General features: G+C 38.3%; 6 protein-coding genes and 1 pseudogene across 20 annotated transcripts in view; 3 read left to right on the plus strand and 4 right to left on the minus strand.

Moving 5' to 3' along the window:
* The first annotated feature begins 761 nt into the window (after window positions 1–761).
* LOC101973777 (protein FAM221A) lies at window positions 762–24,936 on the plus strand. 3 transcript variants are annotated; one of them, XM_021722242.3, is made up of 7 exons: window positions 762–1,061; window positions 5,049–5,222; window positions 8,079–8,269; window positions 10,886–11,092; window positions 17,596–17,703; window positions 19,649–19,728; window positions 24,682–24,936. In XM_021722242.3, exons 1-7 carry the CDS (start codon window positions 997–999, stop codon window positions 24,748–24,750), a joined length of 894 nt encoding a protein of 297 aa, XP_021577917.3. In that variant the 5' UTR covers window positions 762–996; the 3' UTR covers window positions 24,751–24,936. The 3 variants fall into 3 exon arrangements, with proteins under 3 accessions (XP_021577917.3, XP_005319169.4, XP_021577918.2); XM_005319112.4 differs by having other exon boundaries at window positions 766–1,061; window positions 19,646–19,728; XM_021722243.3 differs by lacking the exon at window positions 19,649–19,728 and having other exon boundaries at window positions 768–1,061.
* A 3,568-nt stretch (window positions 24,937–28,504) lies between these two features.
* LOC101970796 (HUWE1-associated protein modifying stress responses pseudogene) lies at window positions 28,505–29,307 on the minus strand (annotated as a pseudogene).
* A 4,968-nt stretch (window positions 29,308–34,275) lies between these two features.
* LOC101973486 (tubulin beta chain) lies at window positions 34,276–41,728 on the minus strand. Of its 2 annotated transcripts, XM_005319111.4 has the most exons (4): window positions 37,597–41,728; window positions 36,769–36,877; window positions 36,334–36,444; window positions 34,276–35,655 (listed from the first exon to the last, which is right to left on the minus strand). In XM_005319111.4, the coding sequence occupies exons 1-4, from the start codon at window positions 37,651–37,653 to the stop codon at window positions 34,589–34,591; spliced, it is 1,344 nt and encodes a 447-aa protein (XP_005319168.1). In that variant the 5' UTR covers window positions 37,654–41,728; the 3' UTR covers window positions 34,276–34,588. The 2 variants fall into 2 exon arrangements, with proteins under 2 accessions (XP_005319168.1, XP_040147699.1); XM_040291765.2 differs by lacking the exon at window positions 36,334–36,444.
* A 127-nt stretch (window positions 41,729–41,855) lies between these two features.
* LOC101970514 (protein FAM221A) lies at window positions 41,856–65,610 on the minus strand. Of its 6 annotated transcripts, none has more exons than XM_078039970.1 (8): window positions 65,279–65,610; window positions 61,276–61,449; window positions 57,192–57,382; window positions 54,348–54,554; window positions 48,261–48,368; window positions 47,763–47,798; window positions 46,297–46,376; window positions 41,856–42,119 (listed from the first exon to the last, which is right to left on the minus strand). In XM_078039970.1, the coding sequence occupies exons 1-8, from the start codon at window positions 65,341–65,343 to the stop codon at window positions 42,051–42,053; spliced, it is 930 nt and encodes a 309-aa protein (XP_077896096.1). In that variant the 5' UTR covers window positions 65,344–65,610; the 3' UTR covers window positions 41,856–42,050. The 6 variants fall into 6 exon arrangements, with proteins under 6 accessions (XP_077896096.1, XP_077896095.1, XP_077896098.1 ...); XM_078039969.1 differs by having other exon boundaries at window positions 46,297–46,379; XM_078039972.1 differs by lacking the exon at window positions 47,763–47,798 and having other exon boundaries at window positions 65,279–65,609.
* Window positions 65,611–76,019: 10,409 nt separating this feature from the next.
* Window positions 76,020–102,345, minus strand: Ccdc126 (coiled-coil domain containing 126). Of its 5 annotated transcripts, XM_040291761.2 has the most exons (5): window positions 102,076–102,329; window positions 101,634–101,720; window positions 93,988–94,035; window positions 87,585–87,973; window positions 76,020–77,928 (listed from the first exon to the last, which is right to left on the minus strand). In XM_040291761.2, exons 4-5 carry the CDS (start codon window positions 87,820–87,822, stop codon window positions 77,744–77,746), a joined length of 423 nt encoding a protein of 140 aa, XP_040147695.2. In that variant the 5' UTR covers window positions 87,823–87,973; window positions 93,988–94,035; window positions 101,634–101,720; window positions 102,076–102,329; the 3' UTR covers window positions 76,020–77,743. The 5 variants fall into 5 exon arrangements, 3 of the variants coding, with proteins under 3 accessions (XP_040147695.2, XP_005319167.2, XP_077896101.1); XM_005319110.5 differs by lacking the exon at window positions 93,988–94,035; XR_013435105.1 differs by lacking the exons at window positions 76,020–77,928; window positions 87,585–87,973 and adding an exon at window positions 92,649–93,268 and having other exon boundaries at window positions 102,076–102,345.
* A 2,673-nt stretch (window positions 102,346–105,018) lies between these two features.
* LOC101972909 (fatty acid-binding protein 5) lies at window positions 105,019–106,664 on the plus strand. The gene has a single exon (XM_078030760.1). The coding sequence runs from the start codon at window positions 105,047–105,049 to the stop codon at window positions 105,431–105,433; it is 387 nt and encodes a 128-aa protein (XP_077886886.1). The 5' UTR covers window positions 105,019–105,046; the 3' UTR covers window positions 105,434–106,664.
* A 31,541-nt stretch (window positions 106,665–138,205) lies between these two features.
* Window positions 138,206–144,179, plus strand: part of Tra2a (transformer 2 alpha homolog) — a 20,199-nt gene continuing 14,225 nt past the window's right edge. For all 3 annotated transcript variants that reach the window (XM_005319109.5, XM_021722236.3, XM_013355973.4), the window contains exon 1: window positions 138,206–138,646. In XM_005319109.5, the coding sequence (XP_005319166.2) occupies window positions 138,221–138,646 (426 nt within the window). In that variant the 5' untranslated portion in view covers window positions 138,206–138,220. The remainder of the gene's footprint in view (window positions 138,647–144,179) is intronic.

A 144,179-nucleotide genomic window follows, 5' to 3' on the forward strand; every position in this document is an offset into this window, starting at 1 on the left:
AATACAAGACGGGGGATTCGTTTGAACTGATTGGTTTAAGCCAGAGGGGAGTAGTGCTGAACTACATGGTTTCCCAACATGTTATCAACCACCATAAACTACTGGGAGGGTCATTTGGCATCCCAGGTATTTTCCCTGTCTCATGTTGATTGGTGGTTGCTAGGGGATTGCTATGGGTCTCCACCTAGCCTAACTGAGTCAGGGACACCTGGCACAGAAGATCTCTCTTGTTATTTGTGGATAAACAACTCAGCAGGGTGGGTATGTGCCTAGGAGTGCTCTGTGGGTTTTTTCAAGGACAAGGGTCATGCCCCCTTCCTTGCACAGGCTTTGCTCTTGATGTAGAGGCTGGTTTCTCAACAACAAAAACCCTTAAAAATAAACCATCAAAAGCTTAATTATTTTCCCTTAAACTTATTGTGTACTTTTTTGAGGACCGTGTTTTCTTGTCAAACTAGACTCAAATACCCATGACTATGTTATATCCATTTTTTAAAAAATTTTATTATTATTTTTTGTGGTCCTGAAGATGGAACCCAGGGCCTCCTGCTTGCCCAACACATGCTCTTTTGAAAACACTGCTATTGTGGTGAGGCCAGCTTCAAACTCACCAGGACCTTCTGGAAATAGCTTATTTCCAAAACTTGGATTAAGTGAAAAGAGCTATTTCCCATGAATCCATGATATACAAGACATTGTTCTCCCTTGTTACTCACAAGGACACTGGGCAGAAGGGAGCGGTGATGGGAATCCTCTTTGGCCGGCTGCAAACTGCCCCCACCCTGCCCGGGCCATGCTGCAGCACAGGGGCTCACGTGCCTCTGCCTGTGCGGGGCCAGGTAGCAGCGCTCACCTCCTGCGCGGTCACTGCGCCCGCCCACGGGGATCTGCGGGCTGGGCCAATCCACGGGGCTGTCCTGGCTGCTCGGCTGTGTGCTGGCGCGCGCAGGGCGAGCTCGGGGCGAGTGGCGCAGGCGTCTTAGCCTCCCCGCGGCCATGGAGCGGCTGAGGTTGCCCCCCGGCGGCGCCGCGGCGGTGGACGAGTACCTGGAGTACCGCAGGTGAGGCCGCTCGGGGCTCACGTCCCGCCCCTCCACCGGGCGAGAACGCCGGGCCCGGCTCGGTCTCCCTTGCCGAGGGGGACTGGTGGCGCTGGCCGAGACCTGCTGCCGGGCGAGCGCTGGGGATCGGGGAATCTCTTCCCAGGCTGTTGAGGGAGGCCTAGATTAACTTGCTGAAATTAAATATGCTGACCCGGAGTTCCAGGCAGCCATCGGGGTCTGCCGCGGCGGGTTTGCCTCCCCTTCCAAGAGGGATGTTAACTATATTCGTGCAGAGCCCCGTGGTTTCCCCCACTCCTATGTGGCCCCTGGAGAATCCCACACTGAGCACACTCAGTTAGCAGACCCCGAGCTCGCACGTTATTCCAGCGTTAGGGCAAGTCGTGAACTTGGAACATGCTCCCAACCCAGAGGTGCTCCTTTGGACAAAAACACCCCAACGGGTGTGGTAATCATGGCTTTGGAGTCTTGTATCCCAAACAGGAAACAGCCTCTCCTTTGGCTTGAGGATGTGGTTCACTGTCAAGGCTCTGACAAAGGCTGAGGCACTTGGATGGAAGGATTTTTAACTCTCCTCCGCCCCTCCCCCATCTTCTAACAAAAAATGTTGACAGTTGGAAAACAGACGAATGGGGAATACCGAGAGGACTGGCAGAAGGATGAGAAGTTGAAGGGGAGAGCTCTGCATGTACGGATGATAGGTGACACAATCCTGGCTGGGCTTGGGAGACCTAAGCAGAAGGCGACTCTCCCTAAAGCTGGTTACTCTAAAGGTCGGGCGAGGGTGTGGGGAGCACAACAACGACTGGGGATGGGTCCCGGGCAGATGGGTTCTCTGGCGGATGGGTTTCTCAGCTGACTGCTAGTTTAGAAGTGACTGAAAATTCTGAGCTGGAATCGTGAGATTGTGGAGGGAACTTGATGGATCAGTCCCCATGTCCTCTTAGGTGGGTCTGGGTAAGGCAGGTTATAGAAACTACACTCAGCCCTTACCCAGGGCAGAACCGGCTCCGGTAACCTTCGTGTTTTTGTGCTTTTTCCCTGGGAGCAAGTTGCTGAGCCCTGGTGTTGACTAATGTTAGAAATACAGAAGGGCATGCCACCAAAGAAAATCTCCAGCAAGCACACTGGGAGCAGGGAGGGCAGTCCACCTGCTTTTATCCCTAAGGCTGTGCTTGTCCTGATAGGAGGAGCCTGGGGTTATAATCTACGTGATTGGCTAATTTTACAATCAGGGTGGGCAAAGGGAAGGACTGTACTTAAAATGGCTACAATTGGATCTTACATCTCAAAAGGGCTAAAGAGTAAGTTTTGAAAATGGACCACCGAACTTTCCGTTTCTCACAACTTAGGTATTTAGATGTTTGGATTGTGGACCTCCGCTTGTCCCTTGCCCAGAAAGTGCTAGGGGCAGGCCTGTGGGAAATTATTTTTGCAAGCATAAATAGCACTCAACATTTCTCTTTAAAGGGGATTATCAAATCCCTTGTTTAACATCAGGATTTGAGAAAGGCCAGGAAAACCGTCTTGGGTGCCTAGATATGAAAGGGAATCTGAGAGAAGGGTCAAAAAGATGAGTGTCCATCAGAAATGAACTTTTCTTCCTCAATTTAACTTGATTTGGTCATGCCTCCGTGTTTTGGTGGGGGGCAGTTGGGAGGGGAAGTGTAGAGTCCTTGCTACTCAAAGTGCCTGAAGCTGAGAACTGTAATATAGATACGACCAGGGAACTTGATGAAAAGCAGAATCTCAAGCCCACCCCCAGATCTAAGAATTTGAATCTGCATTTGAATGAGACCTCCTGGGATCTGGAAATACAATAAAATTTGAGAGGCACTGGTTTAAAACTTGAAAAACAATCTCTTCCTTAAAAGATCTACACTTGGTCATGGGAATCCTATAGCAAGTTCCAGGCCAGCCTAGACGATTTCGTGAGACCCTGTCTCAAAATTTTAAAAAAGGGCCAGGAATGTAGCTCAGATTTAGGGTGCTTGTTTAGCATGGGCGAGACGATGATTTCATCTCCAACCCTGAGGGAAAACATGGTTTATTTTAAGATCTTTCTGTGGGCCGGGGTTGTGGCTCAGTGCTAGAGGGCTTGCTGAGCATGCATGAGGCACTGGGTTCTATCTGGGCACCACATAAAAATAAACAAAATAAAGGTATTGTATCCATCTACTACTAAAATAAAATTTTAAAAAATATTTCTGTTCTCCTTAGATATTCTTGATAGCCATAATAAAGTGTAATGACCCTCAGTTTTTCTCGAAAAAAAATGTCCTGGGGCTGGGGATGTGGCTCAAGTGGTAGCGCGCTCGCCTGGCATGCGTGTGGCCCGGGTTCGATCCTCAGCACCACATACAGACAAAGATGTTGTGTCCGCCAAAAACTAAAAAATAAATATTAAAAAAAAAAAAAGAAAGAAAATGTCCTTCGGTCAGGGATGTTGGTACATGCCAATAATCTCAGCAAATTGGGAGGCTTATGCTGAAGGATGTAAAGATTCTTTGTGGCCTGGGCAATTTAGAGACAGGCGGTCTCAAAATAAAATAAAAAGGGCTAGATATGTAGCTCAGTGGCAGAATCCCTCTGGGTTCTGCCAAAACAAACAAACAAAAAAAAAACAATAACAAAAAAATATTTTATAGTACATCTCAATTGCTTAAATAAGGAAGAAGTTGAGGAATTTCATAACTTATGAATTGTTTTTTTATTCTCAGCTAACAGTTTCAAAGTATGATAAAATGTATGTATTGCATTAAAAAAGTTATGTTGCATTTTACAAATGAAACTTTTTATGATTTTTAGAGGTTAGAGGGCATTTTCATAGAGAAATGTCTTCCTCTTTAAAGACCTTTGTTTAGTTGTACCTTATTTTCCTCCAGAAAGACAAATTTTTTTCCCCTTAGAAATAGTGATGGCTTGATTTTTCCCATAATATTTTGGAATCTGAAATTAAGCAATGAAACACCTAATTGTCCAATACACGGGTGTCAGTATGAGCCTGTGCAAATCCAAGCAGGTTTTTAGAGCCTACATAAAATTAAACTCCTGGCCACGGCTTGGGTTCAGGTATGGAATTAGTCATGGTTGGCTTCTTCATTGATTTGTTATTGTTGGTTCTATCTTTAAAAAGACAAAAACATTAGATTTTCAGCAGCTTAGGCTCTCGAGTTTAATGAGAAGAACGAACCTGTCTGACTCAGAATTAACAGGAGAAACTGAGATAAATATATAGTAATATTCCATTGATATGCCTTAATCAGTAAAGGCAGATGGTGTGAAATCATTGACTTTTAATTTATAATCCTTTGTTAGCAGGGAATAGCAGGAGAGAAAAGATTTCTTCAGTCATCACTAGGTTCATGGCTGAGGTACCTATGATAAAAGACATATTAACAAGAGAGAAGTTTGCCAATTTATTTCAGTTTATATGACATGGAGCCTTCAGAAGTGAAGACCCAAAGAAACAGGAGATCTTGTATGTTTTTATGCTTAGATTTGATGAAGAGTGGATAGTCCTGGAGAAGTATGACCAAAGGACAAAAGGGTGTGTCCTAATGGTACAAATTGGGAAGCATTTAGTAAGGCCTATTCGTCAGATTCTTCTCCCTGTCAGGGTATCTCCTCCAGCATGTGCTTTTCCTCCAGGTATGGGGAGGGGACCTCTGGAATGACTGATGTATGACCTACTGCAGGGAAGAAGAACACAGGGAAGGTGAGAGTGGCCTTCCAGCTTCTGCTGCTTCCTCAAATGCCAAGGAGTCATGTTTTGGGGTAGCATGGCTGAACGCCATCAGAAGCAAAAGTTTTATTATCATTGTTTGTAATGGGGTTCTTAACAGGTATCTAAAACAAAACAAAACAAAACAAACAAAAAAACCTCAAAGCAGCCTTTCCTTTAACTATACAAGTATAGTTTTAGAGTTTAGTATGTGTAACCTAGAACATTCTCAAGGGTAATAAGACCAATGTTTTCTGTTGTAGAATTGTTGGTGAGGACGATGGAGGGAAACTTTTTACTCCTGAAGAATATGAAGAATACAAGAAGAAAGTTTTACCTATGCGCTTACAGAACAGGTTATTTGTGAGCTGGCGATCACCAACAGGAATGGATTGTAAACTCGTTGGCCCGGAGACACTGTGTTTTTGTACACATAGGTAATATAGTTTATTGCTATTTTCTCATGACTAGAAAATAAGAACAATAGCAAAACATATTCTCCTTCCATAAGTAATAATGTGATGATTAAGAAACATTTAAAAATAAGCTTTGGGATGGGGCTGTAAATTAGTGGCAGAGTGCTTGCCTCACAAGTGTGAGGCACTGGGTTTGATCCTTAGCACCACATAAAAGTTAACAAATAAAGGCACGCAGTCTATCTACAACTTAAAATAAAAAAAAAAACCTAAAAAATAGGCCTTTACATAAAACAATAGAAATACCTAAAAGTTTTAAGTTGTCATTAAATTTTTTTGGTTCTATTCTTTTAGACTCATAGACTTATTACCTCTGTTTTCTTGGTGAACAAGATATTGCCGCTCCTGTGACTCTGCTGTGGATCTTTCAGTTTGGTTAGGAAGCAGTGTCCACCTGTCCCATGCTACCCTTTGATAAACAAGCATTCCTCCTCAAATTTACTAATCACCCTTCCCATCTTAAAGAACAGCTGTGTTGATACTCTTCTTTAAGAACTTTTCTTTAAAAATAAAAACATAAGCATACACTGCTTTTGGTTACAAATGGTCATGTTCCAAGAAAATCACAGGGGCAAAGGAGGTTAGGGGGCTCCAGTCCTTAATGCAGGCTGCCTGGGTCTAAGGTTTGCATTTCTCTGTGTACATGCTCTACTGCAGATTTTTGCTACTGTCTCACAGTTGTAAAGATCAAAATGATCAAACTGCTTCACAGAAAGACCACTGAACCTATTATGTGATTTCAGGCAACAACTTTGATTTTTTGTTCTGAGGAAACCACTGAAGGGTAAATTCCTTGTTTTGATAGAAATTCCTGGGGCTTATTTTTGAGAGACTTTTTGTGTAGTTGCTGTTTACAGTTGCACTTTGCCAGAGGTTGTTTTAGGCAGTTGCTAGGATGAGTAATGTGTATATGGATTGACTTTAAGCTTATCTAACAATCTCAGTTAAAAACATTGTGGTGGGTGGAGGAGAGGCATGTGTTGCCATCCATCTTTTAAAACTGAAGAGGGGTTTGGTAATTTTATGATAGTTTTATAATTCTTAAAAGATTTCATGCTGCTTATAGAAAAGAAGATTCAATGAAACAAAGAGCCTAAACCTGAAAGTTGATTTAAAAAAAAAAATAAACTAGAAATCATGTGAGGAACCATTTGTATCCCAGAAATATGTAAATAAATTTATTATCAAAATATAGCATTTGTAGAGCATGGATTTGACCCTTAAAAACTCAGCCAAATTTAATGGAGAAACTTGTAGTACTGAGTTTTCTACTCAAACTATTTATTTCCCCTTGTTATCAAAGTGAGACATTGTCATTAAGGAAAATGGAGAGGAATATAGAAAAGTAGAACACACACCACCCAACAGCCAGTTGCTGTTATACTACTAACTTTATCTATGTAATTTTTTCCTTGCATAGTTCATTTAGTTGTTGGTTTTGTGTGTGTATAAAATATTAAGCTCTTTTTTAATGACAGAATCACAGAAATGTTTCTACATTATTATAGTAATCTCAAACAAGATTTTTAATACCTGCACGATACTCCAGCTAACCCAGTGGTGTTCATCATGTGTTCACTGAGCTCTGAGCAAGACTCAAGGGTGCAGCAGCTGGAAGGGCAGGTTAGGGGAAGGGAAGAGGGGCTTCAGTTCCTGCTTTCGTCTATTTTACATACAGTGTTATGATTCGGTGAAAGATTTAATTTGAAGAAAGGATTTAAAAAGTTTGAAAACTATCCTCTAGTCATTTGCTTATCTATTCCCATATATGTGTGAATATGCATATGTACACGTGTTCACATATGGTATACATTTGCTATTATAGATACTATTGTTAATATTGTCTTTATGCACAATGCTTTTTGTTTATGTGTAATTATTTTCTTAGGGTAGATTTTCCAAAATGAACTTTCTGGGTGAAAGGATGGCTTTATTAAATTTCTTGAAGCATTGTTAAATGCAATTGGTTCTTCTTTAACGCTTTCCACAGCCACTCTACGTAATTGTAAATTACATAATTATAAACTACATGTAATTTTTTAAAATGTGTCTCTTTTTTCAAAGTGAAAAGTAGTTTGTCATAGTTTAACCTACATTTCCTAGATCCTTATTAAGAATAAGACAAATTTAATATTATTTTTCTAAGTAGCTCCTTCTGAGAAGGAGTAAAAAAAATTACTAACAATCTTTTAACAGAATTTTAAGTTTTAAAATATCTGAGGTTTACTTTGAAATAAAAGTTAAAATTATATTAAAATAAGTTGCAATAGTACATACATATGGAGCCTACTTCAATTATAAAAATCAAATCATGAAAATAATTTAAGTAGTGCATTTGATCAAAACCATTTTTTAAAAATACTTACTTCTTTTAGTTGTAGACTAAAGTGTGGACACAGTATGTTTGTTTATTTATTTGTTTGTTTGTTTTTGTGTGGTGCTGAAGATGGAACCCAGGGCTTCGCAGCTCTACCGCTGAGCCGCATCCCCAGTCCCTCAAAAGCATTTTTATAAAGAACCTTTTTGACACTCTCAGGTTATGCATACATATCAAAGGATCTGCATTGATGAGCAAGTATTTTATGTATCTTGGTATTGCTATGAAACTTCTTATATAACTTAAAATAAAAATCTAAAAGTACGAAGATTCCCTCTGACCAAAGCTGACAAATACTGCATACAGAGGAGTTTGTTTTCCTTATTAACAAGAATAGCAAAACCAAACAAAACAGAATTGTATTTGCATCTGACAGAATAGAGATTGTAACTTTTGGCAGTACCCGATTGTGTTTGTATGTCTTCCCTTTCTTTTTTCAGGTATAAGCAACATAAAACTGACTTTGAAACAATTCCACAGCAGCGCCCCATTGATCTGCCTTGCCGAGTGACTGGCTGCCAGTGCAGGGCTTACCTTTTTGTGCCTTTGAATGGCACGCAGCCCATTCGATGCAGGTGCAAGCACTTTGCTGATCAACACAGCCCTGCACCTGGTTTTACATGCAATGCATGTAAGTTACACTATTATACATAGCCGCAGGTCGGTTGAATTTCTCTATTGAGTATTGAATGTGTCTTTGTACCAGTTTAATCAGGTACAGAGTCAATATTAAAGAGCTAAGCAGACTGGAATAGAGCACAGGAGGGAGGGTGTCTATGTGGGGCTAAAGTGACTGTGGTTAAAAGAGACGTGGATGAGGATAAGGAACTCAAGGAGGACCCTCATTAACTCATACATATTATCCAAATTATTCATGGCCCTGGATTATTCCTTATGATCATCCTATTTTATAAGAGTTTCAACCATGAAATTGCATTATATGTGGATTTACTTAACACAAAATATATATTTAATTTACTTACACAAAATATCTTTATTATAGGGCACAGTGGGGCACACCTCTAATCCCAGGAGCTGGGGAGGCTGAGGCAGGAGGATTTTGAGTTCAAAGCCAGCCTCAGCAATGGCGAGACGCTGAACAACTCAGGGAGACCCTGTCTCTAAATAAAATTCAAAATGGGGCTGGGGATGTGGCTCAGTGGTTGAGTGTCCCTGAATTCAATCCCCACTACTCATCCCCCACAATAAAATATCTTTATTAATGATCCAACCCTGACAGAAACAACTCTTCCTATTCTTCTTTTCAACAAAAGCCTAAGAGAGGAGGAGTCAAATGAGCATTCACATCACATCAGTTCATTCAGGAAATAAATCAGAGCACCTACTCTGTCCTAGGCACTATCATTCCAGGCACTGAAATATAGTGGTAGGCATGAGCATGACCTTCCTCACCTGCAGACACAATTCAGCCTCTTGGTATTTTGGTCTCTTGATATCTGCAATTATCTCTTCATTTTGAATTTTACTTATCTTGAATTGAAAAACAAACTAAGCAAAATTTAATGTATAGATACATAGAGTTATTGGCATGCTTAGTAATCATGAACTCTAACCTCATGAATTAATGGGAATAGATTTTAGAGAATTACAAGACACGATCCAATCTGATTCAAAAATTTAAAAAGTGGGAGTTTAATCAACTAAATTTTTCTTGTTCTTCTCTCCTGCTTCTTGCTCTTTTGTTGTTCTAGTTTGGGGGATCAAACCCAGGGTCTTGTGCATGCTAGGCAAGAACTCTACCACTGAGCTACACTTGTACACCTGTAGGCCTCAACTAAATTTTTTTCAGATTATTTATATATTATATATATATATTAGTTGTGCTTGGATACAATACCTTTATTTATTTATTTATTTTAATGTGGTGCTGAAGATGAAACTCAGAGCCTTGCAAGCACTCTACGGCTGAGCCACAACCCCAGCCCCATTTGAGACTTTTAAAAAGAATTTCACACATCAGATATTTGAGCTGAGCCAGGCAGGTGGGGCATGCCTGTAATCCAGTGACTTGGGAAGCTGAGGCAGGAGGATCTCCAGTTCAAAAGCAGCCTCAGTAAAAAGTGAGGTGCTAAGCAACTCCATGAGAACCTGTCTCTAAACAAAATATAAAATAGGGCTAGGTTGTGACTCATTGTTTAAGTGACCCTGAATTCAATCCCTGGTATCAAAAAAAATTTTATGGGGGGTTGATATGATACTCAAAATTTTTCAGATTGGGGATGCTCAATCAGTCTATACAAATATTTCAAAATCCAAAGAAATCTAAAATCTGGAATATTTCCAGGCCCAAGAACTTTTGATAAGGGAAACTTAACCTCTAAAATATTTTAATTGAAAGGAGCAGGAATGAACATGTTTCAAAGACTTCATGTACGGGTTGGATAAAGCAGATTTATGTGTCATGGCTCTACATTTTTGAGAGGTATGAGCTGGTAATGATTCTGCTAATGATATATTCTGGCTTCCATTCCAATATGGCTTGTTTTTTTATATAAAAACTTCATTTAGATATAATGCACATTTTTAAGACATACAATTTAATGGTTTTAAATATATTCATCAAAGTGAATCTTGGGCAGGTAACAGCATAATACATTTTAGAACATTTTCATTACCTTAATAAGAAACTCCATATTTGTTAGTAGTTATTCCTTATTCCTATCTCTCTCCACCCCTTTGCAACCACCAGTTTACTTTCTATATCTATGGATTTGCCTATACTGGACATTTCATGTAAGTTAAATCATAGGATATGTGGTCTTTTGTGACTGACTTCTTGGACCTGGCATAATATTTTCATGACTCCTTGGTGTTGTAGCATTCATCAGTACTATCCTTTGGATCGTTTTTGGGTTTATGGGTTGGTTTTTCTGTATGGCTTTTATCGGAGTTGATCTGTAGGGTATTCTATATGATTTCAACCTGGACCTGCCCACTGGGCTGTCCCCATCATATGTGCATTTCCTATACTGCATTCTTTAACTTCCTTTCTTTAGTCCCAGCTGGTTTTGCAAAAAAATCTTTTTCCTTCTATGTACCTTATGTACCCACTTACCACTTCACCATCTTTCAGAAGTAAGAGCAGTGGCCTGCAGGGAGGTCAGGGGCACTGGGATAAAGGGTCAGAGGATCTAGATTCAGCCATCTTTGGCCAAACCATATCCTTTGGGTGGACAGTACAGTTCCTGAATTTTAAACATGTAACATCTTTTCCGTCTTTATTCAGGTTCCAAGTGTTCAGGATTCCATAGCTCTTTCACGTGTGCTTGTGGTCAGCCTGCATATGCCCATGACACAGTCGTGGAAACAAAGCAAGAAAGAATGGCTCAGGGAAAACCAGTGGGACAGGATGTTCCTTATGCAGCAATGGGAGGATTAACTGGTTTCAGCTCACTGGCAGAAGGCTACATGCGATTAGATGACAGTGGGATCGGTAAGTGATGACAGATGAATTGTGATCTTGTCATGATTTTTATGGCGCTAACAGTAGTGAAGTCTTTGTTGAGCAATTTATGTTCATCATGTTGTTTTTTTTGTGATTTTTTTTTATTGTTGGTAGTTCAAAACATTACACAGTTCTTAATATATCATATTTCACAGTTTGATTCAATTGGGTTATGAACTCCCATTTTTACCCCGTATACAGATTGCTGTATCACATCAGTTACACTTCCATTGATTTACATATTGCCATTCTAGTGTCTGATGTATTCAGCTATCTATCCTATTCTCTACTATCCTCCCTCTCATCATGTTTTTTTTAAAAAAAATATTCCCTCAGTTGATTGTTAATCTTTAGAAGGTTTCATTGCCACTATGTGATACATTGTCATTATAGAAAATTTAGGAAAAAAACAAGGGAAAAGATCACTTCTACTTTAGTACCTGCACGTATCCCAATTCATATCCCCATTGTTTGTGATAGCCAAATAATGTTTATTTTGTTTGACATGATATTTGTTACCCTATTTTGTCCTTTTTCTAGCATTATAATCATCTCATTTTGGAAAACTGTAGGCCTCTGCTCATGTGTGTATCTGTACCTTTGCCTGCATACATGTAATCACATCTATATAAAATTTGTCCATACATGTATGTACCCCAATATATCTTCTGTGTACATGTAAGTCTTAACTAACACAGGGAAAGGTTTAATAGGATGTATTCTAAACTCTTGAAGGTAGCTGTAAACTTAAGAGAGTTGAGGGGGATTGGGGAGGTGAATATGTTCCCTGTCTACATTAAACACTTCTATGTGAGAATTTTATTTTCTTTTTACAAGATGTATTTTATTTTTTTCATTCAAAATTATGTAAACATACATGTATACTTTCTTGTAAAACTTCAAACAATAGAAATGAAATATAAAGTCCCATTGTACACACTTTTAGTTACTCCAGTTTCTTTCCCAGAGAGTAATTTGCTGTCATTAATTAACTTAATTTTCTCTTAAGCATACATTTTTACAGTTTACCTCTTTTTCTTAGGAAAATTTTGAAGGCCTATTATCAGGAAACATGAATTTATGTCATTCTTTTTCATTGTTACACAGTATTCCACACTGGAGTTTATCAGTTTAGCTATTTCCTTGTTCATAGCATTTAAGTTTCCATATTTTTTGCCATTACACACAATCTTGTCTAGAAAAATACTTGAACTTCCTTCCTTGTGTCCTTTTATGACTTTGATTTTAAGGTAGCTATAGGGAAATAGAATTGCTGGGGTGAAGTGTGTGCTCATGTGAAATTTTAATACGTGCTTAAAACAAGTTGTCTTCCCAAAGTGCAAAACTTCTTTTTTTTCCCTAAATATTTATTTTTTAGTTATAGGTGGACACAATATCTTTATTTTATTTTTATGTGGTGCTGTGGATCAAACAGTGCCTTTTTGCATGCTAGGCGAGTGCACTACCTCTGAGCCACAACCCCAGCCCCAGAACTTGTTTTCTTTGTTTGTTTTTTGTTTTGTTTTGTTTGTTTGTTTGGTGCTAGGGATTGAACCCAGGACCTTGTGCATGCAAGGCAAGCACTCTACCAACTGAAGGTGTATCTGCAGCCCAGAACTTTTTTTTAATTCCTCTCATGGTGATTCATCTGACCTACTTTCTCACATTTGAGCTCATCATTGATATTATTAAACTTAATTTTTGCCAGTCTGTTGTGTGACATTGTTTATTGCTTGAATTTGCTTTTTCTCACTTTGTTATTAGTGAGATGAGGATCTTTTCATATATATTGGCTGTTTTACTTTCTGTGAATTGTCTTTCATATTTTTGCTTGTTTTTCTGTGTTTATCTTTTTTCATTGATTTATACAAAGTCTTCTTTATTTATTCTGAAAACTAATCCTTTCTTTCTTTCTGTATGTTGCAGATATTTTCTCCCAATCTGTCACTTTTTTTTAATCTTTTCTTTTCTTTTTTTTCTTTTCTTTTTCAGTGTTGGGGATCAAACCTAGGGCCTTGCACATTCCAGGCAAATGCTATACCATGAAGCTATATCCCTAAGTCCATCTTTTAATCTTAGGGGAAAAAAGTCATAGTTTTTAAATTTTGCACAGGCCTTCCCTATTCAAATTTATTTTTTACTCTAATTTTAGAAACATACTCTTCTTCATTTTACTTTAATATGCAATTACATTTTTAGCTTTTTCAGGCATCTGGAATTGTTGTCTTTTTTGTGAAACTATGAGATAGTTATGTCTAACTTCAGGTTTTGTCCACATTGGTGGACAGTTATCCAACACCATTCTTTGTCAAATAATAGGAAACTTTTTCACAGTCTATCACACTTGTTATTTTGTATTGCTGGCCTGTTTGTCTGTCCTGTGCCAATATTATGTATACAAAATTTTGATGGCTTCATGGTGTTTTGATATTTGTTCTTCCTCCTGTTTATGTTCATCTTCTAAGATTGTCTTGATATGTTTATGCATTTGTTCTATTCTAGGTAGTTTAGACATCTAACTTGTTAAATTCTGTAAGTAAAGTAGAATTTGCAGTTTTAATAGGTACATGATTGTAATAGGCTCATGTATCAGCTACAGAGAATCCAAATACAAGTACAAAGATAATGATGATGGTGGAGGCTTTGTGCCAGGGGTTATTCCAACAGTTTCATGTGTATTTCCTCATTTAATCCTCCCAACAACTCCATAGGTTAGAGTAGTCTTATTTTACACACTAGGAGACTTAGCACAGAGAAGTAAACAACTTCCTTTTGTTTTGTTTTTTAATATGAGAGTTTTATGGTTATACATAGGAGTTGGGTTCATCTGGATATATTCATGCATGCGTGGAAACTGATTTCAGTTCCTAATCTCCCTGTTCCCTTGCCCTTTTCCCTCCTGTCCCACCCGCTTCTCCTACCTCTACTCTCCTAGACTTCCTTTCTCTTGCCTATTAGTGTTTGATTGCTTCTTTAGGTAATCTTATTCTTCCCTCCCCCTTTCCTTTCTTTTACTCTAGCTTCCATCTATAAGAGAAAACATTCAACCTTTGAGTTTCTGAGTTTGGCTAATTTCACTTAGCATGATACTCTTCATTCCATCCATTTACAAGCAAATACCATAATTTTAATTCTTTTTAATGATGTTTAGGATTCCACTGTGTGTGGAGTGTATAATACAACCATATAGTAAGTGTGGGATAGATACCTCAATTTCTTAAGCCATCCATCTATTGAGAAGTAAGCAACTTCATAGAAGTTAACAACTTGATCTGGGTTCTTCAGCTAATGTTTGGTTTCAACCTACAGAATGCTATGGCCTCCGTAGTTGGCCTCAATATTTCTGTACACTTTACCATATTGTTTTTGTTAATACAACCATATAGTAAGTAAATTAATTAATTTATGGCTTAATTTTATTACTTCAGAATTTTTCTGAGTCATTCTTTCCTTTTAATTTTTACTGAATTATAGCATCTTTTGTGAAATTATAAAAATATGAAAAAGAGCATACTACAGGGACACAGCCACATCAATGTTTATAGCAGCACAATTCACAATAGCTAGAATGTGGAACCAACCTAGAAGCCCTTCAACAGATGAATGGATTAAAAAAATGTGGCATTTATACACAATGGAATATTACTCAGCACTAAAAAATAACAAGATCATGGCATTTGCAGGGAAATGGATGGCATTAGAGCAGATTCTGCTAAGTGAAGTTAGCCAATCCCTAAAAAACAAATGCCAAATGTCTTCTCTGATATAAGTGGGGGTGACTCAAAATGGGATAGGGAGAAAGAGCATGAGAAGAAGCCTACCACTAAATAGTGAAGAGAGGTCAGAGGGAAAAAGAGGGAGAAGGGGAGTTGCACGGAAGATGGAAGGAGAACCTCATTGTTATACATAATACATGTGTGATGTTGTGATGAGAAAAAGAAAAAAAAAGTGTGTCACATTAGATTGGATAGAGAGAAAGATTGAGAGAGGGAGGGGAGGAGTATGGGGGATACGAAGGGCAGCAGAATAGAATAGAATAGACAATATGATTGATGTATGTACATTCCATGTATGTATTATATGTCAAAATACATTCTGCTGCATGTATGACTAAAAAAATAAAAATAAATCGTATGGTTAAAAAAAGAAATTATAAAAATATGAATTATCATTTTAATTGAAATCACATAGAATGTGTAGATTGAGGTAGAATAATTGATATTTTTGAAATGTTGTCACTTATCTTCTGTGAAGCTACGTGGGATTCTGAAATTGTTTTTCTAGAAGTCCTGCACAGTTCTTAATTAAGTTTATTTCTAGTTATTTAATCTCTTTTTCAAATAGCTATCCTGGGTTGGAGCTATACATAATACATGTGTGATGATAGCTCAGTGGTAGAGCAGTTGCTAGCACGTGTGAGGCTCTGGGTTTGATCCGCAGCACCACATAAAAATCAATAAAAATAGGGCTGGAGTTGTGGCTCAGTGGTAGAGCGCTCATCCCGCATATGTGAAGCCCTGGGTTTGATCCCCAGCACCACATAAAAATAAATAAATAAAGGTGATAATAAGAGAAAAAAATCAATAAAAATAAAGATATTGTGTCCATCTATATAACTAAAAAAGAAAATAAAAGAGGTATCATGCATGTTTTTTCCTCCTTTGTTTTCTGTTCCTTTATAAAAAAGCAAATTTTTTCTGCTATTTTTATTATCAGTCTTATTTCTTAATGTTAGAGTTATTAAACATATTTTACTATATTTTGCAAATAATGGTATTTTTGCTTCTTTCCAATATTTATGAACCTTCTTACTTTGATTAATTTAATGGCTACTACTTTCAGAAAAATGCCAAACAATAGTGATAGTAGCGGGCATCGTTGCCTTTTTGTGATTTCTAGTATTTTATCACCCAAGTATCTTCATAGTATTCAGAAAGAAAAACCTCTCCTCTTGGCCTCTCAGGAAATAGAGGGAGAAGGTACAGAGAGGTGATATTGAGGAGAGGAGATATATGCTTCCATACTTTGTTTTTGTCCTACAGTCAAGTTGGGGGGAGCCCAGGGGCAGAGGGTCCCTGTAGCCATGTAGGCCCCTAAATCGAGGTGACCTCTGGCTGGGATGCAGTTCCTTTACGGTACACAAGGACCATCATTCCTAGCTCTCAGGGAATGCTTGGCAGGTAGCTCAAATGTGAGATAATGGCAGTGCCCTGACATCTGTCATAGGGGGACAAGGTAACCCCAGAGCAGATCCGAAGGTGGGTCCTAAGCCAGGGGATCCCATAGAAGAAGTGGCAAGCTTTGAGGGAGTCTGTACTTCTAGTGAGAGCCAGTATGAGGCCACCAGGTCCTATCAAGCGGAGGAACCAAATGCCAAGTTAGGCCATCCTTGAGCATCTGAGAGCAGTAACACATGCATCAACCAGAGGACAGCACTAGAGCCTGAATGGACCTGAACCTCCCCTCCCACTCCTATATTCTCATGTGCCACATGAGAGGGTGGCTGGGGACAGGAAGGGGGCCAAGAATTGGAAGGACTGAACAGTTTTTCTATACTGTTCACATTACAAGGTAGGACTAACTTTAAAACCATTTAGGGCTAAAAGTTTCTTTCCTTCCCTGTGCCCATATGTGGGGACAGGGCTGTGGGAAGTGGTAGTTTTGGAGGAAGTGCACATTTTCTCTGTACTTTTCCTTTTGGTCCAGAAGTCCAGGCACTAAGCACCAAGTCCAGGCACTAAGGTCTTTGTAATTTGTGGTTTGGGGATGGTGGATATTTCCTTATGTCATTGGAGAAGGAGCTTTCTTCTTTATTTTTTATACTTTTTTAGATATATTTTTAGATCAGGAAAAGATTAAAAATACACTTATTCTATCCTCGTCAACCAGAGGTTTCTTATAGTGAATGTTGTAACTATATTAGGGTTTAGTAATTTGCTGACATTGTACATTAATGGACAATATTTTTTCATAGAAAAAAATGTTTTGGAGAAAGGTGTTGAAAATGCAAAAATACCTTTTTTTAAACTATTTTCCTTTAGGTCACAGATAAAAATTGAAATAAAAATTCCTGTGGTTTTTGTTTGTTTGTTTTGTTTTTTTTAATGGGATTTTGTGTTGCCAGGACTGGTCTTGAACTTCTGGGCTCAAGTGATCCTCCCACCTCAGCCTCCTGAGTTGCTGGGATTATAGGCATGCATCACTGTACCCAGCTAACATTTCTTTTTTGTAGAAAGGAGTTTTCTGCTGGGCATTATGGCACATGTCTGTAATCTCAATCACTTTGAAGGCTGAGGTAGGAGGATGACAATTTCATGGTCAGCCTATGCACCTCAGAGAGACTCTCTCAAAACAAAACAAAACAAAACAAAACAAAACAAAAAGGTTGCCAATGAGTCTTCTTAGATTCTAATTTACTTCACATTAGACATAATAACTTGTGTGTATCCCTATAAGTACAGATTTTCATTCTGCATGTATTTTGTTCTCAGGTGCACCTTCAGTTGAATTTTTAAATTCTCCAGTTACTGCCATGGACCACGCGTTTCTAAAAGCATTGCAAGGACCATCTACTTCTTCTCCAGAAACACTAACAAATGGTAATGAATTAGAGTGAGAAATATTTTTGGACATAGTAAGAATTCTGAGCTTTGGTTTCCTTCCTAAGCTTCTCTTCTTTCTACTATTACATAACACAATTTGACCTCAAAGTTAGCCTTTTGTTTTACTCTTCTTTTATATTGGCACACACTGCAAGAAAGCAAGCAACTTCATTTTTTTATTGGGGAAAAAATAGATAAATCTGAGAATAACAAGGAATCTGATAATAATAATATAAATTAAAATTTAGAACTTTTTCTGGTTCTATGGCCCTGGTGTTTGGATCAGAGTGCCTTCTATTGGACTAATTACCTCCATCCTTTGGATTCTCCCCAAGGGGATGTAATCCAGTGATAACCATAGGTTAGGAGGATTTTGCCATTCATACATTAAGAGCAAATAAATTCATTTGAAACAGCTAGTATTTCATATTTCATTTATTTAAAAAGAGAATGAAAACACTGAAGATAGAAATCAAAAGGCTTTTTGGTTTTTGTTTTGTTGGTGGTGTGGATCCTACCTAGGGCTCCATGCAGGCTAAGCAAGTGCTCTGGAAATTATATGGTATATTTTAGGTTTTAATATTTTAAAATGAGAACTTTCTTTGACTTTATTTGTATCTTCATACACCCTGACATTCACCACAAGAGATTCTAATGCTGCTTATAAAATCAACACTCAATGAAGCAATAATTGAATGTAAAAATTGAACAACAACAACAAAAAAACCCACAATCTTGGCCGATTTCAAGATTGATACAATTGCTGCATTAAGCCTCAGTTTAGACTGAGTGTAATGGCAGCCACGGCAGGGGGCAGGTGAGGTCAATTAAGTTCTTTTAACTTATTGGAAAGGAGAAAGCACAAGTTTCCCAGTGCTGATGCCGATGCACGGCATACCAACACTAAATTTTAAAGAAGTTTGTATAGTGATCTTCAATGATGCAGTGGCCAAGGACATTCAAAAAGAGCTTTCGAGGGCTACTTTTCAGCAAGTACAGACTCTGCATGCTAGTTTTCTGTAGTTGCCTCTGGTAAGAGTGATCATGTACCATTAAAATGCAAGTCTGGGAAAGGGAGTCTGCAAAGACATAGTTTAAATGGCCCAACCTGATCCAGGAATAGACCCAGAGTTTCCAGAGGTGTGGATTTTCCTTTCATACTGTAAGCTTTCTCAACAAAGCTTTTGTGAGGATAGTTGAGATATGGTTGCACCCTGTGGAAATTTACTGGGGTTAGATGCTTTTATGGTTGCTGGTTGAGGGTGAATTTATATGCTTTAGAAACCAGAAGAACAGATGTCTAAGTTCTATTTTGTTTTGGAAATGAAAGCACCCAATGAAGACATTCATTTGTACTGAAGGTGAACTTTTCTCCATAGGCTTTTAGAGGATCTACAAAGAAAACTGGATTCTCCTTACTGAAGCAGATTTAAATTTCTTTTAGCCTACAAATTAGAACTTCATTAATTTTACAAAATAAATACTATGAAAGATGGCTAAAATTCAAAGCAGATAGTGTCATCATTGTGGTTGCCTATACAAGGCTTCAGTAAAGCCTCAGTAATGCAGACAGCAATGCATTACATCATGCATTTATCATACTTTTGTATTATATTATCCTTCATGTACAAAGCACAGCATGGATTTCTAGTTGTAATGTCAAAAGTTGGACATAGCTAAGTGTACTCATATGGAATAGCTACGTTGCGTTAATACAGCCAGTTGAATATTTGAGAGAATGTTTGCTGCTATTGGTTTACTTCTGTCTTGTGATGCCATTCTTTCTTAAAAAGAATTAGGTCTTGGGACTTCTTGGGCCATTTCTCATTCAGAAAATAAAACATCACCTAGCAGGAAGAAATATTTCATTGTATTTTTTTTCAATTCTGGGGGAATATATGTCATAAATATGTCATTACTTAGTTTTTTTCCATGTCAGTAGGTACAAGTAGTCAAGATTCTTCCTTAAGGAGACCTGATGAGGATGACATGGCTTTCTTTGAAAGGCGATATCAGGAAAGGGTAGGTTTTTAAGGAAATTCACTGGTATTAAGCATTTACTTGTAAGAAATACACTACAGAATGATTTTACTTTGATATGTGGAATATCATAAAAATAATTTGCAAAGTCTTATAGTTGGCATTAGGCCTGGAGGTTTCCATAGAATAATTCAGAAAGAAGCAGGACTAATGAATAATGTGATATATTCTATGATTGATTTATAGAGGTCATAAACATTGATTAAATATACAAATAAAATAACAATATCAACTGTCAGCATATTTGTAAATTATATGGACTCCCCTCTTCCCTGCTGCTGGGAATTGAGCCCCGGGGCCTCACTCATGCGAGGCAAGTTTTATACCTTTGAGCTACAACCTCATCCTTTATGTGTATCTGGAATTTGTGTTTTTTTAAGTATTTTTTAATTTAAAGTATGCAATTGACAGGGAGAACGGGATAGAGAAAGGATGGTTAACAGGTACAGGGGTGTTTGGGTAGAAGGAATAACTTCCAATATTTTGTAACATAGAAGGATTCCTATGGTTGACAACAATTAACTGTACATTTCAACATAGCTAGTAGGATTTTTGAATGTTCTCAACACCTAGAAAAAATAAATGTTAAAGGTGATAGATATGCCAGTTACCCTGATGTCATTACACTTATGTATAGGTAGTAAAATATCACACTTTGCCTCATGAATATATACAATTATGTGCTCATTAGAAATAAAATATATGTATCATAAAAAATTATAAATTATCTGGGGCTGGGGTTGTGGCTCAAGTGGTAACGAACTTGCCTGGCATGCACAGGGCACTGGGTTCGATCCTTAGCACCACATAAAAAATAAAGATGTTGTGTCTACCGAAAACTGAAAAATAAATATTAAAAAATTTCTCCCTCTCTCTCTCTCTCTCTCTCTCTCTCTCTCTCTCTCTTTCTCTCTCTCTCTAAAAAAATGATAAATTATCAAATGAAGATTAAATAAATTAAATTCTTAATATGTACTATTTCTTTTTAGTGTTTTTTTTAGGGGGTTTCAAGTTAAAATTACCTGATAGCTTTTAAAAAAGAGAGACCACTAAACAAAGGTCTTAACAATTGCTAGGACACAAGCAGTGTGGTGTGATATGTTCTACCAAGTGATGGCCAGTTTCATCACTTCTCCCAAGAGTGTGAAGGCCTGGAGAAGCATAGTGTTTTGTTCATCCTTGTCTTTTTCCTAGTGCCTTATATGTACCAAGTTTTGCATAAGTAATTATTTATAGTAAATGATAAAAATTGACACATAATTGACATTTGCCTTCATGGATGTCAACTACAAAGACCTTTTTTATACTTCCAAAAGTTTTATAGCAGTGTTCACATTTGAGAAATTTGACTTTGGTTTTTGTTAGATGAAAGTCTGTTGGCTTAAGGCACTATTATGGGATGGTATTTCAGCTGTATGGCAGAAACTGCTTCCTTTAGGACTGTTTTCTAGTTAGGGTATTATTATCTCTCCGGCTAAGTAACAAACTCCACAAAAGTAAAGACTCCTGTCGCTATTTTTTTTCTTTGTGGTGCTGAGGATCAAACCCAGGACCTCATGCATGCTAGGTAAGCATCTGCCACAGAACTACACTCCCAGGCCTCCATTCACTATCTGTTATGTTCACTTAGACAAGATCTCACTGAAGAACCAAAGATATGAAAAAAGAATACTAAATAAATTTACCATCCAAGAGCAAAGGAAATGAGTAAGAGATATATTAGCTTGGCTTTCCTGATGAAGACTTTCGAAACAAATGGGGAGAGTCCTGATCAGTGGTTAAGGCTTAACTGGACAGTAGAAATTTTTCAAGATGGAACTATCTGTGCTATAGCCATTCACCATAAGTGCCTCCATGAGTCTAAATTTAAATGACTTTAAATTTGAAATGAATTACTTCAGTCACACTACCCACATTTCAAGTGCTTAGAAGCCACATGTGGCTTGCGGCTGCCTTTTTTTTGTAGCCCCATTGAGGTTAGGGCTTATAATGAAACTGATCTTCATTCTTGGAACACACATATTCACAGATATTAAACATTTCTATCTTTGCTGAAAATTCTTTGGAAAGCTCTGGCTTAAGGTTGTCTTAGTTTGTTGGGACTGCTGAAACAAAATTCCTAAACTGTGTGGTTTGTATACAATTTTATTTCTCAGTTTTGGAGGTTGGGTGTCTTAGATCTAGGTGTGCAATTTCAGTGTCTGGTGAGGGCTGCCTTCTGGTCCACAGATGGCATCTTCTCATTATGCCCTCACGTGGTAGACAAGGCAAGGCAGCTCTCTGGGGTCTCCTTCACAGGGCGCTAGTCCCATGCACAAGGTGCCAGCTCTCATAACCTAATCCTTGCCTCTAGGTCCCACCTCCTAAATTTCAGCATATAAATTGGGGGTGGAGGTCAGAAACTTTTAGACCATAATAAAGAGAAAAGAGGTAGTAGGATGACATCAGGGAGGGAGATAAAATATCCAGAGTGATTTAAAAAAAAATGCTTTTTTTGCAGCTTCATTGAGGGTAGGGCTTATAATGAAATTGATCTTCATTTTTGCAACACACACATTCACAGATTGATTTTAATTGTTCTGGGTTCTAGAACTCTATGTCCTCCAGAGGCCTGGGTAGTGTGACAGTGTTGAAGAAATGCCAGTGTTTTTGCTTGTGGGAAGATAATGAAAGGAGTTCTTATTTATGAATGCTTTAAAGGATATTCCAGGCCCATCCAGAGTGCAGTAAACCTGGAATGCTGGATTTATGAGATATAGTTCATAACTCCTCAGCCTGTGTGATTTATGGCTTTATGAGACAACTTATAACCTGTCTAGCCTGTATGATTAATGGTGTTCAAATCTAAGAAACCCCAATAGGAATGATTTCCTCTGAGTTGACATGTATCTCACATAACAGTAGTCCTTGTCTTTTACTCCAGAACTGTTGAGAGGAAAGGGACCATTAGCAAACTGTATCTCTTGGTTCAGGATCCCTCTCAAGAGCAGTGCTATGTGGGTATCTGGGTTTTGCTTCTATCCTTTGCCAATCACTGTTAACATTTGGTGTGGGAAGAATCTTATGATAATAGTAAGTTGGTTTGGACAGTTGAAGCCTTGGTGGTAACATGGTTTAGCAGCTACTGTCAGAGGTTATTGAAAAATTGCTTCTTTTATATATCAGGTCAGATTATTTTCTTCTGCTGTGATGATGTTTGTTCTCTTTTCCCCCAAGAAAGGAGAATTTTAATAAGGAAATAAGTTTCAAAGATCTGCTAGGTGCAAGGCACTTTATGCAGGAAATAAATTTTTTAAACTTTTTTTTATAACTTATTTATTTATTTATATGTGATGCTGAGGATCAAACCCAGTACCTCATCAGTGCTAGGCAAGCACTCTACCACTGAACTACATCCCCAGGCCCAGGAAATAAATTTTAAAAGAAAGAGAAAAGTAGCAGAAGGAGGTAATTAGGACTCAAGATGGATGTATTAAGTACTATTTTAAGTGAGCAAACACTGCTTTTGTTTGTTGTTTTGCATGTTTGCTGCATTTTAAAAAAAAGAGTTAATATAATTGGGCATGGTGGAACACACCTCAGACAGGAGTCTGAGGCAGGAAGATTGGAAATTCCAGGTCAACCTCAGCAACTGAGTGAGCCTTGTCTCTAAAATAAAAATAAATAAATAAAAATGCCTGGGGATGTGGCTCAGTGGTAAAGTGACCCTGGGTTCCATTTTCAGAAGTCGTTCCTACCAAGTGTTACTGCAAATTTAACATTTGGCTTTAAATGAGAGGAGACAGGGGAGCAGCAATTGTTGAGTACTTATTGAGTATCCAGATCTTTATATAATCTCACTTATGCCTTCAGAACAAGCTTGAGACGTAGCTATTATTACTATGCCTTTTTTTAAAACAAATGAGAATCTATTGGTTAAATTACTTGCCCAAAATCTTTAATAAATGGAAGAGGTAGAATTCAAATGTTCTTCTTTTCACCTCCAAAACCTCTAATCTTTGCCTTAGAGTAGGGTGTCCTTTGGAGGTCCTTCAGATGACCTGTTGACTGATAATAGTGTGTGACAGTGACATGAATGCATGGTTCCTGAATGAGGTTTGTTTCACAGAGGAGAGAGAAAATAATGAGGGAGAAGTACAGGTTAGATTTATTACTTTTATTATTGGGAATTTGTTGCTTTGATTTGATGGGATTGGATAGACTGGTTTTACCAGGTCCCTCCTGGTTTCTTCACACACTCTCTCCCAGGTTGGAAGCTAGGAAGCCCTGTCTCCACCTGCCATGCCGTTTATTTTCTGTCCCCTTCTCTTGTCTATGAAAATTGAGGTGTGTGAATATGAGTGGGGGTAAGAAGCAGGTGGGCTTGTGTTCTGCTTTGTGTTCTTTAATCCCATGGGAAGGGTTTACATGAGTCTGAAATGTTAGAAGGCTGCCACTTTGGGAATGTATGCGGCTGCTTTGCTTGAACTCCAGTGGAGGAAGACAAGGCCTTTGGGAAGAACACTGTGGGAATATAGACACCAGAATTACAGGGAAGCATCCTTAAAGGAGTCCAGGTGCCAGAGACAGTCCGGCTGGCTTAGGTGCATTCTGTAACTGTAGGCAATGTGCACAGGCTGGATGTATAGTTAGGCTTTTAAGTATTAAAAAAATTCTTTACTAGCAGGTCAAATTAATTGATCCTCTCTTCTAAAGCAATGTTTACTTATATATTGTTTTTATTAAAATGCTTCTGTAAAGTTAAAATCACAGCACTTAAAAACAAGCAATCATGTCTCTTTAAGGATCGGATTTGGGCTTTAGTATATGGCAGCTTATTAACTGAGTGGCATGGTTGTGATAAATAAGGCCTGAATCCAAATGAGGTATGTGCAGTCTTTTGTTCCTTAGAATGGTCTACTACTTAGTAAATAAATGAATGTTTTAAATTTACAGGTAAAAATGGAAAAGGCAGCTAAGATGAAAGGAAAATCTCCATTGCCATCAACTACAAAACCTTCATGAAGGCTGTTGGACAGCTTAAAACCATCAGGCAAATATGTCTTTCTGCTCATTTAAATGAAATAATAGAGTTTATCTTCTCTCAAATTATTTACTTTTTAATTATGTAAATATGTCTTTGGTTGTTTTGTTCATTTATTGAAAGGAGAAATTGACTTATATTATTTTTATTAAAATAATGATTTAGTACTTTGTATATACTTTTTCTCTCGGGTAGAGAATTTAGGATATTCTCATAGAAGTCAAACTCTGAAAATATTTATTTTTAGTGTATTATAAATTAAATTTTTAGTCTATTATAATTTAACTTTCCCAGCCTACTTAACAAATTAAAGATGGTATCAATGTTTTTTAACAAACATGTCACTTTCTCATTCAAAATTGTAAGTTAAAATCATTAATTTTTTCTTTTACAAGTTTTGGAAGGTCGATTTATATTTTTAAATAAAAAAACTGCACTTTAGAATTATGCAATAATTTTCTAGAGTTATCCACTGATTTTTTTTACACTGGTAACTAACTATCTGCTATATAAAGAAAGAGAAAGCAAAGGCACAAAGTACACAGAGGGCTGATTCTGTAGATGGCAAGATCACTGAGGGTCCAACTGCATGTTCTAGGGCCAGGCCAGAAAGTCATACCAGACAGGAGAGAACCAAGAAGCAGAGTCTATGTATGCAGTTGACACCTTGGATTTGTGTCAACTAAAAGGAGACTTTGGAAACTGTAGTGGCACCCCCTTTCTCCATAGAAAATCTTAACTGGGTTTCTCCAGAAATCTTCATCATGCTTCATCAAAAGAGTTCAATGAGATAAACTTCCTATTTTCCTGTTGCCCTAATTTACTTGGCCCATAGCCTGGAAGAAATCTACACTCCAGGTACTGTACACCCCCTTACTAGTTTTTCACAAACATGTATCCAGTATAGTAGTTTGCAGAAATGTGTAAACAAGGCCTCCGGCCTTGAGCTGGGGCTCAGAGAAGTCTACATTTCTAAGATAAGAGAAGTTACCAACTGGCTGGCAGGGGGAGGGAAGAAGGGGAGAAGAAGCTCTCCCCTTCTCAAGTGTTGTCCTTGAAGGGTTAACTTGCCCAAAACAGTGAAAGAAAAGCTGCTTTTATGGGAACTTCTGCAGACTGTGAACTTCTGAGCCCCTCCCCTTACATGCTAGGTATAAAATTCTGAAACTACCTGAACTAGTGGTTCACAGGATTGAAAAAAATTGAAACTACCTCAACTAGTGGTTCAGGAAACAGTTTTCTTTGGCTATAGCCAAAGAAAACTGTTTCCTGCTGTCTTTGGTGCCTTGCCTTGCCTGTCCCTACAACAAAATGGAGCCTTGGTTGGTGGCTAGAGTTGGTATTTGGGGATGCTGAGTGACATTTATGGCAATGGAAGCTAGGAGCAATACCAGGGAACTTAGATGGATCCAGGTTTGTGTGCAGACTCCATCATTATCTGTGTGTGTCTCTGGGCACTGCATATGGTGTTCTATACCTCTTTCCTTATGAAATGAGATGATGATACTAGTATCTCCAACTATTCTGGAGTGGTGAGTGTGTGTGTGTGTGTGTGTGTGTGTGTGTGTGTGTGTGTGTCTGCGTGCGCGCACTACTTTACAAATTTATTGTAGGGAAAAATTACTTTTCTACACACACTTTTATGTTTCTGCTTTGTAAAACCCAGACAACTTCAACAGAGGTCAGAATTATAAACAGTCCCTTCTACAACCTTATCAAGACTAGAAATTCCCAAAGTTCAAAAAGTAGGAAAACAGGTTGTGAGGAAGTGTAAGGAGAGCAGGAGCTGAGCAGCTAGCTATTCAAGGGGGGCTAAGCTCATCCTGTTTGCCATGCACTCGAATGCATTTAGACTCTATAGCAAGAGGGGCTTATTTTTTCTTGAAACTATCTTCTAGAGGATACTAGTATAATACCGAAAAGCATACCTTAGTATAGAATGAGTCATCAATCCACTTAATGAGAATCAGAATGCCTAGTGGAGACAACTACATCACATATCATCATACAATAAAATTAATCTAAACAAACTATGCACACGTTGTTGTTTTTCCAAACTGAAGGGGAAAGATGTGAAATGAACTCAGTGTGAACAGACCAATCTACTTTTTGCCTGAACTCCAAATATTCTCTTCTACCACATGCGAATAAGTCATTCAGGGCCACTCCAGGTGAACTTGGCAGAAATAACCACACCGAGATAGAGAAAATACCATTTTCTTGGGATTCCTCAGTGATGGCTCCTCTGCTCCAGCTCCCACTGGGAGGTAGACAAAAGAGGAGGAGGACATTCTAAAGTCCCTTTTATTGTGGGGAAGACACTTGAGTAATTTCCACCCCAATAAGCTCGGTCAGCTTTCAAGGGGTTAAGTCTAGCTTCCTGATATCCTGATATCTTGTCAGCAGATTGACTGACATCTTGGAAGGCCACACCAATCTTAGGTGCTGTGTGGGGATCATAGGCAGAGCAAGTGAAAAGGACACATATGTGCACAGCCCAAACAGATAGGCAACATCAGTCCAGTCCACTCATGCACTCATGCTCATAGTTCACATATAGTCCATGGCTGGCCCAAGACAGATCTCAACAGACTAACTATTGTAATAAGTATATAGTCTCAAGACTACATCCATACAACATGGGTTTTCCTGCAATAAGTGGTTTTTATTTTAACTTGCCATAAACAAACTTGCAATCAGGAAAAGTCAAAAGCTAAACACTTTTTCTGACTCTTTGTTCTGATTAAGAGCATAGAAAAGAATCAAGTTTTGTCAAAGAGAGTCTCTGCAGGATTTAACTTCCAGTGCTATAGAAGCACTTTCTACATTTCCCATTCTTTTTGTGTGCAGGTTAACTTTGTTTTAGAAACAAAGTTTCTATGGCCCAGAAATGTTACCTTTTAACAGGACTCATTATCTAACTCACTAGCTACCTCTACCTGCTTAGTCTCTGTTTGTGATCCAGGTTTTCATCTTGATTTCAACCAAGTCTTCTTATTTTGTTGCTGGGTTTTAGCATCAATTTTGACATACGATAGTACAGGTGCTAAGTCTACAATTCTATACAGAAGTCTGCATTAAAGAGCAGAGAGCAACAGACTTATCACTGACAGCATTGCCCTGGCTTCTCCAAGAACACTAAGCTCCTTAACTGAGAATGTCTTTTGATGACACATCTGGCTGGGGAGGTGGTAATGGACCTGTCCACTAGCTGCATCTCTGGTGATCCTGACTATAAAGCAAGGAGGACCTGAGGGACAACAGGCAGAAGGAACATCGATGACTCTTCCATCTACCCTCTCACTTGGCTCATCAACTCTCATTCTGGACAGCACACTAGATAATGAAGGGTGTCAAAGGCAGTTCCCAGTTCCCGTAAGAACTAACCCAACAATTACCTGCTGTACTTAATTGTCATGGAACAGGCTCTCCAAGCAACTATAACCATAACAGAGTTCTAAGACATAAGAACTTCCCTTGACTCAAGAGTGTAAGAAAACATGTACAACACGAAAGTGAAAAGCAACAAACTCTACTCAGTGTTGAAAAAAAAATTGTTATTGTAACCCCAGTAAGCTCAAACTTTATAAAAATATTTTTAGGATAGGCTATCTAACAGTCAAAAATTGCAGTTAAGTTCTTACATTATATTTCAATATTCTTACATTTTATTTCAACATTTCTAGAACAAGTGTTGACTCTAATAGGAAAAAAAAAATCTATCTGGATCTAAACCTAAACGTGAAAATGGGTCCACAGGCACACTCTTCTCCAATTTTCTACAGAAATATGCTGAGCTCCTGCCTCCAGGAAGGGTTACAAATCAGTCTCTCCAGATGAGAAGTTTCCTTTGAAGTAACTCGGAATGGGGACACTCCAGTCAGTCTTGGGGAGCTCTAGAGTTTGTTGTTGGAGGTAACTTTCCACCCTGGAAGCTGATGAAATCTGGTTCTTCTGCGTTTTTGATCCCAAGCCAGCGCACCCTCATTGCCTCACTGATAGCAATCTGAACTCCAAAATCAAAACTTCGCTGATGGGTCTCCACGCTTTTTTGGTAGAGGTTGGTGTCAGCGGTAGTTGCGTTTTGAAAGGGAACACACAGAAAGTGCTGGCTGCTGACACACGGGGTCTTTGTAGAGCTGGGCCACTGCGGTGGCTGAGTCCTGGAAGAGGTGCCACAGCTGGTGCAGCTGGTGCTGGGGCTTCGCGGAGGCCGCCGCCTCCTGCAGCTCAGGGGACAGTTGCTGGTCCTGCTCTGCCTGGGCCTGGCACTGCCGCTCCCACCTGGGGAGCCAACGCTCGGGCCCGTGCTCCTGAATCTCCTCCTCGCCCTCCTCCTTCAGCTCCTCCATCCTCCGCGGTTTCCCGCATTCTCGCCGCTGCCGTGACCTCCCTCAGGCGAGGTCCCCGGCGAGAGCCTCTTCTAGAGTGGCCAGGTGGCTGAGCCCCGCAGCCTTCGGCGCCTCCTAGAGGCGGCCCAGGCTTCCTGCCCCGGGACGGTCGGCGGCCCAGCCCCGCGGCCCCCGCTCAAACGGGAAGAGACCCGCCCCCGGGCATCCTGGCGGGGCGGGGGGGGGGGGGGGGGGGGGCGCCTGTGTCCGCTGCACCTGCCTACTGCTCCTTGCTCCCGGCCTTGGTGCTGCCCACCGAACCCTAAATCGGACTGCGCCGCCAAGCCCACCCGAAGACTCATTTGTGAGGCTTTAATGAGGAGGCATTGGTACATTGAAGAGAAAAAAGAGCACAACACACGCATTTTTTTTTTCCGATGGAACGCTGATGTGGGTGCAGGTGACAGGGGCCTCAGGAGACATTAATGAATTGTTGGCATGGCATCAGGGCCAGGTTGCTCTCTCTACCAGCTTTCAGAACCATTATTAGCAGAGGTACTGGAGTCTGTTAGAGTTTTTCAGGGAACCAGAACCAGTAAGGGGTGTGTGTATGAGGAAAGAGAGGGACAGATTAGGAGGAATTGGCTCATGCAGTTAGGAAAGTTGACAGATCCCAATTTTTACAGCGTGAGTCATCGACCTGGAGATCCTGCAGAGCCAATTGGGTGGGTGGCTGTAGTCTGAGATCAAAGGGCAGAGAACCAGAAGAGGCAATTCTATAGTGGATCCTGGAGCTGGCAAGCTCAAAACCTAATAAGAGCCTATGTTTTGCCAAGTTCCAAGGCTGACAAAAGTGGATAGGTTAAAGGCCATCAGGCAGAAGGAATTCTCTCTTATTCAGCCTTGTTATTCCATTCTGGCCTTCAACAGATTGGACAAGGCCCACTCACATTAGGGAAGGAAATCTCTATGGATTAAAATGCTGTCATCACCCCCAAACACATTCAGACACAGAAAGTATTGGATCCAATATTTGGGCACTATGAGGTCCATTCAAATGGACACAAAGTTAACCATCACAGCAGGGAAGGGCTGATGGGAGCATGTTCCTTTCCACAGGGGACTGGGACTTTGGTGGGTTTACTGGAGGATGTGTTGCCAGACTGGCAATGAGGGGTGTTACTGGACTAGACCTTGTCTATTTTCTGGGTTTCAGAAGGGTGGTAATGGCCTCTCCTGCAGCTTCTTTGGCTCTTCAAGTCTGGCCACCAGTGCTAAGATGGACCTTGCCTGTTAGGGCAGGCCAATGTGAGCTGTACACTAGTTGGAGTGACATGAATGGACCTAGGAAAAGAAACCTTGACCTTTCTCACTTATGTGAAGAATAGGAAAGCCAGGTTACTTGGAGGTAGACATTGAGGGAAGGATGACTCTTGGAGCTTCCACTTCTAGTCCTCTTCCTGCCTGGGGGGCAGTGAGTTTGCCCTGCCCATTCCTAATGCCCTGGTGACTTTTCCCTCTGCTGGCTCTCCTACTGTTCCAAGGAGCTACTTTAATTGCCTTCTCTGAAAAGAAAGCAGTCAGCACAAGACTTTGCTCAGGATGAACTTCAAACAGAATTATGCAGTGCTAACTAAGGCAAGTCTTTGGTAAAGACTCCAAAAGAGTGGAGTCTAACCCTTTCTAGGCAAATCTTATTCACATTTTGCAAATTTTTCTTAGGGGAAAAATCTACCAATTGGAGGTTTTTGTCTCAGTCAACAAGGGTAAATCAATTCTGCTCCCGAGTCAGAGCAGTTCTTCAGTATGCTATAAGCAAGCAGAACCTTCATAAAGACTTTCATAAGTTAGAATATATAATCAAAGAGCTGATCATCATAAGGACTTTTCTAAGGTGCAATAGCAGAGGTGACACTCAAGTGCTATGTGCCTACAGATACACCATGCTGTGCACCTTCCATGCATCCTCTCATTTTGTCCTGGAATAAAACCATGGGAAAGAAACTATGATTGCCCCCATTTTGCAGATGAAGGACAATGGCTTAGGGAGATGATAGAACCTGCCAGGATAGATCATTCTGGTGAGACCAGCCATAGAACACATACATTTAACCCATTGATGGCACTTCAGGTTTACTTGTAGCTGCTATGGAAAGAAAGCTTTCACTTCAGTCTGAAGGCTCCTCCAGCCAGAGTCCTAGGATTCCAGCACATTGGAGAAGGCTTTGTCCTCCACACACCAGGTGAAAGCAACAATCCAGGGTGCCCAGCAGAAGCAGTCCACTCAAGCTGCCTCACTTTTATTTCTAATGCTTTAGTCATGACTGCATTTGAGAAAAGGAACTTCTCCTTGAGATGTCCACCCCCATCCCCAAATGCTTGGTTGTGTAAAGCTTGGGCATGTCCTCTACCAGCTTTAGCAGCTGGAAGGAGCTTGCAGCTCACCCATCACCACCTTTTAAAGCTTTCTAAAATGGGATAAATGGGTTTTCTTTCTTTCTTTTTTTTTTTTTTTGCATTATAATTCTTATTACACATATACAGCACAATTTTTCATATCTCTGGTTCTATATAAAGTATGTTGACACCAATTCGTGTCTTCATACATGTACTTTGGATAATGATGTCCACCATATTCTACCATCCTTGCTAAGTCTCTGCTCCCTCCCTTCCCCTCCCACCCCTCTGCCCTATCTAGAGTTCGTCTATTCCTCCCATGCTCCATCTCCCTACCCCATTATGAATCAGCCTCCTTATATCAGAGAAAACATTTGTTTTTTGGGGATTGGCTAACTTCACTTAGCATTATCGTCTCCAGTACCATCCATTTACCTGCAAATGCCATGATTTTATTCTCTTTTATTGCTGAGTAAAATTCCATTGTGTATATATGCCACATTTTTTTTATCCATTCATCTACTGAAGGGTACAAAGGTGCGAAAAACATACATTGGAGGAAAGATAGCCTCTTCAACAAATGTTGCTGGAATAACTGGAAATCCATATGCAGCAAAATGAAATTAAACCCCTATCTCTCACCATGCACAATTCTCAATTCAAAGTGGATCAAGGACCTAAGAATTAAACCAGAGAGTCTGCATCTAATAGAGGAAAAAGTAGGCCCTAATCTTCATCATTTGGGATTAGGCCCCAATTTCCTTAATAGGATTCCTATAGTGCAAGAATTAAAACCAAGAATCAATAAATGGGATATATTCAAACTAAAAGGTTTCTTCCCAGCAAAAGGCGATCTGTGAGGTGAACAGAGAGCCTACATCTTGTGAGCAAATTTTTACCCCTCACACAGATAGAGCACTAATCTCTAGAGTATATAAAGAACTCAAAAAGCTAAGCACAAAAAAAAACAACAAATAACCCAATCAATAAATGGGCCAAGGACCTAAACAGACACTTCTCAGAAGATATACAATCAATCAACAAATACGTGAAAAATGTTCAACATATCTAGCAACTAGAGAAATGCAAATCAAAACCACTCTAAGATATCATCTCACTCCAGTCAAAATGGCAGCTATTAAGAATACAAACAATAATAAGTGTTGGAGAGGATGTGGGAGAAAAGATACACTCATACATTGCTGGTGGGACTGCAAATTGGTGCAGCCAATATAGAAAGCAGTATGGAGATTCCTTGGGAAACTTGACCACCATTTGACCCACCTATCCCTCTCCTTGCTCTACACTCAAATGAATTAAAAACAGCATACTACAGGGACACAACCACATCAATGTTAATAGCAGTACAATTCACAATAGCTAAACTGTAAAACAGGTCCTCCCCCCCCCCATGAAAATCAGAGTGTTTTGGGTTAGCAGTTTTGCATGGTCTTGGAAGGAAAAACTGACAGTTACAAGACCTCCCTCTGGGCAAGTGCTAGGCAAGTGCTCCTCCTACTTTCCCAGCCTAGCTGGCTTCTTTTTTCTTTTAAAGTATCCACCAAGCAGGGATCCATGGTGCACTCCTGTCATTCCAGTGGCTCAGGAGGCCAAGATAGGAGGACCACAAGTTCAAAGCTAGCCTCAGTGATGGTGAGGCACTTAACAACTCAGTGAAACCCTGTCTCTAAATAGAATACAAAATAGGGCTGGGATTGTGGCTCAGTGGTCAAGTGCCCCTGAGTTCAATCCCCAGTACCAAAAACAAAACAAAAAAAACACCAAAAGAAGTATCCACCAAATCACTTCACCTGCTTTCAGTTTTCCATATTGTTCCCTAGTGTAGTTCCAAATACAGTGTGTGCCACTGTTAATTGATCCCTCTTCCACCAACCTATGAAGTGATCAGAACCTCTAGCAGGCTTCACCCTCATGTAAGGTAGCAGTATAAACTTTCCATGAATATAAAAATGTCTCCCTAGGAGCAAGTTGTGGGGAAAAACATGGCAGTTAGATTTTCTTGAAATGTTGGGGAGAGAAAGGGTTTTCCAAGATGTGTCATTATAGTTGGTTTTTTTTAAAGATATTTTTAAAATTATCTTTTGTTGTAGATGGACACAATACCTTTACTTACTTATATGATGTTAGGCAAGTGCTCTACCACTTAGCCACAACCCCAGGCTCTAATATACCTTTTATTTAAAAAGTTTCATCTGATGCCAGAAGGCAAACAACTTACACTTGCATTCTGCATTCAACAAGTTAGCAAAACACTTCCTACAATGAAGCCACCCGTAAGGACTTTCATGTCTTACTGGTTCCTTAGCACAGGGCTGATTGTATTGCTGCCTATTCCCACCATATCCTAGAGCCTCAGAAACTCCTTTCCTTACTGCATACCTCAATTCACCTGCCTTCCCAGCTTTTTTCTCTCTCCAAATGGGATCCTAATCCATCAGAATATTAAAACTGGAGGCTGCTTTCAATAGGTAGAAAGATGTAATTTAAAAAAAAAATGTTAAATTGTTAGCTTCCATCATTCTCTTAAATTCCTGCTGTGCTTTTCAAATACATTTTAGGCAGAACTCTGTTGTGTCCCTGACTGCTCTTTTAGAACACCTCCAATTTAGAGTATACTTTTTATCTGCCAGGTAAAGCAGCACTTGATTTTCTTTGTATTCAACACATTGTTCAAAAGGATTCAGAGAAAGAGAAGTCCTTACCTAAAAGGCCTAGATTCTACAAATTCACAAAGATTCTGGAACACCATCATTCCCAGATTGCTTTTGAGAATATCTTTATTTGAAAACTTTGGGAAAGGGAAGATTAAAGAAAAAAAGAGTTTCATCTCTTTACTAAAGGAACAGGAATACTGCTCAAAAGCACTGAAGCAGAAAACCTATCCTGATGAAAAAGAAAATCCTGAAACTTTGAGAACAGCAAGAAGGAAAATTGGGAGAGTATGGAGTCCTGAATTAGGAGTACAGATATTATCAGTACAGTGCACTTGGACAGACACACCTGAGCAGCTTAGTTGACAATCATAGAGGAGCTGGTGGACAACAAGTTGACGCAGGAGGTTGAGAAGTTCCTAAGCCTCCTCGACCTCTTCCTCTTCATCCTCGTCGAACTCTTCCTGTTCCTCAGCAGTGGCATCCTGGTACTGCTGGTACTCGGCCACCAGGTCGTTCATGTTGCTCTCAGCCTCAGTGAACTCCATCTCGTCCATGCCCTCGCCTGTGTACCAGTGCAGGAAGGCCTTGCGCCGGAACATGGCAGTGAACTGCTCAGAGATGCGCTTGAAGAGCTCCTGGATGGCTGTGTTATTGCCAATGAAGGTGGCTGACATCTTGAGGCCCCGCGGTGGGATGTCGCACACGGCTGTCTTCACGTTGTGGGGGATCCAGTCCACGAAGTAGCTGCTGTTCTTGTTCTGCATGTTGAGCATCTGCTCGTCCACCTCCCTCATGGACATGCGGCCTCGGAAGATGGCAGCCACTGCCAGGTAGCGGCCATGGCGGGGGTCACACGCGGCCATCATGTTCTTGGCGTCGAACATCTGCTGGGTGAGCTCGGGCACCGTCAGGGCGCGGTACTGCATGCTGCCCCTGCTGGTCAGGGGCGCGAAGCCAGGCATGAAGAAGTGCAGGCGGGGGAAGGGCACCATGTTCACGGCCAGCTTGCGCAGGTCTGCGTTCAGCTGGCCCGGGAAGCGCAGGCACGTGGTGACCCCGCTCATGGTGGCTGATACGAGGTGGTTGAGATCACCATACGTGGGGGTGGTCAGCTTTAGGGTGCGGAAACAGATGTCATACAGGGCTTCGTTGTCGATGCAGAAGGTTTCATCCGTGTTTTCCAGGAGCTGGTGGAGAGACAGGGTGGCATTATAGGGCTCCACCACAGTGTCTGACACCTTAGGTGAAGGCACGACACTGAAAGTGTTCATGATGCGGTCTGGGTACTCCTCCCGGATCTTGCTGATGAGCAGGGTGCCCATGCCTGAGCCAGTGCCGCCCCCCAAGGAGTGGGTCAGTTGGAAGCCCTGCAGACAGTCACAGCTCTCCGCCTCCTTTCTCACCACATCCAGCATAGAGTCCACCAGCTCGGCTCCCTCTGTGTAGTGGCCCTTGGCCCAGTTATTCCCTGCACCACTCTGGCCTACCACAGGAAAGAGAATATGAGACACAAATGGACAAGGATTCTGGATGCTGTCATTTGCACTGTGGAGAAGGTGAGACTAGTCTTACAAAACCTTTTAGATATGCTTTGGTTACCTAAGACTGTCTGCAAGACTGAATGTTATCAGTGAACCTCAAAAATGCTGGCGATCATCCCAAGGTGGAAAAAAAAAAACAAGTTGAGGAAGAGAAAACGTTTGACAAAATTCAGCCGCCTCTGCAACTAGGGGAACATTGTTCAATACTCTCATGCAGTACCATGAGGCAAGAGGAAGGCACAGTGTGATCAGAGGGAAAGAGGGACTCTAGGCAGATGTCTGAATCTTGGTCACAGGCTCTGCTTTTGGCCTTCATTACTTTAATTTGATTCACTGTTTTCCCTGGTCCCATCAAGTGACCTGTAGCCTATTAAGCCTCATTAGAAGCTCTTCTTGCTCTTGAGTCTTTCCCTTCAGGGGTTGCTGTAAAGGAGGCTGACATGAAATCCTGAGCTGTCCAGAGTGACCAGAGATATTCCCCACGCCCATGCAAGGGGTTAGGCCAGGACTGGGGCCATCTGTGGACACAGTCTCACCTGGGCACAGAACACTGAGAACTGTGGAGTGTGTGGCTGGCAGGAAGAAGGTGAATCACAGTCCCATGGACCATGAGGACATACCAAACACAAAGTTGTCTGGCCTGAATATCTGGCCAAATGGTCCCGATCTCACCGAGTCTACCGTTCCTGGCTCCAGGTCCACTAGGATGGCCCGAGGAACATATTTATTGCCTGCAGGAACAAAAGCTCACTTACACTTGTGCTTGGTAAAGAAACATGGGTAGGGCCATAATTCTATGTAGTTCTCACAGAAGAATTCATTACAGAAGATTCCAACATTTGAGACAAAGGAATGAAAAAGGGAAAAGAAAAAAAAATGCTGTGCATGCTTAGTTGCGTTAAATAAAAAAGGACTATTAAGGAACTATGAAATCTGTTTTTTGAGGTTGGCATTTTATATGAACGTGCAAAAATGCATTCCTTTGTCATTTCTTTGCACCTAGGACTTTTCCACTGCCACAGTATTGGAAGAAAGTTTAATATGCATATACTCACCAGCTGCTTCATTGTAGTACACACTGATTCTGTCCAGCTGTAAGTCACCATCTCCATGATAACTGCCTGTGGGGTCAATGCCATGTTCATCACTGATGACCTCCCAAAACTGAAATGAAAAAAAAAAAATCACTCATGGCCCAGCATCCTGTCACTAGAATGGCCTTGGAATAGTGATCAGAGAGTTAAGAGTATCAGTCTAAGACCAGAGAGCTGTTCTATTTCCCAAATCAGTTGCTTCCTAGGGGCTTGGAAGTCTGCAGGGCACAAGCCATATATGGTCCCAGACTGATGGGCTGGAAGCACATTAGGAGAGAAGGGGGTGGGTGACCAAGATCCTCTTGTAGGAAACAGTGGGCACAGTGGAGCTTTCCCTCCAGGAATATCCCTAAATCCCTGCTGATGGATGGGTCCCAGGATGGGTTCTAGCAGGACCAAGGATCAAGTGGCCCCACTTCTTGCACAAACCTCAGTCAGCTTTGAAGTGTACAGATCACTGCCACTCATGTACATGTTGGCCTCTGGATCCTAACCCTGGCAAGGAATGAGTGAGGGAGGGTAGGCATGATGTTGGGAGGGCATCTGAGTGGCAGAGGAAGACAGTGGCCATCATGAGGAAAAGTGTGCCCACAAAGGATGGATGTGTCCCTAGGTAATTTAAAGGTCACTGATTCAAGGCACACCTAGCTCCATCACCATATTCATGTGCCGCCCTGGCACACCTGGTAGCGGCGCATGCCAGACCCCCCACCCCAGTCCACTCTTATCCTTGGAACCCTTTGCCCTGGCCTGTGTCACGCAGGATCCACTCCCCAGCGATGTGCCCACCTTGGCGCCAATCTGGTTGCCGCATTGGCCTGCCTGGATGAGCACGATTTCACGCATGATGCCCAAAGCTGGTGAAGGAGCTGAGGTGAAGGCCTCTTTGGAGCGAGAGGAGGCCAGAACTCTTGGTTTAGGGAAGACTGCCTCAGCCAGCAGCTCTGCTTTTCTATCCTGGGATCCCGCCCAGCCCCAGTGACGTAATGCTGGGCGGGGAAATGAGAGGTTACCTATGAAAGGGATTCAAATTGAAGGAGCAAAAATGCCTGTGTAAAGCCCCAGGTGATGCCCTCATCATGAATATGAATTCTACTTGCAATATTAAGGGTTGGTCTATATCAGAGGTGGAAGCGAAAATCAAGTCACCCGTGAGGAGTCTCTGGGCATTATCTGTGTCTTACTAAGTCCTGCTTTAGGAAGCCAGACCTGGGAGTGCTCCCAGCATATAGGCAGGTGCCTGCCTGGTGCCTCCTCTCAGGCTAGGGTTTTGGATATCCTGGACTCTGCTCCTACCCCTTTCTCCCTTGGATGAGCTTCTGGGCCTCCACTGGACAGCTTGTGCCACTCATACTATTCACATTTGTCCAGGGCATGGCCTCCACCTTCACACCACCCCTGCCTCTGATTCCACACTGTAGCATAGTGCTTACTAATAAATGTGCTTTGAATTCACTTGCCGTATGGTAAACACAGGTTCATCTGGTTCTGATAAGCACATTGTTTCTACTCCCAAACAGCAGGAAGTGTGCGAGGTGAAATTAAGATGTCCCCAAGTTTCACCTGACCCACGTGCACACATCTTTTCCCAGTTGTTCAAACAGTAATCTAGGTACTCCTGTTAAGGATTTTACAGATATAATTAAGGTTCCCAATCAGTTCCCAATTAGTTGACCTCAAATAGGGAGATTATCTGTGCCTCTTCTAATCAAATGAGCCTATTGATTGATAATTAACTTAATGACCACCAAGACATGAGTCTGAACAAGTTGATGTTCATATGTTCCAGGGGGCAAGACAGAAGTACCTTGGTTGAAGATGTTTGATTTGGCTGGGAGGATCTCAAGTTCAAAGCCAGCCTCAGCAACAAGTGCCTCAGCGAGGCACTAAGTAACTCAGCGGGTCCCTGTGTCTAAATTAAATACAAAATGCGGTTGGGGCTGGGGCTCAGTGTTTGAAAGTCCCTGAGTTCAATCCCTGATACAAAAAAAAAAAAAGTATTTGATTTTTATTACTGCCCCCCCCTCATAAAGAACCTGATAGGGCTGAGGTTGTAGCTCAGTGGTACAGCTCTTGCCTAGCACATGTGAGCAACTGGGTTTGATCCTCACCAGCACATACAAACAAATAAAATAAATGAAGACATTCTGTCCATCTACAACTGAAAAAAAAAAAAGAAAAGAAGAACCTAAGAATTGACAAACAGCAAGCTGACATCAATCATGGGAAGGAAAAATCACAGTTCCTCATCTAGTTTCCAGATCTAAGGTGGTTCAAGTTGAAAGCCCAGAATAGAAGGGAGGGGCCCCTGATCCTTTCTCACAGGGGTAGTCATTTACTATCCCTTAACAGTAACTACAGAGTGAATAAAGAGGAATGCTCAGAATTTCTAACCAAGGATCTGCACTAAAATGGATTTCAAAGGACCCAAATCACCATTGTGGTCCATTGATTTGTATTTTTTCCTTTTTGAAAGTTGGCATCTCTCTATGTTGCCCAGGCTGGACTTGAACTTCTGGGCTCTAGTGATCCTCCAGCTCAACCTCCCCTGGAACTGGCACTACAGGCACCAACATGAACAGCTTAGAGAAAGGTTTTATGGAAGCCTCGTGATAAATGGAGACCTGGCCAAAGTCTATCTCGCAATGGGTAAAGTGGGTCTGGTCTCTCACTATTTTTACAGTCACTGCTTCATATCCTTGCAAGAGCCAAGCAATCTTCCAGAGGACCCAGCAAATTTTCCTTCTGTATCATTGCCTGCAATTGTGTCATGTGTTCAAGTCTTAACCAACAATGAATGCTGGGCCGTATCTCCTAAAACAAAGATAACCTGCTCATTGAAAAAAAAAAAAAAAAGGATGGGTATGTGGAAAGTGGTTCTATGGCACTGAAAGTTAATTGCTGTAGAGACTCTCTTTTACAAAACTTGATACACTCTATAAGAACAAAGAGTCAGAGAAAGTGTTTAGGTTTTGATTTTTCCTGATTGCAATTTTGTTTATGGCAAATTAAAATAAAAACCACTTATTGCAGGAAAACCCCAGTCCTATGGATGCAGTCTGAAGACTATACACTATTTCTTCCTTATTACAATAGTTAGGCTGTTGAGAACATTTGGAATTCAGGCAAAAATGAGATTGGTCTGTTCACACTGAGCTCATTCCACATCTTTCCCCTTCGGTTTGGAAAAACAACAATGTGTACAACATTAATTTTTTAGATTAGTTTTATTGTATGATGATCTGTGATGGAGTTGTCTCCACTAGGCATTGATTCTCATTAAGTAGGTTGATGACTCATTCCAAACAAAAGTGTGCTTTTCAGTATTATATTAGTATCCTCTAGAAGATAGTTTCAAGAAAAATAAGCCCCTCCTGCTGTAGAATCTAAATGCAGCTGTGTGCATGGCAAAAAGGATGAGCTTAGCCCCCCCTTGAATAGCTGGCTGCTCAGCTCCTGCTCTCCTTACACTTCCTCACATCCTACAATTTCCTACTTTTTGAACTTTGGGAATTTCTAGTCCTGATAAGGTTGTAGAAGGGACTGTTTATAATTCCGACCTCTGTTGAAGTTGTCTGGGTTTTACAAAGTGGAAACATAAAACTGTGTGTAGAAAAGTAATTTTTCCCAACAATAAATTTGTCAAGTAGCGTGCGAGCGTGTGCACACACACACACACACACACACACACACACACAAACCTCCAGAATATTTGGAGATACTAGTTATCATCATCTCATCTCAAAAGGAAAGAGGTATAGAATGCTATGTGCAGTGCCCAGAGACACAGAGATAATGATGGAGCCCACACACAAACCTGGATCCATTTAAGTACCTTGGTATTACTCCTAGGTCCCATTGCCATAAATGTAACTCAGCATCCCAAAATACCAACTCTAGCCACAAACCAAGGCTCCATTTTGTTGTAGGGACAGACAAGGCAAGGCACCGAAGATAGCAGGAAACAGTTTTCTTTGGCTGCAGCCAGGTTCAGACGGCACAGCTTTTGCTGTAATCAATCAATCCCCTGAACCCTGAGTACAGGTAGTTTCAGAATTTTATAACCAGCATATAATGGGAGGGGCTCGGAAGTTCACAGTCTGCAGAAGTCCACATAAAAGCAGCTTTTTTTTTTCACTGTTTTGGGCAAGTTAACCCTTCAAAGACAACACCTGAGAAGGGGAGAGCTTCTTCTCCCCTTTCTTTCCTCCCCCTGCCAGCTGTTACCACTGAGCCTAACTGTTAACTTCTCTTATCTTAATAGACATCTCTGTGAAGCTCCAGCTCAAGACCAGAGGCCTTGTTTACACATTTCTGCAAACTACTATACTAGATATATGTTTGAGAAAAACTAGTAAAAGGGGTGTCCAGCACCTGGAGTGCTGATTTCTTCCAGGAAAGAGGCCAGGTAAATTAGGGCAACAGGAAAATAGGAAGTTTATCTCATTGAACTCTTTTATTGACAGTCCTAAAATCAGCCATGGTGAAGATTTCTGGAAAAACGCAGTTAAGATTTTCTGTGGAGAAAGAGGGTGCCTACAATTTCCCAAGTCTCCTTTTAGTTGACACAAACCCAAGGTGTCAACTCATACATAAGACTTTGCTCCTTGCTTCTCTCCTGTCTGGTATGACTTTCTGGCCTGGCCCCAGAACATGCAGTTGGACCTTTAATGATCTTGCCATCTACAGAATCAGCCCTCTGTGTACTTTGTGCTCTTGCTTTCTCTTTCTTTATATAGCAGAGAGTTAGTTACTAGTGTAAAAAAATCAGTGGATATCTCTAGAAAATTATTGCATAATTCTAAAGTGCAGTTTTTTTATATAAAAAATAAATAGACTTTCCAAAACTTAAAAAAAAATTAATAATTTTAACTTTCAATTTTGAATGAGAAAGTGACATGTTTGTTGACAAACATTGATAATGTCTTTAATTTGTTAAATAGGCTGGAAAAGTTAAATTATAATAGACTAAAAATATTTACTGTATTTTCAGTTTAACTTCTATGAGAATAACCTAATTTCCCTACCCAAGAGAGAGAAAAAGCATATACAAAGTAGTAAATCATTTATTTTTATCAAAATAATATAAGTCAATTTCTCCTTTCAATAAATGAACAAAACATCCAAAAAGACATATTTACACAATAAAAAGTAAATAATTTGAGAGAAGATAAACTCTATTATTACATTTAAATGAGCAGAAAGACATATTTGCATGATGGTTTTAAGCTGTCCAACAGCCTTCACAAAGGTTTTGTAGTTGATGGCAACGGAGATTTTCCTTTCATCTTAGCTGCCTTTTCCATTTTTACCTGTAAATTTAAAACATTCATTTATTTACTAAGTAGTAGACCATTCTAAGGAACAAAAGACTGCACATACCTCATTTGGATTCAGGCCTTATTTATCACAACCATGCCACTCAGTTAATAAGCTGCCATATACTAAAGCCCAAATCCGATCCTTAAAGAGATATGATTGCCTGTTTTTAAGTGCTGTGATTTTAACTTTACAGAAGCATTTTAATAAAAACAATATATAAATAAACATTGCTTTAGAAGAGAGGATCAATTAATTTGAACTGCTAGTAAAGAAATTTTTTTTAATACTTAAAAGCCTAACTATACATCCAGCCTGTGCACATTGCCTACAGTTACAGAATGCACCTAAGCCAGCCGGACTGTCTCTGACACCTGGACTCCTTTAAGGATGCTTCCCTGTAATTCTGGTGTCTATATTCCCACAGTGTTCTTCCCAAAGGCCTTGTCCTCCTCCACTGGAGTTCAAGCAAAGCAGCCGCATACATTCCCAAAGTGGCAGCCTTCTAACATTTCAGACTCATGTAATAACCCTTCCCATGGGATTAAAGAACAAAAAGCAGAACACAAGCCCACCTGCTTCTTACCCCCACTCATATTCACACACCTCAATTTTCATAGACAAGAGAAGGGGACAGAAAATAAACGGCATGGCAGGTGGAGACAGGGCTTCCTAGCTTCCAACCTGGGAGAGAGAGTGTGAAGAAACCAGGAGGGACCTGGTAAAACCAGTCTATCCAATCCCATCAAATCAAAGCAACAAATTCCCAATAATAAAAGTAATAAAACTAACCTGTACTTCTCCCTCATTATTTTCTCTCTCCTCTGTGAAACAAACCTCATTCAGGAACCATGCATTCATGTCACTGTCACACACTATTATCAGTCAACAGGTCATCTGAAGGACCTCCAAAGGGCACCCTACTCTAAGGCAAAGATTACAGGTTTTGGAGGCGAAAGAAGAGCATTTGAATTCTACCTCTTTATCAAAGATTTGGGGCAAGAAATTTAACCAATAGTTTCTCATTTATTTTTTTTTAAAAAGTCATAGTAATAGCTACGTCTCAAGGTTGTTGTGAAGGCATAAGTAAAATTATATAGATCAATATAATTGATCAATAAGTACTCAACAATTGCTGCTCCCCTGTCTCCTCTCATTTAAAGCCAAATGTGAGATTTGCAGTAACACTTGGTAGGAACGACTACTGGAAATTGAACCCAGGGTCACTTTACCACTGAGCCACATCCCCAGGCCTTCTTATTTTTTTTTATTTTGAAACAAGGCTCACTCAGTTGCTGAGGCTGACCTGGAATTTCCAATCTTCCTGTCTCAGGCTCCTGAGTGGCTGGGATTACAGGTGTATTCCACCATACCCAATTATATTAACTCTTTTTTTTTAAATGCAGCAAACATGCAAAACAACAAACAAAAGCAGTTTACTCACTTAAAATAAAACTTAATACATCCATCTAGAGTCCCAAGTATCTCCTTCTCCTACTTTCCCTTTCTTTTAATATTTATTTCCTGGGGCTGGGGATGTAGCTCAGGGGTAGAGTGCTTGCTTAGTACTGGTAAAGCACTAGGTTGGATCCTCAGCACCACATATAAATAAATAAGATAAAGTTATTAAAAAATGTTTAAAAAAATTAATTCCTGCATAAAGTACCTTGCACCTAGCAGATCTTTCATACTTGTTTCCTTACTAAAATTCTCCTTTCTTGGGGAAAAGAGAACAATCATCATCACAGCAGAAGAAAATAATCTGACCTGATATATAAAAGAAGCAACTTTTCAATAACCTCCAAAAGTAGCTGCTAAACCATGTTACCACCAAGGCTTCAACTGTCCAAACCAACTTACTATTATCATAAGATTCTTCCAACACCAAATGTTAACAGTGATTGGCAAAGGATAGGAGCAAAACCCAGATACCCACATAGCACTGCTCTTGAGAGGGATCCTAAAGAGATACAGTTTGCTAATAGTCCCTTTCCTCTCAACAGTTCTAGAGTAAAAGACAGGGACTACTGATGTGTGAGATACATGTCAACTCAGAAGAAATCATTCCTGTTGGGGTTTCTTAGATTTGAACACCATTAATCATACAGGCTAGACAGGTTATAAGTTGTCTCATAAAGCCATAAATCACACAGGCTGAGGAGTTATGAACTATATCTCATAAATCCAGCATTCCAGGTTTACTGCACTCTGGATGGGCCTGGAATATCCTTTAAAGCATTCATAAATAAGAACTCCTTTCATTATCTTCCCACAGGCAAATACACTGGCATGTCTTCAACACTGTCACACTACCCAGGCCTCTGGAGGACATAGACTTCTAGAACCCAGAACAATTAAAATCAATCTGTGAATGTATGTGTTCCAAAAATGAAGATCAATTTCATTATAAGCCCTACCCTCAATGAGGCTGCAAAAAAAGCATTTTTTTTAATCATTCTGGACATTTTATCTCCCTCCCTGATGTCCTCCTACTACCTCTTTTCTCTTTATTATGGTCTAAAAGTTTCTGACCTCGACCCCCAAATTCAGATGCTGAAATTTAGAAGGTAGGACCTACAGGCAAGGATTAGGTTATGAGAGCTGGCACTTTGTGCATGGGACTAGCGCCCTGTGAAGGAGGCCCCAGAGAGCTGCCTTGCCTTGTCTACCACGTGAGGGCATAATGTGAAGATGCCATCTGTGGACCAGAAGGCAGCCCTCACCAGACACTGAAATTGCACACCTAGATCTAAGACACCCAACCTCCAAAACTGAGAAATAAAATTGTATACAAACCACACAGTTTAGGAATTTTGTTTCAGCAGTCCCAACAAACTAAGACAACCTTAAGCCAGAGCTTTCCAAAAAATTTTCAGCAAAGATAGAAAAGTTTAATATCTGTGCTGTCCTTTAAGGCAGTCGCTAGCCACATGTGGCTTCTAGGCACTTGAAATGTGGGTAGTGTGACTGAGGTAATTCATTTCAAATTTTAAGTCATTTAAATTTAGACTCACAGAAGCACTTATGGTGAATGGCTATAGCACAGATAGATCCATCTCAAAAATTTCTACTGTCCAGGACTGATCAGGACTCTCCCTATTTGTTTCAAAAGTCTTCATCAGGAAAGCTAAGCTAATCTATCTCCTACTCATTTCCTTTGCTCTTGGATGGTAAATTTATTTGGTATTCTTTTTCATATCTGTGGTTATTCAATAAGCTCTTATCTAAGAGTCATAGAGGATACAACAAAAAGTGATAGGAGGCCTGGGAACACATCATACCACACTGCTTGGGTCCTAGCAATTGTTAAGACCTTTATTTAGTGGTCTCTCTTTAAAAAAAAAAAAAAAACTATCAGGAAATTTTAACTTGAAACCAAAAAAACAGATTAAGAATTCAAGGTATATTCAATCTTCATTTGACAATTTGTCGGTTTTTATGATACATGTTTTATTTCTAATGAGCACATATTGTACATATTCATGAGGCACAGTGTGATATTTCACTACGTGTACATAAGTGTAATGACATCAGTGTAACTGGCATATCTATCACCTTAAACATTTATTTTCTCTAGGTGTTGACAACATTCCAAAATTCTACAAAATATGTTGAAATGTACATTTTATGGTTGTCAACCATGGGAACCCTTCTATGATACAGAACACTGGAAGTTAATCCTACACCTCTGTACCTGTTAACCATCCTTTCTCTATCCCCTCTCCCTGACAATCACATATTTTAAATTTAAAAATAAATAGATCAGGTACATTAAGAAAACACAAATTCCAGATACACGTGGGCATGGGGTTATAACTCAATGGTACAAAACTTGTCTCGCATGAGTGAGGCCCCGGGGTTAATTCTCAGCAGCAGGGCAGAGGGGAGTCCATATAATTTACAAATATGCTGACAATTGATATTGTTATTTTATTTGTATATTAATCAATATTTGTGACCTCTATAAATCAATCTTAGTATATATCACATTATTCATTAGTCCTACTTCTTTCTGAATAATTCTACGTAAACCTCCAGGCCTAACACCAACTATAAGTAAAGACTTTGCAAATTATTTTTTATGATATTCCACATTCAATGTATAATCATTCTATAGTATATTTGTGATAACTAAATGCTTAATACCAGTGAGTGTCCTTAAAAACCTACCCTTTCCTGATATCGTCTTTCAAAGAAAGCCATGTCATCCTCATCAGGTCTCCTCGAGGAAGAATCTTGACTACTTGTACCTACTGACATTGAAACAAACTAAGGAATGACATATTTATGACATATATTCTCCCAAAGTTGAAAAAAATACAATGAAATATTTCTTCCTGCTAGGTGATATTTTATTTTCTGAATGAGAAATGGCCCAAGAAGTCCCAAGACCTAATTCTTTTTAAGAAAGAATGGCATCACAAGACAGAAGTAAACCAATAGCAGCAAACATTCTCTCAAATATTCAACTGGCTGTATTAACACAACGTAGCTATTCCCTATGAGTACACTTAGCTATGTCCAACTTTTGACATTACAACTAGAAATCCATGCTGTGCTTTGTACATGAAGGATAATATAATACAAAAGTATGATAAATGCATGATGTAATACATTGCTGTCTGCATTACTGAGGCTTTACTGAAGCCTTGTATAGGCAACCACAATGATGACACTATCTGCTTTGAATTTTAGCCATCTTTCATAGTATTTATTTTGTAAAATTAATGAAGTTCTAATTTGTAGGCTAAAAGAAATTTAAATCTGCTTCAGTAAGGAGAATCCAGTTTTCTTTGTAGATCCTCTAAAAGTCTATGGAGAAAAGTTCACCTTCAGTACAAATGAATGTCTTCATTAGGTGCTTTCATTTCCAAAACAAAATAGAACTTAGACATCTGTTCTTCTGGTTTCTAAAGTATATAAATTCACCCTCAACCAGCAACCATAAAAGCATCTAACCCCAGTAAATTTCCACAGGGTCCAACCATATCTCAACTATCCTCACAAAAGCTTTGTTGAGAAAGCTTACAGAATGAAAGGAAAATCCACACCTCTGGAAACTCTGGGTCTATTCCTGGATCAGGTTGGGCCATTTAAACTATGTCCTTGCAGACTCCCTTTCCCAGACTTGCATTTTAATGGTACATGATCACTCTTACCAGAGGCAACTACAGAAAACTAGCATGCAGAGTCTGTACTTGCTGAAAAGTAGCCCTCGAAAGCTCTTTTAGATGTCCTTTGCCACTGCATCATTGAAGATCACTATACAAACTTCTTTAAAATTTAGTGTTGGTATGCCGTGCATCGGCATCAGCACTGGGAAACTTGTGCTTTCTCCTTTCCAATAAGTTAAAAGAACTTAATTGACCTCACCTGCCCCATGCCGTGGCTGCCATTACACTCAGTCTAAACTGAGGCTTAATGCAGCAATTGTATCAATCTTGAAATCAGCCACAATTGTGGTTTTTTGTTGTTGTTGTTGTTCAATTTTTACATTCAATTATTGCTTCCTTGAGTGTTGATTTTTTTTAAGCAACATTAGAATCTCTTGTGGAGAATGTCAGGGTGTATGAAGATACAAATAAAGTCAAAGAAAGTTCTCATTTTAAAATATTAAAACCTAAAATATAACATACCAATTTCCAGAGCACTTGCCCAGCATGCATGGAGCCCTAGGTAGGATCCACACCACCAACAAAAAAAAACAAAAAATCTTTAATTTCTATCCTCAATATTTTCATTCTTTTTTTCAATAAAGGAAATACAGAATAATAGTTGTTTAAAATGAATTTATTTGCTCTTAATGTATGAATGGCAAAATCCTCCTAACCCATGGTTATCTCCCCTTGGGGAGAATCCAAAGGATGGAGGTAATCAATCCACCAGAGGGCACTCTGATTCAAACACCAGGGCCATAGAACCAGAAAAAGTTCTAAATTTTAATTTATATTATTATTATCAGATTCCTTGTTATTCTCAGATTTATCTATTTTTTCCCAATAAAAAAATGAAGTTGCTTTCTTTCTTGCAGTGTGTGCCAATATAAAAGTTTAACTTTGAGGTCAAATTGTGGTAATAGTAGAAAGAAGAGAAGATAACTACGTCCAAAAATATTTCTCACTCTAATTCATTACCATTTGTTAGTGTTTCTGGAGAAGAAGTAGATGGTCCTTGCAATGCTTTTAGAAACACGTAGTCCGTGGCTGTAAGTGGGGAATTTAAAAATTCAACTGAAGGTGCACCTGAGAACAAAACACATGCAGAATGAAAATCTGTACTTATAGGAATACACACAAGTTATTATGTCTAATGTGAAGTAAATTAGAATCTAAGAAGACTCAAAGGAAAACTTCTTTTGTTTAGCTTTCTTGAGATAGAGTCTCTCTGAGTTGCCTAGGCTAACCTTGAAATTGTGATTCTCCTACCTCAGCCTTCAAAGTCATTGATATTACAGGCATGTGCCACCATGCCCAGCAAAAAACTCCTTTCTACAAAAAAGAAAATGTTAGCTGGGTACTGTGATGCATGCCTATAATCCCAGCAACTCAGGAGGCTGAGGTGGGAGGATCACTTGAGCCCAGAAGTTCAAGACCAGTCTGGACAACACAAAATCCCTTTAAAAAAAAAAAAAAAACCCACAGGAATTTTTATTTCAATTTTTATCTGTGACATAAAGGAAATTGGTGTAAAAAATGTATTTTTGCAGTTCTCAACCCCTTTCTTCAAAATATTTTTTATATGAATAAATATTGTCCACTAGTGTGCCTATGTCAGCAAATCACTAAACGCTAATATGGTTACAACCAGAAATCTCTGGTTGACGAGGATAGACTAAGTGTATTTTTAATCTTTTCCTGATCTAAAAAAAAAATCCAAAGAAGTATAAAAAATAAAGAAGAAAGCTCCTTCCCCAATGACATAAGGAAATATCCACCATCCCCAAACCACAAATTACAAAGACCTTAGTGCCTGGACTTGGTGCTTAGTGCCTGGACTTCTGGACCAAAAGGAAAAGTACAGAGAAAATGTGCACTTCCTCCAAAACTACCACTTCCCACAGCCCTGTCCCCACATATGGGCACAGGGAAGGAAAGAAACTTTTAGCCCTAAATGGTTTTAAAGTTAGTCCTACCTTGTAATGTGAACAGTATAGAAAAACTGTTCAGTCCTTCCAATTCTTGGCCCCCTTCCTGTCCCCAGCCACCCTCTCATGTGGCACATGAGAATATAGGAGTGGGAGGGGAGGTTCAGGTCCATTCAGGCTCTAGTGCTGTCCTCTGGTTGATGCATGTGTTACTGCTCTCAGATGCTCAAGGATGGCCTAACTTGGCATTTGGTTCCTCAGCTTGATAGGACCTGGTGGCCTCATACTGGCTCTCACTGGAAGTACAGACTCCCTCAAAGTTTGCCACTCCTTCTATGGGATCCCCTGGCTTAGGACCCACCTTCGGATCTGCTCTGGGGTTACCTTGTCCCCCTATGACAGATGTCAGGGCACTGCCATTATCTCACATTTGAGTTACCTGCCAAGCATTCCCTGAGAGCTAGGAATGATGGTCCTTGTGTACCGTAAAGGAACTGCATCCCAGCCAGAGGTCACCTCGATTTAGGGGCCTACATGGCTACAGGGACCCTCTGCCCCTGGGCTCCCCCCAACTTGACTGTAGGACAAAAACAAAGTATGGAAGCATATATCTCCTCTCCTCAATATCACCTCTCTGTACCTTCTTCCTCTATTTCCTGAGAGGCCAAGAGGAGAGATTTTTCTTTCTGAATACTATGAAGATACTTGGGTGATAAAATACTAGAAATCACAAAAAGGCAACGATGCCAGCTACTATCACTGTTGTTTGGCATTTATCTGAAAGTAGTAGCCATTAAATTAATCAAAGTAAGAAGTTTCATAAATATTGGAAAGAGGCAAAAATACCATTATTTGCAAAATATAGTAAAAATATGTTTAATAACTCTAACATTAAGAAATAAGACTGATAATAAAAATAGCAGAAAACAGGGCTGAGGATGTGGCTTAAGCGGTAGTGCGCTCGCCTGGCATGCGTGCAGCCCGGGTTCGATCCTCAGCACCACATACCAACAAAGATGTTGTGTCCGCCGAGAACTAAAAAATAAATATTAAAAATTCTCTCTCTCTCTCTCTCCTCTCTCTCACTTTAAAAAAAAATAGCAGAAAACATTTCCTTTTTTATAAACAAAGAGAAAACATAATGGAAGAAAAAACATGTATGACACTTATTTATTTTATTTTTTAGTTATATAGATAGACACAATATCTTTATTTTTATTGGGTTTTTTTGGTGCTCAGGATCAAACCCAGAGCCTCACACGTGCTAGCAACTGCTCTACCACTGAGCTATAGCTCCAACCAAGGATAGCTATTTGAAAAAGAGATTAAATAACTAGAAATAAACTTAATTAAGAACTGTGCAGGATTTCTAGAAAAACAATTTCAGAATCTCACTTAGCTTCACAGAAGAAGATAAATGACAACATTTCAAAAATATCAATTATTTCTACCTCAATCAAAACACTATATATGTTCTCAATTTAAATGATAATTCATTTTTATAATTTCACAAAGGATGCTATAATTCAGTAAAAAAAAGGTAAGAATGACTCAAAAAAATTCTAAAGTAATAAAATTAAGGTTGCATTAATAAAAACAATATGGTAAATTGTACAGAAATAATGAGGCCAATTATGGAGGCCATTGCGTTCTGTAGGTCGAAACCAAACATTAGCTGAAGAACCCAGATCAAGTTAACTTCTATGAAATTGCTTACTTCTCAATAGATGAATGGCTTAAGAAATTGAGGTATAGGGGGCTGGGGATGTGGCTCAAGCGGTAGCGTGCTCGCCTGGCATGCGTGCGGCCCGGGTTGGATCCTCAGCACCACATACCAACAAAGATGTTGTGTCCGCCGAGAACTAAGAAAATAAAATATTTTAAAAAAAAAGTTCTCTCTCTCTTTCCTCTCTCACTCTCTCTTTAAAAAAAAAAAAAACTGTTAAAAAAAAAAAAAAGAAATTGAGGTATATATCCCACACTTACTATATGGTTGTATTATACACTCCACACACAGTGGAGTCCTAAACATCATTAAAAAGAATGAAAATTATGGCATTTGCTTATAAATGGATGGAATGAAGAGCATCATGCTAAGTGAAATTAGCCAAACTCAGAAACTCAAAGGTCGAATGTTTTCTCTTATAGGTGGAAGCTAGAGTAAAAGAAAGGAAAGGGGGAGGGAAGAATAAGATTACCTAAAGAAGCAATCAAACACTAATAGGCAAGAGAAAGGAAGTCTAGGAGAGTAGAAGAAGGAAAAGGGGGTGGACAGGAGGGAAAAGGGCAAGGGAACAGGGAGATTAGGAACTGAAATCAGTTTCCACGCATGCAAGAATATATCCAGATGAACCCAACTCCTATGTATAACCATAAAACTCTCATATTAAAAAACAAAACAAAAGGAAGTTGTTTACTTCTCTGTGCTAAGTCTCCTAGTGTGTAAAATAAGACTACTCTAACCCATGGAGTTGTTGGGAGGATTAAATGAGGAAATACACATGAAACTGTTGGAATAACCCCTGGCACAAAGCTTCCACCATCATCATTATCTTTGTACTTGTATTTGGATTCTCTATAGCTGATTCATGAGCCTATTATAATCATGTACCTATTAAAACTGCAAATTCTACTTTACTTACGGAATTTAACAAGTTAGATCTCTAAACTACCTAGAGTAGAAAAATGCATAAACATATCAAGTCAATCTTAGAAGATGAACATAAACAGGAGGAAGAATATCAAAACACCATGAAGCCATCAAAATTTTGTATACATAATATTGGCACAGGACAGACAAACAGGCCAGCAATACAAAATAACAAGTGTGATAGTCTGTGAAAAAGTTTCCTATTATTTGACAAAGAATGGTGTTGGATAACTATCCACCAATGTGGACAAAACGTGAAGTTAGACATAACTACCTCATAGTTTCACAAAAAAGACAACAATTCCAGATGCCTGGAAAAGCTAAAAATGTAATTGCATATTAAGGTAAAATGAAGAAGAGTATGTTTCTAAAATTAGAGTAAGAATAAATTTGAATAGGGAAGGCCTGTCCAAAATTTAAAACTATGACTTTTTTCCCCTAAGATTAAAAGATGGACTTAGGGATATAGCTTCGTGGTATAGCATTTGCCTGGAATGTGCAAGGCCCTAGGTTTGATCCCCAACACTGAAAAAGAAAAGATTAAAAACAAGTGACAGATTGGGAGAAAATACAGAAAGAAAGAAAGGATTAGTTTTCAGAATATATAAAGAAGAGTTTGCATAAGTCAATGAGAAAAGATAAAAGACAAAAACAAGCAAAAATATAAAATAAATAAATATAAAATAAATAAAATAAAGATATTGTGTCCAACTACAAGCAAAAAATATGAACAATTAATAGAGAGTAAAATAGCTAATACATATGAAAAGATCCTCATCTCACTAATAACTAGAGAAAGCAAATTGAAACAATAAACAATTTCACACAACAGACTGGCAAAAAATTAAGTTTAGTAATATCAATGATGAACTCAAATGTGATAAAGTAGGTAAGATGAATCACCACGAGAGGAATTAAAAACAAGTCTGGGCTGCGGATATTGTTCAGTTAGTAGAGTGCTTGCCTTGCATGCACAAGGCCCTGGGTTCAATACACAGCACCAAACAAAACAAAACAAAACAAGTTCTAGGGGCTGGGGTTGTGGCTCAGTGGTAGAGCACTTGTCTAGCACGGGTGAGATGCAGGGTTCAATTTTCGGCACCACATAAAAATAAATAAAATAAAGATATTGTGTCCAACTATAAGTAAAAAAAAATCCAAGAAAGAAAACAAGTTCTGAGACTGGGATTATAACTCAGAAGTAGAGCACTCGCCTAGCATGCATGAGGCACTGGGTTCGATCCACAGCACCACATAATAATAAAATAAAGATATTGTGTCCACCTATAACTAAAAAATAAATATTTAGGAAAAAAAGAGAAGTTTTTGCATTTGGGGAAGACAACTTGCATTCGGCATATATTAAAAATTCACATGAGGCATATATTAAAAATTCACATGAGCACACACTTCACCCCAGCAATTGTACTTCCCTATAGCTACCTTAAAGTCAAAGTCATAAAAGGACACAAGGAAGCAAGTTCAAGTATTTTTCTGGACAAGATTGTTTGTAATGGCAAAAAAGATGGAAACTTAAATGCTATGAACAAGGAAATAGCTAAACTGAAAAACTCCAGTGTGGAATACTGTGTAGGAATGAAAAAGAATGAAAATAAATTCATGTTCCTGACATAATAGGCCTTCAAAATTTTTCTAAGAAAAAGAGGTAAACTGTAAAAATGTGTGCTTAAGAGAAAATTAAGTTAGTTAATGACAGCAAATTACTCTCTGGGAAAGAAAGTGGTGTAACAAAAAGTGTGTACAATGGGACTTTATATTTCATTTCTATTGTTTGAAGTTTTACGAGAAAGTATTCATGTATGTTTACATAATTTTAATGAAAAAATAAAATGTATCTTTGTTGTAAAAAGAAAATAAAATTCCCACATAGAAGTGTTTAATGTAGACAGGGAACATATTCACCTCCCCAATCTCCCTCAACTCTCTTAAGTTTACAGCTACCTTCAAGAGTTTAGAATATATCCTATTAAACCTTTCCTATATTAGTTAGACTTACATGTACACAGAAGATATATGGGGGTACATACATGTATGGACAAATTTTATATAGATGTGATTACATGTATGCAGGCAAAGGTACAGATACACACATGAGGAGAGGCCTACTGTTTTCCAAAATGAGATGATCATAATGCTAAAAACAGGACAAAATAGGGTAACAAGTAAACCATATCATGTCAAACAAAATAAACATTATTTGGCTATCACAAACAATGGGGATATGAATTGGGATATGTACAGGTACTGAAGTAGAAGTGATCTTTTTCCTTGTTTTTTATTCCCTAAATTTTCTATAATGACAATGTATCACATAGTGGCAATGAAATCTTCTAAAGATTAACAATCAACTGAGGGAATATTTTCTAAAAAATAAACATGATGAACATAAATTGCTCAACAAAGACTTCACTACTGTTAGCGCCATAAAAATCATGACAAGATCACAATTCATCTGTCATCACTTACCGATCCCACTGTCATCTAATCGCATGTAGCCTTCTGCCAGTGAGCTGAAACCAGTTAATCCTCCCATTGCTGCATAAGGAACTTCCTGTCCCACTGGTTTTCCCTGAGCCATTCTTTCTTGCTTTGTTTCCACGACTGTGTCATGGGCATATGCAGGCTGACCACAAGCACACGTGAAAGAGCTATGGAATCCTGAACACTTGGAACCTGAATAAAGACGGAAAAGATGTTACATGTTTAAAATTCAGGAACTGTACTGTCCACCCAAAGGATATGTTTTGGCCAAAGATGGCTGAATCTAGATCCTCTGACCCTTTATCCCAGTGCCCCTGACCTCCCTGCAGGCCACTGCTCTTACTTCTGAAAGATGGTCAAGTGGTAAGTGGGTACATAAGGTACATAGAAGGAAAAAGATTTTTTTGCAAAACCAGCTGGGACTAAAGAAAGGAAGTTAAAGAATGCAGTATAGGAAATGCACATATGATGGGGACAGCCCAGTGGGCAGGTCCAGGTTGAAATCATATAGAATACCCTACAGATCAACTCCGATAAAAGCCATACAGAAAAACCAACCCATAAACCCAAAAAAGATCCAAAGGATAGTACTGATGAATGCTACAACACCAAGGAGTCATGAAAATATTATGCCAGGTCCAAGAAGTCAGTCACAAAAGACCACATATCCTATGATTTAACTTACATGAAATGTCCAGTATAGGCAAATCCATAGATATAGAAAGTAAACTGGTGGTTGCAAAGGGGTGGAGAGAGATAGGAATAAGGAATAACTACTAACAAATATGGAGTTTCTTATTAAGGTAATGAAAATGTTCTAAAATGTATTATGCTGTTACCTGCCCAAGATTCACTTTGATGAATATATTTAAAATCATTAAATTGCATGTCTTAAAGATGTGCATTATATCTAAATAAAGTTTTTATATTAAAAAAAACAAGCCATATTGGAATGGAAGCCAGAATATATCATTAGTAGAATCATTACCAGTTCACACCTCTCAAAAATAGAGAGAGCCATGACACATAAATCTGCTTTATCCAACACTTATATGATGTCTTTGAAACATGTTCATTCCTGCTCCTTTCAATTAAAATGTTTTAGAGGTTAAGTTTCCCTTATCAAAAGTTTTGGGGCCTGGAAATATTTCAGATTTTAGACTTCTTTGGATTTTGGAATATTTGCATAGACTACACCCCAATCTGAAAAATTTTGAGTATCATATCAGCCCCCCAACCAAATTTTTGTTTTATAACAGGGATTGAATTCAGGTGCACTCAACCACTGAGCCACATCCCCAGCCCTATTTTATATTTTGTTTAGAAACAGATTCTGATGGAGTTGCTTAGCATCTCACTTTTTGCTGAGGCTGCTTTTGAACTCGAGATCCTCCTGCCTCAGCTTTCCAAGCCTACTGGATTACAGGCATCCACCACCTCACCTGGCTCAGCTCAAATATTTGATGTGTGAAATTCTTTTTAGAAATCTGAAAAGGGGCTGGGGCTGGGGCTCAGCAGTAGAGCGCTCGCATAACTCATGCAAGGTGCTGAGTTCCATCCTCAGCACCACATAAAAATAAATAAAGAAATAAAGGTATTGTATCCAAGTACAACTAAAAAATACACAGACATTTATATATATTTTAAATCTGAAAAAAACTTAGTTGAGGCCTGCAGTTGTAACTCAGTGGTAGAGTTCTTGCCTAACATGCACAAGGCCCTGGGTTTGATCTCCCAAACAAGAAGAACAAAAGAGCAAGAAGCAGGAGAGAAGAACAAGAAAAATTTACTTGATTAAACTCCCACTTTTTAAATGTTTGAATCAGATTGGATCGTGTCCTGTAATTCTCTAAATAAAATCTATTCCCATAATTTATGAGGTTAGAGTTCATGATTACTAAGCATGCCAATAACTCTATGTATCTATACATTAAATTTTGCTTAGTTGTTTTTTTTTTCAATTCAAGATAAGATAAAATTCAAAATGAAGAGATAATTGCAGATATCAAGAGACCAAAATACCAAGAGGCTGAATTGTGTCTGCAGGTGAGGAAGGTCATGCTCATGCCTACCACTATATTTCAGTGCCTGGAATGATAGTGCCTAGGACAGAGTAGGTGCTCTGATTTATTTCCTGAATGAACTGATGTGATGTGAATGCCCATTTGACTCCTCCTCTCTTAGGCTTTTGTTGAAAAGAAGAATAAGAAGAGTTGTTTTTGTCAGGGTTGGATCATTAATAAAGATATTTTATTGTGGGAGATTAGTATTGGAGATTGAATTCAGGGACACTTAACTACTGAGCCACATTCCCAGCCCAATTTTGTATTTTATTTAGAGACAGGGTCTCCCTGAGTTGTTCAGCGCCTCACCATTGCTGAGGCTGGCTTTGAACTCAAGATCCTCCTGCCTCAGCCTCCATAGCCCCTGGGACTAGAGGTGTGCCCCACTGTGCCCTACTAATAAAGATATTTTGTGTAAGTAAATTAAATATATATTTTGCGTTAAGTAAATCCACATATAATGTAATTTCATGCGTGAAACTCTTATAAAATAGGATGATCATAAGGAATAATCCAGGGCCATGAATAATTTAGATAATATGTGTGAGTTAATGAGGGTCTTCCTTGAGTTCCTTATCCACATCTATCTCGGTTTTAACCAAAGTCACTTTAGCCCCACATAGACACCCTCCCTCCTGTGCTCTATCCCAGTCTGCTTAGCTCTTTAATATTGACTCTGTACCTGATTAAACTGGTACAAAGATACATTCAATATTCAATAGAGAAATTCAACCAACCTGTGGCTATGTATAATAGTGTAACTTACATGCATTGCATGTAAAACCAGGTGCAGGGCTGTGTTGATCAGCAAAGTGCTTGCACCTGCAGCGAACAGGCTGCGTGCCATTCAAAGGCACAAAAAGGTAAGCCCTGCACTGGCAGCCAGTCACTTGGCAAGGCAGATCAATGGGGCGCTGCTGTGGAATTGTTTCAAAGTCAGTTTTATGTTGCTTAAACCTGAAAAAAGAAAGGGAAGATATACAAACACAATTGGGTATTGCCAAAAGTTACAATCTCTATTCTGTCAGATGCAAATACAATTCTGTTTAGTTTGGTTTTGCTATTCTTGTTAATAAGGAAAACAAACTCCCCTGTATGCAGTATTTGTCAGCTTTGGTCAGAGGGAATCTTCGTACTTTTAGATTTTTATTTTAAATTAATAAGAAGTTTCACAGCAATACCAAGATACATAAAATACTTGCTCATCATTGTGGATCCTTTGATATTATATGCATAACTTGAGAGTGTCAAAAAGGTTCTTTATAAAAATGCTTTTGAGGGGCTGGGGATGTGGCTCAGCGGTACAGCGCTTGCCTCACGAGTGCAAGACCCTGGGTTCGATCCTCAGCATCACATAAAAATAAATAAGTGAAATAAAGGTATTATGTCTAACTACAACTAAAAGATAAATATTTTTTTAAAAAAAAGAAAGTTCATTTTGGAATATATGCTCTAAAAAATAATTACACATAAAGAAAAAGCATTGTGCATAAAAGCAATATTAATAATAGTATCTATAATAGCAAATATATACCATATGTGTACACGTGTACATATATATATACACACATATATGGAATGGATAAGCGAACAACTAGGGGATAGTTTTCAAATTTTTTTAACACTTTCTTCAAATAAAATCTTTCACAGAGAAATGCAACCTCAGACCCAGGTAGCCTGAATATGAAATAACAAAAGCAGAGTCAGTAAAAGCAGGAATTGAAGCCCCCCTTCCCTTCCTTAACCTGCCCTTCCAGCTGCTGCACCCTTGAGTCTTGCTCACTTCTCAGTGAACACATGATAAACACCACTGGGCTAGCTGGAGTATCACACAGGTATTAAAAATCTTGTCTGAGATTACTATAATAATGTAGGTTATTATTTATATAATAAAAATATATATCTTCTGTGATTCTGTCATTAAAAAAGAGCTCAATATTTTATACACACACAAAACCAACAACTAAATAAACTATGCAAAGAAAAATTACGTAGATAAAGCTAGTAGTATAACAGCAACTGGCTGTTGGATGGTGTGTGTTCTATATACCTCCCCATTTTCCTTAATGACAATGTCTCACTTCCATAACAAGGGGAAAAAAATAGTTTGAATAGAGATCTCAGTACTACAAATTTCTCCATTGAATTTGGCTGGGTTTTTGAGGGTCAAATCCATGCTCTACAAATGCTACATAGATAAGAAACTAGCATGAAATCTTTACAAGAATAAATTATAAAAATATCATAAATTGCAATGGAGGAAGGATAGCATATTCAACAAATGGTGCTGGGAAAACTGGAAATCCATATGCAACAAAATGAAATTGAATCCCTTTCTCTCACCATGCACAAAAGTTAACTCAAAATGGATCAAGGAGCTTGATATTAAATCAGAGACGTGGCATCTGATAGAAGAAAAAGTTGGCTATGATCTACATACTGTGGGGTCGGGCTCCAAATTCCTCAATAGGACACCCATAGCGCAAGAGTTAACAACTAGAATCAACAAATGGGACTTACTCAAACTAAAAAGTTTTTTCTCAGCAAAAGAAACAATAAGAGAGATAAACAGGGAGCCTACATCCTGGGAACAAATCTTTACTCCTCACACTTCAGATAGAGCCCTAATATCCAGGATATACAAAGAACTCAAAAAATTAGACAATAAGATAACAAATAATCCAATCAACAAATGGGCCAAAGACCTGAACAGACACTTCTCAGAGAAGGACATACAATCAATCAATAAGTACATGAAAAAATGCTCACCATCTCTAGCAGTCAGAGAAATGCAAATCAAAACCACTTAAGATACCATCTCACTCCAGTAAGATTGGCAGCCATTAGGAAGTCCAACAACAACAAGTGCTGGAGAGGATGTGGGGAAAAGGGTACACTTGTTCATTGTTGGTGGGACTGCAAATTGGTGCAGCCAATTTGGAAAGCAGTATGGAGATTTCTTGGAAAGTTGGGAATGGAACCACCATTTGACCCAGCTATTCCCCTTCTCGGTCTATTCCCTAAAGACCTAATAAGAGCATGTTACAGGGACACTGCTACATCGATGTTCATAGCAGCACAATTCACGATAGCAAGATTGTGGAACCAGCCTAGGTGCCCTTCAATAGATGAATGGATAAAAAAAATGTGGCATTTATACACAATGGAGTATTACTCTGCATTAAGAAACGACAAAATCATAGAATTTGGAGGGAAATGGATGGCATTGGAGCAGATTATGCTAAGTGAAGCTAGCCAATCCTTAAGAAACAAATGCCAAATGACTTCATTGATATAAGGGGAATAACTAAGGACAGGGTAGGGACGAAGAGCTAGAGAAGAAGATTAACATTAAACAGGGATGAGAGGTGGGAGGGAAAGGGAGAGAGAAGGAAAATTGCATGAAAATGGAAGTTGATCCTCAGGGTTATACAAAATTACATATAAGAAGAAAAGAGGGGTAAGAGAAGAATAATACAAGTGGAAGAAATGATTTACAGTAGAGAGGGTAGAGAGAGAAGAGGGGAGGGGAGGGGAGGGGAGGGGGGATAGTAGAGAATAGGATAGACAGCTGAATACATCAGACACTAGAATGGCAATATGCAAATCAATGGAAGTGTAACTGATGTGATACAGCAATCTGTATACGGGGTAAAAATGGGAGTTCATAACCCACTTGAATCAAACTGTGAAATATGATATATTAAGAACTGTGTAATGTTTTGAACTACCAACAATAAAAAAAAATATCATAAATTTACCAAACCCTTCTTCAGTTCTAAAAGATAGCAACACATGCCTCTCCTCCATCCATCACAATGTTTTTAACTGAGATTGTTAGATAAGCTTAAAGTCAATCCATATACACATTACTCATCCTAGCAACTGCCTAAAACAACCTCTGGCAAAGTGCAACTGTAAACAGCAACTACACAAAAAGTCTCTCAAAAATGAGCCCCAGGAATTCCTATCAAAACAAGGAATTTACCCTTCAGTGGTTTCCTCAGAACAAAAAAATCAAAGTTGTTGCCTGAAAACACATAATAGGTTCAGTGGTCTTTCTGTGAAGCAGTTTGATCATTTTGATCTTTACAACTGTGAGAAGGTAGTAAAAATCTGAAGTAGAGCATGTACACAGAGAAATGCAAACCTTAGACCCAGGCAGCCTGCATGAAGGACTGGAGCCCCCTATACCTCCTTTGCCCTGTGATTTTCTTGGAACATGATCCTTATAACCAAAAGCAAACATTGTAACAAAAGCAGTGTATGCTTATGTTTTTATTTCTAAAGAAAGGTTCTTTAAAAAAAAGTATCAACACAGCTGTTCTTTAAGATGGGAAGGGTGATTAGTAAATTTGAGGAGGAATGGTCCTTTATCAATGGGTAGCATGGGACAGGTGGACACTGCTTCCTAGCCAAACTAAAAGATCCACAGCAGAGTTGCAGGAGCAGCAATATCTTGTTCACCAAGAAAACAGACGTGCTTAAGGCAATAGTCTATGAGTCTAAAAGAATAGAACCAAAAAAAATTAATGACAAAAAACTTTTAGGTATTTCTATTGTTTTATGTAAAGGCCTATTTTTTAAGGTTTTTTTTTGTTGTTGTTGTTGTTTGTTTTTAGTTGTAGATAGACTGCGTGCCTTTATTTGTTTACTTTTATGTAGTGCTAAGGATCAAACCCAGTGCCTCACACTTGTGAGGCAAGCACTCTGCCACTAATTTACAGCCCCATCCCAAAGCTTATTTTTAAATGTTTCTTAATCATCACATTATTACTTATGGAAGGAGAATATGTTTTGCTATTGTTCTTATTTTCTAGTCATGAGAAAATAGCAATAAACTATGTTACCTATGTGTACAAAAACACAGTGTCTCCGGGCCAACGAGTTTACAATCCATTCCTGTTGGTGATCGCCAGCTCACAAATAACCTGTTCTGTAAGCGCATAGGTAAAACTTTCTTCTTGTATTCTTCATATTCTTCAGGAGTAAAAAGTTTCCCTCCATCGTCCTCACCAACAATTCTACAACAGAAAACATTGGTCTTATTATCCTTGAGAATGTTCTAGGTTACACATACTAAACCCTAATTAAAACTATACTTGTATAGGTAAAGGAAAGGCTGCTTTGAGGTTTTTTTGTTTGTTTTGTTTTGTTTTAGACACCTATTAAGAGCCCCATTACAAACAATGATAATAAAACTTTGCTTCTGATGGCATTCAGCCATGCTACCCCAAAACATGACTCCTTGGCATTTGAGGAAGCAGCAGAAGCAGGAAGGCCACTTTCACCTTCCCTGTGTTCTTCTTCCCTGCAGTAGGTCATACAACAGTCATTCCAGAGGTCCCCTCCCCATACCTGGAGGAAAAGCACATGCTGGAGGAGATACCCTGACAGGGAGAAGAATCTGACGAATAGGCCTTACTAAGTGCTCCCCAATTTGTACCATTAGGACACACCCTTTTGTCCTTTGGTCATACTTCTCCAGGACTATCCACTCTTCATCAAACCTAAGCATAAAAACGCACAAGATCTCCTGTTTCTTTGGGTCTTCACTTCTGAAGGGTCTTATAAAACTGAAATAAATTGGCAAGCTTTTCTCTTGTTAATCTGTCTTTTATCATAGGTATCTCAGCCATGAACCTAGTGATGACTGAAGAAATCTTTTCTCTCCTGCTATTCCCTGATAACAAAGGATTATAAATTAAAAGTCAATGATTTCATACCATCTGCCTTTACTGATTAAGGCATATCAATGGAAGATTACTATATATTTATCTCAGTTTCTCCTGTGACTCTGAGTCAGACAGATTCGTTCTTCTCATTAAAATCGAGAGCCTAAGCTGCTGAAAATCTAATGTTTTTGTCTTTTAAAAAAATAGTACCAACAACAACAAATCAATGAAGAAGCCAACATGACTAATTCCATACCTGAACCTAAGCCCTGGCCAGGAGTTTAAATTTATGTAGGTTCTAAAAACATGCTTGGATTTGCACAGGCTCATACCGATACCTGGGTATTGGACAATTAGGTGTTTCATTGCTTAATTTCAGATTCCAAAATTTTATGGGAAAAATCAAGCCATCACAATTTCTGGAGGAAAAGAAGGTACAACCAAACAAAGGTCTTCAAAGAGGAAGACATTTCTCCATGAAAATGCCCCCTAGCTTCTAAAAATCATAAAAAGTGTCATTTGTAAAACACAGCATAACTTTTTTATGGAATACCTACATTTTTCTGAACTTGAAACTGTTAGTTGAGGTACAAAATAAAAAAAACAATTATGAAATCCTTCAACCTTCTTCCTTATTTAAGCAATTAAGATATACAATAGAAAAAAAGAACTTTTTTTTTTTGTTATTCTTTTTGTTGTTGTTTGTTTTGGCAGAGCCCAGAGGTACTCTGCCACTGAGCTACATCCACAACCTTTTTCATATTTTAATTTGAGACATCTTCTCTCTATATTGCACAGGCCACCCAGGACCTGTAGATCTTCCTGCCTCAGCCCGGCAATTTGCTGAGATTGCTGGCATGCAACCACACCTCTGTCCAAAGGACATTTTCTTCCAAGGAAAACTGAGGATAATTACACTTTATTATTACATTCAAGAAGAATACCTACAGAAAACAGAAAGGTATCTATCTATCTATCTATCTATTTATTTACACTTATATTACTAGATGGATACAATACCTTTATTTTGTTTATTTTATGTGGTCCGAGATCGAACCCAGTGCTTCACGCATGCTTGGCAAGCCCTCTAGCACTGAGCCACAACCGCGGCCCACAGAAAGATCTTAAAATAAACCATGTTTTTTTTTCCCAGAGTTGGAGATTTAAATCATGACCTCACACATGTTAAACAAGCATCCTAAATCTGAGCTACATTCCTGGGCCTTTTTTAAAATTTTGAGACAGGTCTCACAAAATTGTCTAGGCTGACCTGGAACTTACTACAGGATTCCCATGACTAAGTGCAGATCTTTTAAGGAAGAGATTGTTTTTCAAATTTTAAACCAGTGCCTCTCAAATTTTATTGTATTTCCAGATCCCAGGAGGTTTCCTTCAAATGCAGATTCAAATTCTTAGATCTGGGGTGGGCCTGAGATTCTCTTTTCCAGCAAGCTCCCTGGTCATATCTATATTACAGTTCTCAGCTTCAGGCACTTCAGCAAGGACTCTACACTTCCCCTCCCATCTATCTCCCCCGAAAACAGTTAGGCATGACCAAATCAAGGAAAACTGAGGAAGAAAATTTCATTTCTGATGGACACTCATCTTTTTGACCCTTCTCACAGATCCTCTTTCATATCTAAGCACCCAAGTCCAGTTTTCCTGGCCTTTCTCAAATCCTGATGTTAAACAAGGGATCTGATAATCCCTTTTTATTAAAGAGAAATGTTGGTGCTATTTATGCTTGCAAAAATAATATCCACAGGCCTTCCCTTAGCACTTTCTGGGCAAGGGACAAGCGGAGGCCCACAATCCAAACATCTAAATATCTAAGTTCTCAGTTGTGAGAAATAGAAAGTTCAGTGGTCTGTTTCAAAACACACTCCTTAGCCTTTGGGGGATGTAAAGTCCATTTTACCTACAGTCCTTCCCTTTGCCCACCCTGATTGTAAAATTAGCCAGTCACGTAGATTATAACCCCAGGCTCCTCCTATCAGGACAAGCACAGCCTTAGGGATAAAAGCAGGTGGACTGCCCTCCCTGCTCCCAGTGTGCTTGCTGGAGATTTTCTTTGGTGGCATGCCCTTCTGTATTTCTAACATTAGTCAACACCAGGGCTCAGCAATTTGCTCCCAGGGAAAATGCACAAAAACACGAAGGTTACCGGAGCCGGTTCTGCCCTGGGTAAGGGCTGAGTGTAGTTTCTATAACCTGCCTTACCCAGACCCACCCAAGAGGACATGGGGACTGATCCATCAAGTTCCCTCCACAATCTCACCATTCCAGCTCAGAATTTTCAGTCACTTCTAAACTAGCAGTCAGCTGAGAAACCCATCCGCCAGAGAACCCATCTGCCCAGGACCCATCCCCAGTCGTTGTTGTGCTCCCCACACCCTCGCCCGACCTTTAGAGTAACCAGCTTTAGGGAGAGTCGCCTTCTGCTTAGGTCTCCCAAGCCCAGCCAGGATTGTGTCACCTATCATCCGTACATGCAGAGCTCTCCCCTTCAACTTCTCATCCTTCTGCCAGTCCCCTCGGTATTCCCCATTCCTCTGTTTTCCAACTGTCAACATTTTTTTGTTAGAAGATGGGGGAGGTGCGAAGGAGGGTTAAAAATCCTTCCATCCAAGTGCCTCAGCCTTTGTCAGAGCCTTGACAGTGAATCACATCCTCAAGCCAAAGGAGAGGCTGTTTCCTGTTTGGGATACAAGACTCCAAAGCCATGAAAACCACACCCGTTGGGGTGCTTTTGTCCAAACCAGGACCTCGGGGTTGGGAGCACGTTCCAAGTTCACGACTTGCCCTAACGCTGGAATAACGTGCGAGCTCGGGGTCTGCTAACTGAGTGTGCTCAGTGTGGGATTCTCCAGGGGCCACATAGGAGTGGGGGAAACCACGGGGCTCTGCACGAATATAGTTAACATCCCTCTTGGAAGGGGAGGCAAACCCGCCGCGGCAGACCCCGATGGCTGCCTGGAACTCCGGGTCAGCATATTTAATTTCAGCAAGTTAATCTAGGCCTCCCTCAACAGCCTGGGAAGAGATTCCCCGATCCCCAGCGCTCGCCCGGCAGCAGGTCTCGGCCAGCGCCACCAGTCCCCCTCGGCAAGGGAGACCGAGCCGGGCCCGGCGTTCTCGCCCGGTGGAGGGGCGGGACGTGAGCCCCGAGCGGCCTCACCTGCGGTACTCCAGGTACTCGTCCACCGCCGCGGCGCCGCCGGGGGGCAACCTCAGCCGCTCCATGGCCGCGGGGAGGCTAAGACGCCTGCGCCACTCGCCCCGAGCTCGCCCTGCGCGCGCCAGCACACAGCCGAGCAGCGGGGAACAGCCCCGTGGATTGGCCCAGCCCGCAGATCCCCGTGGGCGGGCGCAGAGACCGCGCAGGAGGCGAGCGCTGCTACCTGGCCCCGCACAGGCAGAGGCACGTGAGCCCCTGTGCTGCAGCACGGCCCGGGCCGCGTGGGGGCAGTTTGCAGCCGGCCAAAGACAATTCCAGTCACCGCTCCCTTCTGGCCAGTGTCCTTGTGAGTAACAAGGGAGAACAATGCCTTGTGTATCACGGATTCATGGGAAATAGCTCTTTTCACTTAATCCAAGTCTTGGAAACAAGTGATTTCCAGAAGGTCCTGGTGTGTTTGAAGCTGGCTGGCCTCACCACAATAGCAATGTTTTCAAAATTGGCTTTCAACACTAATGAGGGGATTGAAGGTATTATTCAGTGGTAGAGCATATGTTGGGCAAAAAGGAGGCCCTGGGTTCCATCTTCAGGACCACAAAAAATAATCAAATTTCTAAAAAATTGATATACCCATAGTCATGGGTATTTGAGTCTAGTTTGACAAGAAAACATGGTCCTCAAAAAAAGTACATAATAAGTTTAAAGGAAAATAATTTAGCTTTTGATGGTTTGTTTTTCAGGGTTTTTGTTGTTGTTTTGTCGGGTTTTGATTTGTTTTACATTTTTGATGCTGGAAATGGAACCCAGGGCCTGGAACATGGTAGAGAAGCTTCTGCCAGTGAACTACATCCCAAACCCCAAGTTTTTTTCCTTTGTTATTGTTGTTATTTATATATATATACACACACACACACACACACACATATACACACACACACATCTTCATTAGTTGTTGATGAGAATTTTTATATATTTATTTTTATGTAGTGCTGAGAATCGAACCTAGTGCTTCACATATGCTAGGCAAGTGCTCTACCACTGAGCCATAATCCCAGCCCCAAATTTTTTTAACATTTGGAAGTACTTCCACTAAATTTGCCTGAATTTGAATTACCAGGCCAAAGGGATAGGAAATCCACTACTCAGGAGGGAGAAGCACTTAAACTCTGAAGCTCCCTGGGATCCACTCTAGTACCCTTTGTAAATTAAAGGCATAATACTCTTTATTGTGCTTTTCAGAAATCATTTTTTTTTTTTTGGTTTTGTTTTCACAAATTGAAGGTCTGTGGCAACCCAACATCAAATCAGTTTATCACAGCTAGTTTTCCAACAGCATGTGCTAACTTGATGTCTCTGTCACATTTTGGTATTTCTTGTGGTATTTCAAAATTTTTTATTATTATTGTATCTGTTATGTTCTGTAATCCATGATATTTGATATTACTATTGTAATTGTTTTAAGAGCACCGAACTACAGCATATAAAACAATAAACTTTGTTTTGTTTTTGGTTTTGTGGTGCTAAGGTTCCAACCCATGGTCTTGTCCAGGCTAGGCAAATTCTATACTACTCTGCAAAAATCCCAATTCTAAAACATTGAAATTGACCAATAAAAGTTTGTGTGTTCTGACTACTCCACCTACCTGCCAGTCCACAATCTGTTTTTACTTCCTCAGGCCTCCCTATTCCCTAAGGTACAGCAACATCAAACATAAGCAAAGTAATGACCTGACAGTGGCCTCTAAGTGTTCAAATGAAAGGAAGAGTTCACACCTCTCACTTTAAATCCAGAGCTAGAGGGCTGGGGACATACATAGCTCAGTGGTAGAGCACTTGCCTAGCATATGTGAGATGCTGGGTTTGATTCTCTTATAAATAAGGAAAATAAAGGTTTGTTGCCAACTAAGAAAACATTAAAAATAAATAAATAAATAAATCCAAAGCTAGAAATGTTTAGGCCTAGTAGAAAGATGAGATAGGACAAAAGATTTTGTGAAGAAAACTTTAGTGTTCTGCATGAAAAGTCAAATCAGTCACAAACTTATTTTACACCAAATCCCTACTCAGAACAAAACCCTGACTCTCTTCAATTCAGGGAAGGCTGAGAGAGGTGAAAAAACTGCAGAAGAAAAGTCTGCAGCTGGAGAGGTTGGTTCATGAGGCTTAAGGAAAGAAGCCATCTTTATAAAACTGCAAAGCAAAGCAAGAAGTGCTGATGTAGATGCTGCAGCAAGTTATCCAGAAGTTCTAGCAGAAATAATTAAAGAAGGTTATTACACTAAAGAAGAGATCTTCAATGCAGACACAATAGACTTGTACTAGATGAAGATGTGTCTAGGACTGTTAGCTGGAGAGTAGTCAATGCCTGGCTTCAAAGCTTCAGAGGACAGACTGACTCAGTTATGAGGGGCTAATGTAGCTAGTGTCTTTAAATTGAAGGCAGTGATTACTTATCATTCCAAAACTCCTAAGGCCATTAAGAATTACACTAAATCTTCTCTGCCAACACTGTACAAATGGAACAACAAAGCCTTGGTAACTGCATAGTTTACTTTTTACTGCTCACTGCTGAAACCTATTGCTCAGAGGAAAAAAAAATATTTCATTTAAAATATTTCTGACAGAGAATAGAGAATGAAATTATGAAAAAAAATGAAATCAATGTTGATTTCATGATATCCATTCTTCCACCCATGAAGCAAGAAGTCATTTGAACTTTCAAGACTTACTATTTTAGAAACATTAGAAAAACTATAGCTACTATAGATAGTGATTTATTTGATGGAGCTGGGAAAAGTAAATTGAAGACTTCTGGAAAGGTTTCACCATTCTAAATGCCATTGTTAAGTTTAGCTTAAGCTGTCTCTGTACATTTTTAACCAAAAGAATTGAAGGTTTTTCTGTACATAATGAAATATAACCTAATTTGATACATGAACAGACTGTAACCTACTCTTACAAGTAGCTGAATCTCAGCATATCATAAGTGGCAAAGTGTTCAAACCATGTTCAAATAAGACAAATGTGAGCTATAATCAGCTGAGCTATTTCTGTGCCTTGCTTTCATTTTCTGTACATCACTTCCATACTCTGATTATAAATATAACCCCAACCATTTGGTAGAAGAGGTCATTCTGAACTATTTTTGGTCCAGACTGTTCCCTGATTCTAGAATTACAAATGAAGCCAATTAACAATGTGCAAATCTAGATTTGTTGTAATTTTGTCTTTTAACACTATAAGAACATTAATGCCTCATGGGAGATCAGAATTTCAATAGTAACAGGAGTTTGGAAGAAGTTGGTTCCAACCCTCATGGTTGATATGCAGTGGCTCTAGACGTCAGTGGAGGAAGTAACTGCAGATATGGTAAAAACAGTAAGAGAACTAGAATTAGATGTAGAATGTAGAGATTTCACAGAATTCCTGCAATCTCATGATGAATTGTAATAGATGAGGAGTTGCTTCTCATGAATGAGCAAAGAAGGTGGTTTCTTGAGATGGAAACTACGCCTGGTGAAGATGCTGTAAATACTGTCGAAATGACAAGAAAGGATGGAAAATATTACAAAACTTAGCTGATAAAGTAGTGACAGGGTGGGCTGGGGATGTGGCTCAAGCAGTAGCGTGCTCGTCTGGCATGCGTGCGGCCCGGGTTCGATCCTCAGCACCACATACAAACAAAGACGTTGTGTCCGCCGAGAACTAAAAAATAAATATTAAAAAATTCTCTCTCTCTTTTTCTCCCTCTCTCTCTCTCCTCTCTCAAAATTCCAAGGATGTTAGGAAACAGAGATGAAGACCCAAAATAAATTAAAAAACATTTAAAAAAAAAAAGGTAGTGACAGGGTTTAAGATAATTAGTTTCAAATGCAAAAGAACCTCTATTGTGGATAAAATGCTATGAAATATTATTGCATGCTACAGAGAAATCTTCTATGACAGGAAGAGTTGACCAATGCAGCAAATGTAAAAAAAAAAAAAAAAAAAAGGAAAGAAAGAATTGCTCCAGTCACCACAGCTTTGAGGAACCACCACCCTGATGAGTCAACAGCCATCAACATCAAAACAACCAACAAAAAGATTGCCCCTGTCTGAAGGTTCAGGTGATTGTTAGCATTATTTTAGCAATAAAGTTTTTTGAATTCAAGTATACACTTTTTTAAGACATGCTCTTATACACTTAATAGACACATGTAGAGTAGAATCATAATGTTTTGGGCCTGGGGTTGTGGCTCAGCAGTAGAGTGCTTGCCTAGCACAGGCAAGGCCCTGGGTTCGATCCTCAGCACCACATAAAATAAAACAAAGGTTTTTTTTTTTTTTTTTTTTAAAGAAATGTTTTTGTGTACTGGAAACCACACCTCAAAAAATTCATGTGACGCCCTTAATTCATTTGTTTGCTTCATGGGAGATCAGGATATCAATAATAATGAGAGTTTGGATGCTGACAGAATAGGCAAATAATAAGAAAATATTGAACCACAATGCTTGCTTTCAAAAGTACTTTCTTACATTTTTCAGGTCCAAAAAGTAAAATATTACGTAGACAACTTGTTTGGGTGCCCCTCTCCCTTATTAGTGCCCTTTGCCCCATTTTGAAGCCATCCCTCTGTTCAGGCAGGTCCCATTGCCACTCTTGACTTCCTGTCTAGTGTTTATTAACCAAAGTGTAATAACTCAGCCATAACCTAATAAGTATGAAGTCTCCCAGACATTTATACATTCTATAGAGACTTGTTAAGGCCAAAAAGTGTTCAACAGATAAATGAGTAACAAAGTTCTAGCCAATATGCTGATTCTACAATCCCTGCAGCACTCCAGCCCCCTCCCCAACTCCATGACAACTCAAACAGTTGTTCCCTCCTGGCCCAAGCCAGATCTTTATTTAAACAAGGAACTATGCAATGTGTGTTATGTGATGAAAAAAAATACTTATAAAAGTCTCACTAATCTTCAACTCATGTCATATGAGTCTTCTGAGATGCTAGCAATATTTTCCAATCTTCTCTACCCTGCAAACTCCTCTTTTAAATCCAAGGCAGGCATCTTGTCCTCTGGAAGACTTTCCTTCCTGCCACCAGCTAAAAGCAGTTCTTCTTATGCACTCTCCACTGGAGCACTTAGTACTTTATGTTTATTATTCTTCTCATCCCTCTAGGCGAATTTTTTGAAAGCAGAACTCTGGAAAGCTTCTGTCCCCAATTGTATGTTGAAAATAATAACCACATCTTTCCCATGAGAATGAACTGAGATAATTCCTTTAAAGCACTTGCTCCACATTTAATTAGCTCTCAGTAAAGGACAGCTACAATAAAAGTATAATTGTATTGGTGCTGGGAGTGTGACTCAATGGTAGAGCACTTGCCTACCAGGTGAGTTACTGGGTTGGGTCCTTACCACTGCATAAAAATAAATAAAATAAAATGAAGGGATTGTGTCCATCTACAATTAAAATTTTTTTTAAACTATACTTGTACAACCTTGGGTATTGCTACAATGTTGACATATAAGATACTTTATTAAAAGTTTGTTAAATGAGTATTAGTTAATGGTCTTTAATGCAGTGTTAACCCTAATTTATCAATATTGTCCATTGAAATTTCATGGTCCAAATTGTCATATACCATGTTGATGTCATTTTATTTCTGAAGGTAACCCTGCTTTACAATAGAAAAATAAATACATTCATTTGAGGAAAAGATCTCCTTGATTTTATTTCATTAGTATGTTTTAGTTATCTTACATTTTAAAATTAAGACAATAAGTTTAAAATGATCTCTTTTCCCTTCTTTTTTTGGGGGGGATACTTTTCTTCATTCATACATTTAGTTATATTAAAAAAAAGACTAATGACTGCTTTCAAAACTTATTTCATAAACAGATCATGTTTTGTTGTAATTACACGCACAACAAAAATTTTAGTGTATCCTAAACATTTCTAAGCTCCTTACCAAGGCCCAATTAACTGGATTACTATCAATACAGTACAAATGATAGAACAACAAAAGAATCTGCAAAATTCCTTTGAGAATTGAGATTTTACTAGATAAAAGAAATTGCTGATTCTTAAAATGAGTCTTGGTCTGTATTTTAATTTACTTTCTTGAATTTCTCATAAGTGTCTCTCATTTTACTAATCACACAAATATATAAAAGTTGACTAGTATGGGGTGATTTTGGTCAGCTTTTGCATCTGTGTCACCAAAATACCTAAGAACAATATTGAGGAGGAAGAGTCCATTTTGGCTCATGGTTTCAGAGGTCTCAGTGCTGAGATGGCCAACTCCATTGTACTGGGCCTCAGGTGAGGCAAAACATCTAAGGCAAACTGGTGTGGTTTAGGAAAGCAGCTCAGGACATAACAGCCAGAAAACAGAGCTCCACTAACCAGGGACAAAATACAAACCCTGAAGGCATGCCTCCAGTGACCTACTTCCTCCATAGATTCATACTCTACCTGCCTATAGCTACTGCCCAGTTAAGCTATATCAGTGGATTAACCCACTGATTAGGTTAAGGCTCTCATAACCTAACCATTTCACCTCTAAACATTCTTGTTTTATCTCACAATGAAGCTTAAGGGGGGGGGGATACTTCATATATAAACCACAAGAAGAGTTATTTTATTTTACTTTAGCAAACTTTACTCTTTATACATTTAGAGAAACTGAATCTTATTGCAGATGTGGTCAACCCTGAACATAGATCTACACTGAACTTATTTCTATAACCTATAACCATTTATCTTACAAATATTACCATCTACCTATTCCATATCAAGTATTATACTAGGATCTCAGGGTATAGGAAGATAAACAAAACAGAAAAGTCAGCGGTTGCTATAGTTTGAGTATACCCTCTGAGGGTTCCTGTGTTGGAAGCTTGGCCTTGGTATGGCAGCAGAGAGGTGGTGGAATCCTTAAGAGGTAGAACCTAGTGCTAGGTGATTAGACCATTGGGAGTGTTGCCCTCATTAGATTAAAGTAGTTCTCATGGGACCCTGAGAGAGTGAGTTGTTACAAAATAGCAAGCCTGACTCTGGGTTCAATCCTTGGTACCAAAAAAGTATAGCTCATTATTTCAAACAGTATACTGTGTGATACTTATGGTTATAAATACAGATTGTGTGGTGATACAGTCTGAGAATTATGGTACTAAGAAACATCTTTCTATTGTGTCATATATTCTACTGCTCAGACTCCTTTTTTCGTGTTAAATTAACAAGTATGTATTGAACATGTTTTCAGCAAAGCCTTGTTAGAAAATTGAGATAATCATTCGATAGTTCTTCTTTCACATATTCTCTTCTTAAGATCTCAAAGGGTTTTAGACATATCATGCTTAATTTTTCAAAAACCCCATGGAGTCACATAGGATAGACATTATCAGTGCTTTGGATCTGGAAGTTCTGAATTAGGAAATACACATTCTCCCAAAGTCATACCATTACAGCATGAAAGTTTAAAACCCAACCTCAACTCTAAAACCTAAGGTATTTTAAAATAATCAACTTCAACATACTATTTATTTTCTATATCATTTCAATATTTTTCTTCATAGAAATAATTAAAAGGTTTATTTCTCAATTAGGAAATTTCCCAATTAGAAATCACTTCCCCAATAGGCCCCATCTCCTAAGGTCTCTACCAGCTGCCAATAATGCCATCAAATTATTCATTTGTAAATGGATTAATCCATGATGAGGTCAGAATCCTCATGATCCAATCCCATCCCAACACCTCATCTCTGACTATTGCTGTATTGGGGACAAAGCCTTCAATACACAAGCCTTTAGGGAATGTTCAATTCCCATGTATCACAGTAGTTTCAAATACTCATTAAATGTCATTTGAAGGCAAACAAAAATGTCTCAAAATTGAATATAACCTGATGCTTTGTGTAATTCTCACACCAGTGATTCATAATGTTTCCTTTTTTTCCCCAAGCCTTCATATCAACAATCCTCTCAACTCCAACAGAGTCCTCAGAGCCATAGCTCATTTCATTGCCTAAAAAATTTGTAGATATTAGAGAAAAGGGGTGGATAGATAAAATGAGGTACTAGAGCCAGGCATGGTGATACACATCTGTAATCCCAGTTACTCAGAAGGCTGAAGCAGGAGGATCATGAGTTTAAGGCCAGCCTAAATAAATTAGGGCTGGGGACATAGCTCAGTAGTAGAGCATCCCTGGGTTCATATACTCAATACTACAAAAGAAAACAACAGCAACACAGAAAGAGTTAAGATAAAAAATTAAAAAACAATAAAACAGTGATTTATTAAAATGAATAATGCTGCTAACACATACTTAAAAAGCACTGTGAAGTTACACTTGACCTACATCAGACTCATTGTCTTAAACTCACTCAAGGAATATTTGAAAGATACAGAAATTGATAAAATCTAAAAAAAAACATTAAAATTTAAATAATCTTTGTAGCCGGGCTGGGGTTGTAGCTCAGTGGAAGAGTACTTGCCTAGCATGTAAGAGACATGGGGTTCGATTCTCAGCACCACATACCAATAAATAAAATAAAGGTCCATTAACCACTAAACTATATTTTAAAATATTTTTAAAAAGCTGTAAAACGGCACATATTTAGCATATGCAAGGCCGTCAGTTCAACACCCAGCACCAAAAAAAAAAAAAAAAAAAAAAACCCAAGCTATGAAATGACAAAATTGATCTGTTTTAAGTCTAACCACTACCCAATCCCTTCCTCACTCTTTAACCTAATTATAGATAAGCCACTGAACATTCTATCTTCTCCTTATGCTTCAAAATCCTTCTGACCTGTTCCTCATGATCTAAAACAAGTCTGAAGATAGTCACCTACTTTGGATTTTCTATGCTTTTTGGGGGGCACTATTGGGAGTTGTTCCTGGGGTGCTCTAACACTAAGCTGTATCCCCAGCCCTTTTAATTTATTCATTTATTTTGAAACAGGATCTATCTACAGTGCCAAAGTTATTCTTGAATTTACACACCTCCTGCCTCAGCCTCCTAAAATGCTAGGATTATAAGTGTCACCATGCCAGCCTTGTCCTTACTTTTCCATTCAAGTGGTAACATTTTGCCAGTTTGTCTCCCCAAAATGGGTAATTTATCACACTTTATTGTTACCTTCCAGCATCTTAAATATCATATGCAAAGTAGTCAGACTTTAGAGGTGCCCCCACAAAAAGAGCTAAATATTTTATTTGCAACCAAAATGCTTAAAAATTGAGTGAAAGATATATGTAATATAGCCAAACAACAGATTAACCATTATACTTACTGAATTGGAAAGGAATTTATATATTGTACAAAAAAGATCAATTTGGGTTAAGAACTATTGGTTAGGAGAATAGTAGGGCTCAATGCTTGAGAATAAATTTAAAAAAAAAAAATCAGAGAAGCAAAATGGGAAGAACATCTGAAATCTTTCTGCCCAGGGATACATACTGTTGACATTTTAGTATACAAATGTCAATCTCTGGGCTGGGGATGTCTGCTCAGTGGTAGAACATATGCCTAGCATATGTAAGGCCCAGGGTTCAATCCCCAGCACTGCAAAAGAGAACAATAACAATTACTTTGATATCTGAATGGCCACATTCTCACTGACCTATCATTTCCACTTAAAATCTGTAGTTCTCAACTGAACTTTAAACTCAACTCTAAATTGCCCCAGGCTGCATTTCTTACCTGAGTCTTTCTGGTCAACCACCTCTCTTGTTCCTGCTCAGTTCTGCAGATTTTTTTCTTCTTGGGCCATATCAATCATGGTTTTGCCTCAGCAAATTCAAACCTGATATTTGTCTGTGACTCTCACTCACCCCAGATATTTTCATAGTTCCCTCCCAAACACAATTCAGGTGTATTAACGCAAATGTTACAATGGAAGGGAAGGCATCTCTGACCATCTTCCTAAAATAGCATTCCTGTCCCCTTCTTTTCTTATCCTTTTTACTTTCTTCAGAGCTCTGATATATCCAACATTAAATAGTATATTAACTATATGGTTTTCTCTGATGCTTCTTGGAATCTAAGTTCCACGGAACCATGGGTATCTAAACAGTGACCGGCTTGGCACAATTAACTAAAATTAACTGAAAATATAATTATAAAACCTTTTTTTTTTTTGGTACTGAGGATTGAATCCAGAGGTCCTTAACCATAGAGCCACATCCCCAGCCCTTCTTTACATTTTATTTAGAGACAGGGTCTCTTTGAATTGCTTAGGGCCTCACTAAATTGCTAAGGCTGGCTCTGAACTCAGGATCCTCTTTCCTCAGTCTCTGAAGCCACTGGGATTGCAAGGTATGCGCCACTGCCCCCCCCAACCCCCATGAAGAATTGACTCAAAAAATCAACAGAAAGGGTGGGCTTGTGGCAGTGGTGGAGTGCTTGCCTAGCATGTGTGAGGCACTGGGTTCAATTCTCAGCACCACCTATAAATAAATTTTAAAAATAAAAAATAAAGGTCCATAGACAAATAAAAAAATTCATAAAAAATCAACAGTAAATTTCAACGTAAGGGTACAAACTTAGAATCCATACTAAATCTCAATCCAGACTTATTCCCAGGTGTCCATCCAAGCATTAAATGAGAGGCACTATTGGATAACCTAAAATTTTTCTCTTTTGAAAAGTTATCCAGTGTTATTGAAACAAAACCCAAAGTTATGTTAAAATTCCTTATTTATTTACCATTTATTAAGTGAATAACCACTACTTTAAAAATGTATAACACTTTGTAAATACAAATAATATATTTTATTTCATCCCTGAAAACAAAAAAAACAAACAAAAATGTCCACATCTCATCAGAGAGACCAATTATTCCACACTTCACCTGGCAATTGTATATAATTAGTTTCTTCACATAAAGGTTCAGAAAAGACAATATGGAAATCATCTTTCATGAAATAATATCTTCTCACACATATTCAAACAAAAATATTATAATTATTGCTACTATTTGTGGTAGCATATTATAATGAATACAATATCTAAAACTAAATTCAATCTAGAAGCTAGCTGCACTTCAGCAGATATTTAGAGTAATAAATACTATGACATATAGGGTACCATATAGCAATTAGATTTGCTACAAGGGAAATTTAAATAAAGGTGTACTTCTTTCTATACTAAAATTACTCTAGATTGGTATTTCTTGTGCTGTATTCAGTATCTGAAAGGATAGCCAATTTTATAATTTAAATATATCTTAACTGTTCTTAATTATTTTAAGTGGTCTTATATTAAATGAAAACCTAATCAAAAAGATTTCATAAAGCATGATACTCTTATATAACATCAAGTAATATTAACATTTTCTAAGCAGTGTTTATGTAACACAAACACCTTCATTATACATATCTGATTAAAATCCTCAAGAGTATCTTCCTCCCCACCAACATAACAAAAGCAAACTCACCCAAACATGGAAATAATATGCATCCTGGTCATATAAATACTCAAGGGGTCAAATGATGTTTCTTTTGTTTGTTGTTTGTTTAGACAGGTTCTTACTATGTTGCCCAGGCCAGCCTTGTACTCTTGATCCTCCAGCCTCAGCCTCCTAAGCAGCTGGGACTGCAGTCATGGGACACTACACCCAGCTAAGGGACTGAACTTTTAAAGCAACACTCATGTATGTGAAAAATCATGAATACTTTAGTTACTTTTAATTTTATCATAAAAATATCTCTTACTCTTTAGAATATATATAAGAAAATTTTAAGTATGTGATTAAAGAATACTATTTTAATGTTGTTATTAAGTTGCCCTCAATGTTAAGAATAGCTTATGGACAGTGGCTGCTACCCATTTCAATATTATACTCTTACAAATGTAATTTTTAAAAATATACAATAATTAACCTTCAGTTATTTTGAAGGATAGTGCAAATGAAGACATTCTTTGGGTCATGATTTCAAAACATTTCAACATTATACTTCCTTTCTCTGCTCATATCTTAGTAACAAAATATAGTCCTGGAAGTAAAACATGTTTTCTAATAGCCTTAGTCAAACAGTTACATCTACTTAGTCAAACAGAACAAGTGACAGAAGGAATCAATAACAATATTCTCCACTTGTCTGAAAAAAACAAGTTACATACGTAAATAAATATTTTATAGAAACAAATATGTCTTTAGTGTTTTTGCTTCAGCTTCACCTCAAACTCAAAAGATTTATACAAGATCACCTACCTGCTTAATACTACATTAACCATGTTATCAAATTCCCTTTAAGGATATATTACAGCAATGAAGAGACTTGCCTGATAGCAAACTAATAACATTTTAAATTTTTATATACAGAATTAAGAGTTCCATGAATCCAGCACACTCCTTGAAAACACATGGAGCTTTTTAAAAGGATTCTTTTGTCCTAGCCAGCAATTCAAAAGGTTTTCTGCAATAGGATATAATCCACGGTGGACGTAGCAGCACAGGGTGATCTTCAACTGCTATCTAATGCTGCCTGATGCGTTTATCCTTTTATTTGTGGTTACTGGCACCAAATTCCCACTAGTACCATTGGTTGTGTTGGTGGCAGAGCCATTCACAACCATGTAGTCGACTTTGTTTTCCAGCTTCACTAAGCGTTGCAAAATATCATCCAAAAGGACGGCGATTGTTCTTTTCAGATCCGCTAGGAGGAAAAATCAGAATAAACCATATTAAACATTGATAGAGTACTTGATATTTGTGTTTTTATAGTTTAAGAGAAAGGGTGAACAGTTATTAGAGATCTGAGAGAAATATACTGAAAGAATGCATTCATACCACTCCTAGAGAAAGCCTGATTATTTTAATCCACAGCATCACATACAGAGTTTCCAAAAGGAGTGTCGGAGGTGTAACTATGAGGGCATCTCTCACTTTTCTAGGGTAATAGAGCAGATATTTGCAGATGGCTCTGTTACAAAGAGAGAAAACGCCTGAGCTAAAGGCTGGGGATATAGCTCAGTAGTAGAGTGCTTGCCTAGCATATGCTAAGGCCCTGGGTTCAATCTCCAGTACTGAAACAAACAAACAAAAAGCCACAAATGAAAAAAAGAGATAAATCAAATTTCATAAAGACTTAAAACTATAAATCAGATTTCATCAAAATCTAAAACTTTGGGACATCAAAGGGCATTATCAAGAAAGCAAAAAGACGAGCTGGGAATGTAGCTCAAGCGGTAGTACACTTGCCTGGCAGGCGTGCGGCCCGGGTTCGATCCTCAGCACCATATCCAAAACAAAAATGTTGTATCCGCCAAAAAATAAATATTTTTTAAAATTTTCTTTCTCTCTCTCTAAAAAAAATTTAAAAAAGAAAAAAAGAAAGCAAAAAGACAAGGTACAGAATGGGAGAAAATATCTGTAAACCATATATCTGATAAAGATCTACTATCCAGGGCTGAGGTTATAGCTTAATTGTTGAGTGCTTGCCTTGCATGTGTGGGGCACTGGGTTTGATCCTCAGCACCACATAAAATAAAAGTAAAACAAAGATTTTTAAAAAGATCTACTATCCAGAACATATAAATATATTCTGCAACTTAAGAACAAAAGATAACCCAATTTAAAATATGAGCAAAGGTCTTGGGTTGTCACTTGCAAGATGACCAAAAGCCAAAAGGAACAAGGTTGTGTCAAAAAATGCCACAGCCAAGTATAGACAATTCAGTAGCATGAACTGCACTAGATTCTGTGTCTAAGAACAAAAGCCATTAAGAAGTTTGAAACATAGCATATGTTGCAGATATCAGGACATGTCTTCAGTGTCCTCAATGCCTATATGCTTCCCAAACTGCACATGAAGCTATATTACTATGTGAGCAGTGCTGAGTTGTGCCACTTGTAGCCAGGTGGTCAAGAATCATGGATCTCATGAAGCCCAGAAGACAGAACATCCCACCCTGATTTAGACCTGTAGGAATTGCCCCACAACCTCCACCAAAGCCCATTTAAGAAGCTGAGTCTTCAAGAACTGAAGAAGAACTATCCTCTGGGAGAAAAAATGAAGTAAAATTATACTTTCCAAAAAAAAAAACAAAAAACAAAAAACAAAAACAAAATGAGCAAGAGACTGAACAGACATTTCTCCAAAGAAGATATGGATGGTTAACAAGATAAGACAAGACACCCAACACCTATTGGGAAATGCAAATCAAAACCACAAATGAGATACCACTTCTACTAGGATAGATCTCATCAATGAATAAGGAGGATGCAGGGAAATTGTAATTCTCACATATTACTAGTGGGAATATAAACTGTGGGTACAGTTTATCAGTTACTCAAAAAGTTAAAAATATAAAATTAGCACATGACCCAGGAATTCCACTCCTAGGTAGAAATCCCCATAAATTGAAAGCAAGGACTCAAAAGAAATGTTGTATACCAATGTTCATTGCGACTTTATTCACCATAGCCAAAAGGTAGAAACAACTCAAGGTCCAACAACAAATGAATGGATAAACAAAATGTGGTAAATTAACTAGAACAATGGCACACACCTGTAATCCCTGTGGCTAGGGAGGCTGAGGCATGAGGATTGCCAGTTTAAAACCAGCCTCAGCAAAAATGAGGTGCCAAGCAACTCAGTAAGACCCTGTCTCTAAATAAAAATCAAAATAAGGCTGGGGATGTGGCTCAGTGGTTGAGTGCCCCTGAATGCAATCCCTGGTGCAAAAATAAACACAAAGGAATATTATTCAGTCATAAAAAAAAATGATGTTCTGATCTATGTTACAACATGAATAAACCTAGGAGATGTTATGCAAAGTGAAATTAGCCAGACACAAAAGGTCAAATATTTTATGATTCCACTTATATGGTATATTCAAAACAGGCAATTCCAGAGAGTTAGAAAATACAGATTATCAAGGGCCAGAGGAAAGAAGGGATAAAAACTTTTTACTGTTTGGGTCCATCCAGGGATGCCAAAAAAAAAAAAAAATTATTGCTTAATAATAATTAGAGTTCCTTGTTGGAGTAGTGCAAATTTTAGAAAAGCATCGTGATGGCTGCACAACATTGTGAATATAATTAATTCCAATGAACTTAAAAATGGTTCAATGTCACCAGGCTCAGTGTTGCATACCTATAATCCCAAGTTCTCAGGAGGCTGAGGGAGGAGGATCACTAGTTCGAGGTCATCCTAAGCAACTTAGTGAGACCCTGTCTCAAAATTTAAAATAATAAGGGCTGGGAATACAGTTTAGTGGTAGAGCATTCTGGGTTCAATCCCTAGAACCATATACATACACGTGTACACACACACACACACACACACACACACACACACACACACAAATTAAATGACAAATGTTTTAAGTATTTTACCATAAATTTTAAAAAATGAATAAATAATAGATATCAGAAAGGAGCAGGAGAGTAGTGGTATATAATAGTAGAAGGGGATGAGAAAATTTTTAGCACTCAATAAAACAAAAAAAAATCCAAGCAGTGGTCCTATCTCTTTGCTTTTGGTAATTTATTTTTTTTCTCCATAAAGGTATCTAGCCATTATAAGTGGCTGGATTGCACAGCATAGATAGTTGGTTTGTGGGAGAAAGATTTGGTTTTGTTTTTGCTTTTTTTTGTGTGTGTGATTCTGAGGATTGAACCCAGGGTTGTTTTATTTTTGAGACAAGGTTTCAATAAATTGCTGAGAGTCTCACTAAGTTGCTGAGGCTGGCCTTGAACTTGCTATCCTCCTCCTCAGCCTCCTGAGTCACTGAGATTATAGGCTTTTTCTACCTCTCCCAGCTACAGATGGCTGGTTTTTAAAATATCACTATTACTGTGCTCAAATAGAAGGAATTGTCTTTCAAATATTTCTCCTGTAAGAATCTGCTTCTTCATTGTTTCTAACCATTTCCTTGAACTAAACAGAATGCAACACAATATAATGTCTGTATCTATATATGTGACAAGGACCTCCATCTCAGTTTACACCCATCTTCATCTCTAATCACCTAAATTTGATTTTTTAAAATATATTTTTAGTTATAGATGGACACAAGACCTACCTACATTCCTTCATTTCCTTCTTCCTTCCCTCCTTCCTTCCTTTCTTTCTTTGCCTGTGGTACTGAGGATTGAACCCAGAACCTCACAAATGCTAGGCAAGCCCTTTACCAATGAGTCACACCCCAGCCTTAAATTTGATTCTCAAAAGCATACACAAAACCAACACTCGTAACATCAAGAAAATCATCACAAAGGAAAGAAGAAAATATAGAGAATGTTCAGTACATTTCCAGGTAAAGATGATACATTAAACACAAGGCATTTAACCTATGCTAATTCCCAATACCTCATTCACATACTAAACTGCTTACCTAAAATGGATGAATTTAAAACAAGAAGTAGGAAAAGCCAAGAAGCAATCCAATTTTCCCCACAGAATCCCATCCCCAAAATGCCCAGGAATTTTATGCAAGGACTGTGTGAAAATCTGTTTATGAAGCAATTTTATTTTCCTAAATTTTCTACATTACTCCAAAATCTACCCCAGTGAAGAAGATGTGAGATGTATTTTCACATTGGGTGAGGCAGTTGAGTTTCACTGGGTGCCAAGTGAAAACCGGGTGAGTAAATGGACAGCTACATAGTGAGTGCTGAACCAACCTTCTTCATTCTGCCTTTTTTTCTCTACTCAGATCCTAGAGCATGTATAGGCCTATATTCCCCAACAAGAGATGAGAGTACTTTTCTAGGATTTCTGATTAGCTGAATAGGAAGGACTAAAATATACTTGTATTAGATATAATCCCATATTTTAAAAAATTTACATAGCCCCACTCTTATTCTCAGGGAATATATTCCAAAATCCCCAGTGGATACCTGAAAAACCACAGATACTACTGAACACTAGATATATGATGTATTTTCCTATACATACAATAAAGTTTAATTTAAAAATTAAGCACAGCAAAAGTTTAATGACTTACCATATATCTTAGCAATCTCAGCATACCATTTTTTTTCTTAAATCTGTATCTTTCACCTTTTCACTAAAAGGAAGCACTTTATGGCTTCTCTTTGGCAAATCTGAATTGCCAGCATCACTAATCTTGTACTTTGAAGTCATTAATAAAAAAGAATAAGGAGGCCAATAAGGGTCTGGGAATGTAGCGCAGTGGCAGAGCACTTGCCTAGCAAACATAAGTCCTGGGTTTCATCCCCAGCATGGCACATTCACACAGCAAAAAAAAAACACAAAAAGTAGGATAAAGATTACTTGAACAGAAGCAGCACAGTGTTAATGAAACAGTTGAACTGATAACCAAGATGGCTACACTAACAGGAAGGTAGTATACACAAAGTAGATACACTGGACAAAAGGATGATTCACATCCTGGGAGGAATGGAATGGGATGGCATGAGATTTCATCATGCTACTCAGAATGATATGCAACTTAAAACTTAAGATGTATTTCTGAAATTTTCCATTTAATATTTTTGAACTGTGTCCACATGTAACTAAAACTATATAGAGTGAAAAAATGGAAAAGGGTGGACTACAGTATTATATAATAAAGAATTTAGTTTGTCTTTGTCTCTGGTTCCTGGGAGGTAGCCACCAAGTACTTGCAATTTCCTAAATGATGAACGTCTTTGTTAGTCAAGGTAGGCCGCTGGGACACATTCTGTTAGTTTACATTGAGAAGATGACTCAAAATAGGCCCTAGATCTTCTGTATTAATATCTACAAATAAGATAACAATTATCTAATAAGATAACTCAGGATGGTGGCTGACCATCCAAGAAAAATCAAGGATGTGATTAAAGGATTGGGGTTTCAGATGACCTCCAGGAACGAAGAAATGTTAGAGACTGAATTCACCCACGTGACCAATGATTCAATCAATCATACCTATACAACAAAACCCCAATAAAAACCTTGCACCTGTAAGTTTGAGCAAGCTTCCCTAGTCAGTAATATTCTGCAATTTTTCCAGGATGGAGACTGACACAGGAACATTCCATCAGTGAACTATATCCCAGCCCTCTATTTTTTGAGACAGGGTCTCACTTAAGTTGCCAAGACTGGCCTAGAACTTGCAATCCTCCTGCCTCAGTTTTTCAGGGGCCTGGGATTACAGATGTGTGCCACCATATTTGAATAATAGTATGCATGTTATTACACCCTAATATGCCTTGATGTGCCAGGTGGGTTATGTGTACTGACTCCATGAAGATAAGTCAATAGAAACTGTATCTGGAGTCCTCCCAAACCTTGCCCCATGTGTATCTCCCTTTGGCTGGTTTGGTTTGTATCCTTTTGCATAATAACACTGTTATAAGCAGCACAGTAACTTAATTGAGTTCTGTGAGTGGTTCTATCAAACTATCAAACATGAGGGAATGGTAAAGCCTGAATTTGTAGTGAGATGGTCAGGAGGAAGGGTGACTTGGGGATATTCAGCTTTGTGGCTGGTTTCTAAAGTGAGGACTGTGCCCTTAACCTGTGAAATTTGGCTAACTCCAGGTAGTTAGTATCAGAAGTCATTTAAATAGTAAAGCTATAACTAAAGAAATATTCCCTCCAGATTATCTTAAAGTGAATACCACCTAACAATTCAGTATTTCCATCAACTTTTTAATATCCAATTCTTAATCAATTTTGTCCCATTGTCCCAGAAATGGAACACCTATAAAAATTGAAATAGGGCTGGGGATGTAGCTCAGTGGTAGAGTGCTTGCCTAGCATGCAGGAAGCCCTAGGTTCAATTCCCAGCAACACACACACACACATGCACACACACACACACACACACACACACAAAATCTTACTAAATAAATATATACAATGGTATAACTAATTATAACAAATAAAATTTTTTTAAACCTCAAAAAATAAATATGTAAACACTACACAACCATATAATTTTATTATTAAAAATTATAATATAACATTAACATAAAATATAAACTCTAGATTATGACTTATAACCTATGTTAATGCACCTGTGTCAATTTTGCTGAAATACTAACAGAATTGAAAACTTGGGACTTAAGGGATTAATTATTGCCAAAGGGATCATCAGACATTTGGAAGAAACACAAAAGCACTCCAGAAAAGCTGCCACTAATAATCTCAGAGAGGGGGAAAAAAAAAAAAAGAGCTCTTAGAAATTGAAAATAAAGCTCCATGAAGATCTAGAAAATAAATCTCTCAAAAATAAAGCAAAAGGGCTGCGCAGTCATGTATGTCTGTAATCCCAGAGCTTGGGAGGCTGAGGCAGGAGGACCAGCAATTCAAAGCCAACCTCAGAAACTTGAAAGACCCAGTCTCTAAATAAAATATAAAAAAGGGATGGGGATGTCACCAGTGGCTAAACACCCCTGGGTTCAATCTCAGGTGCGAAAAAAACACATAAAAAATAAATAAAGCAAACGGATAAATAGAAGAAAAAGAATAAACGTGCTGGGGATGTAACTCAATGGCAGAACATTTATCTAGCATGAGTAAGGCCCTGAGTTCAATCCTAGTCACTCTCAAAAAAATAAAGTAAAATAGAAATTAAAAGGGGCTTGGATGATAGAGCTCAGTTCTAGAGCATCCCTGGGTTAAATTCCAAGTACAGCACCAAAAATAAAAACGGAAAATTAGAGAACAAGTTCAGGGAGCCCAAATGCTAAATAACATAATCCTAGAATAAAAATTTTTAAAAATCAAATAAATAATTTAAGAAATATCTTGGAATTAAATGACATAAATTGCAGATTTTAAAATATAAACTGAGGTCCCAAGATATATACAAAGATACCCACATCCAGACAGATAATTGAGAAATTTCAGAACAGTATGCAACAAAAACCTTACTTTCAAAAAAGTAAGCTACAGGGCTGGAGTTGTAGCTTATTGTAGGGTGCTTGCCTAGCACATGTGAAGCACTGGGCTCAATCCTCAGCATCACATAAAAATAAACAAAATAAAGGTATTTCATCCATCTATAATTAAAAATATTTTTTAAAAATGTAAGCTTCAAAAAATAAGTCATATATAAAGGCTGAAGAATAAGAATAGGATTCAATTCTTAAAAATGGAAGATGGGATGGAAAAACACAAAACAGAATAGTCTTTATAATCTTAAGGAAAATTATTTTCAGCCTAGTATTCTATACCCAGCCAAATTTTCAATTAAGCATGAAGGTTGCAGGGGGGAAAGACCTTCCCAGATATACAAGGAACTCAAAACTTTATCTCCCTTGTACCTTTCTCAAGAAAGGGGATAACCTAAAATCAGGAAGATACTATAGAATTCTAGAAAATAGGGGATACAACATTAAGAGAGGAGTAAAGAGAATATACAGAATGATGACCAAGTGAGATCTTAGAACAATTCATGCTTCAAGCCTAGAGAGCAAGCAGTTCAGACCAGAGCTGAGCTGATCAGAAAACTCCAGGAAAGACTTCTTTTGTTTTGGCAGTACTGGAGATTGAATTAGGGGCTACAATGCCACTGAATTATATCCCCAACCCTTTTTTTTATTCTGAGACAGGGTCTCAGTTCCCAAACTGGCCTCAAATCTTCAATCCTGCTTTGTCTGCCTCCTGAGTACCTGGGACTACAGGTATGTATCACGATACCTGGCCAGGAAAGATTCCTTCAAAATAAAGAAAGTAATGGAATACCTAATAAGTCAGAATACATCAGGAAGAGATTTAAGTAACTCTGGGGAGATGGAATATAAAAATAGGCAAAGAAACAAAAACCTATAATTATTATTTCTAGGAAGAAAATTAAGTTTTACATGAAAGGAAACATATGATAATCTACCACATGGCTCAGTAATGAATATCACTAATAGTCATAGTGCAAACAGTGAGTATTATTCTAACCAAAATTATGAAGGTAAAATATCAGGAGGAAAAAGACATGTGTCAGGGAAGGCAACCTTGGGATGGGTAGAATGTATTTTGGGATGAAAAAGAAAGCTAAATCTTCACCCTATGTGGTAGAAAGTTAACAAACAATGCCTATAACTGAAAAAAATCAAGAAGTGGTTCATACATCATGTTATTTGGATATAGAGATGGTCCCCAAATAAATGAAAAAAATTTAATGGGTGGCTCCAAGGAAGAGGAAATCTGAGGACTGCTGAGAATGGGAAAAACTGCCCTTTTTCATTATAAGAATCAACACATTTTGATTTTTTTTCACATTTTGATTCTTGAAATACATGCCAGTGTAACTTATAATTAAACACTGAAAATGTCCACAAACTCATGTACATACATAGTGTATCAGAACCATTCTGTTTGCTCTCTATTCTTCTCTTTCTTCTCCTCCACCCCTGACCCCACAGAAAGAGAACATGGCATGCATAAGGAGCTTTAAATATAGCAGAAATCCAGGATAATAAACAACAAACCCAGGCAATAAACAATGTAAATCCTGTGTCTTAGGGATGAATAAACTTTAAACTCTACACAACTGATGATTTATATAAAAATTGGGACATTCAAAATAATTTAAATAGGTGATTTTAAAAATACACACACATATATATATATATATATATATATATATATATATATGTATGTCACACATACATAAATAAAACGTGGGGGTGGCACACACCTATAATCCCAGTTACTCGGGATCCTGAGCTAGCAGTATCACAAGTTCTGGGACAACCTGTACAACCTGATGAATCCCTGTCTCAATATAAAAAAATGGCTAGGGATGTAGTTCAGTGGTATAGAGTCCTTGGGTTCGATCTCAAGTATGGCAAAAAATAAATAACATATACATTTACATATACAAACAAACATTTTTACACATATATATTTTTAAAGAGGCACAAACCTAGTGGTTAAATGACACAATTTCTATAATGTATTTTTTGTATATTTTTATGTGGTGCTAAGGACTGAACCCAGACCCTCACACATTCGAGGCAAGTGTTCAACTACTGAGCTATGGCCCAGCCCTATAATGTACTTTTAATATTTTTCAAAACAAATGTTGCAAACTGTTAATAACTATCAAATCTGGGTGATGAATATATCTCTACTTTTCAGTACATCTGAAAACAATTTTAATAAACAGTCAAAAAACAGTTACTTTGTAAGGACTTATACATGGGGACAGGAGCTGGGGCTCAGCAGTAGAGTGCTTGCCTACCATGCGAGGAACTAGGTTTGATCCTCAGCACTACATAAAAATAAATAAATAAATAAAGATATATATTTTTAAAAGACTTATACATGAAATAATAAGTTCTATTTCCATGACTATCTTTAAATAGGGATAGACTAAAGAGGAGAAAACCAGAAATATTCTGTGGTTATCTTACCATATCCTGCCATAGAAGCACCATTCTCAACATCCACTGTGTTCTTATTTTCCTCTGCTAGAGCTTTAACGTATCTTTTACTTAAATCTAGTATTTGTTCACGTAACTTGACACTGCTTTGATGTCTTGGTTGTTGAAAAGTATAATGTAATAACATCAATCCCCAAATGAGTCCAAATACAAGCAAGAGTAAACTCAATTTCTGAGACATATTTTTTCTTGAGATTGTAAAAAACATTTCTGATGAAGCAAACAGACTTGATTTAAAAGCAGTAACTGGAGATAAGCCTCCTAACAATCAAGACTTTTGAAAGAAAAAAACTCTTCTAATATGGTATAATCTTCATCTTCAGCAAAGTTGCCTCCACTCTTATATCAACTCTGTAAAACTGAGAAGAAAAAAAGACAATTAGTCTTAGTCTATATCAGCAACAAAATAAACAATGATAAAGAGATGCTCTAGTTTTGATTTGGAAGAATTTCTTTTTCCTTGACAACTTTCTCCCTACTAAGTAAGATTTATGGTCTTTCATCAGTTTCATTTTATATCTTATCAAAATTTAAATAAAAATAAATATCAATTCATTGAAAATATCCGAAAAAATGCAACCATGATTACAAAAAATCTTTGAATGGTTTCTTCTCATTTCTAACTAAAACCAAGGACATACTTAAGTAAGACTTAAGAGATCTAAATCTGTTCAAAAACATGTCACCAAACTAATACCTAAAAGATATTTCTCGTTATTTTTAAAAGTAATAAATTTTTAAAAAACACAAGTAAATGCCAAATAAAAATTAGAAATAAGATAAAAGAAATTTAAAATCAAAATGCCTGTCTAACAAGTATTTCCATAAGTGTGCTAACATTTAAAAATGTCACTAGCATATATAACTAATGGGAAGGAGATAACCCTAGGAAGTATCCAACCTAAGATGAAAAATTAGTTATGATTTCTTAGTTTATATCTTATAAAAGTATGACAGGCCAGGCATGGTGGCACACACCTATAATCCCAGCTGAGGGAGTCTGAGGAAAGAGAATCACGAATTCAAAGCCAGCCTCAGCAAAAGCAAGGCGCTAAGCAACTCAGTGTGACCCTGTCTCTAAATAAAATACAAAATAGGGCTGAGGATGTGGCTCAGTGGTTGAGTGCCCCTGAGTTCAACCCCCAGTACCCTCCCCCCCACAAAAAAAAAAAAGTGTGGCAAATGCTAAAACAAGTTAGAATATTTTCCCATATTTCCTGGCTTACAATTTATTTTATTTTATTTATGGTGCAGTACTGGAGATTGAACCCAGGGCCTTGCACATACTAGGTAAGCACTCTACCACCAAGCTACATCCACAGTCCTTTTTAAGGGTTTTGCTAATTTCCCAGCCTGGCCTGGAACTTGAGATCCTCCTGCCTCGCCCTTACAATTCCACAATTTAAATGACAAAGGTATGCATTTATGTATGTATTTGTATAATTTAAGGAAAAAAATTAGAATATTATATATCAACTATGTGTGTGTATGTGTGTATGTGTGTGTGTGTGTTGCTAGAAATTGAACCCAGGCAAGTTCTAGGCACTGATCTACATGCTATGTACTGTACTTCAACTTTTTTTTTTTTTTAGAGAAAGATTGTAACCATCATTAAATCTAGAAAGACCTGGAGAATGACATATATGTATCACCAAAGTGTCCAGTGAAGAAAAGATTTGATTACACCAAATGGCTGGAGTGCATTTCACAAGGATATTTCACAGCTAACTAAAAATAATCTTTAAAAACTTTTTAACTTCCTGTAACAAAACATCCCAATTTTAATCTGCTTACTAGGGAATGATCACATAATTGAATAAAATCTAGTTTGAGGATAAGACTAAAAATGAATACTATGCATTATAAAGGTAACTTTACAGAGCATTCCATCACTTTCATTCAGAAAATATTTACTGAGCAGCACATAGACTGGAGATCAGAGATACTACAGTTCTACTCTGGAAATTTGCTTCCTAGAGCACATGATTTCAAACTTTTTAAAAATAAAGTATTTTAAAATCTATACAAAATATCAATATATATATATCAATAAATATATATACACACACACACACAGAGTCAAAACTTCTCAGCTGGGCACAGTGGTACACTATAATCCCATCAATTTGAATATATAAGGCAGGAAGATTACAAATTGGAGGCCAACCTAGGTAACTCAGAGTTACCTGGCAACTTAGCAAGACCCTGTCTCAAAATAAAAAAAATAAATAAAAATAAAAATAAAAATTTAAAGGGCTAGGGATGTGGCTTAGTGGTAGAGTAACCCTGGGTTCAATTTCCAGCCTAAAAACAATAAGAACTTCACTATTAGATGTGTGCTAAAGCATGTATAAGATGGGAATTCTCTGCCCTGCTGATTCACCTGTCCTGCTCAGAAAACTCCCACTCAGTCCACCAGGCCACCCCCCAGATAGTCTCTGATATATCTTTACTAAACTCTGGGGCTCCAAGGTTTGAACAACAGCCATTTGTTTTTTGTTGAAGTATACCATCCTGCCAAACCTCACTACAACATGATATACCATTAGTATAATAATAATTGCTGTAGTCAAATAAAAACATTAAAAATTAGGAATTAAGTCCTTTTCAAAGTTTCTTCTACTTATTTCTTTAGCTACCATGCACAGAATAAATTCCTTTATATCTTATAAAAATAATACTATTAAATCAACTTTGGATTATTAAACTTTGCTTTATTAGCAAAATTAAATAAATGTTTTACATATTAACATTATTCTTCCTTCAATATATTCCTCCTATATATCTTGAAGTATGTATTATTATTCTCCCCTTAAAGATGATCAAATTAAGTCTTACAGAGATTAACCTGCCTAAGATTTTTGTCGGGGATAAATGACTTTAGTTGCCTTAACTTGGTAAAAACTAAAAGTCCAAAAGTTTAGAATCTATATATCCATTCAGAGTCTGTTCTTTCCTTTATAGAAAGTCTAGCCCCATTAGAACTCATAGGTTTTCCAAAGACTCATTAAAGTAGAAAATACCAAGACTACAATAGCATTGGGAAGATAAAAGGAGATTTGGTAAGCCAAGTTTGGAGATGCAGTAGGGAAAAGGATAGTCAAACCCAGGGAGCCTCACCTATAATAGGTAAAACTTTCCAAGTGGGAACAAACTTAAGAATGTCAAGCTTCTAACCACTGTGCACTGTCTTAAAGAGTAAATAGTAGAACCAACAACAAACATAGGTACTAGACAGGGCAGAGGAACAGCTGATGAACTTATGACCCCAAAAGAATAAGTCCCAAGGAACAAGTCTCTGAGAACTAGTTTAAACTTACTGATTCTTAATAGAAGGGGCCAAAGATCTCAGTTGCATACTTTAGATAAAGAGATCCTTATTGCTCTATATCACTGTACAATCACACTTAGAAATGAGGCTTTCATGATTGAAAGGCTTTAGCAGCCTGGACTCTATGGACTGTGAATGCTCAGCACTGCCCTGAACAAAATGAAAGCAGTGCAGATGCTCATCTCAGGGAAAGTCAGGAATTTTTACAGGGACTATCATGGTAAAGAATTTAATGTTTTGCAACTTGCTAATGTTTATTATATAATTTTTACAGTGAAAAATAAAATATTAAACATGAAAGGATTTTGTCTTTGGGACTAGCAAAGATCTGAGAAGTTGGGAGCACTTAATCTCACTCACATTAGGGAATTCCAAAAAGACTTCCAAGGAAGACAGAATATCATGGAGCTGTCTCCAAGTGAAAAGATGGCCTGAGAGCTGGGGCTGTAGCTCAGGGGTAGAGCCCTGCTTATCATATGGGAGTCGTGGGTTCTATCCCCACCACAAAAATGAGACTAAAAATAAAAAGGTGGCTGGGAGCCAGTTTATACCTGAGAAAGAGCTGAGCAGCTCAAAGGACCCTATGCATTCCCTAAAGCAACCCAAGGCTGCCTGAAAACTATTTTATCAAACTAACAGAGGTGAGTAAGATTTCTAAAAGGATACATTTCTGTCTTTCGTCTCTTCCAAGGGAATGCTTCATATTAAAATCACCTAGAGTTGTATTTGTTTGTTTGTTTGTTTGTGTGTGTGTGTGTGTGTGTGTGTGTGTGTTTTAAATCCTAGTGCCAAGTTCCACACAGTACCAACTAAATTAATCTACCTGGAGATGGGAGCCAGGCATCAGAGTTTTTTAAAGAACACTGGAGTCTATGCAGCAAAGTTAGAGAACCACTGTCCAAAACTCAAACTTCTTACAAAGCAACAATGACAGCTGCAGGAAGGGTGTCTAAATTCAAATCTATAATTCAGTTCAACAGTGTGACACAGGAATCCTGTTACTCGGACCTACCCACAACAACCTTTTAAAGTGGTGAGATAGAAAAGAGGTGATCTTTTCTGGAACCCAAGTTATTACTTTCAAGGTGGATGAGATAAGCATGCAAGTAAAGAAAAGAGAGTAATTGCCATTGGTACTACTTTAATTCCCAGAATCAATATGAATACACTGTTCTGTTCTCTGAGAACTGTGTCTATGGTTTCACACAGTAGGAGAGGAGGAGGCAAGAAGTTTAAAGTCTTTAGTGACTGAACATAATTTACTAGTGTACTTTTACATTAGTGATTAAAAAGGGAAATAAGTCTTAGCTTCAATCTTCAGGAAAGAAAAATAAAGAAAGGGGAAGATGCAATCTCTTCTTTCTGTGCAATTTTCAAAACTGCAAATAACAGAGGAAATTGCACTCTGAATCTCACCACTTTTCTTCATGTTTTAAGTACTGATCCTACCCCTGACAACCACTAGATCATGAAAGAACCACTAATTAAAATCTGAAAGAGCAACACTGTTACTGGGGGCTTAGGCTAGCAACTAGCGTACTCTTTGTTATAGAGGCCTCCTCCACCAAAATAGTCTACAATCTAAAAACTTTTTAACTTTAACTTGTAGGCCTCTGTATCAATTTTCTACTGATGACTTAAAAAAAAAAAAAAAAACACATCAAATTCGCCCAGGCAACTAGAGAGCTTTTTTTTTTTTTTTTTTTTTTTTTGGTGTAGATGGACACAACACAATGCCTTTATTTTTATGTGGTGCTGAGGATCAAACCTAGGTCCCGCCTGTGCTAGGCGAGTGTTCTACCACTATGCCACAATCCTAGCCCAAGAGACCTTTTAAAGTAAGATAAAATCATCACTTTTACCATCATTATTATTTTGACCTAAGATAAACTGCTGAATATTTTTAGGATTTCTAATTGCAGGAATTATAAAAGGTATGAAGTCAATATGGCACAAAGGAAGAAAGATTAAGGAGAAGAAACACATTTAAAATTAAACTTTGGGCTGGGGATGTGGCTCAAGTGGTAGCGCGCTCGCCTGGCATGCGTGTGGCCCAGGTTCGATCCTCAGCACCACATACAAACAAATGTTGTTTCCGCCAAAAAAAACCCTAAAAAATAAATATTAAAATTCTCTCTCTCTCTCTTAAAAAAATTAAATTAAATTAAACTTATACAAAAAAAAAGGTAAAAGGAAAATGAAGTGTCTAGATGGGAATGATGGGTGGCATACCCCTTTAATTCCATCTATTTAGAAAGCTGAGGCAGGAGGAATACAAGTTTGAAGGCAGCCTGGACAACTTAGTAAGAACTTGTCTCAAAATCTGAAAAAGAAAAAAAGGGGGTGGGGGTAGGGGTAGCTGAGGGTATGGCTCAGTGGTAGACAACCCCTGGGTTTAATCCCCAGTACTTAAAAAAAAAAAAAATGTACATATACATGAGAACTGAAAAGAGGGACTAAAGTGATATTTGTACATCAATGCTCTCTGCCGCACTACTCATGATAGCCAAAAGGTGGAAACAACCCAAATATTCATCATAGATAAATGGATAAACAAAATGTGGCATAGATACACAATGGAATATTATTCAACCATAAAAAGAAACGATGCTCTGAACCATGCTACAACATGACTGAACCTTAAAGATATTATGCAAAGTTAAATAAAATCAGACACAAAAGGACAGCTATTTTATTATTCTATTCACATAAAAGATCTAGAAGAGCAAATTTATAAAGACAGAAAGTAGAATGGTAGTTGTCAGGGGCCAATGAAACAGAAGGGAGAATTATGATTTAATAGGTACAATTTCAATTTGGGAAGATGAAAATGTTCTAGAAATGGATGGTAGTGATGGTTGCATAACAATGAGCATTAGTAACATCACTGTGACTGTGTCATTTATAAATGGTTCAAATGGTAAATTTTTGTTATATATTTTTTTACTGCGCGCGCGCACACACACACACAAATGTATCATTCCCCTGTTTAAAAACCCTTCAAGGGGGCTGGGGATGTGGCTCAAGTGGTAGCGCACTCACCTGGCATGCGTACGGCCCGGGTTCAATCCTCAGCACCACATACAAAAACTGAAAAATAAATATTAAAAATTCTCTCTCTCTCTCTTAAAAAAGACCTTCAATAGTTTACCACTGATCCTAATATAACATTCAGACTCCTCAGAAAGGTCCACAAGGTCCTATAACCTAACTTCCACCCATTTCTCTCTGTCTCAATCTTGTATCACTTCCTTCACTGTGCTGTTGCCACAGGTGACAAATATTTAAATGTTCTCGGACCCTTGGCTATCTACAATTGCCATTCCCCAGATTAGAATGCTCTTCCTGTGGTTTGTTCCTTTTCATTCTTTAATACTTGACTCAAATGTCAGCTCTTTAGAAACAGCATTCTCATTTATGTCCCACCTCCTGCCACAAGGTCCTTTTTAAATATTCTTCATATGAAATTTCATATTCTATCTTTAAGTTCTTTTTTCAGTGCTGGAGATGAAATCCATGGCTTCATACATGCCAAGCAAGCAGTCTACCACTGAACTATTGCCCTATACTTTATATCCCAAAGCCCTGATTTCCTCACTTCTGTAATACGACAATAGTGCCTACCTAATGTTGATAAAGATTAAATGATATCTCATTACTCGATAAATATTAACCCTTATTATTAGCATCAGACACTTATGCAACAATGCTAATTCTTGATCACCTGAGCAACTTGAGGAAATATAGGAAAAGCTTTTAACATTCCTGATTAGCATTCATGGGCTGTTTCTACTCATAATTTGTGGATGACAGAAATGCTTCATTAAGTTACTAAAGAATTACCTAGTCCTAAAACATGACATAATAGCATATTGTTGATCAGAACAGTTCATCTTTCAAATAGCCCAAAAAGACTATATGAAAGTACTTGCTTCAATAGAGCCTCTGCTAAAGAATTTTTTTTGGGGGGGGGCAGGGAGGGGTTCCTGGAATGGAACTCAGGGGCACTCAACCACTGAGCCACATCCCCAGCCCTATTTTGTATTTTATTTAGAGACAGGGTCTCACTGAGTTGCTTAGTACCTTGTCATTGCTGAGGCTGGCTTTGAACTCAAGATCCTCCTGCCTTAGGCTCCCAAAACACTGGGATTACAGGAATGTGCCACCATGCTCAACTCTGCTATAGGATTTTAAAACCTCAAATATTTATTTTGGCCCACACTAACTTTCTTCTAACCCACATTTTGTGCTCATCAATTTTATACATCATATTGCTATTCATGTGCCTCAGCCTTTTTCTCCTTGATTAAATCCCACCTCCTTAAGAGAATTACATGCCTTAAGGTAAGTACAGTGGCACACATCTATAATCCTAGCTACTGGAGGAGCTGAGGCATAAAGATTACAAATTCTAGGCCAGTCTCAGCAATTTACTGAGACCTGATTCAAAATTGGGATGGGGGGACGGGTGAAAGTCTGAGGGTGTAGCTCAGTGGTAGATGTCTTGCATGGCATGCACAAGGTCCTGGGTTCAATTCTGAGAAAGAAAGAAAAAAAAAAAGCCTTAGACTGCTGCCACATCTCCCAGAGAGCCTAATGAATTATCAGTAATCACTAAAAAACACCTTACTTTATTTAAAATATGTCCCTGAGTTTAACCCAAGCAGCAATGTGACCTCACTGCAATTTCTTTTGGGAACACAGCAACAAAGGATGAAAATTTGGAGGTAAAATTAAAGTATCTTCAATTATCCATTTCTGAGCTGGAAGTATCCAAGAGGAAATCAATTTAATCCCCTCAAATTTCAGGTGAAGAAAGTGAAGTACAAATATGGGAAGTATTTTGCATAAAATGACATAACCAGTTAGCAGCTATTATGATTTGGATATGAGGTGTCCCCCAAAAGTTTCTGTGCTAATGCAGACATGTCTGGAAGTGAAATACCTGGATTGAGAGCTCTAACCTAATCAGTCCATCCTAGTTGAAACAGAATAACTGGGTGGTTATTGTAAGTAGGTGGGGCATGGCTGTAAGAGGGTCACTGGGAACATGGCCTGAAAAGGTTCATCTCTCCTGTGGTCCGTCCCCCTGGTTCACTGGCTCTCTGCTTCTAGGCTGCCATGAATGGAGCAGTGTTCCTCCACCACATCCTTCCACCATGATGTTCTGCCTCACCTTGGGCCCAGAGCAACGGACTCAGCCAACCATGAACCAAACCTCTGGAACTGTGAGCCAAAACAAACTTGCCCTCCTCTAAGTTGTTCCTGTTGAGCATTTTGACCACAATAAAAAGCTGACTAACCCAGTGGCAGAAAGTATACTGGCCCAGAACATAGGTTTAACTCACTGTCTCAATTCTTCACCACACTGACTCCTTTACATCTACTAGCAAGGCTGTGTTTAAATACTGAATGAATTGCAATATTAAATGAAGCTTTGTTCTTTTTGCTTTAAAAGACTAGAACTAAAAAATAATAAAGGCAGTTTAGGGCAGTGATCCTAAAATCCTGAAGATGTATAACTTAGACTATTCATTAACTTACCCAAAAGTTAGCCATTAAAGTTTCAAATACATTTTATTCACATAAATCAATGTATTACAAAGTACCTACAAAAGGATTTAGAAGTAAGTTTTATATTATTTTTCACACAGGCAAAAAAACTAGAATTGAAAAAGTACAAAGTAACACAAAAATAAATAAAAAATCTTCTAAAGGTAGAGAACTTCACCAGGATCAGTAAAAACACACTATTCTTTTTATTTCCATAAAAAGGACTTTGAAGGAAAATGCATAAAGGCCTAGGCCTCACTACACAAGAGTTTTGTTTAAATCATAAAAGAACTTGTTTTATTCATTCGTTTATCCATTCAAAATACTTATTAAAGTACCTACTATGTGCTGGGAACTGGAGAAGTGAAAAGGTGAAATAAGGTAGAATTCCATTCTCCTAGATACTGAGCTTTAGTAGGAGTGGGACAACTAATAAGTAAAAAGAAACAAGCTAATTTGAGCTTATAATAAATTGTTGTGAAGAAACTTTAAACTAGCTGATGAGTCTGGGGAAGTCTATATGAGGTATGGGGTCAAGAAAGGCTTTCTAAGCATATAATATTTGATCTGAGGCAGTACAAAATGTGGTTCCAATTTCCTTCCAACTAAAATCTTTTCTGACCAGAATCTTGGGAGCAGGCATTAAATTCCTTATTCCTATCGTCTTTGGTACAAACAAATAAGAATCAAAGAACTCCCAATCCCTAGCCTGGAATAGTCTGGTCTAGAGAAATCATCCAAAGTGAACAGAAGGAAACCACAAGCAAATAAAGCCTTGAGTTCCCCTTTCTTATGAAAGTAGCAGTTTCATTGTCTGGTAATATACAAGGAACAGTAATGATCTGATGTGGTGGCCTTTATATTAAAAAACAAACAAACAAACAAAAAAAAAAACCCAACAGATTCTTAGGCTGGGATTGTGGCTCAGTGGCAGAGTGCTTGCCTAGCATGTGTGAGGCATTGGGTCAATTCTCAGTACCACATATAAATAAATAAAATAAAGGTCTATCTACAGCTAGAGAGAGAGAGAGAGAGAGAGAGAGAGAGAGAGAGAGAGAGAGAAAAGAAAAGCAGATTCTTCTTGGTGTTTTAATTAATTGAAAGAGACAGTGGCAAGGTGAGACATGGAATGAAGCCTGAGCATGTTATATTTTCATATTTATTATAAGCCCCAATGTTTCCACTCCAATTTACAAGATTTTTGAGGAAAAATAGTATTCAGAGTTCTATTATGCCACTTGCCAAATAGTACACCATGTAAACAACCAGACATTTAGGCAATTTTTCAGTGGCTTCTGTCTGGCCAGAAACCTAAAGATAAATACATTAGTCCAACTCCACTGCTAGAGAAAAGAAAGACAAAGAATCATCAAATACTTATACCAGAAAACATTCCTTATAAAGATAAGGAAAGTAGGCTAGGGTTGTGGCGCAGTGATAGAGCACTCACTTGGCATGTGCGAGGCCCTGGATTCGATCCTCAGCATCACATAAAAGATAAATAAAATAAAGGTATTGTGTCCAATTACAACTAAGAAATAAATATTTTTAAAAAATATAAGGAAAGTGAAATACAAAAAGGATTAATAATTATCCAATGCCAAAAAAAAAAGAGGAGAGATTAGGCATCCAAACTCTGAACCCAGGACCCCAATGTTTCTTTCTTTTTTTTTTTTTAATATTTTATTTTTTAGTTGTAGTTGGACACAATACCTTTTACTTATTTATTTTTATGTGGTGCTGATTATCAAATCCTGGGTCCCTGCACGTGCTAATCGAGCATTCTATTGCTGAGCCACAACCCCAGCCCTCTTTTTTTTTTTTTTTTTTGATGGTGGGGATCAAACCCAGGGTCTCTGGTAAATCACTGAGCTACATCTCCAGGCCTACTCCATTGTTTTTCAAAAGGAGGGATCAAAAATCACCTTAACAATTTGCAACTAGCACTTTAAAAAAATTTTTTTAAAGTTATAAAATAGAAACCACCAGAGTACACTGTACACACTACTACAATTTTTGTAAAATTTTTCTAAAAATTTATTTTTACATACCCAGATACACATGTGCACAGTTATAAACTTATGAAGTATTGAATTAAAAAGATCTCTTGCTGTGAATTGCAGTTAAAAAGCTTTTCAAAACACTTCATTTCACACTGCTTATCATGAAGTACTTCCATGCATTTTTATGCAAACATTGCAATGACATTAAAAACATTAACAGATGGTTAATCCTACCTTAAAAACTCTCATTCAAATCCCATCTTTGCACTTATTCAGTGCTCTAATTTTTGTAGTGTTATGACTTATAGCTAAAAGTAACTATTAACAACAATAGCAGCAACCATTGAGCAGAGCAGCTTTCACTCAGTCAAAGGTGCTATGAGAATCACCGCTTATTAATCTTCAAAGGAATTTACAGCCAGAGAAGCATATGTTTATTACAAAAAGACATTGTATGTTCAACAGAGCTCAGAGGTGCAGATAGTTCTTTCCAAAAAAGACTCAGAAATGATCCCTCAGCAGACCTGACCCTAGAATGTCATTTCTGGGGAAAAGTCCATTCCTGAAATAGTTTCTCTACAAAATATTGCCTGGAGCTAATACCTAGGGGAAAATATTTTAACGATGTACAGAAGAGGCCATGCACTCCATAATTAAGTCTAAGATTTAAAAATGCACTGCCTTGGGCCTGAGGGTTCAGTTACTTGTTTCAATCCCCAAAAATAATAAGTAAAAATAAATAACAAAATGCACTGCCTTGGAGCTGGGGCTGTAGCTCAGTGGCAGAGCGCTTGCCTAGCACGTGTGAGGCCCTGGGTTCGATTCTTAGCATCACATAAAAATAAAGGCATGCTCTCCAAACACAACTACCAAAAAAAAACACAAACAAACAAACAAAAAAACGCACTGCCTTTAGAGAAACTGCACTATTCCTGCTAAGATACAGAAATACAAATATGAAGATATCAGATCACCTTTAGATGGCATCTTTGGGAAAGGGAGAAGACAATAGTACTGAAAATTAGAAAAATAGAGGAAAAAGGGTAAAGCAATACAGGAATAGAAATAAAAAAATTTTATAACAAAAGGAAAACTACTTAATTCTGTAATACGGTAACGGTCTCATCTAAAATACATCATGTAATCCCAGTTATTGGGGGGTTGCGGCAGGAGGCTACAAATTAGAGGCCAGCCTTGTTAATTTAGAGAGAGCCTGTCTCAAAATTAAAAAATGAAAAGGGCTTGGGATGTAGCTCAGTGGTAGAGCATCTCTAGGTTCAATATCCAGTACTGGGGGTGGGTATGGAGATGCAGAGAAAAACATGCAGCTCATGAGAGAGAGGGAGGAGCTGACTGGTAGATTCTGATTTCTGGCATTTTTTTTTTTTAACTGGAGATTAACCTTGGGGGCACTCTGCTACTGAGAAACATCCCATCTCCAGCCCTTTTTATTTAGAGACAGTCTTCCTAAAATTCAGGGGCTGGCCTTGACCTTGAATTGTGATCCTCCCGCCTCAGCCTCCCAAATAGCTGACATTTCAGACTATGCCAGCTATATCAATTTTTTTCATGTTAAAAAGAACCTTTAAAAACCCTTAGCAATGAAAACCTAAGCTATAAGTCTTTGAAATCACATCAATTCAGTATATTAGAGATAAAGAATGGAGGACCACATAGTTTCCTACAGTTACAAAGATAGAGACAGAGCTATGACAAGAACCAAGGTCTCCTATTTCTGTCTGTACTCTCCATCCTACACTGCACTAAATAACACCAATACAGAAACATTTTCCTCAAAATGAGTATTTTTGACAAACATTAAAATGAACCAGAAATCTTTATGTCCATATGCCTTCTTCCACAGTTTAAATAAGTTTTCCACTTACTTACTCTGACCCTCTAGATACCTGTATAAAACATCTTCATTAAATTTCTCTCCCCTCATATAAATTGCTTTAAAAAAAAAACCTGTCATAGGGCTGGTGTTGTGGCTCAGTGGTAGAGCATGTGTGAGGCACTGGGTTCAGTTCTCAGCACCGAAAATAAATAAAATAAAGGTCCACTGATAATTAAAAATATTTTTTAAATCACCTGTCACTAAAGCCTTACAGACAATTCATCTAGACCACTGCCTTTCCCCAACCCCTTACAATTCTATATGTAAAAACAGCATTTACTCAAGACATGTTATTTCACATATTGCAAAATAGTGTCTGAACTCAGAGTAATACAGAGCAGGCATTTAAATGAAAAATAAGATTCAATTTAAGGACCACAAGTATTTCCTTGAAAAACTCACCACCAATTTCAGTAGAAATTAAGGCGAAAAGAGTGCAAGAACAATCAAAACTGAAGTGGGACTAACATGAAATTTTCCAAGTCATTGTTTATCAAATATATCACATTCATTGTGTCTTAAGAACAAAAACTACAGCTTAGAAATACGATTCCAAAGGGAGCTAAAATTACGAACCCAGTGAGAAAGTGTAGAGGAAGGTACAAAAAAGTTGACAAGAGGGTAAAACTGGCAAAGTCCCCTATGGGCCACCCACCCCCGGCAGGTTTGCACAACACCTAGATGCTGACTCTGACAAAACAGACATTTAACCTCCTCTAAGGATCCCCACAGGACGCAGCTGGGGAGGATGGGGAGGTGAATAAGTCCTTGTACAGAATCTCTACAGCTGATCCCCAGAAAAGCAGAGTCATCAATTTCCTAAGAACATTCTCAGCCATTTTAAAACAACGGAAATTAAGAAGACGCATATTTCCAAGGATTTTTTTTTTTTTGCTTAGGTTTAAGGTGAACAAAAAATAAAGTGAAAAACACAATCCAGGATGCTAATGATTACACAAAATAAAGCACAAAACTCACAAGTCCATAGGCCACTTCAGTCGTAGCTATTTCAAGTATCGCATTCAAAGGCTCTTTTCATCAAATGAAGAACTATTGGTATAATAGGCATATCCTATCCTAATATTATCTCCGACTGCTAGGTGAGAAAACTCAGGCTTAGAACCTTCTAATGAACCAAGATCACAAAGTCAGAGCGAGACAATCAGGGTTCGAACCCTGGTCTAGGCTCTCGCGTCACGCTCCACAATGTCACAGCCGTTTAAGTTCATCCTTACCAGTAACCCAGGAGATGAGTTTTGAAGAGCGAGTTTAAAAGGGGCATCTGACTTCCTCTCTCTTTCCCAAAGTAGAACAGAACTGAGCTGTCAAAAACAGAACAAGAAGTGAGAGCGGCGGCCGCCGGGCTCCCCATCGCTGCAGCTCGGGACTGAGCCCGCCCCGCTCCGCTCACGCAGCCCGAGCCACGCTCGCTCCTCCGCCCCGGGCCCACGGGGTCGCAGCGGTGACATCCCGGGGGCAGGGTCGCGGCCGAAGGAAGAGAGGGACAAAGAGCCTTCCCGGCCGCTGCAGGGGCTGCCGGCCCGTCCCGAAGCCGTAGCGGCGGCAGAGGCCCCGGGGGGCGGGATCCCTGCCGGGGGCGCGGCGGGGGAGAGGCGGCCCGGGCGGGTCCGCGGAGCCGCCACCTCCCCGCGCTTCTGTGTCGCCCCTCCTCATTACCTTGCTCGTGGGCTTCTCGTCACGGTCGCCGCCGCCACTGGGCTCCGGAGCCGGAGGGGCGCAGCCAAAGCCGATTAGCGGGCGTCAGCTGCGTCCCGCAGTGGAGGAACAGCCTCCACGTCGGGATGGAGAAAGGCCGGGGTTTGGAGTCTGGACGAGGTAGGCTCCCGGCGTGTGCAGATAGTACTCCTCTCGCCCCTCGCACTCCGCTTCCGCTCCGCCTCCCAGCCCGGCCCTTCCCCGACTCCCCAGGCCCGCCGCCCCTTACGCGCGGCATTATGGGGAACGTAGTCCCTGCCCTAGGGACTATGGCACGTGCTCCTAGCAGCCCTGCAGCTGCTCCGGGTCAGGGTGACGCGGTTGCGCGGCAACCAGAGAGGTGCGGCCGGCTTCTTGGGATTGGAAAAGGAGCTTGAGAGAGGCATATGGGCGCCCCAACCCGCTGCAGGCGCAGAAAGGAGGGCGCTGCCGTCTCCAGACCTTTCGTTAGTTAGCCCACCAACCCTCCCTCGCCAAGCTGTTGACTTGAGGCTTACTAGTGTTTTAAGTGTGCCAGTGTGCCCATTATCGCTACCGAAGGTCTTTAGCCTCGCAAGAAAAATAAGAGGACTAAAGATCAAATAGGAGGAAACAAAATTACTCTTTTGACGGATAGAATTATGTATATGACAAGCCAAAAAGAATATCAGATAAATTAGTACAATTAATTACAGATTACAAACCTGTAATCCCAGCGACTCAGGAGGCTGAAGCAGGAGGATTGTTAAATTCCAGAGCAGCATCAGCAACTTAGCGAGGCCCTGTCTCAAAAAATAAAAAGAACTGGAGGTGTAGCTCAGTGATAAAAACACCCTGGATTGAATTCTTCCACCCACCCCAACCCCCAAAACAAAATTTTATTATGATTAATAAGAGTTTAACAAAATTAATAGATTTTTTAAAATTGGGGTCTTGGGGTCAGTGGTAAAGCTTTAGCCTAGCAAGAACATGGCCTTAGTTGAATACCACACAAAATCAGACTTTTAAAAATCAATATTATTTCTGTATGCCGGGGAAAAAATAATATCATTTAGAGTAACTCCAACAAATATCAAGGACGTTTGAATAAGATACAAAATCTGTATGAAGAAAACAGTGAAAGGTACTGAAGAAGACCTAATTAAATCAGAGCTGTACCATGTTTATAGGTTGGAAAATTCAATACTTAAAGATGTCAAAGTCTCTCCAATTGTATCTATATATTCAGGGCTAGTCCAGGCTGTATCAATAGATTTGTCTGTGTATGAGACAGAAAAACTTGGCAAAGTAATTTAAAATTTCCTGTCAGAGTCTGGGCACTATGGCACTCAGCTGTGATCCCAGCAACTCCATAGGCTTGATATATTGAGATATACTACATTGAAATATATATATATATATATATATATATATATATATATATATATATATATATATATATCAGTGGAACAGAACATACCAATGGGACAGAATAAAGAGCCATGAAAGTCTCACCCATAAATAGGAATTGATTTATGTTGTCTTGGTGGCAATGGAGAGCAATACCTAAAGGACAGTTTTCAATAACTAATTGTTCTGAGAAAAATAGTTCTACATGGGAAAGAAATGAAATTTGACTCCACATTACACACAAAAATCAATTCCAAGTAGATAATAGACATAAATTTGGAAGGCAAAAACAATAAAGTTTTAATTGTTTTTAAAGATAACATGGAAGCATGTATCTATACCTTCAAAAGTAGGGGACAGTTTTTTTAAGCTAATTCAAAAAGCACTGTGATAGAAAAAAATGAATAAATTTGCTTACACTAAGACTTGCTTTCAGAGCTGGGGTGGTGGCTCAATGGCAGAGCACTTGCCTAGCATGTGTGAGGCACCGGGTTTGATTCTCAGCACCACATATCAATAAATAAAGTAAAGGTCCATTGACAACTAAAATGAAATAAAATAAAAGACTTGCTTTCATCAAATTAAATTACACCATTAAAAGAGTAAAAAGCCAAGCCTCAGAGTTGAATAAGTTTACAATATGTATAATCAAGAAAGAACTTTTATTCTGAATATATAAAGAAATGCAATTATAAGAAAAATATTTCAACAGACTCTTCACTAAGGAATAAATCCAAATAATCAGTAAACACACACAAAACAAAGTCAACTTCATCTGAAAACAGGAGAATTTAAACCATAATGAGAGAATGCTACATCACCCACCAGAATGGCCAAAATAAAAATGGCTAACAATTGCAAATGTTGACCAGGAGCAGAAAACATTGGGAATTCTCATACTTTGCTACAGGAAGAGCAAATTAATAGAGCAATTTAGAAAAAGGAACAAACTACATATAGATGAATTCTGAAAACATAATGTTAAAAAAATTATATACCAGATAATATATACTGTGTAATTCCATTTTATAATTTTCAAAAAAGAAAAAAAAAAGAATGCATACTTATGTGTTAAAATATAAAAAAAAGCAAGGAATTGGTTACCATAAAAGGGTAAGTAATGACTACCTCTGGAACCCCTAAGGGGAGGGAGTTGAGATTGGGAAGAAGCTGGCAGATAGTCTACAACTCTCTATTTCTTGGTATAGGTGGTAGTTACACAGTTGTAAACTGTATAATTTGTTAGACTATAGTATATTTATTGTTTATACATTTTCCACATGTTTTCCAATTTAAAAATAAAAGAGCAGCTGGGTGTGGTGGTACACACCTATAATTTCAGGGACTCAAGAGGTTGAGGCAAAGCTAGAGCTATCACTCAGTGGCAGAGTACTTCCCCAGCATGTGTAAGGCACTGGGTTCTATCCATAGTACCATATAAAAATAAATAAATACTTTTTAAAATGGTTCATATTCCACCCAGTTTAAAAATAAATAAATAGAGCATGCTATCCACCTCCCAGCAGCTCCCCTCGCCGGGTACACCAGCCCGCCCGGGCCCACCATGGCCACTGTTCAGCAGCTGGAAGGAAGATGGCGCCTGGTGGACAGCAAAGGCTTTGATGACTACATGAAAGAACTAAGAGTGGAACTGACTATGAGGAAAATGGGTGCAATGGCCAAACCAGATTGTATCATCACCCTTGACGGCCAGAAGCTCAACATAAAAACTGAAAGCACTTTGAAAACAACACAGTTTTCTTGTACCCTGGGAGAGAAGTTTGAAGAAACTACAGCTGATGGCAGAAAAACTCAGATGGTCTGCAGCTTTGTTGACGATGCATTTGTTCAGCATCAGGAATGGGATGGGAAGGAAAGCACAATAACAAGAAAATTGAAAGATGGGAAGTTAGTGGTGGAGTGTGTCATGAAAAATGTTACCTGTACTTGAGTCTATAAGAAAGTAGAATAAAAATTCCATCATCACTTTGGACAGGAATTAGCTGAAAGAATGAAGAAGCTCAGTTCAATGAGCTAATCTCCAGACTGCCTTTTTTTTTCATTACTGTGTTTAATTATCTATCACAAACATTTTACATGCAACTATTTCAAAGTGTTGGTTTAACTAAGATCATCCCTTTGGTTAGTAAATAAATGTGTTTGTGCTAACACACACCAAAAAAATTTAAAAATAAATAAATAAATAAAGGCTGGGCCGAGGTTGTGACTCAGTGGTAGGGTGTTCGCCTAGCATGCATGAAGCACTGGGTTCGATCCTCAGCACCACAGAAAAATAAAATAAAGATATTGTGTCCACCTAAAACTAAAAAATAAATATTAAAGAAAAAGAGGCTAAGGCAGGAGGATCACAAGTTCAAGGACAGCCTAGGCAACTTAACAAGATCTTGTCTCAAAATTTAAAAAAAAAAAAAAAAGGCTTGGGGATGTAGTTCAGCAGTAAACACCACTGGTTCACAGAGCTTGGACAAGTCCTCAGGAGGTGTGATTATTATCATTTTATCACATTAAAGACACTAAAGTAGGTAAATCATGAGGTAAACCGTATGGTAGAGGATATGGAGATAATAAATATACAAACAGCCTCAGTAGAATGTGGTATCTGCTACATGTAGAGAAAAAATACTTGCATCTGAATGGGGCAGTAGCACTAACCACATGTGACTCTTGAGAACTTCAGTGTAGTTAATGTGACTTGAATTGTGCTGTAAACTCAACATACACACCAAATATTGAAGATTTAGTATGAAAAAGTGCTGAGAGCCATAGCCAAGTAGGAATGACGCATGGCAATTTTCTTGTCAGCCTACCCAATGTTGCTTAGAGGGAGGATTTTCCATTGTGGAAATGGGCTTGCCTTGGACCCAGGTCATTTGCAGTGACATTGCATGTAAGGTGACCTTGCTCAGGGATTAGGGTAGATCTGGGTTTAGGGCGGTTCCAGGTTTAAGGTGGATCCTGCTGTCTCAGGCGCCCACTCCTTGAGTTCCCATTGAGTTCTCGCGGGATTCAGAGAGTATTTTGGGATGCAGAGCCCAGTGGAGGTGTGTATTTTCCCCAGAACGTGCGTGTAGAGTGCCGGTGAGAGTTCGAGAATAAAGAATTGCTGTTTGAATCTACAAGGCTTTTGTGGTGGCTCGGTTATTTTGTGCCCAGCCAGACTTTCTTAGGGTTTTAAAATATTGGAGATATATATATATATATATGTTAAATGATACAATTTTTATGTATTAGTTAAATAAAATACATTGTTAAAAGTAATTTATCTGCCAGGTGCAATGGCACAGGCCTATAATTCCAGTGACTCAAGAAGCTAAGACAGGAGGATCCCAAGTTCAAGGCCAGCCTCAGCAATTTAGCAAGGCCCTAAGTAACTTAGCAAGACCCTATCTCAAATTAAAAAATAAAAAGGGCTGGGGATATATATAAGGCTCAGTGGTTAAGCTCCCCTGGATTCAATTTCCAGTATAAAAATTTAAAAATTAATTTACATAATTTTTTTACTTTTTAAAATATAGTAAGCAAAAATAAAATCAGATTTGTGGATTGATATATATACATATGTATATAAAAGGAGGTGGGTAATGAGGATTGAACCCAGAACCTTGAACATGGTAGGCAAGTACCATCAAGGTACACTCCCAGACTTTTTTTTTTTTTTTTTGGTACTGGGAATTGAACCCAGGGTGTTTAGCCACTGAGCCACATCCTCAGCACCACACCCTCCTACCCCCACTCCCCCCCCATTTTAGAAGCAGGGTTGCTAAGTGCTTTGATAAATTGCCTAAACTGACTTTGAACTAGTTGATCCTCCTGCCTCAACCTCCTGAACCATTGGGATTACAGGGCATGCTCCATTACAAAGACTTTTTTATTTTATTTTGAAACAAGGGCTCACTAAATTGCCCAGGCTTGTGATCATCCTGCCCAGCCTTCCAAGATCCTAGGATTACAGGCCTGCGCTAGTACATCCAGCTTGTTTTATATTTCTGTTGGACAATGCTGCTATAGAGTTATATGAGAAAACTAAAAAGGTAGGAGAAACAGGAGCTTGGAGGGCCTTAAAGAACAAATTAAAGAACTTAATTTGAGAAGTCATGAAGTGTTAAGATGGGAGGTGGTTCTGTATTTGATTACCTCATATTTATGTATATTAAACCAATTTTCTATGTTAGATCATAAACGCCTTCCTATCCACTGTTTCCAGACACTGGCAAGAGCACTGAATAAATACATGATGAGTGAATGAATCTATCTCTGGACCACAGTACACGAATTTCTGGTCACTGTATCTATTTAGTAAGTGTTATTTAACTCTCTGACAGAGTTTCCCTCAATTTTAAGGGTTCAGTTAAAGCTACTTTCAAGACTTCCTGTCACATACATCTTAGTAGATAAAGAGTAAACCAATTTAGAAGTCTCAAGAGATTTAAAAAATAATAATAATTGCTCTATCTTTTATAGCACTTTCCAACTTAGAAACCATTTTCTTAATAGGGAGATGTATTGCCAAACTCCTCCCACTCATCTGTCAAAGAAAGACCTAGAATTTTTTAAAAATGTAATTAGCTGCTCAAATGAATTTAATAAGAGTTGAAAGTATTGCTTTCTGCAAACAAAGAGAAAACCCACAGCCAACTAGGACCAAACTCCTGCTAGGAAATTGCCACCTTCCTAAGCAACATAATACAGGAGAAGGTAATCTCTTCCTAAAAGATAAGGCTGGGGGTTAGGGTTGTGGCTCAGTGGTAGAGTGTTTGCCTAGCATGGGTGAGGCACTGGGTTCGATCCTCAACACCATATAAAAAATAAAATAAAATAAATAAAGATATTGTGTCCATCTTTTAAAAAATCTTTATAAAAAAAAGAAAGATATCTTTAAAAAGACAAGACTAGTAATATGCAAACAAGAGAAATAGTCATTCCCAAGTTTAACCGTGTACTCTCTGAGGAAAAGAGTTAACCTGAATAGGTATAAGGAAGTAGAATTGGAGTTTCTAGTTCCATTCTTATTTCTGAGGCAGAGCATAATGCTCAGGCCTGAAATATCTCAGATTTCCTAAAACCATGAAAAGAATCCTGCACTAAATTTATAAGGAAATGGTGATTCTTTCCTGTGAGCAGATTTGACTCTTCTGAGTTTGAAATGGGGAGTCAAGGGTTATGGAAAATAATACTCCTACAAAATAGCTTCCCAGTGGGGGCTGGGGATGTGGCTCAAGAGGTAGCATGCTCGCCTGGCATGTGTGCTGCCCGGGTTCGATCCTCAGCACCACATACAAACAAAGACGTTGTGTCCGCCGAAAAACTAAAAAATAAATATTAAAATTCTTAAAAAAAAATAGCTTCCCAAGAAAAAATGGAGGGACAGTGTGGCTCAGGAGGAGGGAGGGAAATTAGCCAAACATTAACAATGGGCCCTGAGGAAAAAAACAAACTTTCATCCCTTCCTGGGTTCATCCCCAGCATCTCCACCAAATGCAAACATTTACCCCTTCCCACCCACAATGGGTCCTGAGGGAAGGAGGCAAATACTGAAACACTAGGCCCTGGACTTTTACCCTTTCCCATTGCAGATGAGTTCTGGAAGGAGTAAAGCAAATAGTGAATCTCTAGATAACAATGGGTCTCAGAGATACGCAGTGAACACCTAGTTGTGGGCTTTTCCCAGTGACAACAAGTTTAAAACTTTTTACAACTGCCTTCCTGAGTTAAAATTTTAACCTGCACAACTAGGTCCCTGTCTGTCCAAACTGCATGTCCACCATCCCCAGTGATTAAGTCACCCTCACTGTAAACTTAACCCAAATTCCTTCTGTAAACCCGGAAGTCAATTTCCCATACCCAAAAATGAGCCCTCCTGTGCCTAATTGATTGACTTCGCTGAAGAATAAAGGAAAGCTTGCTGATCCAAAGTTTGCTTCCCCTTTCCTGCCTCCATCATTTGGTCGCCATGTGCTTACAGGGAGTACAATGGTAGGAGAGAGAGACAAGTCAGAAGTGAAGTAAGCCTCCCTGATGGAGGCCATTGTTGGTAAGGCCTAAACCAGGAAGCAACTTCCATTCGGCTGTAGGGGTGCCTGACCTCCATGGACACCTCTATTTTTCAGTATGATGGTCCCAAATGTTTGATCTGGAGGAGTCCAACAGGCTAGGTAAGGACAGGGCTTGCCTTTTCCCTCTTCTTTGGGACCTTGGAATGTGAAAGTAACCTGCTAACAATAATGAAAATTTCTAAAATGGATTCAATTTTTAATAATTTTATTTAATAAATCCCAATGATTAAATCATTTTACCTGATTATGTTTCAGTTTATTTATTATAAAATTATAGGTTCTGTTATAGTTTGGATCTGGAATGTCCCCTAAAAGCTCATGTGATAAAATCTTGATCCCCAATGCAGCAAGGTTCAGAGGTGGGGCTCTTAGGAAATGATTGGATCATGAGGGTTTGGACCTCATTATGGGAGACCAACCTTGCATGTGACTGAGTGCAAGCTAAGAGATTGAGACACTTGGCAGACTGCCCCACCCTTCCTGGGTTTGAGGGACCGTATCTTCGTGCATGGGCATGTCTTCCTAGAGCCCCATGGATGGAGCTATGCTCACCTATTTCTTTGTAATATTCCCCCTTGCTCTGTTTGGGATAGAATGTTCCATGGAAATGCCATTTGTGTGCCCCCTTATCTTACTGTGCCCTTGGGTGTGGCCTACCTATATGTCAGTCAACCTGCTGACAGCAGACATCCTGAAGCTAGACTCAGCCCCCTGAAACCTGACCCCTTGCCTCATTTGAATAGCTTCTCCTCAATAAAAGGGGTCAGCACAGGCAGTCTCTCTCTCTCTCTCTCTCCCCGCCCCCCCCTCTCTCTCTTCCTGAAGACCTCGAAGGTCAGAGGAGTGACCTCTGAGTGTTTTAGTCGTGAACAAAACCCGGCAAATCATCACTGGATTAATTCATTTGAAGGATTAATATATGATAGCTGAATGAACTACAACTTGGAGATGGAAACTAGTTGGAGGAAGTAAGTCACTAGGAACATGTCCTGAAGGGTTTATCTTGTCTCTAGCCCCTTTCCCTTTCTTTTCTTTGCTTCCTAGCTGCCTTGAGCTGAGCAGCTTTCCTCCACCATGCCTTCCACCATTATATTCTCCCTCACCTCTCACCCAGAGCAATGGAGTCAACAAATCATGGACTAAGACCTCTGAAATCATAAGCTCCAAATAAACTTGTTAAACTCCTTTAACTTGTTTTTATCAGGTATTTTGGTCACAGCAATACAAAGTAGCTGACTAACATAAGTATCTCTCTACTTACACTTTCTCAAATAGATTATGAGATCTAATCAATCAAGATAGATGACACTGAGAATTTACAGAAAGAAATGTAATATGGTGCTGAATTGTATTAATATTTTTATCTAAGCATTATAACTTTATTACATTTAATTCTTATAATCCCAAGAGTTTTGTATGACATCTGTTCCACTTAAATGTGTTCTACAAAATTCACGCATCCTAATACATTCCCCATTACACACAACTCAGATCAATCCTTTAGCAGAATAGATAGTCCTTTAGCAGAACAGATAGATGCAACATTAAAACTCTAGTCCTTGTCAGATTCATCTATTCCCACCCACATCCTGTCAGCCATCTCTCTCAGATTCCACAAAAAAAAAAAAAAAATGAGAGGGAGGAAAAGAAGTTAAAAAAAAAAAAAACAGCAGGCAGTTAACTACACTGTTTCCTCATTTGGCTGATGATAACAAATAGGACACACATTCTCAGTTATCATACAAATAATTTCCTCTATTGAATCAGTTCATCAAATATTTCTAGAACACCAACAGCCCAGGTTTATGCCTGGTGCCTTGGAGAACACGTGGCAAGAACAAAAGACCCACACTTGGTGGTTTTACAAGAAGGTTAAGAAGACAAGCCCAACAAAGAAATCAATGGAAGAGCAATATAAGATGTTACTCAATGATATGGTAGTGAAAAGTATTGTAGAAATTCAAGGTTATATAATGTTTGTAATGTAAGACCAGGTGGCAGCTAGATGATGTTTAATCATAAAAGGACATTGTTAAATTTGGAAATCAATCTTCTGTTAATATGATTACTGGGAACTCATAATCATACCTGTAATCCCAGCAGCTTAGGAGGCTAATACAGGAGGATCGTGAGTTCAAAGCCAGCCTCAGCCATAGTGAGGTATTATGCAATCCCATGAGACCCTATCTCTAAATAAAATACAAACGGCGCTGGGATTGTGGCTCAGTGGTTGAGTGTCCCTGAGTTCAATCCCCAGTACCCAAAAAGAAAAAAAAATCTATACAATTTATGGAAACTATAGGATCTATAGAAACAACATTGTGGCTGACATTTGTATAATTTTCAAAACATTTTTGTATTGAAAAACCAGCCTCTATCTCAGAGCAAAGCCTGTTCAAGGAAGGGACATGGCCTTTGTCCTTGGAAAAACCCACAGAGCACTCCTAAGCACATTCCGACCCTGCTAAGTTGTTTATCTACAAATAACAGGAGAGATCTGCTGTGCCAGGTGTCCCAGACTCAGTCAGGCTAGGTGGGCACCCATAGCAACCCCCTAGCAGCCACCAATCAGCATGAGACAGGGAAATACCTGGGATGCCAGATGACCCTCCCAGTAGTTTATGGTGGTTGATAACATGTTGGAAAACCATGTAGTTCAGCACGAGTACACCCCTCTTGGCTTAAATCAATCAGTTCAAATGAATACCCCTTTTGTACTGACCAATCACCCCTACCCAACTTGTTCCCGCCAGTGAATGTGCTAATCATGTTTTAGAGTTGTTATTTGATTTTCCGGTGGTGTGTGATGATCTGCTATGATATATGTGAAGTCCCTGCCCTGTCCAAAGAATGTATAAAACTGCTGCAAACCCTGGGCTCGGGGCCTCTCAGTGTCACCAGTTGCTGTGTGTGTGTGCGCGCAGATGACCGAGCTAGCTCGCAATAAACACCTCTTTGCTGCTTACATCAATCTTGGGTCTCTGGTGGTCTTTGGGGGTCCCGAATTCGAGCATAACAGTATTTCTCATCTAATTGTTAAAATACCCTGGGAAATAAACAGGAAAAAAATCTATTATCATGGCTTTTGTCAAGGAAACTAAGGCTCAGAATAGTCAGATTGTTATGCTCGAATTCAGGACCCCCAAAAGACCACCAGAGACCCAAGATCAAATGTAAGCAGCAAAGAGGTGTTTATTGCGAGCTAGCTCGGTTATCCGTGCATGCACAGCAACTGGTGACGCTGAGAGGCCCAGAGCCCAGGGTTTGCAGCAGTTTTATACATTCTTTGGGGAAGGCAGAGACTTCACATACATCATAGCATCTCTTAGCAAATCATCACACACTGCGGGAAAATCAAATAACAACTCTAAAACATGATTAGCACATTCACTGGCGGGAACAAGTTGGGTAGGGGTAATTGGTCAGTACAAGAGGGGGATTCATTTGAACTGATTGGTTTAAGCCAAGAGGGGTGTTCGTGAACTACATGGTTTCCCAACACGTTATCAACCACCATAAATTACTGGGAGGGTCATCTGGCATCCCAGGTATTTCCCTGTCTCATGCTGATTGGTGGCTGCTAGGGGGTTACTATGGGTCTCCACTAGCCTGACTGAGTCAGGGACACCTGGCTCAGCAGATCTTTCCTATTATTTGTAGATAAACAACTTAGCAGGGTGGGAATGTGCCTAGGAGTGCTCTGTGGGTCTTTCCAAGGACAAAGGTCATGTCCCTTGGACAGGCTTTGCTCTGAGGTAGAGGCTGGTTTTTCAAGATGACCTGCCAAAAAGATAGCATGCAGGTAGCAAGAGTAGAAACTAGACATTTTGACATCTCGTCTAGTATTCTTCTCTTTCAATAATACTACAATATGTTTTCTAGACATTTGTGAAATCACCTTGATAAAAACAGGGCATTTCTCTCCCTTTTCCTGTGTATGAGATCAACCACAGGATATCAGCTACACAAAATCCAGGACTTCATTTTTCCTCCCTACAGTCTCCCTATACCAGAGCTGGCTCACATGCCCATGGTCTCAAAGAACATCTGTTGACAAAGTCAACCCCATGCAATATTTTGGGAAAAGTTTAATTTGCTTAAAGCAGAAGTTCTTAGAAACATTTACAATTCAGTGCCTAGCTAGCTAAATATGGATTTCAAGACTAGAAATTCCAGAGTCTTATTCATGGTAATTTTGATTCAGGAAGTCTTGAGCAAGGTCCAGTTATCAAAGTTTGAAAAATGATACTGCTATGATTCTAAGGAATTACCATGTTAGGAAGCCTCTGGTTTAAAGTATTTATTTCTTTCTATTTCTCCCTCTCCATCCTAGTCTGTAAATAAGAGTAAAAAAGCAGATGAGAAAAGAAGAGATGAACAAACATGTAGCCCTAGAAAGAGGCCCTTGGGAGAGAAGTTTACCCCATGTCCTGATGGCTTTCCAGTCCTTCGTGAGCTTTTGTTTTGTTTCTTCCTTTGGATTCATTTCTTCATTCAACAAGGCTGATGCTAAAAAAAAAAAAAAAAAAAAAAAAAAAGCAATAAGCCATCAAAAGTTCCTGCTCTCATGGAGTTGATGGTCCATTAAAGGGAGATAACAAATGGATGCTATGTCAAAACATGATAAATCTTCTGAGGAAAAAAAAAAACAGTAAGGTAAGAGGACAAAGACTGGCAAAGCAGGGGTGGGGGGTGTTACACCTGGTGACCTGGTGGTCAGGGAAGATCTACTTCCTGAGAGAGCTCTGCATCCCTACAATCAATTTGTATTGCCTAAAGCCACCTTGATTGAAGGAATCAGTAGGAGTCCTTAATTGCAACCAACAGAAACTGACTCTAATTATCTTAAAAAAAGAAAGGAAGGAAGGAAGGAAGGGAGGGAGGGAGGGAGGAAGAAAGGAAAGGAAGGAAGGAAGGGAATGGATAAAGGGAGGGAGGGAGGGAGGGAGAAAGAGAACATCAGGGGTTTCTATGAAAGGCTAAAAAGCTAAAGATAAGTTGGAATTGAGGCATCTCTGGAAAATCCACTGGTCCAACTGTCTTTTTTATTGTGATTTTTTGTGATGCTGGGGATCAAACCAGGGCTTCTCGCATAGTAAGTAATCACTTTACCCCTGAGCTATACCCCCTAGCCCCCAAATATCTTTTAACAAGGATAATTTGGCCAGGATACCTCCACCACTGCTATGGATCACCACTAACCTCAGCAGAAGTATTTATGAATCTTAATTAGCTCCTCATTTGCTCCAGACTTAACACTCCAGGTAGAAGAGGCTAAATGGTCAAGTCTCAATCACCTGCTAGTACCCTGACTGCAAATGGCAGGCAGGAAGGAACTCCCTTCTGGGAAGGGGATACCCTGGACAGTCTTCCCCCAAAGCTGCCATCTAATGAAGGATTCCCCAAGAAGGAAGGGCTTGTCTATGGACTACCGAAAGAGGAACAAATATGATGATAGCTTTGATTTCTTGCAACTAAATGAACCCTGACATAGCTTCCAGAGAAGAGCTATAGCCTAAGGCCAAGTCTAAACACAGACTGTTCTACCTCATGACATTTCTAGTGTACCAATGAGGCACAATGCCAGGTGTTAAATAGTTTAAATATCCAAATGTGAGGCGAAACCAAAATAAGATCCTTTTTACGGGGGAGAGGGTACCTGGGAATGTAGCTCATTGGTAAAGTGTCACCAGGTTAAATCCCCAGTAGCACCAAAAAGAAGAGAAGAAGGAGAAGGAGAAGGAGAGGAGGAAGTTGTTTAAGAGCTCAAACTCTGCAATTTTATTAACTAAAAGGACAAAAGGCAAGAGGCAATAGCTTACACAGATGTTTGCAATGAATCATCTTTGTTGTTGTAAACTTTGGAGAAAACTGTTAAAATTGTTACTCTAGTGAAAAGAAAAGGAAAACATTTTCAGTACTTCCAGAACAAATATATACAGAAAAGTTCTCTCAGGATCCCACAATTGTAAATGTGGAGGAACCTGTCCAAGACTTTAATCCAGACATTCTACATCATCCCTGATATGTAAAGGTTATTCAGTCTATTCCAAGAAACAAACAAAGGCTGGGAGAACTCCTGCAGTAAATTATAAGCTCACTACTTTCAAATGAAGTTTATTTCATCTTTAGAAAAATCCATTTAAAGCTATTTCACATACTGAAAAGAAATCTTACATCCTATTCCATCCACCTCTTAGCCCTGAATCCCATCTTTTAGGCTGTACCCTCAGGTACATTCACTCTTCACAATCCTTCTGTGTCTGACTTTTTCCAAAGTCTATCAGTTCCAAGGGTTGAGTTTGGAACACTTCGGGTTAGGCTCATCTATATGGTTTTTCTGCTGTTCTCCCTTGGAATCTTCTCTGCAACTGCAATCATCTGGCCCCTGAACTGGGATGGAAGGGGTCTGAGTTGTCTAAGATGGCCTCACTCACATGTCTGGTGGATATTGGTTATCATTTTGATATCCCTTTCCACATGGTTTCTCATCCCCAAGGAGTTGGACTTTCTTACCAATAGTGTCAGGATAGAAGGAAAGAGAAGATGATACAATGATTTCTAAGACCCAGAATAATAACTCCCACAGTGACAGCACTGCCACCGTCTATTAGTCAAAACCACAGACAGACTTGAATGGGTTAAAGAGGGTCGGAAAAATAGACTCTAACTCTTGGGAGGAGCAGCAGAGTCACAAGGCAAAGAGCAAGGCATTCTGAGATAGAAAAAAAAAATTGTGGCTAGGAACTGGGGATATAAATTAGTGGTATAGAGCTTGTCTAGCACCTGTGAGGTCCTAGATTCAACCACCAGCATGGAAAAAAAAAATTTGCAGCTATTTTTTGTAATTAACACACAAAGAAATAATCCTAATTTTCCCTTTGCAGGGTATTTTTTTGGTCTACTTCCCAACTGACCACTGCCTTTTCAACATACTCCAGTTGTCTTTATTCCTGCTAAAAGTAAAAGACAACCAGATTTGAAAGCAAGATTTTATCTAAATATCATTTCTCTTTTCAGAACCATTCATATTATAGGTTTTGTTAAAGTTAGAGTCAACTAAAATCTCTAATTGCTTTTAAACATATATACTATTATTGTTAAGGGATACCTCCCCTTACTTTTTAAATTTTTTTAAATATTTTTAGTTGTATATAAACAATACCTTTATTTTATTCATTTATTTTTATGTGGTGCTGAGGATCGAACCCAGTGCCTCATGCATGCTAGGCAGCACTCCATCACTGAGCTACAACCCCAGCCCCCTTTTAAAAATTTTTTGTAACTTACTTATTTATTTATATGGTGCTGAGGATTGAATCCAGTGCATAATACATGCTAGGCAAGTGCTCTACCACTAAACTACAACCTCAGGCCCCTCCCCTTATTCATGCTGGTAATTTTTTTGACTCTTTTGTAGTAGCAGTAGTAGTTAGCTACATCACTGAGAATTAGTTAATGTATGTTTAGCATTTTACTTGAATTACCTCACTTTCCTCCCCAACCTCTGGGATAGGTGCTATTATTATATCATATTAGCTAAAGACTACTGAATAGTTAGAACTCATAAGTTATCATTGGAAAAACAACTGTCTTTTCTCCAATCAATCCTGTTCTTAGGCATAAAATCTAAAGCAAATCCTATAATCTACCTGCTCATTTGTAGATAATTAAAGTCTGATTTTTAAGTTTCTGAAATAGTCTCAATTCAGAACTTAAACATGTCCATTCCTATGTAATAATGTAATAATATACTTCCAAATTCTCATTTTTGCAGGGCTACAGATGTAGCTCAGTGGTATATTGCCTGCTGAGATGCACGGGCTCTGGGTTTCATTCCCAACACTGCAAAATTAACAATAAGTCAAAAGCCAACTTCTCACTTTGCAATTACCACAGTACTGATTGATTCAGGCAAGAAGCATCAGTGTATGCTAAAATTAGTTGATGAAAGTTTGACGTGCAGCAGGAAATTTAAATTGTTTCAAAGTGTCTCCCTCCAAGATACTTACTAAATAATGAATGATAAAATTGTAACTTCATGGTAGAGAAACCTAGCAAACACCACTTTATCCAAAGGATCAGTTAAAATGAGCAATTATTGCACAAACTGACACCAGGCATTTTCTGATGTGATGCATTAAAGAAACATAGTATCAGTTATGAAATATCCTTGCTTAAAATGCAAAACTTGAATCTGGTTACCAGGAAACATCAATAAACTCAAATTGAGGGTTGCTCCAAAATAAAATACCTCTACTCAAGCTTATGAAATATAAAGAAAGACTGAGGAACTTTTCAGATTAAAGAAGAATAAAAACACATGAAAGTGACTGTAATGCATGAGAGGATCCCCCACTTTGGGATCAGGGTCTCACAGAATACTAACAATGACAGCTGTGTCCCAAACATTCTATTCTTTTTTCTCCTCTGGCAAGAGGGGTATGGTCAGCTAAATGCTGGGAAATCAGCTCTCAGCTACTTCCTCTTCAACTCCAGATTTAGTGATCTTACTTCTCACTGGGATTTGGAAATGCTTGGTAATCATTTTTAGGGTGCTCACTCAAAGTGGGAACAAGACAGTTCTATTTTATTTTGATATCATTTCATTACATTTAAAAGTTTAAATAAGTTCTGCTAGGTCACAGACAATGAACAGGAGAGTTGGGTAAAACATTAATTTTTTACATTTATGCTCGTAGAATTAATCTGCTGTTCTGGGTAGTTGTATCTCTTTAGAGCCTGATTAGGTCATTTGAGTAATTCATTCTTTCTCTTACTTATTTAAAAATCACTTACTATGATAAGAGCTTTACATACATTGACTTACTTTTATAGCTGTATCACATAGCTATTATTCACAATTAACAAATAAGAAAATTGAGCTTCAAAGAAGTTAAATGACATCCCCAAGAGCTCATGCAGGAAAGGATAAAGCCAGGTTCACAACCACATCTCTTACCTTCAAACTCATGCTCATTTTCACAGTGCTATTCACTTTCCCATATTAACTGTGCAAATTTATCTCCAGCTTTTTTGGGAGAAGTGGGTAACAGGGATTGAACTCAGGGGCACTCGAACTTGACCACTGAGCTGCATCCCCAGCCCTATTTTGTATTTATTTGAAGACAGGGTCTCACTGAGTTACTTAGCACCTTGCTGTTGCTGAGGCAGGCTTTGAACTTACCATCCTCCAGCCTCAGCCTCCCAAGCTGCTGGGATTATAGGTTTATACCACTGCTCCCAGTTTATCTTGAGCTTTATTTTATCTCTTTCTTATCTCTTTGCCAAAGAATTTTAAACAATTTTTAATGAAATGCCTGGACATATATCAGCCACAATATACAGTGGGGTGAAGCATTCATCCCAGGAGTGGAAGGGCAGAGAATATTTGAGATGTAAAAGGTTAAGGAGAGGATTATTCCAAAGTAAAACAAACAAAAACTTAACAAAGAGACGATAACTGGACTGCTGGCGTGGAGGCTCTCCTACAAAGTGAGCATTCTAAGAAAGTAGAAGTAGAAATTGCCAGTCTTCTTAAAGGGTTGGCTTGGAATTCGCACAGTGTCACTTTTGCCACATTCTCTTTGTTAACACAAGTTACAGCCAACTGGATTCATGTGGGGACTACAGCAAGGAATGATAGTGGGAGGCGGCATGTTTCATTGGAGGCTATCTTTGGAGAAAAGCTATCACAAAGAGAGAAAATTTTTTCCTAGCACTTTAATATGAAATATTTATATGTATTTATAAAGATACTTTATAGAAAATATAAAGATATACCAGAACTTTCTATGTTGACTCTTAAGAAAGTAACAATATAATGTAAGAGAAAGGCATTTCTCAAAAAACTCGAGGTAATGCATTTCAAACATGCTGCTTTATGATAATTTGAAATGATATCAAAATAAAACTTAGGAAACTTAAAGAAATGAGTGGTTAACATTTTTCTCACTTGAAAACTATTGTCTCAACAAGGAACTTATTTTGAGGTGCAATATAGCTAATGATTGAAGAACTAAGATGACCATACCAATGCCCCCAAGACAAAAATCATTAGAAACATAACTGTATTTTGAACAAGTATCAGATGATGGAAGGAAGCAAAGCTAATTATGTAATTTTGTGTATTAATAAACCTTATATAGGGGCTGAGGCTATAGCTCAGGGGCAAAGTGCTTGCCTCAAATGTGTGAGGTACTGGGTTCAATCCTCAGTACCACATAAAAAATTTTTTAAAAAAGATACTATGTGTTCATCTACAACTAAATAAATATTTTTAAAATAAATAAATAAACCATATATAGATGCAGAAATGACTAGAGTAAGACTAGAGGGGGTTGGGGTTGGGGTTCAGTGGTAGAGCGCTCGCCTCGCACATGTGAGACCCTGGGTTCAATCCTCAGCACCACATACAAAAATAAACAAGTAAAATAAATGTGTTGTGTCATCTAAAAAATAAATATTAAAAAAAAACTAGAGGTATAATTAGTAAAGATGCAGTAATCACTCCTATGTTCCATGAGAGGGAGATATTTGGTTATTTTTGTGGCTTTGGAATATGTACATGTATTCTCAGCGTTCAGTTATGATAAAGGAGTGGTAATGTTTTGTCTTAATCCATCACATAACAGAGTGGCTTATCTAATGTTGGCATTCCACGAAATTACTTTTGTTCAGCAGAAGATTACCAAGGCCTAATTGTGAGTTCCAGGCCAACACATAGCAAGATCAATGCTGAAAGGATCAGTATCAATCCAGCTTCCTGATGTCAGAGTTACTTCTCTTAATTGTAATAGCAAAACAAGAAAAAGAGAGAGAGAGAGACAGAGACAGAGTGTGGGGGGGGGGGGCAGAGAGAAAGAGAGAGAGAAAGTAAGTATAAATACAAGGGACTACATAAAATACCTAAATACATTGTGGTATTTTGCATCCATAGAATATTCTGCAGCTGTTAAAATACAATGGAAGAACATTTTATCACACAAACTCAATATACTATTAATTTAAAAGACTGCGTGCAAAACAGTATTTATAATATAATAATATTTGTATATAAACAATTATATATTTTGGGAAATAATCCATATGTATGTATAAAGACTGAGAATACAAACAAAAATGGTAATATTGTTGTAACTGGTTGCTAAGGTTTTTTATTTATTTGTTGGTTGGTTGGTTTATTTATTTATTTAGTTAGTTAGTAGTGGATCAAACTTAGGACCTCACACATTCTAGGTAGGTACTCTTTCCTCTATGGACAAATTTTATTTTCTTTCTACTTACCTATATTTCCCAAAGTTTCACATCATAGGTATATTACATGTGTAATGAGAAAGGCCACTGTTGTTATTCTTGCTGTCATCATCTTAACAAGGTGTAGCACCTGAGTCAAAATCCAGAAGCAGATGCTCACAGTGAGACTGAAAGAACATTCAAGGGTTTCACACACTAGTATATAGGGAGCAAGATTTACATTCCAACATATAAATTAAGTATGCTGACTTGTATTTCACTCCAAATGAGGGGTCAAAAAATAGCTTTCAATTTGCCCCAAAGGATTGGCTCAAAGTTCTAGATTTCTGCATCATTATGCAAGGAACAAGTGACCAATTATTGTGTACCAAGTACCATCCTAAGCATTTTATATGTGATAACTAAACAAATCTTCACAGTAACCCTAAAATACAAAACTATATTATTCTTCCCATATTACACAGGAGAAAACTTAAACACAGGTCCAAATTAGTTGCTAGAACAGGATTTGAACCCTGATCATCTGTTTCCAGGGTCTGTGTGCTGAGAGCCATAGCCAAGTAGGAATGACGCATGGCAATTTCCTTGTCAGCCTACCCAATGTTTCTTAGAGGGAGGACTCTCCATTGTGGAAATGGGCTTGCCTTGGACCCAGGTCATTTGCAATGACATTGCATGAATGTTTGAGAGTTTTGATTTGAAAGGTGACCCTGCTCAGGGATTAGGGTGGATCCTGCTGGGAATAGGGCGGTTCCAGGTTTAAGGTGGATCCTGCTGGTATCCTGCTGCCTCAGGTGCCCACTCCTTGAGTTCCCTGTTGAGTTCTCCCGGGATTCAGAGGGTATTTGGTACGCAGAGCCCGGTGGAGGGTGTATTTTCCCCAGAACGTGCGTGTAGAGTGCCTGTGAGAGTTCAGGAATAAAGAGTTGCTGTTTGAATCTACAAGGCTTTTGTGATGGCTCGGTTATTTGGTGCCCAGCCAGACTGTGGCATCTGTGCTCTTAATTTTTACTTGAAAGGTGGTGAAAGCAGAATTTAAACATATTCATCATAAAATAGTATAAATATTCCTGTGTTTTCCCTAGACTTCTAAAATCTGTATTGCATCCCAATGGACTAGACCTAAATTTCACAGACCAAGTAACTAACAAAAATGTTAGGCAGCACCAAGGACAGAGCCTAGCAGATTTAGAGTGGAAGCATTTCTGTAACACTGAGCCACATTCCCAGCCCTTTTTATTTTTTATTTTCAGATAGGGTCTTGCTAAGTTGTTTAGGTTCTCACTAAGTTGTTGAGACTGACCTCAAACTTGTGTTCTCCTGCCTTAGCCTCCTCCTGAACCTCTGGGAATTTCAGGCATGCACAGCCATACCCTGCTAGAAGCATTTCTTTTCTGTTCTGTTCTTTTTTCTTCTTTTCTTTTTATTTATTCACTTTTTCCTTTAATGCTACTGGGAAATTAATCCAGGTTCTTGCATATGATAAGCAAGCACTCTATCATGGAGCTATAGCCCCAGCACTTTTTAAGTTTTTTAAAATTTTGGGACAGATTCTCACTAAATTGCTGAGGTTGGACTCAAATTTATGACTCTCCTGCCTCAGCCTCCCAAGTAGCCAGGATTACAGGTGTGAGCACCATGGATTGCAGAAACCTTTCTTTAGAGCATAGAAACTGAAAATATCCCATAATTCCAATTCTCCCAAACTGCTTTTAGCAGTATAAGTTTCAAAAAAGTCACTTGGGGTGGCTCAGTGGTAGAGCACTCACCTAGCACACAAGAGGCATTGGGTTCAAACCTCAGCACCACATAAAAAATGAAATAAAGATAGTATTTAAAAAAAGACACTTGAGGAAATGTCTTCCTACTATAATTGGTTAGTGTAAGACTCTGCTTTTCATTGTGTTGTTTGTATTATTTATTACTTTATCCCTAATCCTATTCCTTTCCCCTGACAATAACCCACTCCAGTGTACTTAATCAGAGATTCTTACAATGTACTTTCTTCCATTTATTTAACAAATATACAAAATGGTGAGAGCCCATGAACAGCATGCAATTACATCTTGAATCAGGAGCAGAGAGAGTTGGGTGAGACCAAACACAGGCTTATGACAATCTTAAGGCAAGAACTACCAAGGAGTCCCATGAGAACTACCATTTAAAAGCATGTCCCAAAGACCAAAGGAATTCTCTCAGGCTTCATCTCCAAAAGGTTCCACCACTTACCAACACCAACACCCTGAGTACTAACCCTTTAAATACAATGGACCCTGTGGGACACTCAGACCACATCTAAATCATAACAGACATGTAAGTTTTTTTTTCTGAAAAGTTCTTGCTAACATTAATAATAGCAATGCAGAGTTTGTACCAAATAACTGTGGATAGTGCAACTTTAAATTTCATTTTCCCAGGAAGGCTGCAAATTGCTCTTTACTTGAAGATCTTCCATTGTTTAAAATTTTCTAATGCTTTATTATCTTATTAAAATTAAATTACTTTGAAAAAAACCTAAAAAGTATTTTCCTCACGTGTTCAAGTATGATTTTGTTAGCCAAGTACATGCCTGCAGTCCCAACTCAGAAGACTGAATTAGGAAGATTACTTGAACCATAAATTTGAGACCAGCCTGGGCAACATAGAAAGACTTCAACTCAAAGTAAGTGGGGTGGATTCTAGATGTAGCTCAGTAGTAGAATGATTGCCTACCATGCACTGAGGCTCTGGGTTTGATCCTTCACACTATTATTAAAAAAAAAAAAGTGATTTTGGTCATGCTTCATCAAGATATCAATATTTAGGCAGATCCAAATTATATATAACCTTTGATTTGCTCTGATAATTACTATTGACATGATTGAGATCAATAGATTCAAAGTGACATAAATGGTTTCAAAAATGTCTCTGGATTTTTAGCTAAAATAATGACATGTACATTATTGTATTTTAGCAATCTTTATCACAGACTTTACTATGGTACATAGTGCAATCACAAAGTTACAGACAAAACCACTATTGCCACATTGTACATCAAACTTTGTATTTACAGGGTAGAGCATAAACAATACCTTGAACTCTCATTTTCCATAACATAGATGAAATACAATGCTGTGGCAGGGGAATTAAAGGTTGAACCCACAACCCTGCATATGCTAGGAAAGCACTCTGCCACTCAGCTTCATCCTCTGCCCCATAGCCTTGATATAAATGTTCTAAATGCACCGTGAGTAAAAGTCCTAAGACTAACCTAAGGCAAAGAACTAGATATGATGTAAATAGTCTTTGAGGAGAATGGACTCGACCCCTCAATATGGTATATACTTACCAGTTGAACTAAGAGGAAGTAGGAAAGACCTAGTTTCTCCAAGAAACAAGAAATATATCCAGTGATCTCAGGTGCAGGAAGAACACTAAAGAGTACTCCTAGTGGGGCTGGAGTTATGGCTCAGTGGTAGAGCACTCGCCTAGCATGTGTGAGGCCTTGGGTTCGATCCTTTATTTATCATGTATAAATAAAGGTATTGTGTGCAACTACAACTAATATATATATATATATATATATATATATATATATATATATATATATATATATATATATATTTTTTTTTTTTTTTTTTTTAAGAGTACTCCTAGGGCTGGTATCTTATTCCAAGGGCTTTGGGAACAGACTGGAAGAATAAATCCCTACCTCCCAAAACACTGGTATCAGCCAGCAACCAATTTCTACCTCTCCACAGACAGGTTGTATCCTGATGAGCCAGCTTCCTGCTAAGCTACCAAAGGAGGGAAAGAAATGGGACCCCCACCCATCCAGATTTATTTCTTAGCAGATTTTTAATCTTTTGAACAATGCTTAAAAAAAAGGGAAAAAAAAAAAGGTTTTTGGTTCTTTTTTTTTTTTTTTTTAATGATACTGGAGATTGGACCCAGGGCTACTTTCCATCACTGGTCTACATTCCCTTCCCTTTTTATTTTTTATTTGAGACAGGGTCTTCTTTGGTGCCCAGGATGGCCTCAAACTTGAAATTCTCCTGCCTCATCCTCACAAGTAGCTGGGATTACAGGCATACACCTGTAATTCAGCAATTCTTGAGTTAAGCCAAAAGCCTCTGCTTATTTACAACAGATGTAAAACCAGGCAGGAGAATCACTTCAAGTGCCCAGGAGTTCCAAGCCAGGTAGTCAACATAGCAAACTCTTGGAGCTGGGGGCGAGCAGCAGGGGGGATTCTCATATAGAAGAGTGTGATTCATTGCCATTGAATTGTATTCATTTTTACTTGCTCAAATTTAAAAAAATACCTGTTATACATTCGGAGTTTGTACAACTTAAATATATTTCCATTTAGAACATAAAATAAATAGCTGGGTGCAGTGGCACATGCCTATAATTCCACGGCTTGGGAGGCTGAGGTGGAGGATCCTGAGTTCAAAGCCAGCCTCAGCAAAATCGAGGCACTAAACAACTCAGTAAGACCTTGTCTCCAGATAAAGTACAAAATAGGGCTGGGGACGTGGCTCAGTGGTTGAGTGAGTGCCCCGAGTTCAATCCCTGGTACTACACTCCCAAAATAAAATAAAGTAAATATAAAAGTAAATTAAATTTCATACACATTTTTCAAAAGTCTTTTCTTCTAAAATATTCAAAATCATTTATTAAATTAAAAGGCATGTGGGCACAGTGGTGCACCTATAATCCCAACAGCTCAGGAGGCTGAGGCAGAAGTATTGCAAATTCAAAGCTAGCTTCAGCAATTTAGCAAAGCTGTGAGCAATTTAGTGAGACCTTGTCTCAAAATAAAAAATAAAAAAGGGCTGGAGATGTTGCCCAATGGTTAAGTGCCCCTGGGTTCAATCCCTGGTACCAAAAAACAAAAGAACAACAACAATAAAAGGCAATAATTAATGACTATCAGAATATCTAGTAAAAATATTTAAAATAAAGCCAAATTTTTATGAAAACTAGGCAAAATCTTTTGATATATTTTTAATCAAGTAAAACTATTCATAATTCTAGCACTGTGTCCATTTCATTGCCAGTATAAATAATCAGTTTTCATATTAAGTCTGTTCTATTTAAACTACACCTGTAGGGGCTGGGGATGTGGCTCAAGCAGTAGCGCGCTCGCCTGGCATGCGTGCGGCCCGGGTTCGATCCTCAGCACCACATGCCAACAAGGATGTTGTGTCTGCTGAGAACTAAAAAAAAATAAATATTAAAAAAATTCTCTCTCTCTCTCTCTCCTCTCTCACTCTCTCTAAAAAAAATAAATAAATAAAATAAACTACACCTGTACATATATGGTAATAATATTGCTCATTATTGCAAATGCTCCTCACCTGCTAGGTTTGTCTGTCACAAGGGTGGTGCTAATTCATGAGTACCATGAATTGAAACACCAAGAGAAGCAAAAAAAAAAAAAAAAAAAAAAAAGGTGCTCAGCTCTACTGGAAAAGGATACTCCATTATGCAAAAATCTATTTCATTTTTAGGATCTGAGAAGAAGAACTTGACAAGTCATTAATTTGTTTTCTCCCTTATCTAAGCATTTTTTCTACTCAAGGGCTCCCTATGCTCCAAAGTTGTATCCATGTCCTAGGTTAGTAGCAGCATAACCTAAAGACCTTATAGCATTCTAATTCAGCGGTGTTGGTCCTAAGTACCAAGTCAGTGACCAAGACACCTATGTGTACTTTAAGAATATACTTTTTGGGTCACTGTTATATGGAAAGATGTGTAAAGTGCAGTACTAGAGCAAAGGCCCTTCTTGCTCATGTCTGAGCAAAACCACAAAACCACAATGAACAACCTCATTTCTGTCTCCCTGAGGATCTGTGAAGAATTTCTCCAGGATATATACTCAGGAGTCAAATTGTTGGTTTTTAGAATATACATATTATCAATTTTACTGAGTATTGCTCTCCAGAACAGCTAAATTAATTGATCCTCCTGACAGTAATACATAAAGATTTTCCCTATTTTGCATGTAAATATATCATTTTTCAAAGTTGAGACAACATTTTCCACACCTACTGTTTCTCAATTTAAATCTCATTCATCTAGTTTTATATCCATCCACTAAATAGACCCTTTAGGCAAAGTTGTCTAATCAATAATCACTGAATTATTCTACCATCTGAGTCATATTTCTGCATCCTTCGTTCAACTTGTATATTTGTTTGTTTGGAGCAGAGACTTCAACAAAGTATTAAAAAGTGTTTCAGGCATTTGGCAGGACCCAAAGGCAAATGTAGCACAATCCTTTATACTTAAGACCTTGGAGTCTGAAAACCTATTCTACAGCCTTAGAGAAGTGAAGATTTGCTCTTGGGCTGGGGCTGGGGCTCAGTGGTGGCGTGCTTGCCTGGCACATGTGAGGCACTGGGTTCTATCCTCAGCACCTCATAATAAATAAAATAAAGTTGAGAGAGAGAGAGAGAGAGAGAGAGAGAGAGAGAGATATTTGCTCTCATTTATATTTCTTTTACAAATCCATTAATCCTGTCAAAAGAAGTTAATTACAACCACGAGAATGCAAAGTTATGCTCCATACATGTATAATATGTCAAAATACACTTTACTGTCATATATATCTAAAAAGAACAAATTGAAAAAAGAAAAGAAAAGAAGTAGAAGCTGGGTGCTGTGGCACAAGCCTGTATTCCCAGTAGCTCCGGAGGCTGAGGAAGGAGATTGCAAATTCAAAGCCAGCTTCAGCAACTTAGAGAAAGAAGGTCTGAGCCAATTAGCGAGACCCTGTCTCAAATTTTTAAAAAATGCGGGGAGGAATGTGGCTTAGTTGTCAAGCATCCCTGAGTTTAATCGGTGGTACAAAAAAAAAAAAAAAAAAAGGAAGAAAATAAGTTGATCTGAAATATATTTTTATATCCCTAGTAAACTTTCACTTTTTTCTCCCCTGGCAATTAAACCCAGGGGTGCTTTACCACACCAAGCTACATCCTCACAAGTTTTTTATTTTGAGACAGCGTCTTCCTAAATTGTTCAGGCTGGTCTCAAACTTGCAATCCTCCTGCCTTAGATTCCCAAGTCACTGGATATCAGGTGTTCACCATCGTGCCCAACACAAAATCTCACTTTTAATAATGTGCTTCCTGTGTAAGAACACATTAATGATACTTTCAATAAGCCTTTCTTGAATCTAGCCTAGGATCAAAATCAATTTCACCAGTATATACTTTAGATGTTTCACCTTCTCCTTTTGGAAAAATGACGCTGTACTTGCCAATATGCAATCTTGCTTTCATTCTTTTTGGTTTCAAATGAGGGAATATCTGGTTAGCTACATATTTCAGGCTAAGAATGTTAGGTTACAATTCATATAGGCTACATGATTGAAAATTATTTAGATCTCTGCACAATTTTGATAGTCTCACTCATCTTAGGCTTCAGTGCCTTCTAACCCACTGTTGATTTATCTTTTTTTTTTTTCAGTACAAAAGCCATTTTCTTTGTCACAGAAGTAAGATTCAAAGAGTTCTGCTTACACTGTTATTTGTCCATATTATAGTCATCCCAAAGTAGCAGACCTAATTTTTTAAATTTATTCATTTATTTTCTTTAAATATGATATATAAAACTCTTGTTTTTAGCATTTTTGCAATTCTCCACTCGGGATTTCTGATGCCATTTTTACAGGCGTATGGCACTCTATTCATCCTTAGTCACATGTTTTTATTTCCATCATGCCTGTTATCTACTAAAGTCTGAACTAATCAGAAAATGATTCATTTTATTATAATGATATCTTCAGACACCTTCTTTTCTTCTTCACCGAGGTCATTTTTAATTTATGTGATCATAATTGAGCATTTGAGGTCAATTGAGTAACCTTGGCCATGATACATCTAGTACAGTAGAGAGCAAAAAATAGGCACTTATTAAATACTTAATGAATAAAAAATCATTCCAATGAATTATGCCTTTTTCTTTTAACTTTTTTAAAATCTATTTTTTTGTAATCTTCAAGACATACCTGACTATTCCTATTGCTATAAAAATTACAACTTTAGATAGGATTATTTCTCCCCATTTGTTACTTCAATGCATTTCAATCTTAAAGCACATGCATCCTTCAGTGCTGAGGGAGAATCTCAAACTTTTTGAAGCCTGATGATCCTTATGCCTATATTATGATTTCCTGATTCATGTGTAGTAGAGAGATTAACAACTAAAGACATTTGTTTTGAAGAAAGACCCATGCTTTTTCCAAAATGTAATTTAAATTCTTTCCAAATACAAAAGATCTCTACTTAAAATACTCAAACCTCTTGTTTACATCTCCTTGAATTAGAAATTCTTTTTGCTTTTGTTCCTGACAAAATTTGCTTATCTATAAGCAATATGAGAAAATCTATTTTCTATGTATCCCAAATATGATGAAGAAAATTGTGAATAAATGTTGTTGTGAACTCACAATGTCTAGGCTTGGAAGTTATAAAGTAGAAAAACCCCTCTCTGTGCTTCCCCTAATATTTGCTTAACAATAGCCCAGCGGTCCCCAGAGATATCTGTAGAGTGTGGACAAAACCATCAGGAATACTGGAAGACAGCTCCAGGCCCAGAGAAAAAAAGTCTATGAAAGGATCTTGCCTTTAGCAGAAGCCTGAAAGATGAAGGGTAAAGTCTGGATATTGCTTTACTTTTTGCTAAGAAATTAATCAGTCTTATCACTTCCATCCTTCAATTTCTATATCAAAGCAATTAAAAGAATCAAAATATGTTCCTGCCCAAGAAGGCAGATAAGCTCAATTCAGATTGTCATTAAAACTCTGATTTTAATGACCTATTAAGAACTATGAAAGCAAGTTAGGGTTGCTAGTTGTTCCAAAACTGTGTGTTTTTCTATCTTGCATATAATTTCAATATTTTAAATGAAACTTCTAAAAACATAGCTTCATATGTTTACCTGTTAGTTAAATCTTGCTGTTTAAAATCTGGCTCACAGGGCTGGGGATGTAATTCAGTGGCAGAGTATTTGCTTAATATGTACCAGGCATTGGGTTCAATCCCTAGCACTGGGGGAAAAAATCTGGCCAACATATTGTTTAATTCCATTTCTGTGAAATCCTCAAAATAGACAAATCCACAGAAACAAAAAGTAGATTAGTGGTTAATAGGAGATGAGGGCAAGGAAGACTGGGGAGTAACTAATTAATGGGTCATAAGGTTTCTTTCTAGGATGATGCAAATATTTTGAAATTAGTGGTGGTAGTTGCAAAACCTGAGAATATACCAAAACCCACTGAATTGTACTTAAAATGGTTAAATGATGATTTTTACATGTTTTAGCTCAATAATTTTTTTTTTTTTTTTTTTTTTTAGTAGTTTATTTTAATTTTTTTGTAGTTGAAGATGGACAGAATGTCTTTATTTTGTTTATTTTATGTAGTGCTAAGTATTGAACCCATTGCCTCACAAATGCTGGGCAAGTGCTCTGCCACTGAGCCACAGCCCCAGTACTCTATTTTTTTTAAAGAGAGAGAGAGAGAGAGAGAGAGAGAGAGAGAATTTTAACATTTATTTATTTTTTCTTAGTTCTCGGCGGACACAACATCTTTGTTGGTATGTGGTGCTGCTGAGGATCGAACCCGGGCCGCACGCATGCTAGGCGAGCGTGCTACCGCTTGAGCCACATCCCAGCCCCCATTAGCTCAATAATTTTTTAAAAATCTATTTTGCTTCAACATCTTAAATTTAGTATTGGCAAATATGAGAAAAAAAGTATAACATATAAATCTGCAGAAGAAAAATTGTAATGAAAGACTAGTTGAGCCCAGCACCATGGCATAAGCCTATAATCCCAGAAATTTGGGAGGCTGATGCAGAAGGCTCACAAATTCAAGGCCAACTTAGCAAGACCCTGTCTCAAAATAAAAAATAAAAAAGGCTAGGATGTGTAACTCAGTGGTAGAGCATATTCCTAGCATGTGTGAGGCCCTGGGTTCAATCCCCAGTATAAAAGAAATAAAGGGAAGGAAGGAAGGGAGGGAGGGAAGGAGGAAAAAGAGAAAGAAAGAAAGAAAGGTAGGTAGGTAGATGAGTTGACTAAAATTAAAATTAAAGTGGGAAATTGTATGTTTGAGGTCCCAGGCCTGCATTCAGAGATCCCTGCCATTTGGCTGCCTCACTTTGGGTTTCTAGCATGCTCAGACTGCCACCTGGTGGCTTTGGATCTCCAAATCACACAAAGTTCTACTTTGAGGACACTTCCATTGATTATAGTTTTTTCAAGTTTGCCCTCTTCTGGTTAGAAAAGGATATGCAAAATTAATTCCTTGATATTAGTTTGAAAATGCAAGTGGTTCAGTGTATTAAAATCTACTAATCACTAGGGCTAGGGTTGTAGCTCAGTGGGAGAGTGCTTGTCTCACACGTGTGAAGCACTGGGTTTGATCCTCAGCACCACATAAAAATAAATTTAAAAAATAAAGGTATTGTGTCCATCTACAACTAAAATATACATATATATTAAAAATATTTTTAAAAATCTACTAATCACTAAAAAAAATTAAGCAATGCCTTACCTCAGAGGAGTGGCAGATGTCGAATTTCAGGCACACCCCTTTCACTCCATCAAATAAACATGTATTGAGTTTGTTTTCTGCCGGGCACTGTATGAAGCCCTAGAGATACAACAGAAAATTAAAAAAAAAAAAATCTGTGTCTTCATGGAGTTTACATTCTTGCAGGGTAGGGCAGGAAAGTGAAAATAAATAAATCAGAATTACACATATCAATCTGAATGTATCTCATAGTCACAATGTTGTAAGGGAAAAGTTACATCAGAAAATATACTATATTAAAATCAGTTACATAAATTTCTCAATGTTTATATATATATATGTATATTTATGGCATATATATATATATATATATATATATATATATATATATATATAACAACTAGCTCTCTGGTCTGGCATGGTGATGTCCACCTGTAATCCTAGCTACTCAGGAGACTGAGGCAGAAGGATCACAAGTTCAAGGCCAGCCTCATCAACTTAGTGAAACACTGTCTCAAAAATAAAAAAATTAAAAGGGCTGGAGATGTAGCTAAATGGTAAGTACCCTTGGGATCAATCCCCAGTACAAAAACAAAAACAAACAAGCAACAACAAAAAGCTTTCTGAGAAAGAACACTGATTTGCACTGATGTTTAGCACTTGTTCTTTTCCACAATATAAATACTCTTCTAGTGGCTGATTCCAATTTAATAAGCAACTCATAAAACTCCTTATATCTATATGTTTTTTAGTTCATATGGACACCATATCTTTATTTTGTTTATTTATTTTTATATGATGTTGAGTATCGAACCCAGTGCCTCACACATATGAGGCAAGCACTCTACCACTGAGTCACCACTCCACCCCCAAACTCCTGAAATTTTAAAAAATCAGTATTTGTGAGCCTTGTGATGGTCTCCAGCATACCACAGCTTGAGTTGACCCTGTCTGGGAGCCTGGGCAATTCATTCACAGTGACAGGAGGAAAATGTCAGTAGTTTAGGAAAGAGTAACTGGTGTGTGAGTTGATGGGGTAGTGGAAGTGTATGGAAATTCTATTCTGTTTTCCTAGTGAAACAGGAAGCAAGGTCAGCAGCTGAGAATAAGTTTAAGGAAAGGAAAGTTTGAAATTTAAAGGAAAAAAAGAGTAAAATAGTTAATGAAAAGCAAGTAAATAAATTAGACAAATATATTGTTGAGCAACATTAAGGGCCCACTTGAGAGTTGTGAACATAAACACAGAACATATTTACCATAATTGAATGGTTTTCTTTTCCTGCCACATTTAGCTGCATGAATACAAGTACTGTGTACATGAAAATTTAATTTCACCAGGGTCAGGGAAAAATTCTAAGGGTCAGTAAATTGAGAGTCCTAAAATCAGATCAAAGGTTTGTTGAAATCACACTTCTAGAGGAAATGGGCTAAAAACAGAATAAATCAGAACTACACACAAGGAAGTGGTGGTCAGAAAGTGAATGCTTGAATTGAGATATCAGTAGGGTTGCAATTCATGGTGATGGTAAGGAAGAGAGTGACACAGGAAGGGTGGAGAGTCATATTCCTTTAAGAAGAGGAGTAGAGTACTAAGAGTCCAAGATGTTGGAAGGGTCATCTGCCTGGATCATGAAATCACCAGGATCTAACACAATCCCAATGTGGGAGAGAATGAGAGTTGAAAGAGGAGGTAAAAAATCTCTCCGTGACAACAGGGAGAAGTAGTGAGAAGTAACATCTAAGGATGTAAAGTTAAAAGCCAAGCTGTTTTATTGTTTAAGAAGTTAGGGAAGCAGCAATAAAAAGGAAGGAAGTCCTCTACCCTACCCCCAGACCCAGTGGTACAAAAAAAAGAAAAAAGAAAGAAACCCAGACATTTGTGAATGCTACAGGGGAAGCAATGCTTTCAGGGCAGTCTGATAATTCTTTGATGATGTGGAGGGCTGCCCTATTGCTGGATACTTATCAACATCACTGCCAGTAACTACCTCCATTGTGACAATTAAAAATACATCCAAGAGGCTGGAGATATAGTTCAGTTGGTAGAGTGCTTGCCTCAAATGCACAAGGGTCAATCCTCAACACCACTAAAAAAAAAAAAAAAAAAAAAAAAATACCTCCAAGGCTGGCTCAGTGGTGCACTCCTGTAATCCTAGAGACTCAGGAGGCTGAGGCAGGAGGATGGCAAGTTTGAGGCCAGCCTAGCAATTTATCAAAACCCTGTCTCAAAAAACAAAACAAAAAAAAAAAAAGAAGAAGAAGAAGAAGGTAGGGATATAGTTAAGTTGTAGAGTACCTTAGAGTACCTTAGTTTCGATCCCCAGAACAGGAAAAAATAAAAAATAAGACCTCTAGATATTGCCAAGTATCCTCTAAGGAAAGGGACAAAAATCACCTTTGGTTGAGAACCTATGGACTAGAGCAAGAAGGTGAAAGAAGTATTCAAGAAGGAATTTAGCAAGCTATACACAGTGATACAGGCCTGTAATCCCACTAACCTAGAAGGTTGAGACAAGAGGATTGCAAGTTCTAGGCCAGTTTCAGCAACTTAGTGAGATCCTCTCTCAAAATAAAAAACAAAAAGGGCTGAGAAGCTGGGCATGGAGGCATGTAATCCCAGAAGCTTGGGAGACTGAGGCAGGAGGATCTCAAGTTCAAAGCTAGCCTCAGCAAAAGCGAGGCACTAAGCAATTCAGTGAGACCCTGTCTCTAAATAAAATACAAAGTAGGTCTGGGGATGTAGGTCAGTGGTCAAGTGCTCCTGTGTTCAATCCCTGGTACCAAAAAAAAAAAAAAAAAAGATTAAAAGTATAGTAAATAAATAAACCAGTAACATAATTTTTTATTATCAAGTATTTGGTTCTGTACATAATTATATGTGCTGTACTCTCATATGACTGGCAGCAGAGAAGGTTTATTTACCAGCACCATAACAAACCAGTGAATAATGCATTGGACATGATATTACAACTGCTACAATGTCACCAGGCACAGGAATTTTTCACTTCCATTATAAACTGAGAGGACCACTGTCATATATGGGCTTTGTTACTGAAATAAAATGTAGTTATGTAGCACATTACTTTATATTTCACGTGTTGTACACCATTACTACTAGATAATCTCAGAACATTTCCATCACCCCCCAAAAACCCCTGTGCATACTGGCTGTTAGTCTCACTCCTGTCCCCACACTTATCCACTGAAAATTCTTATCTATTTTCTTTATCTATGGATTTGAAATTTCACATAATAGGATGCAGCTTTTTGCATCTGGCTTCTTTCACTTGGCAAGTTTTCAAAGTTTATTCATATTGTATACCATGCGACAATATCTCTTCCTCTTCCTCCTCCTCCTCCTTTTTTACTGGGATTGAACCCATGAATGCTCTACAACTGAACTACATCCCCAGCTCTTTTTTTTAAAAAAAAAAAACAGGGTCTCACTTAGTTTCCCAGGCTAGCCTTGAACCCCTGCCTCAGCCTCCCGAGTAACCAAAATTATAGGCATGTATCACAGCGCCCAGTAATTTCACTCTTTTCTATGACTAAATAATATACCATGGGCTGGGGGTATGGCTCATTGGTAGAGCACTTGCCTAGAATGTATGAGGCCCTGGGTTTGATCCTCAGCACCACATAAAAATAAATAAATAAAATAAAGATATTGTGTCCAACTACTTCTAAAAAGTAAATATTTAAAAATAAACAATATTTTTAGTTCATTCATCAGCTGATGGACATTTGAGTTGTTTCCACTTTCTGGCTATTATAAACAATGCTGCTACAAACATTAATGTAAAAGTTTTTGTGTCGACATATGTTCTCAATTTTCTTCACTATAAACTTAGGAGCAGAATTGCTAGGTCAGATGATAATTTTGGTTTTGATTTTTTAAGGAACTGCCAAACTGTACCAGTTTACATTCCCACCAACAGTAAACCAGAGTTCCAATTTCTCCACATCCCTAACAACATTTGTTATTTTCTGCTTTAAAAAAAAATTATTATTATAGCCATCCTGGTACATTTGAAGTACAATTTCATTGTGCTATTGATTCTCATATCATTATGTTGAGCATCTTTCTATATATTTATTGATAATCCCCTTTATTCTCACTCAGTAATTCCAAAACTCCCCAGTGGTTGTATGAAACCAGAAATAGCACTACATGAAACATATATTTTTTTTCCTATACATACATATCAATGATAATGTTTTTAAATTAAGCACAGTAAGAGATTAACAATAACAGGAAAATTATATCAATATATTGTGATAAAATTTTTTAATTTTAAAATGATGTAAGACAAAGGGATGGGGCTGTAGCTCAGCAACAGAGCGCTTGCGTAGCATGTGTGAGGCACTGGGTTCGATCCTCAGCATCACATTAAAAAAAGTAAACAAATAAAATAAAGCATTCTGTCCATCTACAGAATAACTTTTTAAAATAATTTTATATTTTAAATTTATAACTTATAATTTATAATTTATAACTTATAATTTATATTTATAATAAATATTATATTTATAATTTATAACTTTTTAAAATAATTCTGAAATTATTTCAAAATAAAAAAATAGAACTTTGTACTATTTGAATTATTGTACTTCAAAGTGCTATATCTTAAATGTTAGACATTTATTGTAAAGTGGTGACAATTTTTTGCCATTTTTCTCTGAATCAGTACCAGTTTAGTATGACACAATAAAAACAATTTCTTGATGCTTTAAAAAAAACTTATAAAAACTTTCAAACATGCAAAAATAAAATAATGAACCCCTTGTACTCACTACCCAATTTTAACAATTATCCTCCCCATATTTGTGGTGTTTATTTATTTTCTGGTCTTTTTCCCCCCTCTGGAAGAAAATCTCAGATAAGCAATTTCATGATTAAAAGTTTTCTTTAAATGAATTAATCATTTTAATACCTAATAAAATTAACAATTCCTAAATATCATTGAATTCCCAGTTCTTTAAATTTTGGTCATTGTCTCAAAGTTGGTTTGTTTGAATCAAGATCATATGGTACATATTCAATTATGTGTCTTACAACAGTCCATAAGAGTCCAGGTACTCCCCCTCTGGTTTTCTTCTGTTGGACAAATTAGGTTATCTGTCTTGTGGAAGCTGATTCCTTCTTTTTGGTGTCTGGGGTTTTTTAAAAATTTTGTTTCATGGTGCTTAGGATTGAACACAGGGCCTCATGCATTGCTAGGCAAACACTGTACCACTGAGGTACATCCCTAGCCCTGGTGTTTGTTTCTTTTAACTTATTTTTCAAGTCCCTATATTTCCTGTAAACTGTTGGTGAGATCTAAGACTTTCTTAGCTTTGATATCAAGAATACTTAATAGGAACACTTGTAATCCCAGTTACTCTGTAGACTGAGTCAGGAAAATCTCAAGGTGGAGGCAAGCTTGGGCAACTTGAGAAGAAAGTGTCTCAAGAAAAACAGTGGGGGTGGGTGGATACTGGGGATGTAGCTCAGTGTTAGAGCTTCCCTGAGTTCCACCTGCCATAAAAACAAAACAACCAACCCTTCATAGGAGGCCCTGTAGTAGATGTAGTAGAAAATACATCATATCATGAGATATTTCATAACTGGTCGTCTTATCTCTCCCCTCCCCCCAACCCCACACTACAGGAGATTGAACCCAAGAGGTTCTACCTCTGACCTCTAAGAGTTGCATTCCCAGCCTTTTTAATTTTATTTTAAGCCAGGTTAACTTTGAACTTGCCATCCTCCTGCCTCAGCCTCCTGACTGGCTGGGACTACAGTTGCACCATCACATCTAAATGATGATCTCACTTTTAATGGTGCTAAGACTGATCAGAGATTTAAAAGGATCAGCTTAATTCCCTTATAATAAAGTTCACCATCTTTCTTTTTAAATAGATGTCATATATATGTATCAACAACAGACACAGTCAAATGTTGACATCCTGTCCAGGGGTAGAAATCTTCACAATAATGTTCCATTATCCTAACATAGAACTATAGTTGAAGGTCCAGGTCAGCCCTGTTATTGCAAAGCATTATGGGGGGAAAAGGAGGTTTTTAAAAGAGGAAACTAATGTTTTTAAATTGCATTACACAAGTAAAGCTCAAAATCATTTCATAAATTATGACTGGGAGCTAAGCACATAGTTTGGGAGGTCTTGATTATGAAGCTTTAAAGAAATATCTAGGGGGCTAGGTTTGTAGCTCAGTGGTAGAGCACTTGACTAGCACATGTGAGGCACTGGGTTCCATACTCAGCACCACATAAAAATAAATAAATAAAATAAAGGTATCGTGTCCCTCTACAACTAAAAATATTTTGAAAAAGAAAGAAAGAAATATCTAAGTTGCAAGAGACTATTTGAGAGCTGGGGGTGTAGTTGAGTGTCAGAGTGCTTGCCTAGCAATTGCAAGGCTCTGGGTTTTATCCCAGGCCCGCAAAAATAAATAAGTAAATAAATAAATAAATAAGGTAAATCAGGAACTAAGCATTATAACAAATAAAATTGATTAGGAAGGACTGGAGGAAGAAAGAATGAGACAAGAAACTGTGACTGATAACCCCATTAGTGCATATATTTCTTCGACAGCATTACAAAGGGCAAATGATGAAGAAAAGTAATAGCTGAAAACATCCAAAAATAAAACCTATTAATTAGATACATTATCTACATATATATAAAATTAACAATTCCTAAATATCATTGAATTCCAAGTTCTTTAAATTTTGGTCATTGTCTCAAAGTTGGTTTATTTGAATCAAGATCAAATGGTACATATTTAATATACATAACATTTTTTTCCATTTTTTTCTATTCTCTTATATCAGTATCCACGTGGACAACATTCAAAGGAACTGAGGTCAATAAAAGCTGATGACTGAAAATCTTCAATGGGGTGGAGGCGTTAGAGCCAAGGCTGGAGTTTGGAGGTCAGCGCTGGGGAGGCGGTTCCAAAGCGCCCAGGCTAGGAACACACGCCACCCCCACGCATTTTGCCGGCGGGGCAAACACAAAGCCTCGCGGGAGGCGGGGCTCGTGACGTCATGGAGAGCCCGCCCCCTTACGTCGCGCACTGGAGAGGCTAGGTTTCTGGGTGCGCGGGCGCCATTTTGCCGGAGCCTGCGACCGAGTGGGAGTGGAGTGGAGCGGCGGTTGTTGCCGACTCTTTCCTCCTCCCTACGGTCCAGTCAGCGGGTTGATCAGGCCATTGGCCCTCAAGCCGAGACTTGTCTCTTATTTAGTTCTGGGGAGCGTCTGGCCGACATGAGTGATGTAGAGGAGAACAACTTCGAGGGCAGAGTGAGTACAAAGCCGCGGGAGCCGTCTTCGGCGGCGGCCCGATGCTCGGGGTTTTACCGGGACTAGCGCGGTCGGGCCGGGTTGCGAGGAGTCCTGCGGGGAGCAATCTCTGGAGCCATCGCGAGTGATTTCTCACATCCCAAGATGGCTTCTGAGTCCACTCCTTCCCCAAACACTACAATTACCTCCCTCCCCCCTTTTTTGGAGACTGACTGGTACCTGGACTCCTGTCCTATCCCCACCTCTTCATTGCACCCTCCCTTCTCCCCGCCCCGAGGCTTGCTTACTTCTTTCTGAGGTGGGTCCCCGTCGCGGTGGGGTGGGAGGCGGCGGCAGGGAGTTCCCCACCCCGGCCGGATAGTGGTAGGTGCTTCCTGCGGTAGCATATCTGGAGACTCCCGAGCATCGTAGAGGGTCTCGGGGTCGAAAGTGCGCGGGGCTGTTGTCCGGGCGGGGAGTAGCTGGCGTGGGACTAGCTGGGGCCTGTGTCTCCTTGGCTCTCTATTGCAGTGAGCGGCCGCGTCTCTGTTGGAACCGGCGGCGTTGCGTCTATAAAGGCGAAAGCCTTGAGGTTGAAGGTGGGACGAGCCTAATGAAGTGGTTAGTCAACGACTGCACCGACCCTTAAGCGTTCTTAAGACGAGAGCTGTGAGGGGAAAACTACGCAAGGAGCCCTTTTCCCTTAATGTCCCTTTTAAACTTTGCTTTCACTTCAAAATTAATGTGGAAATGCTATAACGACTTATTTTTTCTAATTCCTTGATGTTGGATTTTTTTTTTCTCTTTATATCTCAGCTTCTAATGCTTTTCTTCCTTTGACCTTTCATCTAAAAATTGACCACTCCTTTGCAGGTTTTTATGGTAAAAAAAAAAAATTAAGAAGGAATCTTCTGCCTTTCTTTAATCTTACATAACGAATTTCTGGCTCAGTATTTTAAAAATAACTAGTCAGTTTATACTGTTCTCTTACTCAAAAGGTTACCTGAAAATTACAGGCCCACTTCACATTTCTCTTCTCACCTCTCCCCCAGGAAGAGAGGGCACAGAAGAAGGTTTTAATTATTTGGGATCGGATGAATATAAACATCACAAAGAATGCATTATCCTTAACTTAGGATAAGTGCTAGAACGTTGAGTTTTATTTCAGAAGTTATTGAAGTAGGGGAAATTGTTGGAAGTGAGTTAATTGAAATCTGAAAACAAAAGCCCAGGCAACACGTTTCTGCTGTTGTGTTGGTATTTATTCTAGTCACTAGGGGAACCATTTAAAAAAAAAAAAAAAAAAACTTGAGGGCTGTGCTGGATAGAATGAATTCGTCCTTTCTGTGGAAGTTTAGTATAGAAACACCTGCAATCGGTCAAATCAAAGCTGATTAAGAGATTTAAAGCAATAGGGTAGAAACAAAGCTACATTTGAGATTAGATTTTTTTTAATGATATTTGGAGCATGGATATAATTGAACCTGCTCATTGTTTAGGGTGATAGATTTAGTGTCTCATAAGAAATGCTTAAGATCATGCAATAAAAATATTGGTAGTAGTTGTGTTTCTTGTTTGAAAATGTTCATATATGGAAAATAAATTTTATTGTCCATCTTCCTTTCAATTAACTTTAACAAAAAGTTTTTAATGCTTGTTTTAATTTGGTTTGTGGAATGTGGGCTACTAATGGGACCTTGATTTTTTTAGTTCTTTTTAATATGTCATCTAGTGGAGGAAACTAAGTTCTACTGTCATGTTACCCACCTATAAAAGTAACATGGGCTGATATTAACATTTATTTAATGGAAAGAGTAGGTTTGCTTTCCCCCCTCCCTTCTTGGCTATTTTTGGTTATAAAAAGTATTTTTGCCCTCCTCAGGGCACAGTGACACATGTATGTAAACCCAGCAACTTAGGAAGCTGAGGCAGGAGGAGTTTCTAGTTCAAAGCCAACTTTTAGAAATTTAGCAAGACCCTGTCTCAAAGTAACAAGTGAATAGAGCTGGGTATGTAGTTCAGTGGTAAAAGTACCCTGGGTTCAATCCCTAGTACCAAAAAAAAAAAAAAAAAGTTTTTTCCACAAGTGTAGTTTATTGTAAATTAAATTAGTAGATTGAATAATTTTCATGTTCACCTGTTACGTCTTTTTACATTTTGTTTTTTGAGCTTTTTAGGTTGAGGTGATTTATATGTAATTGGTTGAAGAATTAGAAGAATGGGCTGGGTGGTGATACGTGTCCGGTGACTTGGGAGGCTAAGGCAGGAGGATCCCAAGGTCCAGGCCAGCCTTAGCAACTTGGCAAATCCATATCTCAAATACTACTACTACTACTACTACTACACATAATAATAGAAGAATGCTAGAAGTTTTTCTGGAGGATTACTCCTCCCCCCCCCAACAGCAGTTTGCCATTCATAAGTGAATTTGATTTTTTTTTTTTTTAACTAAGTGACCTTTTTCGGCTGACTATAAACCAGCAGTTTAAATTTTATATATAATAAACTGCTGTGTCCTTGTGTTTGCAGCTAAAGATGTGTAAAGGTAACAGCACCCTGGCCTAGAAAATAATTTTTAAGTGAGGAGCCAGGCATGGTGGCACACAACTGTAATCCCAGCAGCTCAGGAAGCTGAGGCAGGAGGTTCTCAAGTTCAAAGCCAGCTTCAGCAAAAGTGAGGTGCTAAGCAACTCAGTAAGACCCTGTCTCTAAATAAAATGCAAAATAGGGCCAGGGGTGTGACTCAATGGTGAACTGCCTCTGAGTTCAATCCTGGTATCAAAAAAAAAAAAAGAATTTTTAAGTGAGGTGTGTAAGTAGTTGTCATCCTTTAAAAAAAATTTTTTTTAAACCATATTAGTAAAAACATTGAAAGGTCAGTATTCACATTTTAGGGTTATCAGAGGTGTTTGTGGAGATCATGAGTCAAATTTGAATTAATGTTTTTCTCTCTGTAGGAGTTTTTAGCACTAATAAAGTGCATTTTCATTTAGTTTACCAACAGTGTATAGGATACATATTAATTCTCAGTAAAAAGATGTTTAGAATTAAATGGAAACTTTCTAGATAGTTAGGTTCTAGCAAACATACTGGGGAAGTAGGACCGAAACTAGTGTAGCTTACTTTTTTTTGTGGCATTTTAGAATTTACCAGCCCCAAAATCTTTAATGCGTTTTCTGTGTTTTACTGCTCATGATAAACTTGCAAGGACTGGAGTAGTGTTAGCATTTTAGAAATATAAAACTCATAGCTGGGTGCATAGCTCAGTGGTAGAGCGCTTGCCTCACACTTGTAAGGTACTCAGCACCACATAAAAAATAAATAAGTAAAATAAATAAAGATATTGTGTCCATCTTTAAAAAAAAGAGAGAGACCCAAAAGACTGCAGTCAGGAATCTGAGATAAGTACTAGTCCACTATTCATATAAACACATTATGCTGTATGTATTTTGGTTAACATTTGTGAAGAACACAGTATGCTTCAGCGTCTCAGAGCCATTAATGGAGTTTGCCAAAAGCAGTTACTACAGCTTAATTTTCCACTTTAAATTAATGTTTCTTCCATTTTAAAGAATACAGTTAAGGAATTTTAGGGAGGAATTCCATTTTAAGTAATCCAAGGTAAAACTTGTTTAGAGCATCTGCTGCCTTTCTAATTAGGGCTAGCTAGGTGTTCTTGAGGGAAAGTAAACTTGAAGTCTAATTTGAGATGACTGACCATCCAAATCTGGGTAAAAGTAAGTGGTGTCTGATAGAATTAATAAGGAATTCAGAAAAGGAGTCAAGAAATGGGAAAGATTTACTTTGAGATATAAAACTTCCATTAGGTCTAAAGATTAGAGAAATTATTATTGATTATATAGGTATGCTAATGGAGAGATTGTGCTAAGATAGTGAAAAAATAGATTTGAATAAATATGCAATCAAAAAGGTCCCTAAAGGAATTTGCTTGTGACATGAAATTTAAGTTAATATTTAAGTGGAAATGTCCTTTGGAGTTGGGTATAAGATTGGCAATTAAGCTGTGGTTTAAAGACTCCTAGAGCCCCCCCACAGCCACCTTTTCAAAACTCAACTATACTGACATTCTGGTATAGTTAACAACATAGTTGCATGAATTAGTTTGAGAATACCAGCTAGCTATTGGCTCCTGTTCTCCCAGCAGCATAGCACTTGACCACGGTACAAGACGATCTAGGCAGCTCTCTACAGCTGGAGTGGGAGTGGGAACAATCCCTTATATCTCATCACATTGACTTGTTGCAAAAGGGTAAAGTTTCCTTCCTTGTAATATGGTAGTATTATTAAACAGTTTTATGTCTTGGGTTTATTTTTATAAAGTTAAGTACCATCATTTATCCAATGATAAGTTCTTTTATGCTTTAATTCTTTTTTATTGTTTTCTCCCCTCGCTCTCATTTAAGCAAAGATTTTGCAAACTTGAAAAAGACCTTACAAAGTTCAAATTTTTACATTTGAAATTCTTTCACCGAAAGGTGCTAACTTGCCCAATATAAGTAAAAGGCAGGATTTTGTAAAGGAGCAGTGCAAGAGATTTAACCCACGGTTCATAACTAATTTTTACAGTTATGCCATAGATTGTCTTATTCCTAAATGAGAATAGAGAGCCTTGATATTGAAAGAATATCAAGGGATTTAATATTTAGGAATGAGTCTTTAAAAAAAAAAAAAGACAAACTTTGTGGACGTAAATGAACCATACTTATTTACCTGTGGTATCCTAAAGTGTGAAATGGCATGAATATCAGCATTGGGTTTTTCTAAAATCTGCCTGACTGAAAACCTTTGATATTGATATTATCAGTGGGTACTCAGAAACCCAATAACTAGCCCTGAGGCCTTTGTAAAACATGCATATTCCCATATTAAGTGAATTAATATTGATTGTTATTTGTTCATATGTTCTAACAGAAGATTTAGCTGGGCAGAAGTGGAAGTAAGACAGTGGTAATAGTCAGATGAGGAAGAAAGAAATGCTGTAGAAAAGTTGAGAAAAGAATAATGAAAGGAAATGCAGTTCCTCTTCCCTCCTTTTAAGTTACTAATATATATAGTTGTATATAATCCTTATTTTGTTGATATTCACCCAAAATATGAGTGACTAGAACTGATGTGAAAAGAAAAGTTAGCTTTTCCTTGAACTCAGGGCCCAGTCATCTCACTTATTCAAGATTCATAAATACTCCATGATACCAGAAGATGAGAGCATAAGTAGAGAATATTGTAACAGGTTCTTAGTAGTTTCGTTTTAGTTGCTATTTATTGGCTTTTTTTAATATAGCAAAATCACTTTAGTCCATATAAGTTTTTCTCTACCTTTGAAATTGTCACTTATACATCAGCTTTTAAAAATTACAGTTTATTGTGAAAATTTAGGAGATTTTATGAGCTTTATTTAAGATTTGTACAGAATTTTATAAGAAAATTCACAATTGTGGCATGAGTTTTATAAATGGCAATTACTAAATTATTTATGATAAAATATTCCCCAAATTATTCCAAACTTTTGAGAATGTGTAGACATGCAGTTTTA

The sequence above is a fragment of the Ictidomys tridecemlineatus genome, chromosome 2, assembly GCF_052094955.1.
Source record: "Ictidomys tridecemlineatus isolate mIctTri1 chromosome 2, mIctTri1.hap1, whole genome shotgun sequence".
NCBI classification, from domain to species: Eukaryota; Metazoa; Chordata; class Mammalia; order Rodentia; family Sciuridae; genus Ictidomys; species Ictidomys tridecemlineatus.

What these genes read in the sequence shown, in the direction of transcription:
- LOC101972909 (XM_078030760.1), top strand. Translation starts at nt 105,047, where the DNA reads ATGGCCACTGTTCAGCAGCTGGAAGGAAGATGGCGCCTGGTGGACAGC.
- LOC101973486 (XM_005319111.4), bottom strand. Translation starts at nt 37,653, where the DNA reads ATGCGTGAAATCGTGCTCATCCAGGCAGGCCAATGCGGCAACCAGATT. An exon ending in GTACTACAATGAAGCAGCTG is followed by an intron (nt 36,445 to 36,768) that starts GTGAGTATATGC and finishes TTGTTCCTGCAG; the next exon opens with GCAATAAATATGTTCCTCGG. An exon ending in GCCAGACAACTTTGTGTTTG is followed by an intron (nt 35,656 to 36,333) that starts GTATGTCCTCAT and finishes TTCCTGTGGTAG; the next exon opens with GCCAGAGTGGTGCAGGGAAT.
- Ccdc126 (XM_078039975.1), bottom strand. Translation starts at nt 87,822, where the DNA reads ATGTTTTTTACAATCTCAAGAAAAAATATGTCTCAGAAATTGAGTTTA. An exon ending in TGCTTCTATGGCAGGATATG is followed by an intron (nt 77,929 to 87,584) that starts GTAAGATAACCA and finishes TTTTCCTCCTAG; the next exon opens with CGGATCTGAAAAGAACAATC.
- LOC101973777 (XM_005319112.4), top strand. Translation starts at nt 997, where the DNA reads ATGGAGCGGCTGAGGTTGCCCCCCGGCGGCGCCGCGGCGGTGGACGAG. An exon ending in GAGTACCTGGAGTACCGCAG is followed by an intron (nt 1,062 to 5,048) that starts GTGAGGCCGCTC and finishes TTTCTGTTGTAG; the next exon opens with AATTGTTGGTGAGGACGATG. An exon ending in AAAGGCGATATCAGGAAAGG is followed by an intron (nt 19,729 to 24,681) that starts GTAGGTTTTTAA and finishes TTAAATTTACAG; the next exon opens with GTAAAAATGGAAAAGGCAGC.
- LOC101970514 (XM_078039969.1), bottom strand. Translation starts at nt 65,343, where the DNA reads ATGGAGCGGCTGAGGTTGCCCCCCGGCGGCGCCGCGGCGGTGGACGAG. An exon ending in CTGTGTTTTTGTACACATAG is followed by an intron (nt 57,383 to 61,275) that starts GTAACATAGTTT and finishes TTCTTTTTTCAG; the next exon opens with GTTTAAGCAACATAAAACTG. An exon ending in TGGTTTTACATGCAATGCAT is followed by an intron (nt 54,555 to 57,191) that starts GTAAGTTACACT and finishes GTCTTTATTCAG; the next exon opens with GTTCCAAGTGTTCAGGATTC.